Source organism: Cyprinodon tularosa, unplaced genomic scaffold (genome assembly GCF_016077235.1).
Source record: "Cyprinodon tularosa strain WSP-4 unplaced genomic scaffold, ASM1607723v1 ctg26, whole genome shotgun sequence".
Lineage (NCBI taxonomy): Eukaryota > Metazoa > Chordata > Actinopteri > Cyprinodontiformes > Cyprinodontidae > Cyprinodon > Cyprinodon tularosa.
Genome location: NW_024038961.1, coordinates 3,196,539 through 3,340,717, shown reverse-complemented (window position 1 = coordinate 3,340,717; position 144,179 = coordinate 3,196,539). Strand labels below are relative to the sequence as shown.

The following is a 144,179-nucleotide window of genomic DNA, read 5'->3' as shown; positions in this document are numbered from 1 at the left end:
ATCGGGATTAACCTATTATTGAAATAATAGTCAACTAATTTAGTAATCGATTAATTGTACTATAGTAACTATAGTAATTGTACTATAATAATACTGTAGTATAGAGACTAAAATATGCCTTTAGCTGACCGAGCAACCCACTTAAAGCAGCAATTATAACACAACTGTAAAAAAAGATAAAATAAACTTTTTCTCCTGTCGATTTGCTCTTATTAATCAATAAAATAATTGATTTGAAAAATAATCATTAGTTACAGCCCTAGAAGTGCTTAACACATCCAAGAACATTTTAGAGAGCATTTTTAGCTGATATTCAGTAATGGTAGGGTAATATTATATTTATAATGCATCTTAGTTACAGGAATGTTCAAAGAGCTTTCCATGCAAAAGAAATCACGAAGAAAAGAACTTTGCAGTTTCAATAAGAAACAAAAACATAAAAAAAAATGAATAACATTAATAAAATAACAGACACAAAAGCAAAGGCCAAATTCTACAGCTGTGCCTAAAACCAAGGAATGAAGAATGCATTTTTAAAGTTGACAGATGACTGCTGGAAATTTTCTTTGTGTACAGAATTGTTTAATCTCATCTCCTTATATTTGAAGATGAAGCATCTTAAATAACCTTACAATATTTTTTTTATGTGCGTTAACCTTTTTTCAATTTATTTAACCATTGTTTAAAAAAACACAATTATCAAAAATTGTTTATAAAAAATCTTTACTTTTTCACCCTTCTGCTGTTGTTAGCTGTGGATGTGGAGCTTTATTTTTTACTTTTTAATTGAATGAATTTTTCACCCTGCACAGCAGTTGTTTTTATTGCATTTAATTGTTGTAATTTGTGTTGCTTTTCTTTTGAATTTGAGGAATTGAAATTTTGAACCATAAGCGCCCACACAAGAGCAATACTTTCCTGTTGCATTTTTAACCATCTGTGAAGGTCAGCACTCATCTGCCTTTCTCTGTTGGCTGTTCTCTATTCCTAAAAGCTCTGAGATAATTAAAAATTAAAATGTGCTAAAATTGTGTCAGGTTAGGTGGAGGGTTGAGAGGACCCAAATGCAGAGACTGACGCTAAAGGTGGAGTTTTGCAGATATATTTATCCAAAAAAGGCAACAGAAGCAAAACTCCAAAAACAGGATCCACAAAAATACAGAAAACTCACTTGAAGGTGAAGAAATGATGACAAACCAGCAAACAGTGACTGAGGAGGATGTAATTATCAGATTGGGAGCAGGTGTGAACAGAGGAGTCTAGAAGAGAGTTAGGGAAAACGAGACTGAAACAAGAGGCCAAACAAATAGTACCCAAGAACACAAATACAATCAAAAATAGCTAGAATACCACAAAATGGAGGAAAAAAGCCAATGAAAACTCAAGGATAAAACTTAAACAGAACCAAAACCATGAAAACATTGTTACTTGTGGGGTAGTTTTACCAAATACTGTAATTTTGTTTAACCTTTATATTTGTAATCATTACTGAAGCAAAACCCCAAAATCTGACGTTGTATTTTTTAATTTAGCTAATTTTGACTGCACGCTCATGCACACTCTGTTTAAAAGCTGCTGTTCTCATAGCTCATACTGGCTTACTGTCTCCAAATTTCCACTCTACCCCCACTAAATCCCTCAATCACTATATAGAGCGGGGACTATATAGTGGACTTTATAGTGAACTCAGTTAACTAACCGTGCGGACAGATGATCAAGTCTTTTTGCTCCTTGACGGTTACATAAGTCCTCCTCCTTTATGAGGTAAACTTAATTTAAAGGGCAAAGAAATTCAAGCTGTGTAAATGTTTGTAAAACAAATTTTCACAACAATGAAAATATAGCATAATATAGAGGTGCTACACAGTCAGTTAGTGCATCAGTTATAAAGACACATATAAGAACAAAATGATGAACTTGTTTCCCTCTGAGCTATGGAAGCCAAAGAAGAGCATTGGTGGCAAAAAAAAATCCAGATTTTCCAAAAATCATGGCAGGGTTTTAACCTCTTTTTAGGTTTATTTTTGATTTCTTTGGCTATGTTCACACTGCAGCCTGAAGTGACCCAAATCCGATTTTTTTTGGCCCATTTACGACCTGTATCTGATCTTTTCATTGGTGTCTGAACAACACAGATCTGATTTTTTTCTAGGGATGCACGATATTGGGATTTTGGCCGTTATCCGATATGCCAATATTTTAAAACTCATGTAGCCGATAACCGATACCGATGTTAAAGCTGGACAAAAATAAGTAGTCATTGAAAATAGCAGTTTTGTTATCCATTTCTGACACTTTGAAAAATAATATACTCAAATATTTTTTCATATGCTGATATCAAATTGATTTTTAAAAACGCGGTATCGATCTATTTTACTTTCAAAATCTCGTGAAATTTCATCGTTCTGTTACAAACTCTCGTGATAATTGCAAATTCTTGTGAGATTTTGTTAGTAAAATAGATCGATACCGCGTCAATATATCAACATATAAAAATATGGCAAAATTTCATGAATTTTCGGGGGATTTCGTAGCATAACGATGACATATAGCAATATTTCATTAGTAAAAGAGATTGATATGGTGTTTTTAAATGGCAATATATCAGCATATGAAGATATTGTGATATTTTAATGTATCAATATTTTTTCCCTCGTCTTTAGAAGTTTTTAAGTCTGTAAAAAAGAAGTTTTTGAGGAAGAAGAAGAAGTAGTATTATTTTTTTTTTTTAGACTTTAGGAACTCAGAAGCTGATCAAATATCGGGTTAAATATCGGTGGGGGGGCCGATGTCCGATATTCAGTTTTAAGGCCGATACAGGCCGGTACCGATAGGAGGTCGATTATATCGTGCATCCCTAATTTTTTTCCAAAGGCCAGGCCAGTTGGCTATGTGGTCCTGAATCCGATACGAATCTGAGCTTTTCAAATGCGACCTGTCTCTGAACGGCCAGGTCACATTCATCCAACCTGAACACCATTAATACCCAACAAAGGTCACTATTCTGCTTCTTGCTATGAAGAACCGGCAAGAAAAACAACAACCATGGCAGACGATGATGTGGAGAGCAGTATTTATGTTTAACCATATTGAAAAGATTGAGTTTTTATGGCTGGAAAAGATCGCTAGATGCACTCTGGCACTACCATCCATGTTTAGGTCCCTAAACACAGAGCACGCTGGCCTGTGATGTCATTGCGTCCTCTACTGCGCATGCGGGACACTTGCATTGTATGACTGCAGTTTACACAGAAGATCACATACAAGTCGCATATATTTGGAAATGTCAACAGTAGCACAAAAAAATCGTATTTCACAAAAATCAGAATTGAGCATCAAGGCCTGCAGTGTGAATGTAGCCTTTGTAATTTTGTGTCTTTGTAGTTGCAGAGTTGTCTTTTTGAGTTACTCTCTGTTGCCCCCTTGTGCCTGTTTCTTTTCCCCTGGTCTCCCTTCTAGTTAGTTCTATTCACACCTGCTCCATATCAGCTCATTAGTCCATTCTTTGTTCTGTTCCCCATATATACACCGCCTCTGCAACTCCCCATTGCTGGTTTGTTGTTGTTTTGTTGTTACTTGGCTTGGTGCATGTGTTTCTCCCTGGACTCTTTTACATTTTTGGTCCAGTATTTTGTATTTTGGGATTTCTGCCCCTTTGTCTCTGGATCTTTCATCAAATCAGCAAAACTAATTTCTGCCTCCTCATAAAGTTGGGACCTCAACCAAACCTTGACACTTCATAAACAGAGAATTTGATTAATTGGTTTTAACAGCCCTAGTTACAAGTAATGCTGAATAAATAACATCAATAAATAAATACATTTGAGTAATTTAGAGCAGAACTATTAAACAGAAAGGCTCTTTAAAGTGGAAGCCTTCTGGCCTCTGAAGGTAAGTCACACCCTTACCCACAAATGCTATTATTGGCTCTGTGGGTTTGCTGATGTGGTGGCAGGCCAAAAGAGTCTCTAGAGGGTCATAACCTTCAGTAAACCCAGAAAAACAAAGATCAGAGGAAGATTAACGATTCTTGCTATTTAAAGATACCAAATGGGTATGTGAAAATGTGAAAATCTTCATTATTTGCCTAATCATATCATGACTGTTTTATTTTTTCCAGACCTTGTTTGTGCGAGCTGTGAGGGCGTATAATGGTGATAATTTCCGCACATCGGTGTCAGACATGGAGCTGGCACTAAGGGACTTCTTTAAGGTCTACGATGAGTGCCTGGCTGCTTCTGAGGGTCCAAGACACGTCAAAGATTTCAAAGACTTCTACGCCTCTATAGCTGGTTGGTTCATCTCTGTCTGATCTGCATGTAGACCCACTTTAAGCATTTCTCAACTGATTTTTTTTTTTTTAGATCACTACATTGAAGTCCTTGAAAAGAAAGTGATGTGTGAAAGTGACCTAACCCCTGTAGTCGGAGGTTTCGTCGTTGAGAAGTTTGTGGCAACGATGTACCACTACCTGCAGTTCGCCTATTACAAACGTGAGCAGCTGCAGCACACAGGGTTCACTATGTTTAACTTCTGTTAGTGGGAAACCTTTGCACGCAGCTGGTAACTGTCATGCTTTCTACAGTGAACGATCTAAAGAACGCGGTGCCCTGCGCAGCCAGCTACGTGCTGTTTGATCCCAATGATGAGGTCATGAACAACAATGTGGCCTATTACAAGTTCCACCGAGAAAAGTGGGGGCTGACGGAGGAGGACTTCCTCCCCAGAGCGGTGAGTAACATCCTTCTTTTTATCGTAATCAATCTCTTCAACCTTTGGTGTAAAATTTCTCTTATATATATATATATATATATTTTTTTTTTTATTTTTTTTTTTTTTTTTTGTCCACCCCTAAAGATGTGGATTGACAGTGCTGATAAGTGCTTGTTTTGTCAGTGATGGGCCAGTGGAAAGTTTCGAGCTTCATTTTTATGTTTACTTTTTATGTTTTCATTTTTATTTAGATGCTTTATTTGGTTACATGGACAGACAGATTACATTTTTATTTTGTACATTTATTTTTTCAAAACTAGATGTATGGCAAAAGCTCAGAATCACAGGAAATCTTAACACCAAACAAAGAAAAGAAATAAAGATTCTGTGTTTAAATGTGCAACTGAAGATTATTTTACCAGCAAGTTGTTAAACCTTTATTATGCATCATTGGTAACAAAGAAAAAAAGTAAGATATAATTTATTAGAATTAGATACATACATTTTTCCTCTAGGCCTCTCTGCTATTACAGATTTTATTTTCAATGTATAAATGACTTTTTTGCTTTTACTCAAAGATATATTTTTATTTTATCAGATTTTATTTACTGTATCCATGTTTGCAGCAACTATATTTATTTTTTCCTCCTCTATTTCTATTCTGTTTCTATCTCTGAAACTAAAATGCATCTTTTTAACCAAACATGTATAATATGATTGATAAGGGGACATTCCTTGCAAACAGATGTCATAATTTTTTAAAGTAATGAGTCTTTCTGCTAACATGTCAGTAGATTAAAATGTTGAAAACAAAATAGTAAGAAGGTGGCCAAACTCAACAAAGACGAAGGTGTAAAACAATCTGACAGTAAGTCAGCTAAAAATAAGTAAATGTCAAATTCTGAATATTTTATGTCATCAATAAACATTTGTTACACTGATTAAAAAAACAAACATCTATTTATACTAAATGAATAAAAAAGATGAATTATTCTGAAAAAAAAGATTTAATTGTACATTAAATATGGAACATAAAAAATAATTTAAAACGCAGCTCCTGGTTAATATTGCACAACAGGCCATCATGCTGGGATTTTTTTTTAAATTATGTTTTTAATGATTATTGGTTCTTATAGTTTTTAGTACTACATTAACATCATTCCAGCTGATCAAAATAAACCTTCTTGCTGTCATTGAATGTATCGGATACATAAAGGAGTAGTATTCAGTTTCTTTTTGTGACTTTCACAAAAGTCTAGATAACCAAAACACTGCATAATTGCAGCATGTATATTTTAATACTCTGAACTTCCATATCAATGCGTTTTGTTTTTCTCCCACACTGTTTACATTTGATCACTGCTGCACAAGATATGGAAATGTCATGAGAGCTGTACAAAATCGCTCCTTTTAAATTAGATTTCCTTCCTGGATGTTTTGTGACCATCTGTGTGTGTGTATCTGATACAGGAGGCAGTCCGTTACTACAATCAGACCACCATGCAGCTGCAGATGTTGGAGTTTGCAAAGCAGCGTCTTGTGAGCGATGATGAGGTGGGTTTTCTAGGTGTTAGTCGATCTTTGGATCCCTTTTGGGACCAATAATAAAAAAAAGGTCTGTATTTATTATGAAACAATATGAACAAACCTTTAAAAAAAATGTTAGGACTGGTTTTTTGTTTCTTTTATAGTCTTTCAAGTGTTATTTGTATATAAAAGAGGATTGATTATTTAATAAGTTCACATGACTTCCTGCAGAACAACATGGGCTGTGTTCTCCAGGCTGCAATACCACTAACCAGCATGTGGGGACAGCATCACACTAGGCTGGTTATTTTGAACAGCATTAACTGAAAGGTTTTATATGCTTTATGTTTTTAGATTAATTTAAGCACTAGAAATAAATAACTCTGATAATGAATGTGAGAAATTTGAGGGCCAAATAAGAGGATAAACAATTTGAAATGAAACAGACCCTTTTAATTTGTTTTATTGCGTATTTGTTTGTTCACAGGGGGAGGTGGTGGAGTTTATAGACGAGTTTCTGGACGAGGACCAATAGCACACATGGAAAAACTCCAAAATACCAAATCTCAAATGATTAAAACACTCCGATGTTTGTATTTATTTGAATACTTAGAGTTTTTAACTTAAGACGTTTGTCACCTTTAACCCTTAGTTGTGTTGCTGATTTGTCGTTTTTTTTTTACAGAAAATATCCTTTTTCACTGTCTTCTGAATTCATTCCACAATGTGAATCATGGATGGGTTATGTATGATAATAAAATACATTTCTATAATTGATTTTCTCTGTAATTTATGCGCACAGGTTCAAAGATGTTTCTGAAATGAATGTTGATTCAGTCCATTAAAAGGGGAGAATAAGACTGGGACAAATTCAAATCCAAAATATATATTAGCAGTGCAGCCTTTTAGATAAATGCAGAGCAGTTATTTTTAGTTTCCATGGTTAAAATAATTACCTTGGTGGATTAATTAATGAATTAATTCTCTGTTCCAGTTCAGGGATTTTTGCTTTCACCTGAGCTTTAATTAAAATTCAAGAAAAAAAGGCAGAAAAGCAGTGGAAAACGTGATACAGAGCTGAGAGGAGGCATTGAGAGAAAACACTGAGTTGGTTATTAATGTTTGAACATTGAGTCTCTGTGTAGTTTGTCTCACAGTGGTGTTAGAAACCCACAGGATCACATTCCTCTTGTGTTACTGTGGGTCTGCAATCTCACCCTGCTCTGTCTCATTTACTGCCTTTCTGTCTTGAATTCTCTCCCCTTTATTGCACAGAAGAGTTTTGATTTATTAAAAGGAGTTGGCTGCAAAATATCACATCTATTGTGGTAAGACACGGGTGGTTGCCAGGAATCACATAAAATACAGCTCATAACATAACAGCAAATATTTATGTAATACAATGTTTATTTTTCTTAAATTTGTGTTAAAGCCTCTTTCCTCTGATGCCCCTAAATATAACCCTCTAACCAATCTTCGGGTTTAAACTAAGTATGAAACAAGCTGCTCATTGATGGCATGAGAGGTTTTTTTTGTTGTTGAGAAAATCATACATTTTTTGTGTTTGCAGTTTAGTTGTAGAAGGTACACCAAAATATTGCAAAATATTGCAAATATTTCTGGTCTGATGAAACCAAAACTATAATAGTTATTTAGATTAAGTTATGTTTATCTGGTAGAATGGCCCATTCAAAGTCCAGACCTCTAGTTGAGAATCTGGTAATACGGTTTAAAATAGAAAGCAAAATAAGATAGATGAATTTCCCCAAAGGCAGGCTCTGCAAGGTACAGACTGAAGGATATTTAAAATAAAATCATCCTACACTCTTCAGATTTTCATTCTGAGCGATTTTATTAAAACGATTCACTTCCTTTAACATCTCAATCTATAAAATAAAATATCAATACATTTCAGTTTGTTTCTGTAACGTGACAAGATACGGAAAAAAGTCATTAATTCATAACCACACTGTTTCATTCTAACTGGAATGAGAATCTCAAACACAATTTAAAAACAAAGAATTGTTTTTATGTTTATTGAGACCAAGGAATCACAGGACGTCTTTTATCGCCACAAGAAACTTTTGACTCATCTTTACATTTTGTCATCACCATAAAAAGTTTATTTATTCTTACTTAACAGAAGCAATGACCTGAAATGTCCTATTTTTAATATTATCATATATAACATTTATTAATAGTTATAATAGTTATAGTTTATAGCATAATTGTAATCTTAAAAAAATGTGTTGTATAATTAATTTCTTCGTCTACAACTAGAACAGTATCAATTAAAAAAATTAGATTACTGACTCACGCCAACACAGATTCTGTTGCTTTGTAACGAAAAAATATTCATTTTTCTGCAGAACAGCTGCATAAGATTAATACAATTACACATATTAAAAGAAGTACATTTTTTTTGCCTATGCTGCCATTAATTTCAACCTCAAATGCCAAGAAAAGAAGGGCACCCCTCAATTATTTCAAGGCTAAATGAGAACATCAGGCTGGCACAGAGCTGCCGGATCCAGATAACCCCATCCTTCAGTCCAAAATGTACATACAGCAGATTAAACATGATTATTATGGAGCTTAGAACTGGAAACATATCAGAGGAAACCATTGCTGATGTGATGGGTCTTCTCTCATTAACAGTTCTTACATTAATTGGTTATGTTATACATATATTTAAAAAGTGACTTGTGTACCTAACTAGAAAAGCCACATTTATATTATAACCCTATACCAGGGGTCACCAACACGGTGCCCATGGGCGCCAAGGGCCCCGCAGCGTCTTCTGAAAACAAATATTTTAAACTAATATTTTCAATGCATCCACTTAAATATGTATCTGTCAGTGACAGCCTAACCATATATATTTTGTAACTCTTAAAAAAAAAAGCCTCAAAGCATGATTCTACCACCACCATGCTCTACCCTTGGTAGACTGTTCTTAAGAATATGCCTGAAGTTGACTCCCCTAACAATAAGTATTTGTATTGGGACCAGAACAGTTAAATAATAAAAGTTAAATCTTTATCCAGAAGGTGTGCGGTTTTAACTGGCAGTAGAAAATACTGGTTAAGCATAAATGTCTGCATTTTGAAGCAAGGACATCTTTCTTGGGCTGCATCCTCTCTGTGTATGGAAGAGTGAAATGGGTTCTATTCTGGATGATGATGCATATGTTCAAGTCTACCAACTATCTGAGCTCCACTTTTATTTTATCCTTGCTTGTCATGTTTGTATTGTGTTAATTGTGTTACTATAACTTAACATTTACCCCTTAAGAATGGGTTTCCCTCTTTTCTTATTTAAAGAAGTAATTAATTCAAATTATACTTTTGAGTATTGCTTGTCTCGCATTCTTATGTTAAGTGGGGGGGGGGGGGGGGGGGGGGGGGAATCAGGTCTGTCTGACATGATAATATGTTTAAAACTATAAAACTTTTCAGAAAGTTTATTAAAAGATTAGAATTACACGTGTCTAGGCTGCTATAAAAGATGGGATTATGACTTGCTGATTTATTTACAACCAATAACACTGCATAATATGGTTCTATGCTAAGGTTAAAATAGAAATAATTATTATTACACTTTATATTATGTTTATGGTAATTTTCAAAGAAGGCTTCTAACAGGATATTGGACCCTAAAGTAGTTAATTTCTGTTTTGAAATTGACAAAGCTGGCTAACATTGACTTTTTACAACAGGTCTTTATAGCCTTATCTTAAACAACGCTAATACACATGATCCATACCAGATAAAACTACCAGTTCAAATTAGCTCCTTCTATTCGGATAGGAGGAATAGTCAAACATCCAGGCGTAATAAAGCAGATTATTATTGGCTATAGCAAATGTTTTGTCACAATGTAGCACAGGCAATAAACATTAGTAGGGTTTATGAATATACTCCTGAATTTATGTAGTTTAAACTGTATGGGAAATCTACTTCAAATTTAAACATATTCAGCTAATTGTTGCATTTGACATTTATTAAAGTTGTATGGTCACATAAAACCCTAAAAGAACAATTAATAAAATATATTTTTGATATCTGAAACTAATGAGCCATTACTGCACAATTATTTTTGAATACATCATATATGTTTTATAAGCTAGCTATCACAGAGAGTAAAAAAAAAAACAGTCACATGATTTTTCTTCTCCATTCTGGATTTACAACATTCAAGGGCTTTCATCTATTCTGACAGAAAACTGCTGCCCTGCAACTTTTAAAAATATCCCTACTGTAACACAACAGGATCAAACATCTGCATTATCTCCTCAGGTTCTGCAGAGGCCTGGTGATGAGCCAGTTATTTGATTGATGTGAGTTAGACCAAGCGCTCAACTAAAAGTCACTAGAAAAGTATCTTAAAAGGGCCATTATTGGGACCCCTGCAATAGTCCAGCCATTGCTATCTGCTAATGTTGATTCTGTTAGTTAATCCTAAAAGAACACCTGGCGACTCCTTTATAACCAGAGACGATTCACTGTGGGAGTTTTAACAAGATTGTCCCAACCAGCCTGATTCAAATGGCTAAAGATTTTTTGTTATACAGGAACAATTATGCGAAATCAGGGAAGAGAAAATGAAACACATCTAAAGTATGTATAAGCAGGAAGCAGATTTGGCGCTCCTGATTTAGAGAAACATGCATCTAGGTACTCCAAACATTAAAAAAAAACAACCAAAACTAAGGTAACACAATATTCATTAAAATGTTCACTACCTTTAAAGTTGAAATCCTCACCCAGAATCCTCCTCTTTAGAATTATGGAGGCAAACAGCCGTGTATAATGGTTTCCCTAAAGTCATATATTTTTAGGGGGTTCCAGTTTTAGGCACAGCCCATTTGCATCCAGCTACAAGCAGACATTTAAAAGTAATTGATACTTGTTTTTTTAATCTTTATATAACTGAAGAGTGAGGAACTATTGCATCGTCAACTGTTACCATGCAATAGTTCCTGTTACTATTGGAATATTTTGTATCTAACTCAGCAAAGCTTTTTTTCACAGAAGCAGCACAGAAGCAAAGTGTTCACATCTGCAATAGTGACAAACAAGATCAAGAAAACTACATTTCTTCTGCTTATCATCCTTAATCTTTCTGTAACGTTTCTGCTCTTCAGCAATGTCCTTATTCTCCATCTTCTACACTTTCTGCTCCATCTCTATCTGTTGGTTTTGTTTCCCGTTCATCTCGTATATTGAACTCTTCTGCTGTCTCCGTCGGAAACACCACAACCCTACTATGACTGCCGTGGCCACGGCGCACACTGCCACAATGATGGCCGCAACCTTCGCCCCTTGACTGGTTGAGCTTGGAGGGTTTGGGGGACAGTCCTCACCCACACATATTGTCTGCCTCTTCTCTCCTTCCATCTCACCCATCTCACCTGGCAGGTTCTCCACAATGTGCTCCTCAATTGCTCCAGGGAAGGGGTCAAGGTTGTGCATCGGAGGAGCTGGGCCGTGATCGAGGAAGGGATGACCGGTGAGGTCGTTCAGCCAGGAGTGGGTGGGAGCAGCTTGTTGTGTGCCGTAATCCAGGTAGTCTGAGTATGAGGGGGGGTTTGAATGCTCTACACGGTCAGGTGAGGTAGCTGAAACACCTTTTTTCACCTTGCCTTGATCTGATTTAGGGGCTGTAGTGAGGGATTTATCTTCATCTGACAAACTGATGGGATGAACTTGCTTATGTGTGTCTCCCTTATTGGGTGTATTTGTTGTTTTTACCACACTGGGTCTCATCTGTCTTTTAGTGGAATCAAGCAGATCAACAGGATAACCATCCAGCCAGGTATTTCCTTTGGTCTTTTGTCCTTCTTCCTTCTGGGTGATGTTTAGGCGCCGCTCAGCGCCTACAGTAATAATTACATGTGGGTGATCGGTATCGTCTTCACGACTATCGTGATCATCATAGCTCTCCTTGTTTCTGTCTTCAAGATTGTGGAGATCATCTTCATCAAGATCGTAATGCTCTTCTCCATCATCATGATCATCACTTGTTGGATGTTCCTCAGAATTATCAGGGTGTTCTCTATCGTCATCCCTGCGTTCATCATCATGATCCTCTTTACTATGGTGATCGTCATATAGATCATCTCGATCGTCATTCTTCTTGGTGCCATGGTGAGGGGGATTATGGTCATCATCTTCATCCATGTCATAATGGTCATCATGATCATCATCGTCTTTGTGTCGATCAGGTATATGGTCATCAAAGTCCTCTTCCTGGCGACTGTCTTGATCATCGGGATTGTCAGTGTTGTCATCTTCATGGATATCCAGCTCATCATGGTGGCTGTCATCATGATCATCTTTGTCATGATGATCGTCATGGTCATCATGATCATCGTGATGATCGTCGGGGTCATCCTGATCATCATGATGATCATCATGGTCATCATGATGATCGTGACGGTCATCATGATGATCGTCACGGTCATCATGATCATCGTGATGATCGTCAGGGTCATCATGATCATCGTGATGATCGTCGGGGTCATCCTGATCATCATGATGATCGTCAGGGTCATCGTGATGATCGTCAGGGTCATCCTGATCATCATGATGATCGTCAGGGTCATCATGATGATCGTCATGGTCATGATGATGATCGTCATGGTCATCATGATCATCGGGATGATCATCATGGTCATCATGTTGGTCATCGTGGTCATCATGTTGATCATCATGGTCATCATGATCATCATGATCATGATCATCGTGATGATCATCATGGTCATCACGATGGTCATCAGGTTTGATGCTTTCAACCCTTTCTCTGCTCTCGTTTTCTTTGCTTTCCTCAGACTGGCCACCAGAGGCTCTCTGTGTTGCTTGTGTGACTGAGTCGCCGGTGAAGGGAGGTACCTCCTCCTGGAAAGCCTCAGAAGGGAACCAGAACATGTGTTTTTGGGAGAGAAGAGATACAGGCTCCTTTGTGGCTTCAGCTGCACCAACTTGGACCAACTTGTCCCTGTCCTGTGCAAACCTTGGATGGATTGTGAAATCATCTTCTCTTTTTGCTATGTCCTCCACAATTCCTTCAAAGGTTCTACTGTTGTTAATCACCTTTGGCCCAGAGTTGTGCACCTCCAGCTGATCCTTGTGATCGTCCCCTATGTTTACCCAAAATCTTGTCTCCTGCTGTTGGAGAATCCTCTTCCCATTCTCAAATGTGTCACCAAATACCTCTTCATGACTGTCATGATTGTGATCTGTCTTTTCAAAGGAATCTTCAAAGTTATCTTCATAATCTAAATGGGTTTCCGCTGCATCTAAAGATAAAATGACAAAAATAAATAAAAAATTAAAGCTAAATCACAATAATGTTAGCATTTTAGATGCTAGATTTAATGTTAGCATTGTACATGAATATCTCCGCCAAGAATTATGTTTTTAGGAGTTTGTGTGTGTCTGTCTGTCTGTCCGTCTGTGTACAGAATTACTTGAAAAGTTAAATTGGTTAATTTTTTTTTTAACCAAATGTTCACCTCAGTCAAAGGAACAACCCCTTAAATTTAGGTGATGATCCACATCATAATCCGGATGCAGGATTTTTTTTAAGGATTCTTCAAGATTATTTGGCAGAACAAGCAGTTCCCCCCCAAACCTGATGGTGGCAGCAGTGACTATTACTTTTTTGACTACTACTAAAAAGTAAGGATGTATTATACTTAAGACACAAACACAGGAAAGGTGAGCAATGACTCACTTGAAGATCTGCTGCAACTTCGAATGTCACTACATGAAGGTGAGAGCAGAACAGACACCAGAGGCTGCAGACACATTCTGTGCCTTATTTATAAACTTACAAAAGAATTTTTGATGAAAATGTTACCAAATGGGAACATCATACCAAGAAACCATTCAGTAAAATTAGGTAATGATTGAGGTCATGTGTGAGTTTTAGCTACTGATGTAAGTCACAATATGGGGGGAAAAAGTGCCGCTTAGCAGAGGTCTGCAATCTCAGACTGTTTTTTAGTTTTTATATTTTCTTTTTAATTAATTTATTGCATCAAAAAATATAAATTTTGTTGCCCCAATTAAGGAATTTATTGAAGGTTAATTTAGACAAAGTATAGCAGTTTAACTGAATCCAATCCAATCCAATCCACTTTATTTATATAGCACAGTTTAAATAAACACAAGGTTTCCAAAGTGCTGCACAAAAAGATAAAATAACTAAAATAAATAAAAGTAATAAAATAAAATAAAATAAAATAAAAGCACTGCCCGCACAGGATAAAAATATGCATGTGTATACATAAAATCAACATGTGTACATAAAATCAACATGTGTACATAAAATCAACACTCTACATGGTGTTAAAAGCCAAAGAAAAGAGGTGGGTTTTAAGAAGAGTTTTAAAATGAGACAGAGAGGTGGCCTGTCTAATGTGCAGCGGCAATGCATTCCAGAGTTTTGGAGCTGCAACAGAAAACGCTCGATCCCCTCTGAGCTTAAGCCTTGCTTTAGGCACTGTCAGGAGCAGCTGATCAGCTGACCTGAGAGATCGGCTGGGAGTGTAGGGGTGCAGAAGCTCAGAGAGGTAAATTGGGGCAAGGCCATTCAAGGCTTTAAAAGTAAATAAAAGAATTTTAAAATTAATCCTAAAATGGATGGGCAGCCAGTGGAGTGAAGCTAAAACAGGTGAAATGTGCTCGTACTTGCGTGTGCCAGTTAAAAGACGTGCAGCAGCATTTTGAACAAGTTGAAGACGAGCAATTGAGGACCCAGCAATCCCCACATAAAGTGCATTACAGTAATCCAGCCGAGTGGTCACAAAGGCGTGGATTACTGTCTCAAAGTGCTTTCTCTGAAGGACTGGTTTGATCTTTGCCAGCTGCCTTAGCTGGAAAAAGCTAGATTTCATTACAGCTTTTATCTGGCTGTCAAATTTAAGGTCTGAGTCCACTTTTACCCCGAGGTTTCTTACAGTTGGTTTACTGTATTGCGATAGAGAACCGAGATCAACTAGGGAGGGGGTCACAGATGTGCCACCAAAGACCATGACTTCTGTCTTTTCTTCATTAAAATTCAGAAAATTTAAAGACATCCAAGCTTTAAGGTCATGTAAACACCTTAACAGTGGTTCAACAGAGTAGGAATCTGAAAGATAAAGGAAAAAGGATATGTTTGTTCACATAGATTTTTACATTATGTACTTTATGGAAGTTTTCAGCAGCACCATAAGGCAGGTAATGTGGATCATAAATAATTTAGAAGTGTTTGTGATTGTTCTTTTTGCCATTTGTCAGTCGTAAATCTCCTTGCAAACCTCTTATATTTGCATTAGACAAGTTGATAAAAACACAGCAAACCGACAGACCTAAAAGACCAATTCGTCTGGTTGAGGGGAAAACTTTTATTAGACCTTTTTTCTCTGTTACCATGGCCCCCATCATGGCATGTCACACTGAGGTGTCAAAGAAGATATTATCATCACTTCTCATATTGTTTTTTTTCCCCCCAGTAGATAATAAAACTTTCAAAACTTTAAACAAATAAACTATTTAAATTTTTTCCTGCTTCTTGACATTTTTTTTTACCTTTAACACAGATCTGCACAGTCCCGTACCACTCCCCACAGCTGTCACACAGCAGGCTGAAGGAGGTATGACCACTGGGCATCATGTAACCGGGCGCACACATATACAGAAGCTCGTCTCCCATCTCAGACCCTGAGTGATCTTGCAGACGAGCATAGGGGAAGGATGGAGGGTCTCCACAAGCCGCAACTATTAACAACAAACAGACAGATGCTTGTGATACTAAAGTAAAGCCTCTGACTAATGTCACCACATTTCTCTGAAATTAGTATTAGGATTAAATCAATTGTAGTTAATTTAATGGAAAAATAGGATTGATACAATTCATACAATTAACAAATCTAATAGGGATAAAACAAACTATTGTTTACATTATGTAATGGTTAGATTCTTTAAAAAAAAAGATGCATCTATCCAAAATTAAAGAACAAAAAAGGATTTATTCTTTTGAGAATGGCAGATGATTTCATTCAACTGCAGCAGAAGGCTGGAAGGAAGTACGCCCAAATGGGGTATTACAGTAGATTGAGGAAGAGAGGGGCTGACAGGGCTACTAAAATGTAGACTGGTTTGTGCTGCAAAAATTAAGAACTATAAGAGATGATGTATTACAATACAAAAAACAACTAGAAATTTGACCTTTGTGAATAGTGAAATTATATGAGTTTTGAATGAGAGTTTAGTGTCAAGGCAAAACATTCACTAAGCTGTTGAAAGAGGAAGTCTTAGGGAGAGAATCTGGCTGTGGTATGTTTCTTTTAAAAAATTATACATTTAGTTTTGCTTATCTTTAAACTTTAGTGAAGACTAGTAAAGAACCCTTGGCAAAGATTATTTTCTAACACTAGAAATGAATTTGCATTCCAAACCTTTGTCTTTTATGCAGAAGGCACTCAGATGTGCAGTTTTTTCTGTAGCATTTTCCGTCTTCACATCAACTGCTTTAAGCGAGCTCCCATCAGTGTTACAAACTGTGGTCCTGTAAACAGACACAAAGATGACATCAGAACTACTCACTCCACTAGACAGACAGAATGTAAATAAAGTATAATACAGAAAACTGTGAAAATATATGGGAAAGAAAAAGTGGTAAAACCTTGACATATGTACAAAACCAAAAAGCTTATGTTTTTCAGAAAAAAACCTGGTGCGGTAGAAGTAAGTTGTATGTAAAGTAAGATTATTGATGCATGAGAATAGGCTGAGTAGTATTTTAAAATAGGAATATACCTAAAAATAATGTCAATTTCAAATTGTCTGTTAGTTAACTGATGCAGGTCTCTGGTGGAAAACAAGGAAAGCTCAAACCAAGATAGCAGGCAGTGATCTAGAACAACTAACTTACCGAATATTATAGTGCAATTGAAGTTTGATTAAAATTAGATAGATTAAAAGGAATACAAATTTAAATAAAAAGAGTGTCCTTCTCTCCCTTTGCATTTTATTGTATGTTTGTCATGATAAATTCCTCAATGAATTTCTAAATGGTTCCCCAACTTTGTCATTACATGTACATTGTCATTACTTGACAATATTCTGGACATTCCTTTCAACTCTTTCTATCATATTGTTTTGTTTCACAGTACTGACCCAAATTGTGTTTTTATGCACAGCCATTAAAATGAAGCTATAGTAGAAAAATAAATCAGTCACAAGTTTGTTTGAATTTACATGTCTAGTCAAAGGAGGGTAACTGTGGTACCTGGTTTGTTGTATTTGTTTGTACTGCATCTGGTTTTATTATTGATTCTCTTTAGAATGAGGATGTTCCTTTTCCGGCTGGATCATAAACATAAGTGGTCCTCCTAATTGTCAATCATTTTGATGATGTTTTTACGTAAGGCCAGCCAACATGCTCGTCCCCATTTCACTTACCAGTGGTGAGTCTGACATTGTGGAAAAATTGCAAATCTTCTCTTGGAAGGTAAGTAAGTAAGTATGGGCGATGCAAACAGTACTTTTAAACAGAGCATTCACAAGGAGAAATGAGCCTGTGCATGCTCTCGCACGCGCTTAATAGGCATTCCCTCTCGGAAGCGGGTACAGGGTTGTGCATGTGCATTTTTTTAAGTGGAAGGGGAGGGTCATTTCAAAAATTCATTTTAATTGATTAAAAAATGCCGTTAATGTTTGGCTACATGTTCCAGATGGTTAAATGCACTCCTATATAAGTCCCAGATATTGCATTAAATACTGGATGTTGTGCCTATTGGTGGCTGTGATAAGTTCTACTGTAGCTCAGTTGTTTTTTATCCCACTGTTATAGAATATAACAGACAGCCTGCAGTTCTTAAATGGAAATAATCTTCTGACTTCTGACACTAACTTCTTAACTGGCCTGATTTCTTAAACACTCTGCGATTCTACAGCTTAAAGTCCAGCCTCTCATAAATTCCCTTGACTGAGACCATGCAAAGCCTGCAATGTGTATTTGTCTGTAAGGATTTGTCGCCGCATAAGTGAGATTTCCTGTCTATTTAACTACCATTCTACAATATTAAAGCTGTACATCTTAAACTTAAAGGCATACAACACATGTACCTGGAAATATAGAGGTAGGCATAACATAACAAATAACATTAGACAATATTGGATTGAAAAAGCTCTGGAGATTTCAATCCCTGCCTAAATGTTTTCCTTTTATAGAATTTCACGGAAAAAGAATATTCATCAGGATGAAGTTGTTTAACTAACATACTACAGCTACTTTCTCCAATTTATTTAGGTGTTGGGTTTTAGGTTTTCCATCAAAGGACTCTGGCAGGTCAAAGACAAATAGCCATTTAAGAAATTTGATGATAAACAACAAGAGAAAACCTTACCAGACAAGAGAGAGACTTGACCTAATTTGATCCAGAACCCCCCTACACCTTGCAGGCCTATTATATCTGGATATTAATCAAAAGAACGAGATCATTTATGTATAGCTATGTATAACAATTTAGCTGCTGAAGTTGGCTTTCATTTTGAGGTATCAAGACACGGCTTTAAAGAAAAAGAGGAGCTCCATCAGAAGAGGATCTCAGCATTAAGCCATTGTTAATCAGCATTGACCGCGGTCAGTAGAGGTGGTACAGTCACCTGAACATGATGCTTCCACCTTTTGAAGGTTTTTCCGGGAACATTAAACTCTTAAGAGAACCATAATTAGTCGTAGGAACCTTATATATCTGATGAGATGGGGATGGATGGACTTTAAAGTTTCTATATTAGGCCTCTTTAGACCTTACAAAGTCAACTATAAGCATATACTGTACATAATGACGTTTGACACTGAGGACGACTCATTTCTCATTAAATATTGGCTGTTTTCTGTATTATATTTTTCCAGTCTGCAATAAAGATGTCTGCCATCACTCTAACGCCACCCTGTGTGGGTTCTTCCCATTTCGTTGCATCACCCTAGAGCCACTGCGATCCGGCCACTTTTGGTGATTAGGCTCTTCTTTAGGAAGGCTAAACAAAATCTGAGATCACTCACCCAAAACACACTTTCAGGACTTAGAAATTAACTTAAATAAGAACAGTTGCTGTCCTGGTGCATAGTAGATGCTAAAAAAGGCACCTTATTTCAACTTTGAGCAAAAATGATTGCACTCTGATCGGAGAAAGTGGGTGTGGTGTTTACTGGGCAGAGGCGAGGTAGGTGTTTCCTGGAGGGGCCGTTGTTTTCCAGGACAGGGACGGGTATAATTCCTATAGATTACTAAAACATGCATGAATCAACCAAAGTACTGCTGTGGGCATATTTATGATATAGGAAAATCAGACAAAAACTACGGCAGTTTGGGCTTCCTCTTTTATACTCACCTAAATCACACACTGTCAACCATCCATCATTGTGCTCGTCTCTCCCCTAAATCAAACACACTTCTCTCTCTGTCCCTTGGGGAATAAAAGCAGCATCTCATGTTGCTGTGGAGATGAGGGGCGTAAATGGAGTCAGTTGTCGACATGACACCCCGGCTCAGAATTCCCTCATCCCTCAGGAGGAGACAGAGGAGCCTTTCTCCCTGTTTTGCTCTTTGCTTTTTCTCTCCCCTACCTGAAATGTGTCACTCTTGTATCTTCCCACACTTGCTAAAACGGATCCCCTTTGCTCTTTCATCCACTCTTGTAACCTCTGTCACACATGTATAGGCGCTCACACTTACAGTGACCTTTGACCATCTCCAGAAAGCCCCTTAGAAGTGGGAAGATAAATGCTTATTTTCTTACCCCACTGTGGCTCCATAAAGCCATCCACGGGTACAGTGAGAGAAGAAGCACCCCACCACAGCTTGACGGAGCTCCTCCGCTGATGCCAAACGGGCATGTTGTGAGGCACACGCCTGCTCAGCTTCCCTGAAGCCCTGCAAGTTCCTCAGGCTCAAGATGAACACTCGACCTGTGAAGAGACGAAGCAAAGCATCATTCAAAGGGAGGCCTGAGAAGAGGGCTATAATTATCACTGCTAATTAATCTAAAACTGAGAGATGTAAGAGATTACAGGGGTTTTAACTAACTCTAAACTCTAATGGGGTTGAAATGATTTTTAACATATGATTAAATCTAATCAGCTAAAGTATTTTTGTGTATCATATTTACAAAATCTGTTGAAAATCTGTTGAAATATTCTATCCATAATTTATTTCTTTTTTATAGAATTATTTTGCTTTGTAAAAATATAGTCAATGGTTACAGTTAGTAACCATTCATCAGCACTTAGTAACCAGAACATAATCTAAATGAGACCCATTCAGTTTTTCAAAATATTATTTTCCTTATATTTTTTTTAAGAAGGGTGATCTTTCCACACTTTCCACAGTGAAATAAAATGCATCCAACTTTTGAGTTAGCTGAGAAGCTTTTGCAATCATCACTCTGCCCCTGATGGATCAGTTATCATACGTTGTCCAGGTCTTGGGGAATCCGCATGCATGTTCTCTCTGAGCATGTGTGGGTTCTCTCCAGGTACTCTGGGTTCCTCCCACAGTCCAAAAACATGACTGTTAGGTTAATTGGCTTCTATAAATTCTCCTGAGGCAGTGGCACGGGAAGGGGGGTGCTGCGGGGGCTGCAGCCTCCCTCGTCATAGCATCAGCCCCCCATGGTGGGGGGCTGTGGAGTAACATAATATTGTACTTAAAAACATGAAATTATTTATTTATTTATTTTTTAAAAGACTGTGTTTGATATGGGATAAAAATGATGGGCTGTGTATAAGATATAAACTAATGATTCATTATTTTAATATTTCATAAAAAACTAGGCTACTCCCCCGGAAGCTTCCGCCACCTCACATTCGTTTAGGCATGGCTAGCAATAGGCAGCAGAAACGTATTTCTGACTATTTCGAGGTAAGAAATGGTTTTAATTCCCCTATACTGCCGCTTTTAGCGTTATTTATGTGCCTATTCATCTTAGTCCTGTGGCTGAAGAAGTCTACGCTAGAATAAGGCTGCATATCACTAAATGTTATGTCTGTATTAAGCTATTTAGTGATAAAATATGAAATTAGTTAATTTTTTTTGTGTGTGTTTTTTGTTTCAGATATGAAATCATTCCCCATATCCATAGTCGAATGGACTTTCAAGACGTTCAATGCTCAGTTTAGGCTATATTTAGGCCATGTTTTATTCCTGATCCTGTTGATTGGGAGCTGTTGTTTGTTTTGAATGATTAAAAGAGAAGAAATAAAGTTTAAAATGTTCATGATTTGTTCCGAGGCATTTTAAATGGCAGTTTTTGGCGACAAATGTAGGCCTACAATATTATGTTAAAAACGTCAGCCACAGCCCTCAACATAATGACGTCATGTGTTTTCCAACCCAGCCATCAGCCCCCCTCGCTTGAAACAGCTTCCAGCGCGCCTGTCCTGAGGTGTGAGAATGGTTGTTTGTCCCATTTGTCTCTGATGGACAGGCGACCTGTCCAGGGTGTACCCCGCCTCTCGCCCATAGACAGCTGGAATTAAAATGGATGTATTTCTACTTTTGAATTTTACCATTAATGTCATGATTGCCCAACTTCATGTTGTTAAATCATGAACAATGACCTTAGCTTGTATTGACCTGGATGTTGCTAAGGTTTCTTCTATGATCTCCTGGATAAAGTTGTTGTACTCTTGGAGGAGTTTAGGAAAACTCAGTCATCTAAAGGTTTCCCAACTGTTTTTGTGTTGTTTAAAATGACTCTCTTTGTAGTTAGCTGGACAACTGAAGTCTTTAAATGACTGATAGGTGTAAATCACTTGATTTTAGACCAGCTCTCTTTACACTGAATCATTATGTTTTACTTTATGACATTTCTCAGTCTGCTTGATGCTGTCAGACAAATTTTTTTGGACTGATCTTGTGATAAGAGGTCAGATCCTGGGTTGGCCGGAGAAATGAAAGCAGTCAGTTATTTAAGCGTTTATCAAAAGAGACACTTATGTTTTCTCAAAGAGCTATTTAGCTACAAAGGTATAATATATAAATAAATTGAGCAAAAGTTAAGAGCTATCATAAGGCTTGTGCCTCAGAAAGGCTTGCATGATTAAACATAAGCTTTATCTAGTTTGGCAAAGGAGGGCCTAAAGTAACACTGTTGGTCCTGGGATTGATCCCTGGAATTGTTCTGCATGCATGCATGCATGCATTGGCGTTCTCCAGATTCTCTCGCCTCCTCCCACAGTTTAAAGACATGACTATGTTAATAGATTCTAAATTGCCCTTAGGTGTGACTGTATTTGTGCATGGTTCTATGTCTTTATGTTGTCCTGAAAAGGACTTGTGACATTCAAGGTGTACACCGCTTTTTACCCAAAGTCTGCTGGAGATAGGTGTTGTTTTTAATTCTAGCTGTTCGCTTTTAAAATGGAACAAACTAATAATTTGCATGAGCAAATTTGATCACTTTGATATTTTTTGGCAGTAACTTTAAATTATGTTTGAAAACTGCTTTAAAAAGACTTGCATTTGTTTTGTTTTTTTATGTTATTTATTAATCAACAATAAAGGTTTAAAATCTTAACTTACCTTCTGCTTTCACAACAGAGGTCACAACAAGAAAAGTCAGGCATCCACAAAGCAAAGACTGAAGTCTTTGGTTAGAACAAGAAATCATATTTTTCTGTCCTTGTCTCTTTTATATGTCTTTGCTTTAAAAAAGATACAGAAAACTTCCAGATGTGTTCACAAACAGGCTGGAGAAGCAGGTTGTTTCTCTTTGTTCTGTTGCAAAAATTAAAACCGAGCTTCTATCAGCAAGGATGCTGATGGCAGAATAGAAAACGACTCAGGATTCAGAAGGCGCAGCTTATCTTCCCCAAATAGTCGCACTGGCAAGCAGATAAAGCACCTGTGTGAAAAATCACGTCCTCCCGTCAGTAAATACGTCACAGCTCAAACTGTTCAGGGTGGGCAGAGGTAGGTGAGCAGGACTGGTAGAGAGACAAGGGTTTGGGTTAATTACCCTTTTATAGCCAAACTATAATAGAACAAATAAAGAAAAATTAAGATCAGATGCTTTCCCTCATAAAAATCATAGAATGTAAACAAAAAAACTAAAGAAATCCGTTATTCATGAAGTGTGAAATTGGAGGACAAAAGTGAGATGATCTAGTTTTGCCCTTAAAATAAGTAAAAAAAAAAAAAAAAAAAAAAAAAAAAAAAATATATATATATATATATATATATATATATATATATATATATATATATATATATATATATATATATATATATATATATATATATTCGTAAAGTACTTCTGGAGATATATGTACATTTTCTAAATAACAAATACAATTCATTATTTTGGGATTAATAACGTGCTTTTTAAATTAGCTGAAATGAATTTACCATGCAGTACATGGTAACATGAAATTAATAGTTACAAAGAGAAAGAATGCTAAAAAGGTTAGTAAAATGCTTTATGATACCAGCAGTTGTAGAGAAATAAATGTAATAGTGTTAAAAGTGCAGAACATTGTTTAGGATCAAATAGTGAGTAATTAAAAAGCATCCAACACAAAGTATTTGCTTCTGAATTTTGTGAAATAAGTAAATCTAATTCATATTATTGAATGTTTAATTTCTTTATCTAATTATATATATTATATATATATAATTCCCGGCCCAGGGTCTTTCTGCATGGAGTTTGCATGTTCTCCCTGAGCATGCGTGGGTTCTCTCCCGGTACTCTGGCTTCCTCCCACAGTCCAAAAAAACATGACTGTTAGGTTAATTGGCTAAATTCTCCTTAGGTGTTAATGTGTGTGAGAATGGTTGTTTGTCCTGTGTTTCTCTGTGTTGCCCTGCGATGGACTGGTGACCTGTCCAGGGTGTACCCCGCCTCTCGTCCATTGACTGCTGGAGATAACCCCTCATAACCCCACTCAGGACAAGCGTGTCAGATAATGGATGGATGGATGGATATATATATAATGGAAACCCAAAGACAAATAAATGGATAATTAATGAAAACGATGTCTTTTTAAAGAGAAGTGTATCTAAACACGTTGATGGAAAGCAGGATGGAAGGAGAAGGTGCAGCAGAAGTCAGAGCTCCATGAGCACACAGGTGCTTTCAGGACAGAGGCTGCAATCCATTTTACCAGGCAGCTCGTGACCCAGCAACAGATGAGGACAAAAATCTGGACTGTCACCCAGTGGTCCAAACTCCATTTTTCAGATGGAGGTAAATTTTCTTTTTAATTTCACAATTAAATCTTAAATTGTCTGGTGAAACAGTGGAGAGGCAGACTAATAGATCTCCAGATCACTTCCATGCCAAGCTCCATTGAAATTAGTCCAGTTGTTCATTAAAAAGTAGCCTTTTGCAGCTATTGGCTGTTTAATAGATCCTCTTTTGTTCATAAATACTGGTTTTAATCCAACGCTAATGTAAATCCAAAATATGGATTTACCTTAGCGAACCTGAACCTGAATATGAACTAACGTGAATATGTGTAACAAATGGCCTCATGGTTTATGTTAAAAACAGGAAACATAAACTAAGTGAAGTTCAAGTGAAAATACTGCAGAGTGTGGTGTAAGTAAGGTCAGTCATGTCAGTGTGAATGACTGAACATGCTGAACGCAAATGTTTTGTGTTAAAGCAAACTAACCAAACACAGGCGGGCCCCAACAGAAGGAGGAGGGAGGGAGAGGCTGGAGCACAGATCCCAGAACTTTTAGAAAGGTGTGATCAAATCCCAAGTGTTCGAGTTCTGCTGCTGCAGTCCGCATATTCAGATCCATTGCTGTAGTCACAAGCAATTTTTATAGGCCTTCACCAACATCACCTATGGGAATAAAAAAAAAAAAAAAAAAATATATATATATATATATGTATATATATATTTTTTTTTTATCCCTCTCAGAGCTGATTCAGCCATTTTTGATGCAGTCAAAAACTCAAATGGGACACTTGCTGTTCCGAGAATATTAGTTACGCTCCCTTTCCGTATCAGAAAAGCCTCTTTATTGTTCAACTTTTAAAACTCCTCTAAAAAAAAACACATTTCTACTTCTTGACTTTCATCTCAACCTGATACTTTGTAGTTTTACTTCTGTTTTTATTGTTTTATTAATATTTTAGGAAAAAGGTGGCTTGTCCCCTTCAGGTTGGAGGAGAGTCCCTGCCTCAAGTGGAGGAGTTCAAGTATCTTGGGGTCCTGTTCACGAGTGAGGGAAGAATGGAGCGGGAGATCGATAGACGGATCGGTGCGGCTGCTGCAATAATGCGGACGCTGCACCGGTCTGTCGTGGTGAAGAGAGAGCTGAGCGAAAAGGCAAAGCTCTCAATTTACCGTTTGGTCTACGTTCCTACCCTCACCTATGGTCATGAAATTTGGATCATGACCGAAAGAACGAGATCCCGGATACAAGCGGCTGAAATGAGCTTCCTCCGCAGGGTGGCTGGGCTCTCCCTTAGAGATACGGTTAGGAGCTCGGTCATTCAGGAGAGGCTCAGAGTAGAGCAGGTTCTCCTCCACATCGAGAGGAGTCAGTTGAGGTGGCTCGGACATCTTCTTCGGATGCCCCCTGGACGCCTCCCTCGGGAGGTGTTCCAGGCACGTCCCAATGGGAGGAGGCCCAGGGGACGACCCGGGACACGCTGGAGAGACTACGTCTCTCGGCTGGCCTGGGAGCGCCTAGGGCTTCCCCCAGCAGAGCTGGAGGAGGTGTCTGCGGAGAGGGAAGTCTGGGAGTCTCTGCTTAGTCTGCTGCCCCCGCGACCCGGTTCCGGATAAAGCGGGAGACGACGAGTACGAGTAATATTTTAGCTGTTTTTTAACTGTTCTCATACGTCTTTCGCTGTTTTATGTTCTAAATGTTTCTTGGTTTTATGTGTAACTACAGCTCTCTGTTGCAGCTGTGGTGGGTTTTTTTTAAGCTCTTTATAAATAATAGCAATGGTTATACCAATGGCACGTAAACCTAATTAGACGCAACTTTGTGAAAAATCTATGTGTGTATGTGAGCCACCTTGCATCCTATAAGGCCAAAAAGTTTTAAAGCTTTTTATTTTTTTTTGTTGGATTTTGGTTGGAAACAAGAAGCCTTAAGAAATACACTTCAAAAACCGAGTTAAAGCAAAGCATTCTTATAAAACAATACATCTTTGTCATATCACATTTTCATGTGTTTTTTACTGGCACTGTGTGTCTCATTTAGTTGGGGGATAAAAACTAAGGACTTCAGCCTTCATAGACGTTTCAGGCATTGTTTCAGAGAACCTGCAGGTAAAGATAACAGCGCCCAAACATGCAGGATGCACCCTCGTAAACCTATATTTAGCCCCTTTACAACCCATTAAACATAACATAGGTGAAGTAAAAGGGTTTCATATAGGGTGAATGCTCTTCTATGATCATTTATTTAGAATTTAGTACCAGTGTTTTTAATTCTACTCTTTAGAAAAATATATTTTTGTTTTTACAGTCGGGAAATTCAGTTGTGACAGAAAAGAAAATGTGAAAATAGAGAATCAACAGACAATTAATTTAATAATGTGAACATATGTCAATTTGGTCATTAAAATATGCATTGTTTAACATCCATAAGACACATATGCCGACTAGAAACAGTGAAAATAAATGTTTAATAACCCTAGAACCTGTGCAACCATTACCATGATTGTAAACACGATTGAGCCTCTTTGGAGCTGAAAAGATTACAGGGTCTAACAGCAACTGGAGAATGTTTTTCTATCCATACGGGATTCAAAACTCAGTCACTGAAGGAACGTTCCAGCTCTGCAAAAGCACTATGCATGGGATGGTGGTTCTGGATGAATTTAACCAGGCCTAAAACTCCTAAAGTGGTATTAGGGACAAATCAGTCAACACATACCATCATAACAAACAGATTTAGTATAACGCTGGAGAAAAAAATCTAAAAAAGCAAAAGCAAAAATAAAAAAAAAAAATAATTGGATTTGCTCTTAATTTGAGCATGTAAACATGATCAGCCAAAGGAAGGAGAACTTTGGCACTATAAACAAAATAATTTATGCTAGAATAGAATAGAAAATCCCTTCATTGTCCCACACTGGGGAAATCGTGGCGTTTACAGCAGCAAAGGTTATAGTAGAAGTGGTCACACAATCTGCACCTTAGAAAAGTGTATAAAAATAACAGATAGAAAAATAAACCAAATAAAATACTATACTGTACACTATATAGTGTTTTACAATATAATAATCTGGAGAATAAAAAATCAATAAAGGCTTTGGACATTTTCAAAGTAATGGATATGTGAAAAATAGCAACGCTGGAGATGTGCAAAATAAAATGACATCTGCATGTTAAATGACTAAGACAGAAACTGTGCAAAAATCTGCATCAATGTAACAACTTATTGAGGTTGTTGGAAACAGTGGTGGTTCCCAACAACTGTTGCTGGGAGGAAGGATCTGTGATAATGTTCCATGATGCATTTAGGGTGCAGCAGTCTGTCACTGATGGAGCTCCCCAGTTCAGCAACAGCTTCATTCATTCACTTTAAGCAAGATAATAGTCCTTTTTTCTTTTTTGACTATACATCATATTATTCCATCTGCAAATTGTCTTACCTTTCAGATTATATACATCAATTTCAAGAAACAATGACTTACCTTTAAATGCATGCAGTTTATGTTTTTAGTGTAGGGGTTATAACGGGGCCAGGACAAGTTTTATAGGGACACAGGCCACTTTTGGGTCCTGTCTAGAACCACCCGTGGAGACATTGTTCAACAGCAATCTTACTGTTGTCTTTTGTATTTTTTTACAGTCCTCATATCTCCCTCCACCTGCACTGTATAGGGCATCAAGAGACAGAGCTGGTCTTTCTAATAAACTTTACTAACTATGTCCTCTTTGGTTCAGATAAGCTGCTGCTCCAACTTACCACAACTTAAAAGATGGCAACACCAAGTGAAAGAAGATCAACATATATAGTTTGAAGATCTGCAAAGCTGGTATTGACCTCACGCAGCTGGTGACTAAGAATCAAAACACATTTTGATTTGTATTCGTAAAACATTTTGAAATCCTTTTCCAAAATGTGAAAAAGTTCCAAGGGTGTGAATATTTTTTATAAAGTTCTACATTAATCAAACAAAAACAAAACTTTCATGGAGATTCACCCTCACTCCTTTCGTTCCTTTAAATCTTGTATTTTTTCAGTTCATTTGTTTTTAGTGGTTCCTCTGTTTCACTGGAGTCCAATGTGTCACATCTCCATTTCTCACATCTCTGTATGTCTGCTCCACGTTTCTTTCACCTAACATTCAAGGACCACTCATATTCCAATGGATGACCACTTCACAGGTTTGGATTAGAAGATCAGTGAGGTTGAGATCCTGACTCATGAACCAGGGTTATTTTTGGACAACTGGAGGTTTGACAAAAGGAGGAAAGTCATGGTGAGTATGAGAGAGACAGCAAACCACACCTGACCTGCCCTATAGGGAGTCTGGTGAAAATTACGTTTGCTGCCGGTGTCCCCTATGGGTTTCATTTGGAGACAGACGCTCATCCAGACATCACACAGGTGTGTAATAATCTCACAAGACTTCCAGTAGCCTCTATTTAGCAGTCATGTGTTGTGGAGGTAAACACGCAGGCACACACAAATGTAGCACCGCAAGATTACTTGTCATATGTGTGAGACCTGCGACCTCCCATGTGAATGCATGTCCTGTCAGGATGAGGTGGGCGGCTGTCCAACTGACTCACAGGAAGTTCCTGGTCATAATAATGCTTTTGGAGGGGGGGTGCACAATGAGATACACTGTAAGAGTTGAGGTTCGAATAAACAGGAAGGGCACAGAAAGCTTATGGTTGAGGCAGCAAGCAGGAAATGTGGTTTCCTCCTCATTTGTCATTCAAATGTAAAAAAAAAACATGTAAATCTTTCTTTTTTGAGGTCCAAGAAAAAAAAAAAAAGGTTTTCCTACTTCATGGTTAAATGTTGTACCTGATTATTGTTAATACCCATTAATAAAGAGCAAAGGATATTGTCATGATTTGTTTGTGGATAGATGACCCAAAATGCAGAGGCAGGGAGGCAGAGATTATTTTCTTGAGGGTTTAATTAAAGGAGAACAGAAGACAGATGCAGGAAAACAAAAAATCCAAACACGAAAAAACTCCAAAACTCCAAAAAAGTCCAAAACAAGCTGAAAACCAGGAGTCCAAATATCCAAAATCCCAAAATCAAAACATGAAAACAAAGTTAAAAAAAATAACAGAAACCATTGACACATCAGGGGGGATTCAATCTAGAAGAGGAAGGCTCAGAGACCCGGAGGTGGAGGAAGTAGACGAGGTTAGACACTAGAAAACAAGGAGTAAAGCAAAACTCAACACTCAAAAGAAATTATAACAGAACCAAGACTGAGACAGTAAAGAACTCAATAAACTAAGAATTAACCCACTAAAACTAGAAAACAAGGAGCAACGCAAAACTGGATACATAACAGAAACAGAAAAAGTAACTAAATATAATGATTGTTTTTATTGATCAGTAGTACTTTACTCCATGGAAGAACACTTTCACAAGCAATTTTCAGTTTTTCAGAGGGTCATATTTGTATCTCTGTGTATCCTGTCTCTTTACAAAAAAATAATACAAAGACTCCAGGCCTGTTGCTCCAAAGTATGTGGTCTAGAAATGATTTGTAGCTCCGAGCTGAAGAATATGAATGACATTACATGTGAAGGCGCCTGCTGGACCTCCTGCAAGTTGTTAACTTTGTGAACAGGTCAGCAGAGGCTGTAATCATTTTGTGTGTGTCATCCTGCAACACCTTGAACATCCAGGAATATACATTGTTTGGACCTCAGCTCAGGTTTCTACACCGTTGAATCAGACACCTTGAATTAGAAACTCACCCATCTTAGGGCCAACTTCCACCTGTCAGTCAATCACCAGATTTCTGACTGACCACTGATTCTTAAATTGTGCTTCGAAACAAATTTTTGATTTGTCATCAGATTGCCCATATCAAATCCACTGGACTTTGCACTCCTGCTGCCCGTATTATAGAAAGGAAATTGGTTGAGAAGTTTAGGACAAACTACACAATCACTAGGAACATTTTCTTCCATGATACAGGTTAAGCATCTCCATAGACTGAGACAGGAAATATATACCTCTGGTTACTCACCAAGAAGAATGTTCTGAGAGTTTAATGCTTGGTTTCATGCCTTAAGACAAAGTATTATTGTCAGCCATGGTAGTAGTAGGGTAGTAATGAGGAGCTGTAGTCTCAGTAGTCTGAATGTAGAAAGAAAACAAATCATTGACCTTACCATGCTACACATGCTCCAGGTCATGTGTGAGTTTTAGTTATAGGTGCAAGGGGCAACATTTGGTAGAGGTTCAGTATGATTTGAGTTGATCCATCTCTGAGTTGTTTGGTTCTTCCTCAAAATATGACGGATCACAACTACAACAATTAGGGTTACAGAGAGGATGTGAACTTTACCACAGAACAGAGGAAGTCACTCCTGCCTGTGGCCATCAAGCTATAATTCATCTCTCTGACAGTCATTTCATTTCATTACTTACTATTTATTTATTTCATTACTCCACTATACGCAATGACATGGTCATATGTAATAATCGTAATTTGGTAATGAGCAGCTTTGTACATTGTAAATACTGTCTAAATAAACTGCGACTTTATCTTATTTTGTTCTTATATCTTATTTGTACCTACAATCTTATCTTTCTCTCTTCTGTAAATGGTTGAACTGCAGGAAAATAATTTCCCGCAAAGGATTAATAAAGTGATTCTAATACTAATTCCAGGACTTGCCCAGGTCTGGGGCCAAAAGGGCAGCTGAATTTCTGTAACTGAGCACATCTGACATACACATCTTTAGGATTTTTACTTTCAAGTCAGTACAACAGAGCACTGCCTGCAAAAAAAGTAACCACAGAGACAGTTTGTTACACCAAGCTGTAAGAGGGATGAATAAAAGAAATAAAAAAAACAGGGGACCCAGTTTCACTCAGCTGGTTTGCTGAATAGTTTCACATGCTGCTGCCCATTTCAAAACAATTTGTTTTACCTGGAACTCTATTAATAACTGCCTCCCTCAGTGCACAGTGACTGGCTTTGGTTTCTTGTGCTCACCCTGCCCTCACTGCTTTCTCTTCAGCTTCTGTTTCTGGACACATCCTGAAGTGTCTCTAGCCTCCCACCAGCCTGCTTAGCCATCATCTGCTTCTCAAGTCTACTGCGAACAAGTCAATGCCCTGTTCAGCTATCTGCCTCTTGTTCAATGTTTTCAGCCTGTCTGCCTAGATCTCAAGATCAGGACATATGTAACAAGAAGCCTTGTTACATATCTGCCAACCGTTTATCCTGATTGTGTCCACTTAGTCCTTTTTGGGGTCTGAAAATAATTTTTGCACTGGAAGCTATCAGCCAACATAAAAAATTTTTACACAGTTGTTATCTGCTAGAAGTCTCTTGCTCATGCATTTTTTTAATTTGATGCTTCAGTGAAGACAAATGTCCATATTATATCTGAGGACCTACTTATGTCATATCTGTCTTGATATCCAAATGTCCATCCATCAATCCATTTTCTTCCGCTTATCCAGGGCCGTGTCACGGATGCAGCAGTCTAAGCAAAGATGCCCTGACTTCCGGAACCCGCGCACACCTCCTCCAGCTGCTCTGGGGGGGACCCCGAGGTGACACCAGGCCAACTCAGAGACATAGTCCTTCCAGCATGCCCTGGGCCTTCCACAAGGCCTCCTCCCAATGGGACAACCCTGAAAAACCTCCCAAGGGAGGCGACCAGGAGGTATCCGAAACAGATGCCCGAACCACCTCAGCTGAGGTGGCCTTTGGCCACGCTCAGCTCGAAAGGACAACGTGGGCCCACCCTCCTGTGGACCCAGCACCCGCAGAGGGATCTTTAGGGGTCAGGTGCTGGGAGGACTGGGTGGCAGTCGAAGCGGGGTGCCGGTCCGCACGCGCAGATATCCAAATGTTTTTATGATTTTTTTACGCTTAATCTTGGACTTTTCTTCTTTATTTCGACACCTCCATTTGGGAAATGTAGACTTATTTGTTTCATTACTTCCTTGTTTGCTCACTGCACACGTACCCAATATCATACCTCCAGTCACATAGTCTAGTTATGGTCAATACTAATTCTAATAATGCTTAAGTTTACCAACAAATGGAGTAAAATCAAAGTGTAAAACAAATACACTAAATATAATAAGCAGACAGGGCACCATCATCTAATCAAAAAGGCTTTGTATGCAACCAGAATGGCATGTCTAGGTCTGTAACATTAAATGCCCAGATTAATAAGGTGCACATTCACATCCATTTCCAATTTGCTTTCAATGAAGATATTTTGGATATTAATATATAGGATTTTTTTTGTAAAGAGCTATAATAGGTAGAGTAGTACAAAAAATCTGGAGAAAAAAAGTTTATAATATTCTCAAAATAATGGTTAACATTTTCGCTTCCCAGCCTAATTTATCTGCATGCTAAATCAACACCTTTTTTTTTTTTTTTAACCAATTAGTCAGCCTGTGTTGAGGAATGGTGTGCATGACAGTTGACCCTGTTTGACGTTGTTCCCCGCTCTGTGATCATCAGGACACATTCTACACTGAGCTGTCATGCGCAGCTGAGTCAAGATATGTGATTACTGCAGCTATTCCACAAACTTAGCTGATTAATTTGATAGGATATTGTTAATTACACTGTGATGCAGACAAATGAGGAGTGGAAATATTGTGCATGATTATCATAGATGAAATATTTGCAGAAATACTCAGTTGTATATAACTTTTATTGTGAGTTTATGTTTTTCATGGCCCAGCTTGGTCTCCCATGGATGATACAGACCACACCAACACAATTGACAGAGACATCTAGTTCACCCTGGAAGATGTGAAAGGTGACAGCTTTGCCTTCCTGGACTGCACGCGTTCACATCATGGAAGACAGAAAATTCAACATAGAAGTCTACAGAAACCCCATACACTTACCAGTTCCTCCCTTTTGACAAACACACCACCCACTGGAACTCAAACTAGACATCATCAGAACCCTCCAGGTACGAGCAGAAACCATCCACACCCCTAAAAGAGGGAAGATGAGAGTGCAGGGACATATCTGTGTCCATCTGTGATTATCCCATGTGGGCTTTTTTTTTTTTTTTAAACCAACAAGAAAAGGCCTCCGGAGAGGGAAGAAAAAATAAGAAGGAACATTGTTATTCCAGGAGTATTTCTAACCAGCGCCGGATCCCTGTGCACTTCAAACTCGGCAACACCCTGAGACAAAAACGTGTTCACCCTAAAGATAAGAGACCCAAAAACAAGACCAAGAACATGGTCTACGCCACAGGTGTCAAAGTTGTTCCAGAAAGGGCCGTGTGGCTGCTGGTTTTCTTTCCACCTAAGCAATAGCACACCAGACTCCATTCATCTCATCAAGGTGAGTCTAGTCTTAACCTGATGACTTGATGGGATGAATGGAGTCTGGTGTGCTACAGCTTGGTTGGAAAGAAAACCAGCAGCCACATGGCCCTTTCTGGAACGACTTTGACACCCCTGGACTCTACGCCATTCAGAGTAGTGAAGAGTGCACAGACCTGTACATTGTAGAGACCATGCATCCGCTTCACAGACGCATGGCAACACAGGGTGGCAACTCCTCAGGACAGGACTCAGCTGTTCCCCTACACCTGAAGGCTAAAAGACATTTGTTTTTCAAAGCTCAGAACATAGGACCCAGTGTTCGACGCAGACAGACAGATTACTCAAGATGTTTATTAGCAAAATAAACTTCAGACAGCATTGTGGTCTAATGCAGGAAGGTCTTGTAGTTCAGTCCGTGCCCAGAGGACGAGGTTGGTTCCAGCCAGTAGGCTTTCAACAAGACAAGGCAGGCATCACCCAGAGAGTCCCAGATGCTGGTATCCTGGAGGCCGGAGAACAGGCAGTAGATCAGAACCAAACAGACAAACGATAGCAGGATAAACCAGAGGGTGAAGCCAAGCCGGTATCGACTACATGCTCAGGAGTCAGAACCAGGAAATCAGAGGTATGAAGAGGTGCAGCAAGAAAATCCAGTACGGTGTCATGAATCAGTTCCAGGTTCAGTTAACAGAGAGGCAGAAATCCAGCAGGAGTACCCAGACGGGTCAGGCAAACTGATCAGAACAGGACAGGCAGGCTCAGAGGTCAAGAGGCAAAACGGGTCAGGATCAGGCAATCAGAGCACCATCAGGTACGCTAGAGAACTTCAACCAAAGACTTGAATAATGTGGCACTGATGACTCGTTTAAATCTGGTTAAACAGAGGCTGAAACAGGTGGATCAGGTGAGCAGTAAAAAGAACTGGGCAGAGCTAGGCAGGTGAATGAAATGAGTAATCAGGCCAGTCATCAGCACCAAGGTCTGAGGACAACATCCATATTCTGGCCAACGAGGACAGTGTCTGAGGAAGCCCTCTCTGTTTACTCGGAAAAAAGATCTCTCAACAGAGGAGATCGTCTTAGATATAACATGTCACCTACTTAACAAGCACTTTTAGGAACAATACCCAGAAGATTCACCTCTCACCCACCGTCACCTGACTCACACTTCAATGAGGCATGTGACCAAACGACCATTAAAAAACCCTAGGGGGCCTCTATGGCCCATCCAGTGGGAGGGATAAGAGCCTCCTTTTGTTTTCCCCTAATTCTTTTGTTAAAATTACAGTATATTAATTCCAGTGCTCCCCCCCGCCAGTTATAACTGAAGAAGCTGTTTGGATAAGAGGTGTAACGACTTTTAGAAAACTTCACACCCAGTTGCCTAAACTGAATTTTTCAAGCTTGATCATCTATTGTGTATTTTTCAGATATTGCGTTGGTTTGCTGCAGTATTTTAAAGGACAAACTGTTTCACTTAAACATTAAATTAATGTAGTTCTTTGATGCAGTTTAATGTTTTTACATGGGTTGTCATTCCTGTTATTGTCCAGTTATTGTAGGAAAATATCAAATTTGTAATCTGTTTAAGGGGGGGTCTTAGTTTATTTTTAACTCCTGCTATAGTATGGTTGTTATGCTTCTTTCTGTGGCCAATTAGCATATTTTTATCCATCATTTTGGTAAATGTTTGGTTCTGTGTTTAGTTGCTATGTGTCTTTTTGTCACTGCAATGTCACATGTTTTTTAGTTAGTGCTCTACACATTATTTATGACTGAGTTCTTTTTTTAATCAACCCTGTGTTCTTATTTGTTCAGTATCTTCAGTTAATCTAATTTATGTCTAATTTTCAATATACTTGTCTTGTTTTTTCTTCTGTTCCTGCATTATTGTGATCATATTATTGTACATTCTTAAATATGCAAGCGTTTCTAAGCGTTTAAAATGAGTTTGATCTTATTTGATTTACAGAGTGTTGCAGAGACACAATAAAAAATATGGAAATATCTTTTTTAATCTATGTTATTAGTTTCATTTGATAAAGCAAACGGAGGAGAGATTTTCAAATGTGACAGCTAAACGAAGAGGGTTTGTAACGCTCATGAGGGTTGTTTTCAATTAGTATTAAAGGTTGGCGACATTTAAAAATTGTTGGCTTTATGTGGTAAAATAAATAAATAGAATAAATCCCTGTTGTGCATTGCAAATTTAATCTCCATGAAAACCGCAGTGTACATGATTAAGGTGTTTTGTTGAAGTTGAAATGTTGCATGGAACTTTCGTGTATTATCACTGTTACATGCTCAGGAGGCTGAGCGGTCTTGGAGGTGGGACCCAAACCGTTTGAAAAGGACACTTCTTTAATTGTTTCTGGTGTAGCACATCAACCAAACAACACTAACTATAGAACAGAGGCAGACATGTTTCTTGAGTAGAGGTGGAACAAAATCTTAAGAAACTAATATAAGATTATATACAGCTGCAAAATAACACAAGATTTGTTTTATATAAGCAGCTAATGAAGAAAAACATTTACCAATAAAGACAAAGCAGAATTATTTTACTTAAGTTCCAAACAATACTCAAATACCCACGCCCCCCCTTCCAAATTCTCCAATGGTGCAGTCCTGTGCACAGCTGCTTGGAGAGGGAAATGGCAAAGGTGAGTATTTCAAAATGAACTTTCATAATTCACCTCTTTATTTCATGCATTTCCCTTTTAGGAAGAGTTAAGAAAAAAAAAGTTGTAAAATGAAATCAATTTACCTTTTTACAAAAAAGAAATCAAGATGAGGCCTACCAAAGAAACCACACCCCAAACAAATCCACTGCACCCAAAACAAAACAAACCAAGAAAATCAGATGCTGTTATCTTTATCAAATATACAGGTAACAATGGCTCATTGTTAAAATCACTTAAGACCCACATTCCCAATCTAATCAGAATACTACTTGGGTTATTTAATGTTAGTTTAATAGTCTATGCAAAATTATATAACTCAGAAAAATGTGAACAATTCAAAAAGTGTGGTTTACTTTCTACATCTTTGAGTATATTTGCCTAAAAGTTATTCTTGCATTAAAATAGTCAAAATACATTTTCTCAGCTCAAACTGTACTAGCCTGTCAAGCAGCTAGTTATGTTAGAGCGCCCTCTAGTTTTAGAGTTGGAGAACATATGACAGTTGGTTGACTTTATTGGCTTTTAGATCCATAAAACACAGTTGATTAATAATAATCCCCTTTATTTACTTTATTATATTGTTGAAATGATGAGAAATTGGGTCAGGAATAGTAATAATACAGCTTTTAACTTAGTGGGAAATAAAGAAAGTATTTCGCTAGATTATTTTTCAGACCCTGTTTTAACTAACTGGGATTTAGAAAGTAGAAATACATTCGTAAACGAACCATTTTTATGTAAAACAATCAGTGACGAGTGAATACAACAAAAATAAACTAGTAATTCAAATAATGATGTATGATATAGATTTCTAAAGTACGCTACAAGACAGTATATATAATATACTGCAAGTTTACTTAGGCCTAATAAATCTATGTCAACAGTCTGTTTTTTACTTCCTCCATTTGTTTTCCAGTTATTGCTTCATCCAAGATTATTCCTCTAGTATAAACCATACATGGACGTCAATGTTCGTAGTCATGTAAAAAACTTAATTCTCAGTATTTATTTTGCCATTTAAATTCTAAATTTGAAGATATTTCAATTTTTCAGGGCACATTGACAGCTGTTAGCTACTTTCTCGGTGTGTGTATGATTTAAAAAAAGTACCTTTCAAAAGTCATAAACTATAATATTATTGTTTTTATTATTCGTCTCCTTAACTCTGTACACTGTTACTCAGCAAGCTTTGCATAGCTGAAATGTTCTCTGTTAAATAACTAATATAAGATCATGTGGAGAGTACATTTATTTTTGATGATATCTATTTTTAAAAACTTAAAAAGTTGGACTCACATGCCGAAACCCATTTATGATCAAAACCAATATATTTTATCTGGCTGTATGTTTAGGGTCATTGTCCTGCTATAAGTAAAAAAGCATTCTTAAATTCCTCTGTTCAACTAACTTCTTTGTCCTTGTGAAAGATAATCATAATTGCAGCATGATAGTGCCAGCATGTGTCATCATGGGGGCGCATTGTGATCTGCCTCCATACATGATGTTGCACACTCAGCCCATAGAGCCTGATGTGGTCTTATCTTAGCAGATGCCTTTTACTTTTGCTGGATCTCATACACAAAGCATTACAACTTTATATGGTAATTCTTCTTCTGTCTTTCACCTTGCCCAGACTTGTGGCGTACACAACTAACAGATTTGATATATTCCCCAACCCCATAGTTTTACAAAAAAGAAAACCTAAAGCATAGTACTTTCACTTTTTTATGTATTACTTTCACTTTCACTTATTGTTATTACTGTATATCACATCAAACCTCAGCAAAACAAGTGAAATTGAAATGAAAAAGTCCAGAATTCGATTATAATATTAACTCCAAAATAGATTAAATCCAGTCATTTAGTTGTTTTTTTTATGTCTTTAGAACTGCCAAAAACTAAAGGCATTGATTAGGTGAGCATGCTATTTCCAAATCAACTTCAACTTTCTGCACAGTGCTGCTGTGTTTTGATTGTTTCGAAGAAAAAAAAAAGAAAAAAAAGAACATCTTCAATCTGGGATTAATTTTTTATTTAAACTGCAGTGACTGATCTTTTTGCCTTTTTTTCAGGAATGGGTATTTCTCCAACAGTCAAAGATCAGGTGTCACAGGCAGAAATAAGAAAAATTTATTTTTTAAATTTTTTATTCATGTCATACATTGAGACAAATTTACACAAAATGTATTATAGATTGATAACTATTTATGTTATATAAAATACAGTTTTATATTGAGTGTTTTTGTTATATGTCATTTGTTACATTTTGGACTCTCAGTCACTCATAACAGGGGAATTAAATTTGATTCAACAGTAACTTTAACGACAAATTGCACAGAAATCAATCACTCTTCTGCTGCTTCATATTTCAGGATGGCGGTGAAGTTGGTGCCTATTTCTAGGCAGGTTACAGCCTGGAGAAGTTGCCACTCCATTGCAAAGCAACACAAAGACATACAACCATGCACACTGAATCACTCTAAAGCAATTTAGAAATGCCAATTAACCTAACAGTCATGTTTTCGGACTGCTGGAGGAAACCAGAATACCAGGAGAGCACCTATGTATGAATGGGGAGAACCAGCTAACACCATGCAGAAAGACTATGGGTCGGAAATTAAACCTAATACCTTTTTGCTGTAAGACAACAGAGCAAATAATTGCTCCACCTTGCAGCCAAGTATGGTATTTTATTTAGTATTAATAAGAAAACATGTCCATTGAGACCCCTCTCATTTCCACCGAACACCACATACTGTAACTTTTCTTTTAAACCTTTGTATACTTGTAACCACATTAGTAGTAATTTGACAGGTGAGCGACATGAAAGGAAGGGTAACAAGATAGATGTCAAGTTAACGTTTTGCAAACCTTTAGCAAAAAGTAGAATACTTGAAGTAAATTCTATTAAGAATACTTAAGTATAAATATAAGTTTAGAAAGTATACCGAACAATGTACTTTTAGTGTACTTGAAGTATTGTAATACTTAGTGTAACTTGTAACTTGTAGTATAATGTAATACTTCTTCGAACTAAATTGGTACATTTTTAAACAATAGTACAGTCAAGTACACTTGACTATACTAGTCAAGTATATATTTCATATACTTAACTGATTGTTAAGTATATGAAATATAGTTTAGATTAAGCAATATATTTTGACGAAGTAGAACAAATCAAAATATTTCTAAAAAAAAAAAAATATATATATATATATATATCATAACCAAATGGAGAACCCGCCATAAACAGTTTAGGCCTCAACATTGGCGAAAACTTTCTCCTTCCTTGCAGTGAATAATTTCATTCTGCCCCCCCACTAAAGAAGACCTCACAATCAAAACAAATCGACCACGCGTGCTTTTCCCGCAGCAATGACGTAATTTGGCCCCTCCCCTTCCCCGTCTCTCCAAGTAAACAGAAAACGAGCGAGGAAAGCGCTCGTGCGGCAGCCGCCGTAACAAGAGCTTGAAATGAGAAATTTGCGATAAGGTTTACATGTTTTACCCGTCGCATAATGCGCGTGTTGTTTTTTAGTTTTTTAAAGGGTTTTCAGTTCCTGCAGCTGGCTCGTTCTGGTGTTCGATAATGAAGGGAGAGGCGGAAGTGAAATCATTTGACAGAACCGTCCATGTTATTATTGTTATTTTGGTAACCCTGTGATGAGACGAGCTGGGGAGCCGTTTGCTCTCGGAGACAGCGAGCTTTCACGGCACAGCAGGCCTCTCCGGACCCGCACCACACCTTGCTACCACCACCTCACTGACCCGGAGACAGGAGCCTCGCTGGCGGCTGGGGGGGAGAGGAGGAGGAGGAGGAGGAGGAGGTGAAGACCCAGCTTCAGCTCGGCTCCTACGCTCCCAAAAATAAAACGGCGACCAAAAAAAATCAGCCCGAAAAGCGGATTCCGTTGGTTCCGTCTGTAAGCAGGAAGGTACCGACGCAGACATGAACGGTATCAGCAAGAGCCGGTTTGAGGTAATGACACAGGGAGGGAAATGGACCACCAACGGTTAAACTGTTTGTCTCCAGCAGGGAGGCTTGTATAAGCAAACTGTGTTGGGATTGTGTGTGTGTGTGAGCGTGTGCGTGGGGCTTTGCTCCTAATTTGTACACGCAGTCATGAGCTGAGGCGTTTTGTTGGTCAAGGGTAATCCTGTTGTTGTCCTCCCGCAGCAGCAGAAGGAGCAATGGGGACTGCGGGACAGACAGCGGGGCTGTGGCTGGCTCTACTGTCAATATATCAGGCTCTGTCCCCTGTAGTTACACTTCTGTCTGCTGTGAGCTGCAGCCTCCATGTAGATCTCACCCTGATTGGGCAGGATAAACCTCACCCCCCCATCAGAAAATACATACATGTCATGAGGGACAGAGCCTGCTGAGGGCATTAGTAAACTGAGCTGCTCTCTCTTATCCCCAGGGTCAGCAGGGGGCCCCATGAGCTCTTCACTTTTGACATAATTAAAACCTAAAGACTTCAGAATTATGACTAAAAACTCAACCTGTTATTTAGAATTACATTGAAGCAAATAGTTAAAGATCAGTGTATGCACCATGATGCTCTATCTCTCCGGTTCTTTTTCCTGAAAAGAGATCACCTGGGACAAACTCTTTAAATAACATTTCATAACTTGTATGTATTAAATAACCAGGGGACATGACAACAGATTCTGATAGAAATTGTAATCTTACTCTGATCAGAGAAAAAGCTTATGGTTACAGAATGGCAGCTGCTCACCTCTCAGGAAGTGGCCCCGATTAACAGTTAAAAGAGCGTTTTATACATCTCCAGTCTGCCATATCATCATATTTTACATCATACAAGTTAGCAGATGATTAAACATCCAAGGCTCCAGCCTTATCGAAAAAGGACGCCGCTCTCATTCCCTTTCTAAATCTTTGCCACGTACAAAATAAAGATTATAACTGTATATCCAGACAGAGGAATTGTTCTTATTAGATTAAAACGTCAGTTCTGACGCGCAACAGGCAGCCCATACCAGGGTGTGATGAACTCACACATCTTCAATGATAATTATCCTAACAACTTGGAGTTGTTTGATCTGATACCTCTCTACAGCAGCCATTAGCTGGGCAACATCAGATAATCTACTATGCACTTTCAATCATACCTAAGGGCATTTTTAAAACAAGCATGCATGCACTTTCCACAGGACTGATGGAAGATGCATAGCATCTTGTTGCAAACGCCGAAGGACCTAAGCTTCCTTAGAAAGTGTGGTCTGCTGTGTTCCTTCTTGTAGACAGCGGCAGTTGAGTCTCCTGTTGAGTTTGTTATCCAGTTGAGCACCAAGGTGATTATACTCCTCCACCCACTTCAGCCTTTTCTCTCATAATGTTAATAGGATTTTAAATGTTCGGTTTCTTCTGAAATCTACAGTCATCTCCCTTGTTTTGTTCACATTCAGGATCAGAGGATTGTTTCCACACGGTGCCACTTTGTCTAAATGACAGTAGGTTTGTTTCAGCAGGTGTATGATGGCATCTTCAGCTTCAATTCAACAGCATGAAGCAAAGAAATAGCAAAGATAGAATTTAAACTTTATTGATCTCACAATGGAGAAATGAATTCTGTGCATTTAACCTATCCCCTTTGGGGAGCAGTGGGCTGCTCTTGTAACCGTCTCAGAGCACAAGCGCACTGCTCTAACCCACTAGGCCAACACTCCCCCATTAAAGGAGAACATGGATCAGACATAACAGGCTACTACATGGATAGTGCCGTCTTAAATGCTTCCTCAGGAACCTAGAGTGGAGGCTGTGGCGATCGAACAAACAAACAGGCCTTCAGGACTCCGGGGCTGACACCATCAGGACCTGCTGACTTATTACGATTCAGTTGCCTCTTTATTTGACTCTTTGAGGCAGACGGGTGAAAGGTGGAGGGAGCAGCGCCATGTTGCGATTTGGCTGAGATCAAACTCGTAGAAGCAGGAGGGCCCTTGGCAGATGTGGAAGATGAAACATTTGAGGTGTGAGGGAAGCTTTGGGTCAAAGGTGGATGAGATGTCCATTTGACTGTGGGCAAGAGAGAAAGATGCTAAGCCTGTTCCTGAAATGGATCTATTAAAGAATGTATTCAGTTCATTGCCTCCATCCAGATTTTCATTTGCCTGATCATCCTTCTTCTTAAAGCCTGTGATTTTCCTCATCCCTGACCACACATCGCTTATATTGTTCTTCTGGAGCTTGCTTCCCAGCCTCTTCCCGTATGCCGCCTTGTTTTTTCTCATATGCTTCTGTATATTTCTCAATAATCCTTTTTCTATAGATTTAAATGCCTGTTAAAGCTACTCAAGCTAATTTAAGGGTAAAGCAATCTAACTTAAATTGGTTGGTGAGCCACGTTGTCTTTCCAAAACATAAAACCATAGATCTATCGGCTGCCTTGCTCTGCTAATGCTTATGGCAATGTTAGCATGAAGGGCTAACTTTCCTTGAACTTAGAGCTCTGTACGTCACCGTTGCCCTTTGAAATGTGGCCCATTGTCGCCAATGTAGCTTTCAGAACTCTCCTATCTCCACAACTCTGTTCTGTCTGGGTGTTCTAGTGGGTTGAGATCAGGGCTCTTGGCTTATTTGCACCAAGCTCTCTCATCCACGTCTTTATGGAGCCAATATTTACTACCCCAGTTAGTCAGTCAGGGGCCCTTGGACCTTTTTTAACTTTACCTCACTATACAGGACTAATGAACACATCTCCACTCTTCTAGAGCTCGCTTTAAGCCACAGCATGCAAGTTGTGGCATTACACTTGGTGATGGAGGCCTTGGATCCAGCTGCTTGGTCTTAAAAACTCATTCCACAAAACATTTCTTTGAATTCTTTGTGTGCTAATCTTAAGGCTAAATGAAGTTAGGTGGTATGTAGCCTTTCCAAATGTTTGTAGGGACAGTCAAGGTGCTTGTTTTTGTTTACCTGTAGCTCTGAAAGTGATTGGAACACCTGATTTGAATTATATGGATGGTGAGTGAACATCGTGTATATCAGAGTAACACAAGTGGTGTTATAATGGGCTATCTGACCCAGCAGCTAGCTCCACAAGAAAGGCTTGTTATTGAAAGTGTATTGGTGCTCAGCATTGATCTTTGCTGAGTATGTTACACTCTCCGTTGTAAATACTGCGTGACAGAGAGCCAGTCACAGCCAAGCACGTGTCTGCATGAAGTGGAGCAGTGTCTTCAGACTGATCTACAAACTGGTTAGTTAAATACAGCGCTACAGACTTGAGGGATGCAGACCCCATGACACGCTCCATTCGACACACTGGATGTTTTCAATTCACCTACACAAAATCCAGTGTAACAGGGAAGTAGAACAAAATGCAAGCTTTCAGTCTTCTTATGAAACATGTTCCCTCTCAGCTTTTGACTCCACATGGCGTTCAGTCTTTATGATGCCGCGTCTGACTGGCGGTGAGCACAGCTTTATCTGAGGTGGGGTTCACACATTGCTGAGATTCTTCAGGGTTTGACTTGATGGTACTTGACTTTATCAGCCGGGTGTGCTCACATGCTCAATGCCAGTGAATCAGAACACACGGTGTTGGTGTTCTTACATGAAAAACCAGTGTGTGGTGGAAAATAGAAATGTGGGCTGGTTAGGAAAGAGCAGGCCAGCTCTCTGACTACTAGATGCCTGAGACATCTTGTAGCTGGTTTGATTAAGAAGGCAGGACACAATGCAACTTTATTATTTTTAAAACATTTTCAGGTGGCCCAAGTTAAACGGTTGTTTACACTGCTGCAGCCTTTGTAGGAACAGAGATACCATCTCCATGGTTTTGGATTCTGCTTTGCTGTTATGAACAAACGAAAGGATGCTAAAAGAAGGTTCATGTAGCTTTTTTTATTGCTACTGCTGCAGCTTGCATGCTCAATATGATAGGTTCTCTGCAAAGCCAGTGGCAATGCATTCGGCTGTATTTCCATAAATGGAAAAGTTTTTAACATTTGGAAAAAATAAACTAAACTTCACCTGGATATTTTATATCGATGATGCAGTTGATTCCGTTTAATTTGAATCTGTGTATGATTGAGGCGTCTTTACTGGATATTTTGGATGTAAATTACATTTTTTGTTTTTGTTTAGTGTTCTTCAAATGATATTTGTGGCAAATCAGTTCTGAACAAAACAACTAAAGTGTATTAAAGTTTTAGTTCATAAGTTTATGTCAAAGAAGCGGGAATGTGTTAACCAGGTGGACGTAAAGATTTTCCCTGTTGAGGGATTCATAACTTTCTTCATTCTGTGCAATTTTTTTTCCTTCAACTTTTTTTTACATTTCATAACATGAAAAAAAAATGAAACCAAGTATCTAGTCCTAGTTAGTAGTTTCTAATCATTATTTCACCCAACTTTCTCTGAGATAAAACAAGTGTTCAACTTCAGTTCTTCTCTGGATCCTAAAATATTTCTGGATTTGATGCGCTACTGCTCGTCTTTTTACACCTTCCTCCAGTGATGTTCCAGAGTAAGGCTGGATCACTTATGGCTGCTTATTTGTTTTATAACCTTACCCCCAGCCTGAGATCTTAAGCTTGTTCCTTAGAAATTTTCTCCCCATTCTCTTTTTTTTTTTCTTCTGACCATTTAAAGATTACCTGCCACAGAAAACTTATCTCCCCCGCAGCATACTGTCATCACCGTTTCAGACTTTGAGGACAGTAATAAGGTTATTTTCAGCTCCATGTTTCCTCTGTAGGTGCTGGATGGATCAAGATCACACAGTTCAATCTGAGAATGTGGTGTCTGCTCCTAAAGGTGCTAAGCGTTGATCAGGAGTCAGTTCTCTCTTTCTCAGCAGGCTGTCATGAAACTTTTAATCAATGTTATGACTTTCCTCTTTCCACTGTGTCATAAAAATTGGACAGTGGAGAACTGCAGAGAGAAGAGGCTCCTTTTTCACTATCATCCTCTGAATCTCATTATGGAGACTTTTCATAGCCCATTTTCATTTGACTTTTTTTTGCTGAAGAACTCCATTAAAAAAGCATTTTGGTGTGTTCACTGCTTTTTGAGATTTAAGATCTAAGTCGTTTGCAAAGAGCTGTTTTGTCCGATGGTGGTTTTCATGTCAAAATGTGACAAAAGTTAGGCTGTTTAAAACCATTTCTAGACGCAGTGTAAAAGATATCTGCAAAATGATATATCTTTCAAAATGTTTTCCATTCTTATCACAAAGCTCAAGGTGTTTTGTTTATATTTTTCTTTAAAAAGGCCAGCAAAAGCAAGTAGATATATTTTAAATAGAATGGAAGCAGTTTTAGCTAAGGTGATGTGCCCTGGTTGTTTTCCACCACACCCTATTTTACATGCAAGGTTTAACGTGTGAGTGCGTCTTCTGAAAGTTAACTTTTTAAAAACTGCTTTCCTCTTTTAACTATTTGATAAAGGTCTGATTATTAAGGATTACCATTAGGGAGTTACCACGTGTGTCTTAGTTCTTTAATTCATACCTTCAATGCTCAAACTGTCAATGGATAGCCTAAGCATTTGTTCTACTTTTTTAATTTTCAGATGATCCATATAAAATACTCCACAGGAGTATTTGGACTGTTTTGCCGCATAATGCCTATTCATGCATACTTCATCTAAACAAACAATTGTAATGGCAGCAGTTTGCTGCTATGTGGGGTTTAGAATGTGTATAACCTTTATCTGACCCTGGATATACAGTATGAGGTGGAACAGAAGTGATTGTTAAGAAGTACATGATGTGTTTCCATTTTTATAGCCCTTTTTCAAAAATAAGAATATGAAACTAGAAACCGTATTTATTTATATGACTATTTATGTCTGTACATTCAGTCACTGATTGCGTGATACATGTTGGTACAATGACACACAATCATACCCTGTTTACTTAATATGTGACCTATGGAGGCAATTGGTAGCTCCTGCTTATATTTAGAGGTAACTTGTTGATGGAAATCCTCCATCAGGTAGGAGCTAGAAGTTTTCTAGAAGCTTAATATTGGCACACTGCAGTGGTTGGTGCTTGTAGTCTGTGTAAAGATGCATTTTAGAAACATGAAGCTGCAGAAGTGTGAGTTGTGATGAAATGCCTTGAATGTGCTTAGATAATTGCAGTATCTTTGCAGGTTTTGTTTTTATCATAGTAGAGCTGTTAACAGTCAAACCAGCTTAGTTAATATTTTTCTAAACCAAACTAGACAACCCCCTGTCCTTTGTCTTTTTGACCTCTTAAATGTAACCTTTCGTTTCCTTGTTTGTCCCATAGTTCTTCTTTTCACTCTCTGGTTTTCACCATAAAACGATTCGGAATGTTTTTGGTCTCTTTAGTTCAGTTTCTTTTTCTGTCTCATCTCTGCTTCCCCTTTTAATCCTCTCTTTCCTCTCCACTGCTTTTTTATGACGAAGAGGCTGCATGCCCACCCCCCCTCCCTGCATGGAACCCTCATTCCTCCTGCACCATGATCACTCTGCTTCCCTTTGTTTTCCTGCTTGCATGTCACACAGCGGGGAGTCCTCCACATTAGATCCACCCGCTGACTCCTTTAGGATCTGAGCGTGTCGCTCAGAGGATGTGCATGTGCCTGCAGGGGCACTGTGATTCTGGGTGTTTGCCTTAATCTAAATTCATAGACCTAGCTCGATTGAGAACACTCTGAATTCATGCCTCAGCCAGAACGATTGGGCTTGAATAACCTAGGAATGTGTGTGAGTGTGTCACTCAGCAGATGGCCAGACATCCAGTGAGTAGGCTAATTGAGATAAGCATGCCAACAACCTGACCAGGCCGACTGAATTATAATCTTTCAGGGTGTGGACATGAGAAGCCAAATGTGTCTCTGGTGTGCTCATTAGCATACGTTAGAGATGTGATGGCTCAGTTGTGGCTGCCTGATGTAAACAAGTTGTAGGCCTCTACGTCTGTTGATGTTTGGGGCTCTTGGCTTCTGCCCCATCATGTGCCTGGATTCTCTGACGTTTTTTAATCAGCTTGTTAAACTTGCAGTACACTTAACTTTTATTGTTATTCATCTTGTGTCTCTGCAGGTGTTCTCAAACAGCGATGAAGCCCCAATTAACAAGAAGCTCCCCAAAGAGCTCCTCCTCAGGTAGGCTTGAAAACACAGCAGTAATGCAAAACTCTCAGACGCAAAATTAATGAAATGGATGTTTGTTTTATTTTTCTTTATGTATGATGTATTTCAACCCCTTGGGCTGAAATTGCTAGACTTGTGACCCACAGACCAATATTTTACAACACACAAGCTTCTCACGCTCCATAAATCTGGCGCGTGCCGATCTTCCCAGGGTTATTTGTATGCTCCATAAGTGCTTGCTTATATCTTGGAAAGAGGCGCCCCTGCAGGTACCCCCATCTGATACACGGTGGTATTTCTGTGTTTGTGCCACACTTGATTGTGTGTGCATGTGTGAAACACTCTCGAGGCCTATGTGGGCTGTATATCTCTGTGAGAGAGGGTGCTATAAATAGTTTGTCTTTGCTTGTGGGGAATTCCGCAGTGCTGTGCTCCTCTGCTTCTCCAAAGCTGCTAAAGGTCCCCCCCTCCTCTCCCATTAGCACCATTACACTTTTACTGGACCCACAGAATAGCATGCGCTCTCCAGCTACAACACATGACCCACTGTCACATGTGTCATATTGAGATGGTTACACAACATCAGCTGTGAGGAGGACTCATTGTGACAGCAGTACATCCTTGTTTGGGAATCCTGGGTTATTGAATCTTTTGAGGGTATTTGTTTACCCCGATGTATTTCCACTGTAGTTTGAAACAGTTTCATAAGAGTAGAAGAATAAAGTTGTCATAATAAAGAATAAAGTTTTAATGGCTTATGGCGATGAATATTGAGTTATTGGAGCAAATAATAAACATTGAGCAACAACATCAATTAAATGTATAATTACCATTAGATAGAAACTACGGAGGTATATTGCATTCAACAAAAAAAAAAAGAAAAAAAGGCATTTGTCTGTTTTTCTGAAATATGATATTTTTTTACAAAAATAAACTGTTTTCTTCAATTAAGGAGATAATTTTTACTAAATAAATATTGATGTTCTGTTTTTCTGAATTAAAAAGAAAACTCTGCTGTGATTTAAAAAATAATAATGATAATAACTGACATTTATTGATCTTTACTTGTGCATTTAACCATCCCTTTGTGGAGCAGTTGGCTGCCATTGTGGGGCGCCTGTGAAGCAGTGTGGGTTTAAGGGTCTTGCTCGGGGACCCAGAGTGAGACAATGATTTAGACCATCGTATGCCTGACGTACGAAAAATCTGGCAAAAACGAGGGCATACATTAGATCTGTTATGAGTAAGTTTTGTATAAGTCATGAGCACGCTGAAACACGCTGGCTCGCGTCAACATAAGACAAGTACGTTGGGAAATTTTTAGCATGCTCAAAATTTCTCGATTTTGCCAGTGTACGCCATATATGGCGCATAAGTTACAGGTAAGTTATCCGATTGTTGACATACGTTAAGTGTAAGTTACCAGTGGTGTCAAAAGTAAACACATTTGTTACTTAAGTAGAAGTATAGATACTGCAGTTTAAAAACACTCTGGTAAAAGTTGAAGTATCAACTTGACCTCTTTACTCAAGTAAAAGTGAAAAAGTATTTGCTCCAAAAACTACTTAAAGTATAAAAGTATAAAGTGACGTTTTAAAAAACAGCCAGATGCCACTATATGAATTAAAAGCTAAATTTTTCGGCTATTTTGAAAAATTCTTTGAGATAGGGCCAAGGATGAGTGAGGTCATGTTGGTCTCCATCTCCCGATACGCTCTCGCCTGTGTCCGACCTTTCAGACATCTCGACATCTTTTTCTGAATCCTATATTGTAGCATGGCATAGACAATTCACGTTTGCAGTTTGAAGAACACCTGCTTGCTTCTGATGATTTCCTTTAGCTAACCAATGAGTGTTTGCGTTATATGACTCATCCAATTACACTAGTTTTCACTAGATGTGGATGGCACCAATGATCTGCATTGGATGGAGCACATGACGTGAAATAGATATTTATAAACATTAAACCGAAGCAAAGAGTAACGAGTAACGTTTGTTTTAAAAAATGTAAGGAATAGAAAGTACAGATACTTGTGTGAAACTGTAATGATTAGAAGTCAGAAGTAGGAAGAAAAATAACTAATGGAGTAAAGTATAGATACATAAAAAGTGTACTTAAGTACAGTAATGAAGTACTTGTACTTCGTTACTTGACACCTCTGTAAGTTACTCATAAGTTGTGGTGTCTAGGTTATCCAAAACCTATGAGTAACGTGTGCATAACTTGTACATAATTTATGAAGAACTTATCTCCAATGCATATCAACATATTTGACCTTTTCCGGACCTCCATATTTGACCTTTTCTACTATTTAAAGGGGTATTTGCAGCAATTTGGTATAAAAGGGGGTTCACAGGAAGTAACAGTCAGTACTCCTCCAGACTTCATCCCCATTCTAGGGAGAACATGAAGGTGAGTGTGATGAATCCTCCCTGCGTTCACGGCCACGGCCAAGACAAACAAACTTCCTAGCAGACAAGACAAACCAGCAGCTCAAACAAATCTTTTTATGTAGACCGGGTGCCTCCGGGCTTATCGCTGCTCCCCTCAGGACACTGGCCTGTGCATCATTTCATGGGCATTACAGTGCTGTGCGTTATGCATAAGTTAGGCTGTCGTTGGGCATAAGTTCTGGACTCGTTATTAACACGCTATATATGCGCCCAAAATTGAAAAAAATATATAGAAAGTTCAAAGTATGCCAGCATTTTAGGAGATACTCGGACGTTGGGCATACACGTCTAAATCTGCAAGATGTGACAGGGCCCTCAGAACCTCAGGATTCCAAGCTCCATGCCCTAACCACTAGGCTGCCACTCCTCAGTTTCATAGTTTATGATCTGTTACTGTTGGCATTGCAAATTCTAAGCTCTAGATGCCTTCACAGAAGCTTCAGCATGTCCTGTTTGTTGAATTTAATTAATATTCACTTCCATTTGGGATTGACACACTGGGAAAGTTCTTAGTTATGTAGAAATGATCTTTCTCCCTTCCCTCCTCTTCTCCTTACAGTTTATCTTTTTAATTCAGAAAACAGGCTTTTTGTTTCATTTTTGTAAAGAAATAAATATCAACTTGTAAAATCAGGAGGATCAGAGGAGTTTGATCAGGCCTCACTGGTGACAGGATAATGGAAACTCAAAGATATGACCTTATTTCAAACAGTGAACCTCCATACATTCCCGGTACATTGCATTGGACTGATAACAGCTCACTGTAAACTGTATTATTAAAGAAAATGTAAATTTTATGGTCAGAACAAATTTTCAAAATTCTTAAAAAACAAAAATGCTTTAAAGAGGATCTGTGGTGCTGTAGTCTGTGGAATCCGTTTAGCACCATAAAGAAACTAAAAGATCCAAAAAAAGAAACTCCTAAACTTCAATCCAATGAAATTACGACTGGTGATAAACATCTTTGAAAGCATATAGTATCCAATGTTCAGGGTTTAGGTGTGAGGTGAAGCACAGTTAGAGCTAAATGCCTGATTTCTGAGGTTTGCTTTTGTGTTCTTCAGCTGGTGCATGAAAAACGGCTGTCTTTGTGTGCTGTGCATGTACACTGTGAAAAACAGCTGTGATCTAAAAGAACTGAGGGGTCCTGGAGGAGAGCGTTCGAGCTGTTCGTGGTCTCCTATGCAGAAGCGCTGACTCAGCATGCTCGCCACCAGCAGCACCCAAATTTATGTCTGAGCTGTTGCTGTAGCAACGGGCTCTTATCTAGCCATGCTTTAAGTGTCAGGTGTTTATTTTTTCTCCATCAGTGATGATCTTATACTTTTAAGATCCTGTCTAAAAAAAAAATAGACCAAAAAGGGCAGAATTTAACAAAGCATTCATAGAACCCAAACTGATTGTTTTTTTTCTCCTGTAAAATCAGTAGATTAGAGGTTTCTTTTGTGTAGCGAGGTGGTAAAGCCAATTATTAAAGATGCCAGAGTGTTGTGCCTCTGAATGTATCTTTACTCTGTAATGATGATATTTATAATTGAATTTTATTGATCTCACATTGGAGAAATTGACCTCTGCATTTAACCCATCCCCTTGGGGAGCAGTGGGCTGCCATTGTGGGGCACCAGGGGAGCAGTGCGTTTTAATTCTGTCTATCAACTATCAATTGTTTCAACTATACATTGTCACAGCGATGCAAAAGTATTCCTACTGTTGTTTCACATTTTCTCAAATCCTACCTGAAATAAAACAAAATATGTAATTGTGACATTATTGCTAAAAAATTTTATCTGTTATGTTTAAACCACATTTTACTGCAAATTTTCTTTTATATAATTACATGATGATCCTATTGCTCTTTGTTAGTCCTTTCAAAGTAAAGACAGTTATGAGTCCATTCAGCTTCCCGAACATATTAAGTAAATGCAGTGCATAAATGTATTACTTATGCTTGAATTGTAGGATGCTTTCAAATATCTCGTGCAAACTGTCCTTTGCGTTTGTATAGTTATAAATAGTGAAGTTGTAATGCTGACTGTGATCGATGTGTTGCTGTCAATTTTTTTTAGGTCATAAGACGCCTATTTCAATGTTATTGGTAAAAACACAGATGCAAAGCTTGGAGCATTGATAGTGATTTTCAGAGGTAGAGTGAGATCTGTTTTAAATCTAAGTATCAGCCAATCACCAAGCTTCCAAACTTAAGGAAATCGAGCCCAGTCGGTCATGCATCACATTGTTTAGCATATTCTCCTACCTGAGCTGTGGGTCTACAACTCCTCCAGATTTCCCATGGGTCTCCTGACAGTTCCTCTGATCAGTGCTTCATGTTCTGATGCCAAATCGAGCAGCGCCTCCAATGTTCAAGCTAGATGGTGTTTTATCTAACCTTATTTTCTTTAAAACGTGTCTTTTTGATGCTGTTTGTTCTCCAATGGTCCATAACAAACCTCCACTGCCTTAACAGATCAGTTGGTTTTACACTGAAATCCTCTTAAACTACACGCAGGCAGACTCGGTTTACTATCATAGACATCTTTGAAAGTTTAGGACAACCACTACTGCTTTGTATGTCTGATTGATTGTTTTCCTTTCTGTGTTTAATAACTGGACACTGTGGGTAGTAAAAAGCCTCTCTGACATTTAATAGAAAGCCAGACTGTATTTGATTAGAACAGACAGCCTAATAATGGTCATTGTAATGGCTATTTACCAGTTATTAGAAGAGCGATCGATGATGGTTGGCCGCTCTGATGGCTGTGTTTGCATGTTCCACTGAAGTTGTTTGTGTGAAAGCCCACATCTGGGTTGGCTGTGAACTTAAAGCAGTCCGATATACAACTTGTGTGGTTTAACTCAGTGAAACAAGACTCTGGTATAGATCCCACAGACATGTCTGAACATGTCCCAGCCCAACACACATTAGAACACTCAGCCCCTCTGTCTGTACTTAAAATGAGAGAAACAATGGGCAGCTAGTGTTGCTGGGGCTTAAAGGCTCCAGTTGTACTTTAAACCCTGGCACCTAACAGCTCTCTCATTTGTATACATCCTTAATTAACATCAGTTACGGTCAGTGGGAACATGCAGTGTAATTAGTGCCAACCAGGACAGCATATAGGTATCTGAGTAGGTGTCTGTATTCTGGCTTATTTCTATCTCTTGTATGTGCAAATATCGCCTGTGGCCGAGCTTGTCGGAGTGCCAGAGATTACTCATTGGCAGATTAATGGATTGAGCTGACCCAGTAGCCGGCTGCATGCAGCCCATTGTGGCTGACATGCCCCCAGTTCAAACACCGCCTGATGTGGGGCTCTCCTGCTGCCAATCCAACAGCTTTTCTCCTATTTTATCTTGGAAACATGATTTCGGATGTCAGTTGCTTTGATGATATGACAAAAAGCTCGGGGTGACTGTTCAGAGTCACTCATCAGTCTTATTGTTTAGTAGCAGTGAATAATCAGCTCAGTTCTTGTGATTTCATTGACACAGTCAGAACATAGAATTAGCTGCTCTGTTTTTAAGAAAAATCCATCTGTAGCTACTAGTGAATTTGAATATCAAACTCAGATTTTATTTTATTATTCTATGTTTTTTTTATGGAAGAAAACATCCCACTGATTAAATAAAATAAACTTTATCATAGTTTTTTTCATGAGTGAGTTTTTGGATATTAAAGACCCCAACTGTTTTTTCTGTTTCTTTTTCCAGAATATTCTCCTATCTTGATGTAGTTACACTCTGCAGATGTGCACAGGTGTCAAAGGTAAGCACAAACTCTGAAAATGTTTTTGAAACTGACCTACCAGCCCCTATTAATTCCAAACACTGGAATCATTATTTCTTTGAACACTTTAAACAGTCAGGAATATACTCAGTTTTTCGATTAAAGTGCCCTCTGCTGGCCTTAAGCAAAATGACAGCACTATAGTAAACTGATAGCTACAGGTTGGTTATTATTCATTGCTTAATTTAGATATTTAGACAAAGATTGCAAAGTTTTGGCATCAGTTTTTCTTCCTAAAAAAATCTTTGTTTTTTTAAGATGAACACCTATCCTTAACAGCTGTTTACTGTAAATAAAAGTAAATATTCTATTATTTCATGGAAATATAGGAAAAACATTAAAGGTTCAACAACTTCTTGTTTTTCTTAAGGTTATATTGTGTTTTTATTGTATTTTCATTATAAGCCACCATAGTTTTATAATACCCAACAATAACCTGTCTCAGCTGGGATTTCTAACATCTTCTCCTTTGAATTGTTATGCAGGTCTCTAACATTAGAGGAAACCCTTTAAGTCATTTAATTTAAGTGATAGTCAAGTCTTTCCAGGTTCTAATGGCTTTATTATTTTAAGCTTTGATTTAAGATTTGGTTTGATTTTGATTTGATCTGATCAGGATTGTGCCTTTTTCTAGACCCACGTGTGTTTTTTCCTCAGCATTTTTCCTCTTTATATCAAAATGTGCAAATAACCTAGCAGTGAGGGTGAATAACGATAGTGTTTCTATACCTTAGCATAGCATTTCCATACCTACTTACTTCCTTTTTATTATTATTATTTGTGTTTCAGTTGAGGTTGTGATTGATTTTGCCCCCTACTATACCGCACACTGGAAGGAAGATAATATTTATTGGGGTTTCATCATCTCATTTCCTACAGTAGGCTATGAGTAGTTCATAGAAAATCATATGAAATCATATTGTTGTCAAAGTATGACAAAAATTACTGAATACTTTCATCTGTGGAAAACGCTGTTTGGTTTTACGAATAATGATCAATAGTACTTAAATTAAATGATTATATTCCAGTTAGCGAGTAGTGGTGGTACGTGTCATACACTCCAATGTGATCATTGGTATCATCAGAAAGTAACCAACTGAGGTCACGATGTCATGAAGAAAAGGAAACCTTTACTGAAAAGACAAAATCAAAAAAGCTTAGTGTGGAGCACAAATAAAAGGCTTGATTATTATAGTTGTTAATATGTTGTATTAAAATATTTTGATCATGTTGCTTCTGTTTATTATTGATTATATAGCTATTTTCTATAATTGTTTTAATGTACAGTAGCTATTACTAATCAGATTTAAATGATTTTGATAATGAAATATACATGAAAGTAGATATATTATGTTATTGCTTTAGAGTTTAATTGTGGTGTAGTTTCATTTCAATATCATAGTTCTCATATTTTGAAGTGTGTCATTTTATTTCATTTGGTTTGGACTTGTCTGGGATCCAATGGTGGTGAAATTGACCATTAAAGTAATCAAGGCATGTCAGATTTTTATCAAGTTGGCAAAAAAATAATTAGGAAAGGGAATATAGATCAGGGGTAAGGAATGCCATGGATTTACGGTAAGTCTGGTTCTCTACTTTCACCAGTCCTCCTCATGCTACAGGAAATGCCTTCCTCTGTCTGACCCACTTCTCTGTCCGTTTTGGTGTGTCCTTCTCAGGCCTGGAATGTCCTGGCTCTAGATGGCAGCAACTGGCAGAAGATCGACTTGTTCAACTTCCAGACAGACATAGAAGTGAGTTTTGTGTTTGAGACTGGCATGTGTGAGCGTTTGTTGGGTAGTGTTATGCAGCCCAAAGCTCAGTGCTGCGATGTTGACTGAGACAACTCAGCTGACCTGCGGTCCTGCTACCCACTTACATTTCTCTTCCTCTCTCTGTTTGCCCCTGCGTCCCTCAGGGCCGGGTGGTGGAAAACATTTCGAAGCGTTGTGGAGGTTTCCTGAGGCAGCTTAGCCTCAGGGGCTGCCTGAGCGTTGGAGATGCTTCTATGAAGTGAGATTCCCATTGTCTCTCTGGAACACACTGATTAGATGAGTGTACTTCAGCTTTGATCTTTTTTTTTCATAAAAAAATAACTCTCTTGTTAATTCATTTACTTGCTGTTTTTTCTCTGTTATTGCAAAGTGTAAGTATCTTGTACTTGTTGAATACCAGACAGTTCTACAGGGAGCTTATTTATTTGCGTTTCATTCTTGTTTCCTTTGTACCCACTCAAAAAAAACAACCGTTCTTGTTAAACTGTCTTTTATAATAGGAGCTATTGATTCTATAAAAAGCAGAGATGTAGTACCTGTTTCTACCTCTTAAAATCTTTCAGACTTAGTCTGTGTTTTGTTATATAATTCATTTATTTTTCATGAAATAGACCAACCTACCTTAAAGGTACATTCATGAGGCTTTATGTCAATGTCTTTATTGTGCAGTTGAAGTAAGCCAGTAAATTTTCCAAATTGTATTCTAAAAAATAAAGTGTGGTGCACATTTTTATTCAACATGCTTGATGTTTTGTTGAACTACTAATCTTAGGAATTATAGCTGCTAGTCTTGCAGTGCATGTTTCTATCAGCTTTTTACATCCTCAGATTGAATGTATTGCCCTATCTTTATTCCTGAATGGTTTAGCTTAGCATGACATTGTTTATGAGTATTGATCTTTAAGTGATGCCACTGATTCTCTTACACTACCTTGTTTCACAATAGGGATGATGTAGACTTCTAGTTTACTTGCTCATTTAGTTTCACATGTGGGTCAAAATATTACATTTTTCACTGGTCCTACCAGAACACCACTTCTTTGTCTTTGCCCTCTTCCCTACATATATCTTGGCAAACTGCAGCTTCAGGTTTAGTTATCCACTTCTTTGTGTTGGCTCTTAGGACATTTGCTCAGAACTGCAGAAATATCGAAGTGCTGAACCTGAACGGCTGCACGAAGATCACAGACAGCACCTGCCTCAGCCTCAGCAAGTTTTGCTCCAAGCTCAAACAGTTAGATCTCACCTCCTGCGTCTCCATCACCAACCACTCCCTCAAGGCACTAAGGTATTTTTCGTCTTAGACCTAGTTCTAACACCTCACCTCCTCTCCTTAAAGGCCTACACACTTAAATGTTATGCAAACACAATTTTTCTTAAGCTGTTTAGCTAAAATTTTTTTTTTTTTTTTTTATGTTGACCATTGTTTAGTGATGGCTGCAGAATGCTGGAGATGTTAAATCTGTCATGGTGTGACCAGATCACTCGAGATGGCATTGAGGCCCTGGCTAGAGGTTGCACTGCTTTGCGAGCACTTTTCCTCAGAGGCTGCACGCAGGTAAAACACACAACTACTTCAGTTTCACTTAAGGATAAGGACTCAATAGTCATGTGTATATGTTAGATTTTATACATTCTTTTTTATGTAATGTTGACCTAAACCCAACAGTTTCTGTCATTTTGTTCTTGTGCCTTTGCTCATGTTTAATTTGCCTCTAACTTGGCGAAGCTATAGCACAAACCTTCAGACTATTATAGATTAATCTCCCTCTTTATGAGAAATGTCATATTTTAAGACTCTTTCACTGCATACACACATTATCAGTCTCCATTAAAAAATGTGTCTGTTTTAATCCAGCTTGATGACGGCGCACTGAAGCACCTACAGAAGCACTGCCCTGAACTGACCACCATCAATATCCAGTCCTGCACAGTAAGACTAACAGCTAGGATTACCTCAGGAAAATGATGAACTATTAAAACACATTAGAAACCTTTTTTTTTTGACTGAATGCTGTTCTAATGTATTTATTATGTCTGATACCACCAGCAAATAACAGATGAAGGCCTGGTCAGCTTGTGCAGGGGATGCCACAAGCTACAGATCCTCTGCATATCTGGCTGCAGTAACATCACTGATGCCTCTCTGACTGCACTGGGACTAAACTGTCCACAACTTAAGTAAGAAACACATTTTCTTTAGTCCAAAATGCATAAAAAGATAAATGATAATTAATTTTGGGTGAGTTTAGACAGAAACTGTCATAAAATATTTGAGCTGCTTCTCCAATTATTTCTTAGAACTTATGTTTTCTGTGTTATAAGGATCCTTGAGGCGGCGCGATGTTCCCATGTTACTGATGCTGGATTCACAGTCCTCGCAAGAGTGAGTATTTTTCCGTTTTTCTTCTTTTTGGGGGGCGGGGGGTGTTGTCACCTGTTTATTACCTGTTAACCTTTACAGATTCCCTCCTTGTAGTCTTTCTGAGTTCTACAACCGTTGCTACACAGATTGCAGCATTGATTGATTACAGAAAATTTGGCAATGGTGCCGCATTGGTACTGAAAGAATAAGCTCCTTTCCCAGCCACCTCTCTGATTCAGTGTACATGGGTGCCTCACAATCTATGGGATTTCTTCCCGTTTTTGTTTCTGTGCCTCCATCATTAGTTTCAGCTTATCTATGGAGAAAATGAAAACAGCATAGTGCTGAGGGAGCTTTCTGTACTAAAACAGTACTGGGCTCTACTGAAAATAACATCCCTTTGCAATTACTTCAATTTGGTGCAGCCCTGTGTTCATTGTTTTTGGGTAGTAAAGCTTGAAGAACCCATCCACTCAAAATTTGAACTCCATATTTTCCACCAATAGCACATCAGATCACACCAATGTTCTGAAGCATATTTTATGAGGTGTAATTGGACTATTATATTATAATTTAAATCATATGAGCTATTGCTCATGCTTTTTCCTCCCCCTACTCTCTCCTCTTAGCTGAAAATTATTTGAATCCTTTCTTTTCACAGCAGATTTATACTTTTTTTTTTACCTCAGTCAACCCACCTATGCATACTGTGATTGCTATCAGCCAAGCATCCATTTAACTCCCTTTTTTTTTTTTTTTTGCAGAATTGTCATGAGCTTGAAAAAATGGACTTGGAAGAATGTATTCTGGTAAGTGACTTCCAAGTTTTTTATATTAATGTTTTTTAATTGATATAAAAAGTTTTTATAACCTTTATGGGTTATAAAAAGCAGAGGTTAGAATAAAAGAAGAGGACAGATCTGATTGTGTGGATAAAAGAGTATTTTCCATGGTAATCCTGTCACATACTCTTTGAATAACTTTTGAGTGGAGGACAGATAGACAGAGTGAGATTCAGTGGAACATATTATAATGCAACACATCACTCCACATTGAGATCTCAGTCTCTAAGCTGTGTATAGACATATAAGGACATTTACTGATCAAACCTGTCCTCCCTTCAGGTGACCGATAACACGTTGGCTCAGCTTTCAATCCACTGCCCACGGCTGCAAGCTTTGGTAAAGCATAAGACCCATAAAGTCGGAATTTTTGCCAGAACCCTCTTAGCATGGCTCTATATCATTGTGTCTCTGTCCTTTCTTCCATGGACAGTCCCTGTCCCATTGTGAGCTGATCACGGATGACGGCATCAGAGCTCTAAGCAACAGCACCTGTGGCCAGGAGCGCCTCACGGTGGTGGAGCTGGACAACTGCCCCCTCATCACTGACGTCACCCTGGAGCATCTCAAGAGCTGCCATCGTCTGGAACGTATCGAGCTCTACGACTGCCAGCAGGTCACCAGGGCCGGCATCAAACGCATCAGGGTGAGCAGACACAAAACCAGAGACTTTTTCTCTGGATATTTCTGCTTCCTTTACAGTTTAAAGATCATAAGTGTAATGCATTGTTCTCCAGGGGAGATGGAATATTGCATACATTTTTATTTTGTACAAAAAAATAGGTTTTATGTTAATTATTATTATTTTTAGGCAAAAACAGTGCAGATTTTTTACGAACATGTTTATTAAAGTTAAAAGGGGAAACTTTTTAACCTCTCTGTACTTCATCTCAGTCACCCAATGATGTGATGCTTTCAAACCAAAGACCATTGTTTTACCTATCATTTATGGGGGGGTTTAAATAAAGAAATTATTTGAAATAAAGAAGGTTACCAAAAAAGAAAAGATGCACCACATGTTTCTTTTTTAAACACATAATTTTGTTGTTGTACCATTTTAGTTGCTCCTTAAAAAAATATTAATTTGATCATCGCTAAAAGCACCATATAAATAACTTTCACACACACTGAGTGAATGTAAACTTCTGATTAAACTACATAATGTATCTCTTTATTACACAGGCCCAGCTGCCGGATATCAAAGTGCACGCATACTTTGCCCCAGTGACGCCACCTCCCTCTGTGCATGGAGGTGGCCAGCGTCTGTGCCGCTGCTGTATCATCCTCTGACAATGGAGGGCCAGAGGGGGGCACCTCTGTCTACAGGTCCTGCTGCTTTGATATGGCTCCTAAGAGGTGGCGGGTGGGAGGGAGGGAGGGACAGGGGTCTAGGGTAGGGGGTGAAGGAGAGAGGAGGGGCTGGACCCACTCACTGCTCCTGATCAAAGATCAATACTTGGACTGATCTCCACCGATCCCTGATTGGTTAAAACTTCTCCTCTTTTCTCTTCCTTCTCACCAGTCAGCAGTTCAGGGGTTTGGAGAGGTTGAAGGAAAGACATATGAATGGATTGACTTTCTTTATCTTTGTCTTGTTCTCTCCTTTGTCCTCTAAAGACTGAAAACAGGTTCTATACTTCATAGTGAACCACAGACCGCGAACATCCAACCTTTCGGTGTAACAGATGCCAGTGAACCATTGGAAACATAATACATCATTTTCAAACAAAAAAAACAAAAGACCAATGTCCTCATCATCCTTGACAAAGCCACACACTCTGGAGTATCGTGTCAACCAATCACATGGCACCTTTATTCGACCATCCTGTGATTCTTCCTGCTTCAGCCAATAGACATGCTGCTCTGAGATCTGGGATGTGGCTGAAATGCAGATCGGTTGTGAAGTAGCAGGACAGTGAGATGGACTCTAAGTATGGAAAAACTTGGTATGAACACAAAGGACCTTATTTGTGCACCTCAGTAACTTCTGCTGCGATTTTGATTTGTTTTGTACAGAGAATGTTTTGCAACAGAGAAAAAAAAAAAGATTCTCAGAGACTCACTCAAAACCGGGGAAAGTCCAACCAACTGCAACTTTTTTTTTCAGTGCTTATTGTTACAGTCAATGCCTGTCTATTCAGAAAGAGACATATGCTTGTCTCTTTGATGTAAAAAAAAAAAAAAAAAATGTTGCTGTTTATCAAAGACCTATGATGAGGCTCAAAGGGGTTTGGGGGCATTTTGTTGATGATGCTTCGGGGATGAGTGGCCGCTGTTGTGACCTATGTAGGCCTGGGTCTAATCCTGTCAGTATGCCCTGTGAACTATCTCCTACTTGACCACTGAAGCATTTGTTTACATTCAGAAATTAGGTTAGCACTAGAGGCTAACCTGTTTACATCAGAAAGTTTCCAGTCCCCATTGTCTGAACAGATTCACAGTGAGTCTAAATAGTTTGTTACACGTAAACAGCTGTGTTGTACAGTTGAGGGGACTGAGATGTCCAGTATTCAGATTTATTGCTGTGTGTATCTGGATATAGTTAAAGGTGCGCTGGCCGTTGGAATTGCTTCAAAAGTGAAAAATTAACATCCGTAGATCTAAAAGATTGAATATAAGAATGGACGTGAAGAGACCTAAAGTTTTTGACAATCACATAAATGTATTTATTTGAAAGTCTCTCTAGCATAGTTCTATGTAACCGTCACTTTATCTTTGTTTTAAAATGTTACAAATTGGCTTATATCTTTCCATTTCAGCTGTTTACAGCGCTAAGCAGGAGATACATATTTATTATTAATAGAATCCTATACCTCTAAAGAAATTTATCAGGTTAATTTATTAAATTTACCACATATTTCCTACTGTCACGATAGATGATTCAATAACTAGGAAAGTTATTTGATTGGTGAAAAGTCATAAAATTACTGGTTTAATTTTCTTAGTATGCCTTAAGATCAACATGATCTAATAATTATGTCCCCATGGTTGATATAAAATCCAGCCACTTAGAAATTTACCAACTAAATAAAACCAGCTTGCAATATAAACTGGTAAATGCTGTTTAGTGCCAAGTGCTTAAAGGCTTTGGAGAGAGGCAGGGCAGTGGATAGGATCAAGGATTAACAACAGGAAGATGAAGATTTAGATGGATACATAGCTGACATGACTGGTTGTTATACTAATGTCCTCTGACAGTTTTATCTGTTTTTGTTGAAGAAAAACAAGAAATACGTGGAAAAAATAGATGAATAAATAAAGATGACTAAGAGTAAACAATTGTTGTCTCTTTAATGCAACCTTTAATACACAATCTAAAAATTTATATAATTTTTTTTCACCTGAGAATCTTCTGCAAGTGTGATTAAGTCTCCATTATGTAATTATTTTATAGAAAAGTTCTTTATATTTTAAATTGTTTAAAACGGAAAGAGAACAGTGGAAATTTGAACTAGGAAATATTGGAAATTTGCCAGGACTGAAGTATGATTCCATTGAAATTCATCCATGTTCGTTTAAGACAGTTCCGCCTCTAGATGTCACCAAAGAGCCATGCTGTTAAGAAAAGACACGCCTACATAAAAGGGATGTTAAATTATCCGAATAAAAAAATGCAAAAATATATTTTTTAAACGAAATGTGTTCTTTTACTATCCATTTTTCTCATTTAAGCAAATGTAAGTTATCTTTTAGATTCCACTTTTTTATTTATTTATTTAGAAATGACTTTACATCAGGCATTGTGTTGGCCAGCTGTGCGGTGATCAAGGATTGGTGGTCTCGCCGCATAGTAAACTGCAGTCCCCGGCATCATTCAGCCTCCAAGTGCCCCTCAGCGGGTTCCGACCAACAATTTCTGCACTTCTGGACTAAAATAGGACCCTTTAACGTGGGAGGGGATCTGTTTTTGAAGTTGAAGAAGTTTACCGAGTCTTCCATGTAGACTAATTCACCGGTTAACAGACTTTGGTGGCAGTGGCCATGAACTAGAACAGCGTAGCAGCGTCCAGCGATAGGCCGTTAGCGGGCTGAGCTAGCATAAATAATGCTATTTGTATGGGTGCTAACTAGCTAGATGCTACTTTGTTAGCATAACAGATAGTGAAATAAGACTTTTGGCGTGTCGTTATGCCTGTATGCGGAGTAACCATTGCGGTTTTACATTAAATTAAGTTTTGCTGAGTGTTTAGTATTTTTAAAGGAAAATCGGTCGTTGAAACAACAAACGGGAACTTTAACGAAACGTATCAAGTGAAATTGTTGGTTTATTAGAGAAGATGTGTGTGCCAAAATAATCTTTTTTTCTTCTTCTTCTTAAACGATCAAATATTGATGATCAAACCTGATTTTAAAACCATCCGGACTTCAAGTTTCTTCAGCCCTTTTCAGTTTCACTACACCCCATCCCTAGGACCGTTGTCTTCGATCTTTGGCCCAGCTGAACTAGCTGGCCGCTCGGCACTGGGTGCCCAATGGAGGATCATGACAACATGGACTATTTTTACCAGCAGGTACTGCAGAAGGATGTGACACGCAGACTGCAGGTTGGCCAGGACCTCATCGACTACCTGAACGACCCACATCGCTCTCCGGACGTGGAGCAGGATAAACCCCGGCTTGATAAAACCATAGACGAGCTAACGGGATGGATCAACTCCAGCAATTTCAAGGTAGCGATAATGCCCTGTCATCGTGTGAGGGTTTCGTGGTGCCAGGCGAGCGTTTTCTTGGCTTCCTCATGAATTATTTCGTACTTTTGAGTTTAAAAATAAGGCGTTAGTATAAAGCTTTGATATACAAAGACTGGTTTCACTGAAACTAAAGCAGAGATTAAGAAGACGAGTTTCGTCTCGTCTAAAACAAACAGCTTATTTGGCAGCTTTTATAAGTGAAAACAATAGGAATCATAAGCAGTTTATAGGCACATCATTGTGTATTTTTCTCCCAGAAACGGACAGAAAGCAGAAAACATGTGTATGGTGTTATTAATAGGTTTAAATATTTCATTGGAAGCAGACATTTTTAAATTTCCTGCTGACTGGGTATTTTTCTGAGCATTCCTGTGGTTTCTCTTGCTTTCTGTTATCGTTTTGGTAGAGACTATGTTTGTCTGCGAAAGGGACCCTTTGTCAGAGCTGTGGACTACAGGGATATTGCAGATGAGATGGGGGAGGGGCTTTGGTTTTTATTCTTTCATTGATTTTTATTTTTATTTTTTACTACTTTTTTTTTTATTACAGTAAAACAAAATACAAAACAAGCATGTTCATCCATGTTCAAAATAATAAAAACACTAAAGCTGCAGCCAGACTGAGCTTGCATCTCCAGCTAATGTATTACTCAGCATAATGTAAATATGCAGAGGGGTTGCTGGTTAAGGTTCTCTGTTATTCAGGACATGGTAACCCCACCCCCCAGAAAAAAAAGGAAAAAATTACAGTCCCCCTCATCCAGACAGCTTTTTTTCCATTCAAAGCTGGTGAGGGCGAAGTTCCAAGTGGTTTGGGGAAGTGTTGTTTTTGTAGATCTATATGCACACACCGATTGGACTCCACTGACAACAGGGTGTTGTTTGGAGTGAAGGAAGCCATCTGTAAACACAGTAGGTCTCAGATTTCAGCTTTAAAAAACATACATTAGGGGCTGCTCAGTGGCGCAGTGGGTAGCACTGCTTCCAGGTTCAATTCCCGGCCTTTCTGCATGGAATTTACATGTTCTCCCTGTGCATGCGTGGGTTCTCTCCGGGTACTCCAGATTCCTCCCACACTCCATAAACATGACTGTTAATTGGCTTCTCTAAATTCTCCTTAGGTGTGAGTGTGTGTTCATGAATAGTTGTTTGACTCCCCGCCTCTCGCCCGGGGACAGCTGGACATAGGCACCAGCACCGTGAAAGAAGATGGGTGGATGGAGGGATCGAAAACATACAGTTCAAGCATAATCTGCATATGACTAAAAATCTACTAGTTAGTCAGAACATCAGTAGAGGGAGGGGGAAACTGTGTTTTTAAACCTGCAGAACCACCCATCCCAAAAGGCTTGAAAGTTTGATATTTAAGTCCCGTTTTTCATTTATTGTTTTTATCCACATTTTTTGTGGGAATCTGAAGCTAATTCACATCATCTCTGCTGATTTGTAATACCCAGCAAGATGTAAACATGGGGGTGGTTGAGCGAAAACTCCTAAATACATTTTATGTGAGAGCAGTCCTTAACCTGAGCATGTCGTCTTCATTGTTAGGTTCTAAGTATTAACTGCGGAAAATTGGACGATGCATCTTTCTGCATCTCTGTTTGAGAGATACCAATTTTTAGATCAATATCCAATGATTTTGTACTTTATAACATTTAAACTATGAGATTATAATTTCTAATGGTTCTTTAGTGATTTAAAAGGGCAAGCGAAATCTGGAAAAAAAGGGAAATGGCAAAAAGAAAATAGAACAGAAACTGAAATGGATACATAACAAGTTCATCTATAACAACAACTAAAACACAGATAAATCCTCTTTAAAACGTCTTCCCGATGTAATGCAGTGTGATGTCATGGCCTCCGATGTATTATTTTGTTCTGTTTTATATTAATGACTTGCACTAATGGTTGGGCTATATTGGCATCTGTGATGTGTGGGCGAGTTGCCCTTCAAAAAAGGTGGACATACACTAGGCTTTTATCTTTGCTGTGGAACGAACAGCAAGACACTGAGTCAGCAAGCAGATAGTGAATTAGAGGAGAGATGAGGACGGTTGACATGAAGAGGGTGTTTATAAGAGAGTTGAGAAGATAAGTGAAAAGTGAAACTCATGATTCACAAATGTCCTTCAGAGTGTAGGAAGGGAAGACCTTCTGAAGTGTCTTAAAGGAATTGAAGCGTTTGATGTTTAAAGCCCAACAACAGAATAAAAGTATCATGGAGACTAGATCTGGAAAATGAAAACAGGAAGCATAAATAATGAATGACGCTGCATTTGGGGAGTTCAATTTAAAATGACTGAACTCCACTTGGCACTTATTGGCGGTAGATCCGGTTTTGAAAAGTATTTTCTAATAGTAAGAAAAATCCTAAACATTTTCATTTTCATATCAAATAAAAAACAACAAAGATGAATGTTTTCCTATCATGCAATGAAAAAAATGTCGGCTTTGGCCTCCTGCTCTACAAGATTAACTCTTCCTGCAGGTGCTTAATGGGGAAAAAAACCTTCCAGCGAAGAGAATTCAATGCAGCTTTGTGGGAAGCAGCTGCAGGAACTGTTGTGGCATAGCTGCTATTGGTTGTTAGCCTCTGGTTGGTGGGTTCACACAATGGCTCCAATCTTTTTTATAGATATGATTTCTCTACAGTTGATTGGTGATTATAAATAAAGCCTGTTGGACCTAAACTGAATTTCTGAGATCTAAATTGTTCCTGGTTTTCTGTCACTGTGAGGAAGCCTTTATCATCTGCTGGTTTTTTCCGATGGGGAGAGTTTTGCTGTAATCTTATTTAATGAGAGTAAGTGGAAGCTGATATGAGTGGATCTATGGCGTTTTCCATTACAATGGGAATATTTCTTCATTTTAAAAAAATTGTTATTTTGTCGTTTGATTTGATTTGTTTACTTTTTCATAATTTACACATCTGCTTTTCATCCAAAATTCAATTCATGCTTCTCTAAAAATCCAGAGTACATCCCTTTACATGGCATGTCATTTAACTGGTTAAGCCACCACGTGTACCAACCAGAGCCTTTACAAAGACCCATTCATATGAAGCAGACTATTTATAGAGTTTTGATGTCTGACATTCCTCGGGCACCCCGGCTAAGCGTCTGGAAGGTGTGTTGACAAGCCTGTTGAATTATTCAATACACTTTTCAGAGGTCTTCTAATAGTTTCCTGTCCTCTCAGTTCTCTTATCAAAACTTGCAAACTTTTTCACCGTCTTTTAGGTTAAAGCAGAGGTCTGCAGCCTTTTAATTCAAAGAGACACTTTTACCACGGCAACATTAAATAGAAAAAAATGTCAGGAGTCATATTAAAGATTTTATAAATTTTGAAAGCCAAGGAAATCTAAGTTTTTCTATTTTTTCAATTCAAAATAAAAAAAAATCTAACCTTTTACAAAGACGAGCATAAAATCCTATTTTTTTTTTAATGAATCAAGCTGGTGGAGCCACCATATATATAAAAACCAATGAACAACTTAACCCCCTAAAAATGTAACACACACAGTTTAATCTAAAAAAAAGTTATTTTTAAAGCAATAAGCTTCATATTATTTATTTCATTTTCTAGATGTTTTTCTTCCAGGATTGTTCTGTACCATCCATCTTCCTAGCAGCTCTAAGCAGCTTTCCTGTTTGCAACCCCATGTCATTATGCTGCCACCACCATGTTTTACTGAGGGAGTGATGTGTTTGCAGTGTACATTTTGCAACACAAACTTTGATTCTGGTCTTGTTTGTTCAGATATAAAAACCTCTTACAGTTTGTTTGTTTTTACAGCTGTGTTTTGTCCCACCATTCCTTAAAGTCGAGATTTGTGAAATGCTTGACAGAATTATGAATCCTTTGTTTTCTTCTTGATTCATGTCTAGGGAGAGAGAGATGGGTTAGTTATATTTACATTGAAAGGCTGCTTTTAGTAGTTCCCTTTCGAACTAGGCCACTTCGTCAAAACAGAATGATTCATGCTTTTCTTTTGTCAGATGTTATGTGAGCTGGTTTTGGTTTTATTTTGGGGTAACATAGTGGAAAACACACCAACAACAAATGTATTTAAAACCATGTTACCGCTCCTATCACTCATGGTCTTACTTACCACTTAAAGTTATGAACTACTTTTTTGGTCTGTTGCATAAAATCCCAAGAATATCCAATCCTGTTTGTGGTTCTGGTGAAAGTTCCAGAGGTGTGAATACTTTATCGGAGCACTTTATTTGTGGCTCCCATTCCTTTGATATTCTGATGTCATAACATCTGAGGTTGTGAATGTGATAACTAGCATAGCCCCTTTGGTTCCCTCTCCTCCGTTTCTCCATGTGAAGATGATACCAGATGGTTGTGGGTGTTTGATGGGGTGTTGGGTGGAGGAGGGGCAGAGGAAGCCCTAGGGATGTTTCCATCGTGAATCTTGTTTCTCCCCCCATCTTCCTTATTTTCCCCTTGAATAATGTCTGCATAAGGCCCTCTTCACTCTGACCCAAGGCTTGCTTTTCCTCTCCAGGTGATTTATTTTTTTCTAAAATCTTATTTGTCCTTCATTGCAGTCTTTTCCTCCCTCTCCCACCTTCTCCTCCTTCTTGAACGCTGTCACCTGGCTTCAGCCTGCCTTTGACTAAAATAGGGAAAAACTGCAGCCCAGCTCAGATCTTTTTGCTGGATTGAGTCTGGAAAATAATCTTTAAATGGATTTTCTTTCTGGCTGTTGCAGTCATAGCAGATCGGTGCCAACAAAAGCATTCCAGTAGCATGGCGCAGCACAGGGATATGATATTAATCAGAGGAAAAGTGGAAGAACTCAGAGACCCAAATATCAGTATCACCATCATCACTTGCTGATGTTTATGTTGCAAGCATTCAGCAGGGTTCATTTTAATGTGGTCTACCACAACAAGACATGTCAGTTAACTATATTCTTAACTTGAAAGGAGTTGGCATCTGTTAAAAGACAATCTTCTTGTATTCTCTGTGTTTAAGATTGAAAGATGACCATTTCACACAACATAAAATAAAAATCCTGACACATATGTAGAAAGATTTTAGAAGAAAAAAGATCTGTTAAACATATTTGCATGCAGGAGTTTTTTTCTTATATATACTGTTGGTGTTATGGAGTTATGCCAACATCTGTAACCATGTTTACACTTATAGGCTTTTTCTCTGCTGACTGTGATTTTTTGGGAAACTGGGTGGGAGATCCAGATCCACATAATCCAATACTTCCCACGGTGAGACACAAAAAAAGGGTGCTACTGGAATGATGGGCCAAATGAAGGAACATAGCATGCAAAATTTTAGAAAGTGTGAGAGAGTTTAGTGACTTATGCTGCGTTCACACCAGACGCAGCAGAAGCAGCGAGTTTACATGCAAAGTCAATGGTTGGTGCTCGTCGCGTTTTGAGCAGCAGGCGCAGCACGTCGGGAGCGTTGAAGCATCTGACATGCGCGACGCGCTGCGCCGCAAATGCGCTGCTGCTTGAGATGGGCAAATTGAACTTTTGCTGCTTGACGCGCTGTATCAACCAATCAGAGACGCTGATCTGGGAGCTGGCTTTGAGACAGACACATCGCTGATGATACAGAGCGCTGTGATCACTCCTCTGAAACAGTTTATTAACGTCTAAATTAACTTAAAATGCTGAAACCTGCCGACAAAGTGTGTTCGCTTTTATTATCCTGGTGCCTGCAGTTTGGATTATGTACATGAAAACCACCTTCCAGCCGCCGTGGCGAACCGCGAGGAGGCTACCGGGCCATAGGCTGCTGTTGAATAGGATTCCTACTGACAGCGCACCACCGGTATTTGGGGGTCTGAGCGGCTCCGACAGAAATAATATTGGAAGGCAAGATGGTAATCTGGATGAACTGAATGCACTGATTACGTTTTCAGGTGGATTTTCTCACTTAAAAACATATTAAAACTACTTTATTCCCACTTATCTCAGCAAATATAGCTGCAAGGCAAAGAAAGGATAGGGTAGCTCCGCCCAACGTGCGTCAGACCCACTTTTCCGACGTGCCGCAGGAGCAGCAAGCTGCGTTGGAACTGATTTGTACAAGCAGCAAAAATGAAGCAGCAGATGCGTTTTTGCTGCTCTTGCTGCGTTTGGTGTGAACGTAGCATTAACCTCTGCACAATATTAGCCCCATTTACACTACCCCCTTGAAACCGTGCCGAGAGCAGTCCAAGCATGGTACCCGAGATAAATGTTGAGTGTAAATGGCATGCGGAATTAAACAGGACCGTGCCAGACACAAGTGAACCACGCCTAACTGGTTCTAGTTCATCAGTAGGGCTCGGCGCATGAGCAGACCGCTTTATCTCCTTACAGTGCCTCTCTACCTTGCCGCACGATTTCCAGTGATGATTCTGTTTAACAGTGTGATGAAGCTTGATGTCTGTTGTTGTTTCCTTTGTCCGTAAGCCCTGATTAGACTATCGTTTGTTGTGTCCACTTCCCAAACCCGACTCTCACAAGTAAAGTAACAAAGGCTGCCTTCTTCGCCTGACTCTCTGCAAACAATTAAATATCACGAAGATAACAAAACATAACTTTCTGAATGTTACGGGAGCCACCATGTTGTTTTTCTTGTTCACCGCTATATAACAGTAGTACCAAAGATCATCACTAGGAAGCAAGGGACCGTGCTAGCATGATGTGTAAACGGTTGTAAGGAACCGAGCTCAGCTCGGATCAGTTTTCAGAGGGTATTTTAAATGGGGTAATAGTTCTAAATGGTGTGATTTGATTTGGTTCGCTGCCATTCAATGCAATGCTTGAGGCTGACAGAGGGAGACTGTATTCTAAAATATACTTGTATTTATAAGAATATAAAATGCGTTAACAGACATGCTTAATTGTACGATTAGTTGTTGTTTGTTTTGCTTTTAGTGTGTTGATTGTTGTTTGTTGTGATGCTACAAATGTTCTAATGAGTTAATCTGTTACACAAATTCTGTCACCGTTCTGCTGGAATGGGTGTAGTTTGTAAATGGTGATCATTTTCCAGTCAACAGCCTGGCAGGTGATCACAGAGTGACTCATAAGTAGAGATCATCCAAGGTTATGAATCCATGCCAGTTTTCTGTATACAAGCTCTATATGATGGAAAATAGGCAAGTTTTTTAGTTTTTTCACTGTGTCAATTAAGTTAACATTTGTACGGTTCTGCAACCTGCTTCTCTGGAGCGTCAAGTGGTTTTTTGCACCTTCTAGCGTGGCTCTTAATAACTAAAAACAGACGAAGAGTGTATATAAAAAACTGATTTAAGCAGGTTTACAGGTTTTTTTTTTTTTTTTGAAGGAATAGTTTTATTCAACTTGCACCTGAATAAAATGTTTTGAGATGGCCATTAAACGGCGTTAAGATCTTGTTTTTATTTTTATTATCTTGGAAACTATACGTATGTTTTACTTTTATTTAAGCAAGTTTATTTGAAGAGCACAATTCAGTACAAAGAAAATTCATGCTTTAAATCAATTAAACGAGGAATATAAAAACACAATATAAGCAGGTAGTAAAACAAATAAAATGGTGGGATTCAGTAGAGATTTAATAGTTAAAACTGTATTCATTTTTGCAGGTATATATTTTGTTTTAAATCTAAAAATACTAAAATTATGGAAGATTAGAAAAGAAAAACATACTTTCGTAGTTATGTATAAAAAAAATATAGGGAAAATATAGAGAAATGAGGTGTTGATTCTCTGTACGTCCATTTCACCCACTGAACTGCCGTTATTCACCTATGACAAATGTAAGCTTAGGCCCCGTCCACACGAAGTCAAAACGAACACGAAACGCTGATATTTTCCAAAACGTTTGCCGTAAAGACGGAGACGTAAAATAAATGTGAGCGTCCACACGAATGCATGAAAACGCTGCAAAATGTATGCCAGGCCTGTAAGTGGCGCTGTGGTGCCAAAGCAAAAATAAGCGACGAAATGTAGGGCATGCGCACTAATATTTATACATGGTTGCCCTGCGGGTCTATTTTCGTGGTTAAGTCAAATTCAGGTGCTGAACTATGTGGTCGATATTGCTCTGTTCTTCCTGGAGATATTCCAGAAGAAGAAGATTCTGTTGTAAGCCCGACCAGCCCGACAGCAGGGTGAGTAGCATTAGCAGCAACGGCGCCATTGTTGTTGTGATGTGTCGCGCTTGCGTGTTTAGAGGCGACGCTATGACGCATGCGTGTAAAAAAAAAAAATGCGGTTAGGGTGTAAAGATGGAAACGCGAAAACGGCGTTTCAGAATCTTCCCACTCTGAAGGGTGAATAAAAAAATTATCGTTTACAGACCCCCGAAACGCCGGCTTCGTGTGGATGAGAGGCTGGTTTGGTGAAAAATTTGTGCGTTTAGGCCAGGGTTCGTCTTCGTGTGGACGGGGCCTTAGTTTTGCATTCTATGACCCCTTTAAATGGCTGCATTTGCAATACAATCACAATTTTTTTTTAAAGTGTTTTGGCAAAATCCTGCAGGCCTAGTTTTAATATTCTGTGTATGCAAATTTTTTACTGTGCACCCTAAATCTGCTCTTTAAATCTCTTTATTGTGTTAAAAAACAAAACAAACACATTAAGATGTGAAGTTGTACTATAAGATGCTTCAACTTGTGTACCTATAGTTTGTTTTTATTTGGTAGAAATGGAGAGGGAAATGTGTTCCAGCAAAAATGAGCAGGTATAACGATTGTTTTCTTTTCTCTGTGCTTTGTAGGTGGCTTTGTTAGGGATAGACATCTGCGGTGCGTTTGTGGATCGCCTGGGAGAGCGCTTCAGAGGATACCTTGGTACAGGTGAGAGTTTCCCTTTGGTTCGTTTTTGGTATAGGCTCACTTTATCATTTAACTTTTTTTTTTTTTAGTTTTGATATCTTGCTATCTTGGTTAAAGATGGATCACTTTTCAAATTTTTGTTCCATGTCTAAGATCCCAAAACAAGTAAAAACAAGTTTTGCGGCAGCTTTGTTGCACATGTACCAACAAACCAGTTGGAACCCTTTTATCTTTTAAAGCCAATACAAACTTCTCATTTTGTTTTTTGTGAAAGTGACTATAATGACCTCTTTCTTTTCTCTTCCTGAGGCTCAACTTCTTTATCTGCTAGCATAAAGAGTCAGTGAAGCATAAATTAGCCTTTTTGTTTTTCCTTTTAAAGGGATGTTGGTCTTTACTGAACAAAGAAAGCAAACTTGGGCTTCACTTTCTTTACTGGTTGCTGAAAATGTGTTGCAGTTTGTAAATAGTAACTGTCCTTTTCGAAACTGTCTGCATGTTTTTCTCGTTTCTTCTCTCGCTTCCCTCTAAGACGCTCCAGCAGTACTGCCTAAATCAAAATGTGCTGCCTCCCCCCCTTCTATTCCACATCCTTTATACTTCTCTATACTTAGGCCCTGCTGTAGGTCATCCTATTACCCCCCCATAACCACACCTTCTGTTAATGACCTTAGAGGTTAACTCCTATATCAGATTTCACACCCATTGGTTGGTATATTGTGTTTTCTGTCATTGCCAGAACATACAGTATGTTTGTGTGTGTTTATTACATGGTGGGAACCATTTTTCCATAAATCTTAGCACATTGTGGAGACAGAGTGCTCTAGTGTGGACCAAATGCTTTTTTAGGCTTAGGTGTTAGGTTTAGGATCAAGGTGTGAATTGAGTTTAGTTTAGGATTAGGGTTAGGTATGAACCCACAGTGGTTAGGATTTTGTTAAGTGTCACGGTTAGGCTGTAGAAATGAATTAGAAATGAATGAAAGTCAATTGAAGGTCCCCACAAGGATAGAGAAACGTGTGCTGTTTTGTGTGTGTGTTTGCACTGTCATTGCAAAGCCAAAATGAATGTTGTCACCAGTAAACATGCTGAACCCTGCAGTGCCACTCCAGGATTACCGGACTCATCAGCACACTGTACAGCTGACTACCAGACAGAGTTTCTATCCTGTCATCGTCAAGGACGTTGCTGAGCTAAGCTGCGTTTATTTTGAAACATTGTTTTTCAGATTGATGCTAAAAATCATCTGTTTTTTTTTTCTTTTAAGTTGGGTGTGGAATATCCCCTCCTCAATCTGACTTCATCTTTCCCTCTACATCGCTCCCTCTTCATCTCCCCTGCATCCACCCACATATGCACACAAGGAGGAAGATGAGATCATTCAGACCAAGTGATTGTATTGATTTACAGAGCTGACTTATTGCACAGCACTGCTGAATTTACAGCCTATGTGTGTGTGTGTGCATGCATTCTGACAAAGTGCTGTGTGCCATCCGGCCAGGTTACTCCCTCATGTCTCTAGTTGAAACTGAGGCGAAAACGTGCAGGCCTCTTGTTTGGCTGCTCCCTGATTTAATTATGCTTTCATCTGTGCGGCCCTGACAGATGAGACGGGCTGTGATTCGCCAGCATTCCTGTCATCTCTCAGTGTGATGAGTTGAAGGAAAAACTTGTGTACATTTTCATTTTTACTCCACTGAGTGATGTGTCCAGCAATGCCCTCCCCCGCCATGATCTCTGTTTGAGGGTATTGTCCTTGTTGCTAAGGCAACCAGCTGTTGTGGTAGCATAACTTCCACGCCGAGTTAAAGGACAGATTACATCACTCCATCTCTCCCTCTGCTGAAGTCTCAGACAGGGAGTGTGTGTGCATGTGTGAGCTGCTCTCTCTGTTGATATTTTTATCTAATTAAAATAGGTTAGAGGTCATTGTTGGGGCAAGTAAAGTAGCAAAGCAACAATTAAAACTTTTTACCTTTTGATGTTAGGCTCTCTATCTCATTCATATATTGAATATATTGTGTTTAAATATTGAACTTGAGACTAGAGTTAAATAGAAGAGATTCTCTTATTTCAGTTTAATGGTCCATCTAAGCTTTTACCGTATTTTCACGACCATAAGGCGCACCGTACTAAAAGGCGCAGTCTCAGTTATGTGTCCCATTTCTGTATTTAACACACACATAAGGCGCACCGGACTATAGGGCGCGTTTTTTATATACAGGTACATGTCCTCTACTACCTTTAAATACCTCTACTGCGTATTTAAAAATACAGCGGGGGCAAAACTGAGTATGATTGTGCTTTATTCATGTATTTATTACAAAGTATTAATCAAACCTGCGAGCTGGCCGTGAGACAGACACATCGCAGATGACAGAGCTGTGGTCACTCCTAAATTAACTTAAAATCCTGAAACCTGCCGACGGAATATGTTTACTTTTATTACCGGTATCCTGGTGCCTGCAGTTTAAATTATTTAGATGAAAAACACCTGCCAGCCACCGCGGTGAAACCGGAGGCTACCCGGCCCAGAGGCTGCTGTTGAAGGGATTTCTACTGTCGGCGCACCGCTGGTATGTGGGGGTCTGAGCGCCTCCGACAGAAATAGTATAGGCAGGATGATAATCTGGATGAACTGACTGCAATTAGGAAGTTTTCAGGTGGACTTTCTCACTTAAAAACATATTAAAACTACTTTATTCCCACTGATCACAGCAAATATAGCTGCAAGATTTAGATTATTTAGATGAAAAACACCTGCCAGCCTCCGCGGTGAAACCAGAGGAGACTCGGCCCAGAGGCTGCTGCTGAATTAAGTTTTCAGGTAGAAAAATAGAGCGGGAGCAAAACTGAGTATGATTGTGCTTTATTCATGTATTTATTACAAAGTATTAATCAAACCCATCAAAGTCATCATCCTCTGTTTCTGAATTAAACAGCTGCGCTAAATCAGACATGCCAATTTCCCCTTCTTCGCTTTCAGAGTCACTTTCCGTGCCGGGCGGCTCCTCAGAAATAATGCCGGCTTTTGCGAAAGCTCGAACAACAGAGCCAGCAGACACGTTAGTCCAAGCATCTACAATCCATCGGCAAACGGTGGCGTAATTTGCCCGGCGCTGCATTCCACTTTTCCTGAAACTGTGGTCTCCGTCTGTCATCCATCGCTCCCACGCCGCTCGCAGCCTTACTTTGAACGGCCGGTTCACACCGATGTCGAGCGGTTGAAGTTCCTTTGTCAGACCTCCCGGAATAACAGCGAGCACAGCGTTCATTTGATTCACCTTTTTTTCACATCGGCTGTGAGATGGGCACGCAGTCACAGATTAACAGCGATGGTGATGCATGGAAAAAACCACCTGGTCTCCTCACATACAGCTCCCTCAGCCACGCTTTCATCATCTCCTCATCCATCCAGCCTTTTTCATTTGCCTTAATATCATATGTCATCAGAGCGATGTGTCTGTCTCGCTGTCAGTTTCCAGATCAGCTTCTCTGATTGGTTGATGCGGCGCGTCCAGCAGCAAAACTACAATTTTTCCATCTCGAGCAGCAGCAGCGCGTTGGCAGATGCTTAAACGCTCCCGCGCAGCGCCTGCTGCTCAAAACGCGCTGCGGGACCTTTTGCTGCACCTATACGCGCGTCAACCATTGACTTTGCATGTAAACTCGCTGCTTCTGCTGCACCTGCTGGGTCCGGTTCACACCGATGTCCAGCGGTTGAATAACAGGGAGCACAGCTTAATTTGTTTCACCATGTTTTTCACATCAGCGATGGTGATGAGTGGAAAAAAAACACCTGGTCTCCTTACATTCAGCCACTCTTTCATCATCTCCTCAATGAGGTGGTCTCAAAAGTCGCAGTTACAACACACATAGGGCGCACCGCACCAAAGGGCGCACCGCACATTTTGAGGGGAAAAAAAGACGTTTAAGTGCGCCTTATAGTCGTGAAAATACGGTAGTTAGTTTTGACTTGATGAAACTTATTTTTTATGCATTAGGGCTCTGATGCTCATAATGGTATATTAGAAGCAAATGAAACACAGGCTGTATGCAGGGATGGTGACGAATGCCGCCATACAATAAATATATAACTAATGAGATGTTAAAAAATATTAAAATACAGTTGTATTAATATAGTTATTTAAATTTCATTAATTTAGTAAAATGGGAAATAAATGCATCTTTTATTCATTATATAGATCTCAGTTAAATATACAGGTTTTATTTTAAGAAGTGAATACAATCAGTTCATTGATAAATTATTTCATGTTTCTGTGCTAAAGCACACCATGAATTTAAACTGTCACACATCCATCAAAGTCAAAGAGGCAGGATTAGATCTGTCTCCATAGAAACACTAAAATTAAATTGCTTTATCTAACTGAGGTCAGTATATTAATTTAATAAGTTCTGTGTTTATTTCCAGCTTTAATAAAATTAAGCTTATAAACAAAAAATTCATGAGGTATTTATTAAAGTTGTAGGGAATCGTATTTAAATGTCAAATGTGTCATAGTATTTGAATATGGTACCAATTTAAAAATGTCATTTGAATATTGACCGTCTCTTGGCATCAGTTCAGAGACAGACTCTGGCTCATTCTGCTGAATAGTGACTTGTTGTTTCATCAAGGATTAGCAGATTTTTTTTTTTTAATACAGCCATCAAATAATCTCTTTAGCTCTCCAGTATGTTTTTTTCAGATTAGAAATTCAGAAATCGTGTTATTTTTTACAGAGCACTGTACGTTTAACATTCCGTTTTTATTTTTCATGATCTCACCACATTACATGGAGATGGAATGACCTCGGGGTTATTTTAGCCACCGTCCATTACTCATTTCCTTTGCTTTTCTCTCTCCAAGGTCTGTTAAAGCCTTACGCTTATGGTGCTATTGTTGGAGTTTGTTTTTAGTTTTTTTTTTTGTGTGTGTCTCACTCTGCTACTCTAAATGTGAGTTTTTTTTTCTGTTTCTTACTGTCTTTTAAAAAGTCCGCACCGAGGCAGTCTTTTTTTGATCTGGTATCAATGTCTAATTTTCTTTTAGTCAACCAACACGCCAGCTGGAAAACTACATCCACATCTTGACTGGCTAACCAACGTCCCCCTCTTCCTCTTTTTGCTATGTTTGTAGTCGTGCCAGCCCTGGTGGACCGACTGGGTGACGCAAAGGATCAGGTCAGAGAGAACAGCCAAGCCCTCATCCTTCGCCTCATGGAGCAGACCGCTTCACCCATGGTGAGAGACATAATGACGTGAGCCGATAAATCCCCCTGGGTTAGGGTTATATCAGACATGTGGCTTTTAATCAAAGCTCAAGATAATCATGGAGGCAATGAAGTTATTTTTGTGTATTTGTAGTTTTAGGTTAATATAAAACTCATCTGGCAGCAAGTAATTCATCTTAATTTTCATAATAACCTCTATTTTATAGAAATGCTTGTTTAGCTGCAGGGTCCAGATCACATCCATATATTCTACTTCCAAAACTAAAGTCTCTCTGGCTCCGTCGTCTGGATATAAATGGAATTACACCTGCTGCATCATCATGATCTTTTATGGCCTTTACACAAACGACACAAACATCTCTGCAGATTTTCACCTTCATAGTGTCCTTAGCTTAATTATAAACAGGATGTTTTTCTTCTCGCTCCTACTGACGTCCTTTACTCTCTCTCTCTCCCACTCCTATCCTCCTTGACCTCATTCCTCAGAACGTGTGGGAAAGGCTGACTCCTGGTTTTAAACACAAAAACTACCGTAGTCGAGAAGGAATCTGCCTCTGTCTCAGCGCCACACTGAGCACGTGAGTGGCTTCCTCTTTTTTTTTTTTTTTTACAACATTCAGGATGCCATTTAAAGGACAGAGTTGTGAAATGTTTAGGTTCTCAATCACATTTATGCACTCACATATGTACTTATACTTATGACACAAACTTTCTTAACCCAATTACTCAAAAGTTTCAGGGTTAATCCTCTTTGGCATTTCCAGCTCTGTAAAGGGGGCCCACAGTTTTACTGTCGCAAACAGAAATGCTTGTTTTTTTATCAATTAGTTCAATCTCACTTCCTCCCTTAATTCTAAGAGGATTGGAGCTGCTGTAAAATGCTGGAGGATTACAGAAACATTTTGGTGCGTCAGGGTTTCACAAGCTTAAGATGTCAGCTGCCAAAATGTCTTTACATTAGTGATGTTAAGTGGAGTTTTATTAATTGGACAGGGGTAGGTTCCTCTTAAAGTTTGCACAGACGCTGAAAAAATCGGTCTTGAGCTCATCTTGGCATCTTTTGGCTAATAGAAGGAAGGTAGGGTTCTTAAACTCTTCATCTGGGTACGAGGTGATGATGTTCACCTTGTAAAACCTTTTACAAGATCATATGACGGGGCATCATTACCATAAGTTACTTTCATTCATCAGAAGTCTCTCGTATTGTGCGCCCAGACTTGACTAGGTTAAAACACCTGTAAATCAGAAACCACAATTAGTTCAGAGCTGTACTTTGCAACTTAAAGGTATAGTGAAGAATTTTTGCGAATTTTTTAAAAGACCCGCCCTCTCCACTTAAAAAAATGCACATGCACAGCCCTGTACCTGCTCCTGAGTGGGGGGGAGGCTATTAAAAAGGTGCTAGAGCATGCAAAAGCCCATTTTTCCTTGTGCACGCCTTGTATAAATGTTCCGTTTGCATTTGTCATACAAGCTTGCTTTCCAAAAGAAGATTTTCAATTTTTCTGCAATGTCAGACTTTCCACCAGTAATTGAAAATGGGGAAAAGCACGTAGGACGGCCTTACATAAACACAATGGAACATACACTCTCAGCAGAATCACGGATCCTGGTTAAATAAATGTGTAAAATAAATATTCCTATAACAATTAAATATTATTATTTTATCCGGATGCAGTGTATGGATACTTTGCCTAATTGTGTTATATTTGGGCATTTTACTAGGGATTTATTTGCACACTTATATAACTAGCATCTTGTTATTTTGGTGAGAAACTTTGTTAATAAAGTTTTTTTTTATGCCTTTTAATTATTTTTTTCCCCCAATGAAGTTGAAAATGGTATTTAGTAAGGAATATTTCCTGGGTATCAATATCAAGTTTGAGATTTCAGTATGGTGACAACCCTAATAGAAAGTGACATTCTTCTGCAGAGGTTTGAAGCTGCTACCTGATAGCAGTGCTGAGGATGTAAGGCGTGTCTGCAGAGACGCCCATTGAAACTGAGGGAAAAACAAGACAAATCATCTATTTTGGGCTTTTCTTTTAACATTTTTCTCCATTTATTTAAAGAACAAAGCGTAGTAAAAGGTATTTATTTTACAGTTGAGTCAGCTATGCTTGCTATAAAGCATTTACTGCAATCTCTGTTTTTGTTTTGTCTGCCTCTCTCAGGTATGGAGCCCAGCCTCTCAGTCTCAGTAAATTGGTTCCGCATCTCTGCTCTCTGACTGGGGATCAGAACCCGCAGGTAAGATGAGCAACATTGTATTGTCGGCATTACTGGAAGTTTGTTTGCAGTATGTTCTGCCTCTATCTAGGCAGACAAAACATGTTGAGGCAAGAATAGGATTGGTTTAAATGTGCAAACCTTAATCACAAAGATTAGATGCTAGACACTCGGCTTAGATTAAATGCAGAAAAATTAAAAATATTTCAGGATTATCCTTTGTGAATCGACTGCCATTTGCATTCACCATGCCGACTTCTTTGTTTTCATGGGAATGTTGTCATTGGCAGCCAAAAACTGTTATGTGGCAAGAATCCTGTGATGTAGAAAAGTAAACAAGATAGTTTGCAAGCTTTAATCTGAGACCAGTCGTTTGCAGTTTCAGAAAATTAAAAGCATCCTTCACTAGTGGTTAATTGTTTTTAAAGGTGTCATAGAATGCAAAGCCAAGTTTATATTGTTATAGATGAATAATGATAGTTCAGTGGGTGAAATGGACGTACAGAGAAGTTCAAACCCCAACAACGACTCCTTTCTCTGCAAATCTCACAATTCTAAACTTCCAGCATAAAACGGGTGAATCCAAACAAAGCCCCGAGTTGAGATCAATCAATATGTTGCCTTATTTGGTTCTGGCCTGTACTTTGGTCACGCCCTGAATAGAGGTAGATGTAAGACACGAGTTTAGCTGTTTAGCCTACAGCTGGGTTTACTTCTACAATAATTACAAAGCCGGCAGTTTCTCTATTGAGCCAGAACCACGGGCGTAAACGCAGTGTTCCAATCTGCACAGATAAAGGGGAAATTGTTCACAGTCTTCGAGAGGATCGGAAGACTCAACAGGCATGGATTATTTTGGTCTATCAGAACATCCCTGCAAAGTTTGATGCTCAGCTGTTCATTTGCTCTAAGCATTTTACCGAAGATTGTTTACAAAATATTGGACAGTTCAAAGCAGGATTTGCTAAACTTCTTTTACTGAAATGAGGGGGTTGTTCCGACCGTAAGGCCATCAAAACCACAAGCTGTATGTAATATGTTTTCGCTAGGCTGTTGATAGCAATGCTAGCATATCTATGGTGACCAGATTTGGGTTTCTGAAAAGGAGGACACCTTTTGGGTTCGGTTGCTCTGTCCCCCAGCCCCGACCAGCCCCTGAGCTCACGGCTCGGTTCGACCAAAATCCTGGATGATTCTGAACTTCCCCCCCGGACTTTGTTTTTAGGTCTGTTTCAGTGAGTGTGTGCATAATGCTATGAAGCGTTTTTGCTCAGCAGCTTTGCTCGTAAACCAACCAATCAGAGCAAAGCTCATCTAAATATTCATAAGCCTACCATAAAGTGAAGAAAACCTGTCGTTTCATTCTATGGCTTATAACCAGGCTTGCATTAGGGCTCATAGAACAGCAAATATGCCATTTTCAGCCCAACTAATGTTACACTACCTATTCAGAGACCTTAAGGACCAGCACCAAATACCCCATATAATCATTCTATGACCGCTTTAATGGTACTCCTTTATTATTCCTGTGCTGAAAGTGCTGTGAATGGTGCTGACATAAAGTTAGCAATCTGTTTTGTCGTTATAGGCCAGATCATTTAATGAACGCAACTATACAAGACAAATTTGAGAACCTAAAAACACATTTTTCCCCCTTTTTTATCAACTAGCTTCTGCAAAGTGTAGTCATTCATTCCAGCAGTCGACTCTCTACAAACACAAATCTAACGTTTACTTCATTAAATAAATACTTAAAAGCAGGCCTGCAGAAATCATTCAATGTTATTTCCTCTCTATCATCGTTTGCCATCGAGTGCTGCAAGAATTCATCCAGCTGGAAGAACATTTTATTGCATTGCAGTGTTTGTTCATGACGATTGTAAATGACTTTGTGATGTCATTAATGCACACAGCATATTGCAATCACAACTTCATGTGGTGCAGCTGTTATTGAGAAGTTGGCTAATTGGTAAAAATATCTTCACACATTGTCTATCCTTCTTATTTTAAGCATTGGCAGACATTACAGCAGGGATTCACTAATATTCCAGTGTGTGACTGTCATATAAACATCACCCCTTAAAAGTAGATAAAATTATTTCAATTTATATTTAACATAGGGTGAAATAATTACATGCATTTTAAATTAATTCATAAAAAATATTAAATAATTCTAATTGTACAATTTAAATGATAGTTTTAAGTATTTTTTTTTATTAAATTCATATTTAACTTCTTTATAATTTATTAAATAGATGTTCCATTTGATTATTTTCTGGGACATCTGGTGGTATATTTATTTTATTGTACTTACATTTATTTCATGAGATTAAATTACATTAACATAACTTTATAACATTAACATAATTTAAATCAAGATATATTTATTTATATGACCTTCTGGCCCTCCATACACAGCAGGGGTTCATGATGCAGAAAAGTGCTTAGGTAGCTATCAAAATAGTAAATCAGGAGTGGTTGTTTCACAATAATAGCTGCATGCTTAGATTTGTATGTGGAAATAACATTTAACTTTTGATGGTTTTCATGAACAGAAACGTGTCATTTTCTAAACTAAAATGTGCTTAAATTCATTTTATTCTCTTACATTTGTCCCTAAAAGCACAATTAAATGTATCTGAGAGACGGCTGTTGTTGATGTTGAATTCTCGGCTCAGAAACTGCAAGCAGACATCTTCAGGCAGTGCTGTGATCATTACAGTTATTACTGAGAGGATGAGCTCAGCCGTGCCCCCCCACCTCCCATTGAGCCTCGCTGCGCTAACATCTAGCTGTTAAACACCCACAACAGCTTAGACTGTGGGTTTGAAAGAAAATGTGAAGCAAGCTGAGCTCTGCTGCTGCATTCTACCCAATCATTAGCTCCGCACATCTCACACTGACCAATCAGCAGCCTGGACAATCCGCCTCAGTCTCAGTTACAGTGACTCCTTCGACAAAAATCCAGCTACCCAATCGCAGCACAAGTCGGTTTAATGAGCAAATCAGATGTCTCCCAAAGAAGGGGAGCAAAGGGATCACATTCTAATGAGTGTTTATGTTTACAACACTTTGTTTGATTGCTTTGCTGAGTGTAATATTGATCAGATCATAAACTGTTTAGATGCAGATTAACTTTTTGTGTTGCTCTGCTCTCCGTAGGTCCGTGAGGCTTCAATAACGACGCTAGTGGACGTTTATCGTCACGTGGGAGAGAAAGTCAGGGCTGACCTGGGAAAGAGAGGACTTCCAGTTGCACGGTGAGCTTTTCTCTTGGTTTGAACACAATGGTAGTAAGCTCACTAGTGTGTGTGTGTGTGTGTGTGTGTGTTTCGGCGACTGGCCTGTGGATCCCTGGGGTTTGGCACTGTGTCAGTCCCAGGCCACGCCATGCACCATTCTGTCCTTCACCACACACAGAAGCACTTTCATTCAGAGCACAATGCCATTTGACTGAGGAAAGCTAGTGGGAGGGGGCAACCAGGGGTGCAAAGGCACTTCGCAGAGAAATAGATTTGGATGGTTAAACCAGTGAAAGGGGGTTTTGGTCTTTTTTTGTTTGGGACTTGAATATATTATTCAGAGCACAGAGTGACCCCATGTTCCCCCCATTGCTCCCATATGTGAGATATGAGCTGCAGCCAGCCTTGCATGATGACTCCTCAGCAGGAGTCGCGTGTCTGTGAATGCTGACTGCGACCACGTGTCATGTGTTGTGCATATTTAGCCGAGCTGTCTCCTGTGTAAACACACCGTCTGTATATGAAGGGTTTATCTGTGCCTGTTTATCTCCAGTTCTTTGTAGAAATCAGACATTTGCAATCATGAAGGTTACCAACGCCACATGGTTTTGTATTTTTATCTTTGCGATTACTAAAAGATTTGCAAACTGTAACAAAAGAGTGATATGCTCATTAACTCAATGGATAAAGCTATCAGTGATCCACTATCAGCATAAAGGAATCCCAGATTCAAATCAGCTAAAGAAGGTTGAGCAGATTTGTTTCTGTTCTTAAGGTCCCATGATTAAATCTGTGACGTGGCTCTGGTGTCTGACTGGATCACACATCATTTCTAATTCCTTCATATAATTTTAATATACATCATATCATATATCCATTTCCCTAAAGGTTAGATAAGGGTTCATTAACCCTTTGTGCTCAGGACACACTCTCCTGTTTTGAATGTGTCTCCGTTTCAGTTTACCTGATTGAAATGATTGCATTACCTCATCAGCAGCCGTGAAGTCCAGCAAAACACTGTTGATCGCCTGTTTATTTAAACCAGGAGTGAAAAGGCAGCAAATGACCTGAAACATGCAGGATAGTGAATCCTAAACACCAGGTTTCTAAAGCTAAAGATTGGTCTTTCTTATTGTCTTTATTTTTTGTATTATTAAACACTGTGTGAAGTCTTTGTTGGGGTAGGACATAACTTCCCCGAGTATTTGAGCCCTTTAAATAGAAAAATTAAACATTAAATATTTGAGAAAATGTTGCAAGAACTGAAAAAATTTCAGAAATGCAGCAATAAAAAATGTATGGCCAGGTTCCAGTTAACTTCTATTACCATGCATGTATCTGTGTCATAGCTGCAAATCTCTTTTCCTTTCTGTGTGGTGGTAAACCCACTCTAATACTCCTATAAAACAATCGGCTTTTAGTGGCAGTGGGAACAGCTCGCTGACGCGTGTCTACCTGTGTCAAACGACTGGGCAAGCTAGCAGCATTAAAATTGCTTTGGCTCTGATCGGCATGCTGTAGGAACACCAGAGGTGTACCCGCTAAATTACACGACACAATTGAACGCATCGTACGGACATCAACAGACCCCGATCTAAAAAGCTGAAACAACTCTTTTTACATTCGATAAACCTGACGCAGCGCTGGGGAGAGAGATTCGGAAAAATAATAGAGCAAAACATAAAGCACAGTAACTGCGCCTTGGCTTCCTTACATGTTTCTCTCTCTTTCGTGATTTCTGTCACACAGGTGACATCATCAATGCTAACCCAGTGTGATGATGCCACCGGACACACAGCCGCTGATTGTTAGCGGGTCGGCCAATGTTTGAAGAACACGTCTAAACCCTGTATTTTCAGTGGGAAAGAGGCTAAAGGGTTTTATCCCCACCTAAAGGACTGGAGGGAGAACCTCTGTCCGTCTTGTAGAACAGGAGCTAACTTTGTTCATCTTTACATTGACTCCTAACAGCAGGGGATTACCATGATCCTGTAATTAGACTGAATGCAGGTGGAGATAAGCGTCTTCTGTCTAAATGTACATCTTTCCCCCTGAGAAAGGAAAACGAGTTTTCTCCACCGTTTCCACTGGCTGCAGACAGTGGGATGATTAAAAACCAGGGCTCCTCTAAGGAGGACATGCAAAGAGGAGGAAAAGTAGGGTGCGAAGGAAAGATGTTTTATTGGGGGGAGGAGCTTTGTTGTTCTCTTTCTGCTGTCGGCCATGCAGACCCTCCCCCTCAGCTGATATGGGTGTCTGGTTTGGGAGGGGGAGGTTATGTAAAGGGTATATCGCCTGTCACACAGACTGACCCTCATGGCTGGCTCTGCCATCCAGACAGATTTTTAACACCTGTCTCTTTAGATATTCCTCTGCTTATTTTGATTATTGGTTATACGTGTGCGCGGCTGTAGGTGGTGCTTTGTCGCATGTCTGTGGCATGCTCTGGTCTCTTGCTGTTTCACTCGCTCTCCCTCCCTTCTCCTTCTTTTCGCCTCCCTCCCTCTTGAAGCCACTGCACCATGTTGGATACAAAGAGCTGAGGGGAGCTAAGGACCAGAGCGTGTCACTAGCATGGGGGGGGATAACGCAACGTTGCGCAGCAACACGGCAACCTACTAATCAGTCCACTGGGAGATTCAAAGACAAATAACTACTGAAGACTAAATGCAAGGATATATCTTTTCACCAAACTGAGTAGAAAGATGCTTATAAAAGGAAGGGAGCTGCTTGAAAACGCTGCATGGCTAAGGAGCAGGATGAACGGCTAATTATTATTATCGGGAGCTGCTTTGTAAGCTGGTGGCCGTGGATCAGCAACTAGACGCCAGGAGACAGAAAGGCAGGTAGAGAGGTGGGGGAAATGTTCTGATTTTAGACATGTTTAAATTTTCTTTGTGGTTTTTCACTGCTCTGAAAAAAGTCTTTTTATTTTTATTTTGTGAAGTTAGGTTAGGCCAGGTTTCCTTTATGGCAGATGACATTCAGCTTCTGGTCTTGTATTCTTATTAGCTTGTTTTTCAGAGCCTTTTCATGCTATAGTTGTGGTGTCCTGAGTGAGACACACCCACATATTGACAGCAGGTCCACATGTTGGAGGATGATGTTACTCTCACTGGTGATTCTCAGCACCTTGCTTGGCTGCCTGCTTTAAAATGAACCGACTGGCCGGTCGTTTATTTTTACAGACTGATGCTCTTCAGCAGTCGCTTTGTTTACATGCATCAGTGCTTTGTCTCAACCTTCTTTCTGTTTTTATTTTCACAGGTTACAGACAATATTCGCTCGGTTTGATGAAGCCTTGAATTCTGGCAACATGGCTCTGAGCCCGAGTCACGGTTAGTATCTCTTCTCACTTCTTTGCCACAGCTATATTGGAGTCCTCATTTCTTTTTGTTTTTGCTCTTGCTAAACGTTGGGTGTGTTTATACCTGCATTAGACTGAGCGATTCTTGTGCGTGTCTAAATAAGCAGATGCTTTCGTGGTCACGTCTGTTTGTTGCTATGAGCTCTTTTAAGAGGACGTAACAGGATTAATGGTTTAGTGTGTTTGTGTGTGTGTTTTCTGACAGAGGATGACCTGAACTCTGGGCTTATTTTGCAGATAAAATATATTTTTTTTGTTCTTGTTGTCCAGCAGTGTAGATTGAAACTTTAAGTAATGTTTGCTTTGGTTTTTAGACTTGAAATCCTATAATAAAGAAGACAAGGAGCGTGATTGAATGACGACAACGGTCTCTAATTGGTTAAAGAAAAAATAGATCAGTCTTTATTATAGGGTAATTGATTTGATTGAGATTTTAACTTTGATATAAAATCGTTATATTAAAGTCAGATCAGTAAATTGATGTTGGAAACATATTTGTAAAATTAGAATAAATACATTTACTTGTTGCTCATGTATGCGTTGGAAGTTTAGTTAATGATTATTTGTTTAATCGATTAATAATCGGATAGCAAAAGGTTCCCAAATGAAGATTGTGAAGCTACTACTGGTTATGGATAGAACATTTTATTTTTTTCTAATTTTGACTGAAAAATCTTTAAAAAAAATATATTTACAACTTTTAGTATAGTTACTGCTCTAAGTGGGTTGATCTCTAAAAATATGATTTTTTTTTTAGAGATGATCTCAAAAATAAAATGTTTGGAAGTTTGACAGCCTAGGAAACCCTTTTACTCTATGCATGATTAAAAGTCTTTAGATCCAGTAAAATCAATTAGCTAATGGGATAGAGATGTTAATAAATATAAACTTAACTTAAACCTTTACTCTTGTAAAGCTTCATTAGTTGTAGTAGACATGGTAGAACTCACAATAAGGTTGTCATGATACTAACATTTTAAACTCAATATCAATGGCCAGGAAAACATTTGATACTCAATACAATTTTTGACACCACATGGAAAGAAATTGATAAACAATTCAAAGGGAAAAACTCTTGTTTTTAAAATCTCAACATGGAACATGCATTCATAACAGAACTGCAGATGCTAGTTAAATAAATGTTTAAAACTAATAACCCGTAAATCTTTATTAGCAATGGTAAAAAAGTTTAAGCACATCTCCAGTTTCAATGCCATGTAGAAATAGTATAGTATCATCATGCAACATTTTAGTATCAATACTTTTGTTAACCCTAACTGACAATCAAAAACGTTACTTTGTAGTTGCATGTACTACATCACTAAATCTTAAAGTTCCTGTTTAGCGTAAGATTCTTAAATCATTGATTCTTTTGCTAATTTTTTTTTTCTGTAACCATGCAGGAGTCTTTATCAAGCAGTTTAGACTTGAGTGTTATAATTTGATTACTTTTTTTTTCCTTGTTTGTCCCCTCTTTTTGCAGCAGTGCAACGGTTTCATCATGAATATCGTAGTGCTAATAAACTCTGATCATTGAACTACTAAAAAAAGTCAACGTTAGAAGCATTTGGGTCTTGAACTTTGTTAATTATATTGTTCAAAGTCACATCTCTCATTGGATGTTTCCACACCAAATCTACTAAGCATTATTTTCTCAGATTAAATGCTGAAAAATAATCAAACATTATCTCCTAATCATCTCCTCACCCATCCTCAAACTCTTCAAAGTAACTACACTCTTCAAAAGTAACTAGTACTGGATTTAACCCAGTCTCCATATGATTATAGCGCTTCAGAAACCTGAACTTTGTAAAAGTTTGATATTTTTATAGTTCCTTTTGTCTCTTCCATTTATCTACTGTTGGAGCTGACTCTTTAAACATGGCTCCCATCAGATATTTCCTGCTGCTGAGATGCTTTGGATAAAACCCACCATCAAACCCCTGCGACACAGTAAACTGAAGAGCATCTTAACTTTTTAGAAGTCGAAGTTGTGTTTCAAATTCTTCTGCAGTCACAGGAAATCACTTTTTTTTTTTTTATTAAACTGTTGTCTCCCCTTTCAGATGGGTGCCTCCTCAGTTTTATTTCACTGGTCAACCTGCACCTGAAGTGTATACTGGTTTTTATAAAAAAAACAACAAAAAAAAACAAAGGGGTGATTAAACGATAGGAGACTAATCTGCAGTCAGTTTATTTTAACTGGCCTCTTGTCTAGAAATCAACAGTCTGACTGGTTCCGATATGTGCTGCAAATTCCATGATAAAGAAAATCATAATAAATGTTAGTCTCAAAATAAATCATAAAACAAAAAACAAAAAAGCAAAGGCATTAACAAGAATAGCAAATGGATGGAGCAGATGAATCCACAAATGTAAGCAGGAGTAAAGAAAAATCACGCTAATATGGCACAAAAATATTAGCCGGCTAATGTTTCAATCTGACTCTACTCTGTCTTTCTTTTTAAAGCCAGCTTGACTCTGTTTTGTTTTTTATTCAGGCACATGGAAGTGTTCCCTTTCCTCTTTACCTCTCTTTAGGGCAACTCTTGGCATTTGCTTTGAGGACAGAAAAAGGAAGCTGACCGAGATCTGTGGCCAGAGGCCCAATCACTGCGCTGTGTGCCTATCACTGCCTCTCCCTGATTCATCATGACAGAAACAGAGAGCAGCACTGAGGCAACAAAAGAATGAGGGATGTAGGGAGGAAACAAATGAGGGGAAAAGTAGAAACTGAAAAAGTGAATTTAGGGATGTCCTTTTACCTTTTAAAAGTGTGGCTAGCCGAGGTTGATGGGGTGACGAATGCGCCTATGTTTGTTTAATCCCATCTGGTTGTGGATTTTGGCACCCAGACATTATACTGTCAGCATATGGTTTTAAATTGAAAGCAGCTTAAACCCTCTGTACTTTCACCCATGAGCTTTGGCACAGATGGACAACATCTGCACATGTGAAAGGAAAACTGGGATGTCAGTTGTCTCTAATGTTCAACCGGATCATTTTTGGAAACCCGTACGTGTCTTTGGATGTGTCCAGTCTATTTCCGTTACAAGATAAAAATGATGTGGAAAAATATTTGTGAGGACATCAGAATCCATTATTAGAGGCCAGTTAAACCTCAGAGATTAGAGATGGTTTGTTTTCTGCCATATTAAGACAAAATCAGAGCAAACTAAAGATTCAAGTAACAAAAAAAAACCTATTTTAACTATCTAAAATAATGCTTAGTTCAGAGACCCAGATATTTGATCCAAGCTTCAAACACATGGTTCTGGTTTGAACCTGAACCATGACACAGCGGCTTGTTCTTGCCCTAACCACTACTTAACATCATTTAGCCCTATCCTACGGAGAGGAAGAGGAAATATCTATTTATGTGACCTACACAGCTTTCCTTTCTTACATTGAACTAAAGTTTTAACAATGAAGGACAAACGCACTACTCTAACTCTGCCTCTCTTGCAGACATAGCATTCTGCTTCAGTGCATCACAGGCTCTGCAAAGAGAGCCGTGACCCTGTTTCCAGGCTAGACTGGTTGCCATAGCAAAGCTTTTCTCTGAATATTATGGGTCATCCCTTTTGCCCGACTTGGAATAGTTTGTGTGTCTGATGAGATGGGTTTTTCTCATCTTCATAGAGTAGTCTGTCTGTCTTTTATATATGAAGCTGTCATCTTTCTTCCTCCACTTTAGTTTCTATTGGTTTTCTGTCACATTTTTCATCTTAACACCTTATTCATAATTTGGATTGAGATGGGAGATTTTATAGCTCACTTCTGAACAGCGGATGCCTTTTTACTTTTTAGTCTCATTCTGATTTCTTCTTGCTAATAAATGCAGCAATTATAGGCTACGTTCACACAGCAGCCTGAAGTGACCCAAATTTGATGTTTTTTCCCATATGCGACCTGTATCTGATCTTTTAATGACAGTCTCAACAACACATGTCCGTTTTTTTCCCAATGCGACCCAGGCCATTTGGCTATGTGGTTCTGAGTCTGATACGTATTTTATCTTTTCAAATGTGACCTGTGTCTTAATGGCTGGTTCATCATGAACGTCATTAAAACTTGACATGGTCACTATTCTACGTCTTGCTACACAGAGGTGGCAGGAAAACAACAACCATGGCGGACGATAATGTGCAGAATAGTCTTTATTTTTAACCATCTTGAAAAGATTGTTTTGTTATGGTTGAGAAAGATCGCTAGATGCGCTCCAGCACTACCATCCATGTTTACTTCTGTAGACACAGAGCATGCTTGCTTGTGACGTCACAGCGCCCTCTACTGTACATGCAGGCCACTTAGGTTGTATGAATGCAGTTCACGCAGGAGATCAGCTACAAGTCGCGTATTCGGTGGGAAATCTTTCAATTCTCCCTGTTTTGACTTTTGAGTGCTCGGAACATGAAATTTTTTTGGTAGATTTTTATTTATTTGTATCAGAGTATAGGTGATGTCTCTCTTTGATCGTGATAAACACCAGTTTGTGTTCCTGGTTGTTGGTGAAAACTCACTTTAACAGCAGGTGCCACGAAGGAGACTGGCTCTACAGGGGAATAAAACAGTAACTCTCCCCCTGCTGCTATATTTAGCCTTCTGACATTGAAAACACTGTTTTAAAAACAGAAATTTTTCTCATTAAACGCTACAGTTTTTTTTAAAAGCTTTTTTACTTTTTTTACTAAAGGGTGGTGTTACCTGTGTGAGTTTTCTATAGTTTGTTTAATAATCACAAAGAAAAAATTGACTTTTTATCTGGCGAAAGGTGACTTTTGTAATTGCTTTATACATTTAGCCCTTATTTGTCCTAAAGTTCCTTACATGAAGTTATAATAAACATCTGCTCTTTGTTTTGGTTGGACAGACCTGTCACTTCAAAGATGTCTATATAATATTTCTCATATCATAAGCATAGATATTTTACCTTTGTTTTTTCAGAGATAGATGATATCTTTGTTGGTGATGAGCAATAAACTAACTTAGCGGATAATTAAAAAAATGGCTTAATGAATATAACTCCCAGCTTTGTTTTTGGGTTGGATGGAATCGAGACCTACAGTTTTAGTTGGGACTCTGCTCACTGTCACTCTGATTCAAACTCTGCAGCTTACATTCGATCACCATCCATCTGTGTTGGTTGTGTAATTTATTCTGGAGATGTCTGGTTACACTGGTGTAGACATTTTAAAACTTATTACTACAGCTGAGTTTGCAATACCTTAACTGATCATCTGGATCAATGCTTTAAAGTGTGTATTCTCTGTTATAATGATTTATACTTATTTCCCAATGGTAAGAATAATGCCACTCCTCTCATTAACCTGAATTAAGGAATTTACTTTTCTCTCAATGATTTGCCATAAATTTAGCCACCAACTGCTTTTTTGAACTGCCCTTTCTTCACATCAACACACTATTTTCCAATCTCAGAACCTTCAAAGCTTTGAGAGTAACACCAGTGCTGCCCCCTTGTGGTCAGTAGGTTTAGAAACGTCCTTCCAGATCTGCATATACTTCTCTCATCAGCTTCCTTTCCTCCTCCAGGATAGTTTCCCCATTTCTTAATGTCAGCTTTTTACTGCGATCCAGATGATAGCGAAAAGACTTTACTCTTCCTTTTTTTGTCATTTATCGACTTTTTTTAGTTGTTTTATAGTATCTGCAGTTTAACAAAACTGGGGTTTGCACACTTAATTTATGCACTAAAGTGTTGCAATAGATTTTGGAAGATTGTTTAATCTATTTTTCAAATTGCTCCACTGAAACTGAGAGAGGAGGGAAATCTCAGCCTGGAGTTTCCATGGCAACCATGTCTAGTACTACATGGGTAGCTGTTATCCCTGTTGGTGTTTTTAGGTATTTGTTGCTTTATTCGTGAAATGATTGTCAGTGTTTAATCACCATTACTGCCGTTCAGAACAGCTGGAAGTCTTAACCTGGTGGAGCCACCGGACGTTAGTGAATTAATGTGATTACACTGCATTTTCAGGGTATTTTTTTTAGAGATCCACTCTTTTTTTATCGTCTGCACATACATGTACTCTCCTAGGGTCAGACTAGACAAAAGCAATTGATCAAGTAATAATGAGTTTTAACTAATCAATGCCCAAATCATTGATGGATATTGCTGATTTTGACCCTAGAGTTCAGTAATAAAAATAAACATTTCACTGAAGAAGTAATCTATATGGACGTTTGTCCTTTGGTTTATATCTGTTCTTGGTCTGGACACTTATGTATTCATGTGTTAGCAGTAATTTGACAAAATATGAAAATAAAAAAACTGAATTAGATAATCATTTGGCTCTGCAATACTCTGCCGTGAAGAAGCTGCAGTGTATAAACTCTTCAACACATTTATAATTTGGAGATTCTGCTAAACATGTATTATCAGTAGAACTGCACAATTTAATCCCAATCTTCATTTAAGAGACACTTATGCAAGCGATTGGTTAATTACTAAAATATGCATAACAGTTAACTGTCCAATCCCCTTAATCCACAGAAATAATTTCTATGATTTATGTGTTAATGTGGAATTTACTTTAAGCATTAACTTGATAAGTTTTTTTAAAATAGAAATAAATATCTATTATCTTAAACAATGGAAGTTTAAACTTAATTATCGTATTCATTTTACTTAAAGATAAACATCTGATATTTAGTAAATAATTGCTTTTTCTTTCCACATTCATGTATATACATTTTCTATGTTTAGTTTCTTTCTCATTCTTTTTGATTGCTTTGGTTCTAAAGGTCCTTTTACTTGCTGATATTTATTCAAATATAACGTAAAAAATTTTACCTTTAATAACTGAGACTAGTTTAAGCATTAAACTGTTCTAGTTTAGGCATCAAACAAAGCTCTGAAATCCATTTTGTTTAACTCACTCTAAAAGGGGAAACATATTAAATATTATGCAGAATTGAATGTTTCAGATTTAATGAATGTTTTAGATTTTAAAGCTGTTTTAACCTTCCAAAAAAAAAAGGTTTTGAATTGAATAAGAGATGCAAATGGAATCAGGATGGTGAGACGGAGAGTGATGAGGGATGGTGAAGGCCTCAGATGGGTGGGGTCTTCCAGTCCAAATCATCACCTCTCTTTTGATCGTTATCTTTGTTCTTTTTAAGACTGGTCAGATGTGACTACGGCTTTTTTGTTTGTTTTTTTCCTTCTTCACATTTTGTTCAAACAATGACTGTGTTGTAGATAAAATAAATGAGTACACAGCATGGAAGGGGGATGTTGCTGTCAGGGATAATGAGTTTAGGTTAGGCTGGACACAGAGCAGCCCCGTTAATATTCCCTCGGTGTCTGATTTGTGTGGGTCTCCCTTTCTCTCTTTCCCACCACAAACCGAGAGGCCTGCCTCCGCACTGGCTGGAGCAGCATGATGTCACCTCCCATCTGATTGGCTATGAGGCTGCTGAGAGAAGGAGAGAGGCTGAGGGAGGGGAGAAGGGGGGGTGAGACATGAAAGGAAATGCCGGCACTTGTTTGGATGGAGGGGAGCTTCTTTTTTTCTTGATTTTTGGATGGAGTGCGTTCAACGCTTGAGCCTCATCATGACGGGGGTGTGAGGAGCGTAGATGTGCGCGTGTCTGATTTGGGGTACGGCTCGGAGAAAAGAGGAGACCCCAGAAAACCACGCCCTCCTAGAAGCATGAGACGTCTTATCTGCCAGCGGATCTGTGACTGTGAGTGCAGGGATGGACTGAGCTGTGTGTGTAAATCTTAACGCATGACATGCATACACCTTTACATTCGCTTTAAACACAATAGACCGTCTGTCCATCAGACAAATGAGCTCCTGTTTCCCTTCAAGCTCAGGTCTTTTGGGTGGAGAAAATCTTTTTGTTTGCAGGTGAGCCGAGTATGTATGAACGTGTTGGGTGGTGGCTTTAGCGCATTTCGCCATGGCTGGTTGTCAGAGCAACCAGAGCGCCACCACATTCTTGGGCCAACAGTTTGATCTCCACAGCGTGTCTGTTTGTGTGTCCATTTCTCTGGCTTGCTTTATTTCTGATAGCATCAACAGAAAGGGTTAGGAGGAGGTGCATCAGTCACTAGTTTGAAATCTGTTGGGCTGGTTTTTCTATCTGCTTTATCTTTTTCTTCCCAGCAAATGGAGTGGTTATAATTAGCATTGATTAATTCATTTCTGAATAAACTCTACCAAGCCGACTGCTGCTAATAGATTTTTTTTCTTTTAAGGATGAATAAGAGGAAATTCCAAATCAATTTTTGCACTATGATTAGATGCAGTCATGCATAGCATCATTTACCTTTGAATTTTCCTTTATCAATGCAATAAGCAAAGATAATACACGTTTATGATACGTATTATACATACAAGTTCCTTCATGACTACATGTTTTAAGTCACTATTTGTGAACATTAATGAAGTTTGTTATTCTTGAGGAATAGGAGACATTACTAGAGACTAACATTTTCTTTTTCCATCTTTGCTGAAGAAAATGTTCTTAAAAACCTGCCTGGATGGTTTTTTTCTTTTTTTTACTTTCATTTCAGCTTATTTAAATGACTGTTTCCTAACTTTTGAAAGATTTCGATCCCTAATGTGACACTGCTTTCCGGCTTCTCATTACAGATCGTAGCTTCGATGATGATGACAGCGTGGACGGGCACTCCTCTTCAGCTCAGGCTACTTTCAAGGTTCCTAAAGTTCCAAAGAAACCTGCAGAGTCCTCCGCCGCACGCAGGCCCAGCGCTACCAGCGGCAAGCTAGGTGCTTTATTTACCTTGGCCTTCACACACCAGTTACATGCCAGTAAAATGAGTAAAGTCTCCAAAAGATAACCCTTAATTTAAATTTAATACATTTTTTTTTTAAAAAAGCTCTAAGAAGACTTTTTTAACTTTAGTCACTGCAATTGTAAGCTATTCAAACACATGGTAGAGTTTTGCCTTCAAATTTTTCCTATGATCCCTCTACTGCTCCAAGGCACTAGAATTTTTTCACATCTTCAGATGATCATCAGTATACGTGCTCTTGGCATTCTGAATAGAGATGGAAAAATCTGATTTTAATATCTGTTATAATTCCAGTGTTAAAGAAAATTCTACATTAGGTATCTGTAACAATGGCAAAGTCCCAAAAAAATGTAAATACATTCAATTCAATTCAGTTTATTTATCATTACAATTTCCCCATTGTGGGACAATAAAGGGATTTTCTATATAGCACCACTTTACAACACATGGCATCTCAAGGCACTTTACAGAGGCAATTTAACCAGATCATACAGCAAGATTGGTTCTATCTAAGGAAAACCAGCTGATTTCATTGACTCTTCAGCAATCCCTCACACCAAGAACGCTTATGGCGACAGTGGAGAGGAGAACTCCCTATTAACAGGAAGAAACCTCCAACAGAACCAGGGTCAGTGTGAACGGCTTCTGCCGAGGCCAACCGGGGTTCAAGGAGACAGAAGTGGATATAGAAAAAGAAGCAGAGATACAAAAGCCAACTGTCAATCACTGTTTTTCCTGGACATGGCCAGGAAAAACGAGGTCCGAGCCAGGCAAACAAGGTCTGAGCCAGCTCCCATGTCAGGGGATGAAAGAGCACTTACAGTTAGTCACAGTCAAAGAAACAGTGCTACACTGAAAAACAGGACAAGCTCCGATATCTATAAACAGGTGTTGATGGCAGCAGCACATCAAATATTTCTCTCCAGGATGGTGTCACTGCCAAACAGGAATAGACCAGATGAAGCTACTATGATAAGAAAAAGCAGAGAGAGCCGAGTGTTAGAGATTGAAGAAACAAATACTGCAGAATGGGAGAATAGAGAGAGAATGAAGTAGAATGATGAAAAAGGGTCCCTTTGTCCTCCAGCAGTCTTGAGCCTATAGCAGCACAAATGGAGAGAATAGCTCAGGATAACCTAAGTTAAAAAAAATGATCAGCGCTAAAGAAGCTGGCCTTCCACACTGTTGTCTCCTATAACAGGCATCTCCAAAGTCAGTCCTCAATGACCGCTGTCCTGCAGGTTTTAGAGGTTTCCCTGCTTTAGCACAGCTGATTATAATGATTGCAGTAGACCGAAAGCCTGTTAATCAGCTTTAAATTAAAATCAGCTGTGCTGGAGCAAGGAAACCTCTAAAACCTGCAGGACAACGAGCCTCGAGGACCGACTTCTGGGATGCCTGTCCTATGACATTAAAGGCAAATTAAATTGAAGGGAAAAGTGAGAGAAAAAACGTTCATGAAGTGCAGTTTTTGAGATGCATCTTTTGACGATAAAGGCCTATTTTTCCTCCCATGCATCACTTGGTAAAATACTGGCATTTTAAGTTTGTGCTCTGTAAGAACATTTCCCTTGGTAGGTTTCTTTTTACTCCATTTGCATCCAAATGAAATTACACCCACACACTCTAACACACCCAGATCCTACAATAATTGCTAGTGTTAGTAGGTTACTATGCAGAAATACACAAGGAAGCTTATTTGTGTAGCATAGTAAAGAATTGTTTTGCTTGGTGTTTGTAGCAGCTCTACATCAGCATCCTTCCTGGTGGATTACACCTTCCCAGCTGGTCCAACTCATTTCATAACGAGTTCATCTTTGAATGCTCTCTTTATTCTCCGTGTTTCCTTTCTTCCTTCTCTCTTCAGTTCCCCCCAGTAAGGAGTTGTAATTGACCTATAGGCCTATATCCTGCAGTAGGATACGGGCCTATAAGACATCCAGACCCTGGAGCATTGTGATTGGCAGACTCATTACTGTCTGGACGACCATTAGAGCACAGTCAGCTATGTCTGACTTGGTGATTTTAGCCGACCTGTGCAGAATTGTTGCTATAAGGGTTTTATTCAGTCTCCAGTTTACATTTGCATGGATTTACTCTTCCTCTCCCCTGTTTTTTCTTAAGTTTCTAAGGAGAGTGCTGGGGCAGTTGATGAAGAGGATTTCATTAGATCCTTTACTGATGTCCCTACTGTTCAGGTACGGTTCGACCATTAGACATTTCTAAATGTTCATCTTTTTATTGGATCACATGTGAACAGTCCTCCTCCCTCTCTTAGATCTACTCTACACGGGACCTTGAGGACAACCTCAATAAGATCCGTGAGATCTGCTCTGATGACAAACACGACTGGGACCAGAGATGCATCGCTGTTAGTTCTTAACCCCATTGTACTAATGGAAGCGAAGGCTCTCACTATCCTGTCTTTAACTGTATTTTGGGTTGTTGTTGCAGCTGAAGAAAATCCGGTCCCTGTTGGTGGCGGGCGCAGCCACCTACGACTGTTTTTACCAGCATCTACGGTTACTAGACGGCGCCTTCAAACTTTCGGCTAAAGACCTGCGCTCACAAGTGGTCCGAGAGGCCTGCATCACTGTGGCGTGAGTTCCTCCCCTGTATTTAAAGAAAATATTTACAGATTGACACAACTCCAGACCAAAGAGAAACGGAGATGGCTAATATTTCAATTCCTACACTTTAGACGGGGGAAATGGGAATAAAGTCGTAAAAAAGAATCAGTCCATCCATCCATCTCTCTCTACTGTCTAAAAAAACCCTCCAGTAAGGATTCATTCTGGATGTTTAATGAATCGTCTCATGATAAATGTGGGAGCAGTAATTGATTACTGGGAAGAAATAATTTAGATTTTCTTCTGTAGATCTGCTGATAGGTCAGTTCGGCCGATGGCTTAAACCCAATGCTCTGATACAAAATTAAACAGCACAGCATCCATGCTGTTTGTGTTAAATTGGGTCTAATCTCCTGTCTATTCCTTATTCAGCCATCTCTCGTCAGTCCTGGGGAATAAGTTCGACCATGGAGCCGAAGCCATCGTCCCTGTTCTGTTCAACCTCATCCCCAACTGTGCTAAAGTCATGGCCACCTCTGGTGTATCAGCCATCCGCATTATTATACGGGTGAGTTTACTCAAAACACTTCCTCTGCCGGTATTTTCCTGCTTTGTTTAGGTGCACCTTTTGTTTGGGAAACCGAATATAAGAGCTTTAATTTCAGATTTGTTGTTTCTGCAGCACACTCATGTCCCACGGCTCATCCCTCTGATTACCAGCAACTGCACTTCCAAGTCTGTGGCTGTGAGGAGGTGAGAAAAACACACACATTAATGCTAATGCACCAGCAGACAGTTGTTGGTGTGAATACCTTTTCGTTCAAAGTTTCAAGACGCATACAAGTTTAAAGACACATACAAAAGCAAAAAATATATATATATATATCAAATCTCAGCGATTGAGTGTGTTATAGTTTGTAAGATGTAATTTCCTAAACACATTGAATAAACACTATTTTGTTGTAAAGTCTGTTTTCTAGCAGCTAGAGTTAGCTTAGCATTAGCTTAGCATCACTGCAGTCGTGTTTTTTTACTGTTTCAGAACTGTCTTTTCCAACTAAATAGTAAAGAAAGACCAAAGCGATTATAAACAAATGAGTCAGAGGTCATTAACACAAATAAAAGTAAAAATTGCTCATGGTTAAACACTTCTGGCAATGATTCGAAAGATGCTGTTAGCCTGTGACTGCAACAAGGTGATCTTGGGTTATTTGATATCAGCTGTCGGTTTATGATGATGCTGTTATGATGTTGAGTGTTTTTGTGTTTGGTTGATTAAACTAAATGTGTAATCTGTAGGCGCTGTTATGATTTCCTGGACCTTCTCCTACAGGAATGGCACACCCACTCTCTAGAAAGGTGAGGACACGAGTTCAGTCTCAGTCTGACTTATTAACAGTTATTTAGGTCTTAATTGCAGCACCTGTAAGCGCATGTTTGTTGTGCAAAACTGTTAGCTAGAGTCCACCCATTAATGTTAGGTTTGATTTGATAATTGACAAAAAGGTCAAATTATTCAGTTGTTTTAAACTTGGAATAAATATATATATATATATAGAGAGAGAGAATGGAGCTGTGAGTTCCTACAGTTCAGAGAGGTTGAAATGTCATTAATTGCAGAGAGAGATCTGCAGGATTCATGTGAATCTTTCATAAATTTTAACACTTTTTTTCCACTTGGCCTCCTTATTAATTTATTCATTTCTGCCCCAGACACACTGCAGTCCTGGTAGAGAGCATCAAAAAGGGAATCCGAGATGCCGACTCAGAGGCCAGAGCGGAGGCCCGCAAGTAAGACGGAAGCAGAGACATTCCTGAGAAGGATTTACCTCTCCACCGTTTATTAGTTTTGTCTTTTTTTTTCTCCCTCCTCACTTGATGTTTTTCTCTTTAAGGGCCTACTGGGGTCTGAGGAACCACTTCCCAGCAGCAGCCGACGCTCTTTACAACTCCTTAGAAGCGTCCTACCAGAAAACGCTGCAGCCCCACCTGAAGAGCTCCGGCAGCGTGGCCTCACTTCCCCAGAGTGACCGCTCCTCTTCTTCCTCCCAAGAGAGCCTAAAGTAACGAATATTCAGCTCTGTTCATCTGTAGCTTAGTTTACACGTTTGAGCACGCTGAAACACTTCAGTTAAATCTTTGCACTGCAGTAATTTTAGAGGAAGGGGATTGACCCAATTTCTGATCTCTTACGCTATGGAAAGTTTCTGTTAATCTGCTCTCAGCTTGGCAGATCTTCCCTTCCTTTAGTATGTGAGCGAATTCACATGGTCGTCCCTTTACAGACGTACCTCTGTATCATCATCCTTTCTAAACCTGGCATTGAAATTTAAACCAAGCTTAATTTACTTCAAAATTTCATCATAGATGCATGTTGCTCTAGACCATCAGACTTGACAGCAAATACAAAATAATGCTGCACTTTATATACACATAGGGATTACTGAATCAGTGGGACATGGTGTGGAGGTGGTCAGAGTGTTGTTCTGCTGATGTGTAATAAAAGCACTTATTAGTTATTCAGTGACCTTCAGGTCATTAGGTCAGAGGATTAGCACAGGTATCACTGAAGATGTTATTTTTTTCAGGTATTGTTGTCGGGTGTCAATTTTTGCAGCATCTGGATGCAGCTTGTCAACTCTTTCCTCTTTAGCTCCGATAACCGGGGTTCTGCGGGTCATTAAAAATCATTAAAAGTCATTAAATTATTTTTTTTTTATAAATTAAGGCCTTAATTGGCATTAAAGTTCATTAAATGTGATCATCGTGGCATTAAAATGATTCGGAAAAGAAGCTTGAGGCGGAGAAAAGGCTAGAGAATGGGGGAAAATGCAAATTTGAACCAAAGTTGCGGGAAAACGAGGAACTCGGGACATGGCTGCAGCCTGTCCATGGTGAAGATGACGAAGGATTTTGCCGTATATATCTATGTGTGTATATATGTATATATATATATATATATATATATATAAGTCATGGGAACTTGTTGATGGCATTAAGATTATTTCTAAGAGCATTAAAAGAACAATAAAAAGCATTAAATAAGAGTTACTCATTCATGTATAAACCCTGGATAAGGAGCTTCTGATATCATCTCTGGTTCAAAAGTGACTTAACACAAGAAAAGCAGAGAGCTGTAGCTGTAGCTGCTGCTGTGTGGTTTATGGTAACCCCCACTAAACTTTAATGGGCGTTGCTTCATAATGTGTTGAAGGCTTCGGTCATCCATGTTGCTTGTGTATGTTTTATGCTCGAATGCAGGAATCATCTGTAGTGGCTGACTTTTCCCTCTTAGATGGTGCAGGTGACTGTCTGCTGGACAGCCATCAAATCAGCTGTCATTTTTTTATTTTTTTAGAGTAACGGGCAGTTTCTTAATTTAAAAACGTGTTTAATGGTCACATCCACAATTTAAATCCGTTCTTTTATTAGTTATAATTCATAATTATGAAAATGTACATAAAAAAACACTTGAAATGTCATATTTTGTGTTAGTAGAATCTATATATATATTTCTCCAGTAGGATATGACAGCCTGTGTTTAAATTTAAGGAAGTAGAAGATGGGGAGCATAATGTTACAGGGCGGCTGTATTTCCCCCCGTCTGCTTAGAGGGGATTTAGTCTTTTGATGGTTTTGTTACTGTTGTTTTTTGCGCTCTAACCCAGTTTCCTCCCTGTTTCCTCAGCCGTCCTCTGACTTCCAAGTGGTCGGCGGGTCCAGGTCGAGGTGAGTCAAACAGCCTCACAGAGGAGCCTCAGTCAAAACCCAAACTTATGTTCAGATTTCTCTCACACACAGTGAGGCAAATATCAGCTCCTTCAAAATCCTTTCACATCATTTTCATCTCCATCATCTTGCGTCCAGCTGAAAGCGCTCGCCTCCACATGTGGTTTTCTATTATTACACAGTTGGACTCATACACTGTGCTGTATGTCTACTGGTGTTTCTGTATGCTGTGGTGTATGTGTGGTACAGTGCCTGCATGTGTTTGTGATGTTTTTTTTTTTGTTTTTGTTTTTTTTTGTATATCCCGTCACCCCCCATCCCGTTATTTCTCCCATCAACACCCACCCTGCTCCTGCCGTCTCATCAGTCTCTGCCAGTACGAGGGGTGGGGCTTCGTCAGTGTCCCTGCAGCGTTCCCGCAGCGATGTGGATGTGAACGCAGCAGCGGTTGCTAAATACCGGAACGTCGGACAAACCAGGGGAGCGAACCGTCTGCCCCCCGGCTCCTACTCCTCTCTGGGTAAGGGCTTTGTCAGGAAAGTTAGATGACTGATCAGACAGTGCAGGCTTTGGTCAGCACACGCTTAGCAGGAAATGATGCAGAAGGATGAAATCTCAATCTAAGGAGGCTTTTAGATCACTACAGGGGGTAGGTAGGTTGTTAATCAGATAAAATCCATTAAAGCTCAGGGATGAAGCCGCTCACTCTCACTGTTCGGTGCTTAAACCGCCTTTCCTCTTCTCTCCACCTGCACGCTCACCTGTTGATGTTCAGTGCATGTTCTGTAGACCAACATTATCCTCCTGTGTTACTTTTCTTTGTTTCAAACTGTATGCCTGCACTCTTTGATTAAACCTCTTCACACTTAGTTGCATTACAACTACAATCTGTAATCTGTGTTTTAATGTCATAAACCAGCGTAAACTCTGTCTGTGGAGTGAAAGATAAGGGACCTGATTTTAAAAAGGTTGAAGTATTCGAAAAGTTTGTCATGCATTCGCATTAATATAATCAATAATATATCTGTAAACAGCATTATGGAGACCAAGAAACACAACAGGACAGTTTGGGGAAGGTTTAAGCAGAGCTGGGGGATAAATGAATATCCCCAGTTTTAACATCAACGAAAGGGTATGGAATAACTGCAGACCTACCAAAACATGGCCGCCCACCTTGGCAAGACTTGGCAAGGGGCGCATTAAACAAAGAAGCAGACAATAGTAGCTAAGCTGTAGCTGAGAAGTGCAACTTCTGGTGCCTAAAAATAATTAGGCACCATATAATAATCAGTAGTTCACACTAAAAATCCTCCCGTAATGCAAGAGCTGTAAATTGAGCCTATGTGAAAATTGGGCTGTAAGAGGTCCAGTTCAACACAAAACAACTATGCAATGATCCTTTAATAAATCCTCCTTGTCATTTACATGGTGTTGGCAGCATCATGCTGTGGGGATGCATTCTTCAGCTCTAAGCTTCTAAGGGGATAAATGATGGCGCTAAATACAGGGCAGGTTACAGTAGAGGTTTCATGTTCCTGCAGGATCCTAAACACAACCAGGGCTAGAAATAAATGCTTTGGTGTTATGGTCTGTCACCATGCCAGACCTGAAACCACAAGGACATATTTAGCAGGCTTGGCTCTTTCTAATCATCACGTAACCAGTCAGACTGAGCTTGGGCTAAATTACAAAGAGGAATGAGCATAGATATCAGTTTATATATCAGCTTTTTTATTTACAGTCACACATTTGGAAAAAAACATTGATCTCTTTTCTTCCATTCCACAGTCTCTAGTTTGTCTTGGTCTGTCACAAAAGAAAGGTTTGCTGTTGTAACGGACATCTGCACCATGCTTTCTTTGATCAAATGGTCTTTTACTAATGAACTTTGTGTTCCTCTCTTTCTTTTTCCTCTATCTGCCTTTTTTCTGTCCTCAATTGGGTTTTTCCCCCCTTGTTTTCACATCCTTTGTTTTTGTTCTTTCAATTCTTAATCTTTTATGTTTGTATCGATATATTTTTCCTCTATTTTTCTCTTCGTCTCTCTTTGCTACTTAAGATGATGCCTCTGATAAAACGGATGGTAAGATCATCTCACTCTGCCTCATTCGGCCTTCCCCTTCAATCACTTCATCCCAACCTATTTAAACTAGCTTGCCCACAGCGCCCTCTGCTGTTCATCTTGTATAGATGGCAGCTATCTTCCGCTTTTGATATTTAACCTATAAGAGGAAATCTTACCCCTTAATATTTGCATCAAACGGCACCAGTCAGTCCTTTCTATTTTTATTGGGACAGGCAGGATGTGTCGTGACACCATATGACGTCTTATACGTACAGCAGAGAAGGTGGAACCATAGATTTACAATCTGCTCCCACTGGCAGGTGCCTCTTTGATGGTGTTTTAGGGACGATTTAGCAGGAAGCCCCAGTTAAATTAACTGCTTATTTCTACTTTTGTTCGTAGAGATCCAATTTTATTTTTTTCTCCTTTTTTCATAGTGTAAAAATGAATAATAAATAGTAACTGCTTAAGCTGGTGTTGTAGTTCTTCTCTCTTACATAACTAATATAGCTAAAGGGGAATCTCTCAGAATCCTGAAAATTAATTTTCTGCTATTAACAATAAAAATAATTGGCAACACTTTCATAATGGTGTGTTTTAAGGTTATTTACTGATTAAATCATCCTCATATGTTGCAGTAGTTTGTAGCTTTTCAATCAGTTTCAGGTCATTTTTTTTATCTGCAGCTCAATCATCCTTGCTATATGCATCTGCTGCTAGCTAAATGAGAATGTTTAAATGTGTACATTTCAGCTGTTGCTTCTTGCTTTGGGTTTTGTTCTGCTGCAGGCAGTGTTTTATAGAAATAAATGGTTGCTTTCCTTTCTTACAAGCAGGCCGAGCTCGCACAAAGCAGCCCTTGACGACCGCCAGCAGCGTGTCGAGCCAGGTGGACTCTAGAGGGCGCAGCCGCACTAAGATGGTCTCCCAGTCCCAGCGTAAGTTCTTTTCCATCCCATTCAGTTTAAAGCCCAATGTGAGTGAAGCTATCTGTGACGTTACAGAGGTGATGAAGTGTGAGATATATGCGGTGTTTCCTTCCCTCTAAGGCTCCGATTGTGTAGTTTCACAGTCTGTTGGTGTCATGGTAACGATAAGCCCAATGTATATGTTCTTGTGCCTTCAGGTTCCGACGAATCCGATTGCACACCAGGTATTCTATCTGTTTGTCGGAGTGTGCTTGTCTTTGTGTCCCACAGTGGGGATTGGTGGCCCACCCGCTACTGCTTTCATTCTGATCCAGGCGTTTCATACAAAGCAGAGTGTTTGTATTTCCCTCTGCATGCAGTGTCTCATCACTGATGTTGGTGTGGTTAACATGTCGTTTTTCTGCAGCATTAGCGTGGATTTAAGAAGACTACCTTAGCACTGGGAAAGCATTAATCTCTTAAGCATTTTTGCTATTTTGTCCAGTTTCAACTAGGGAACTGAGTGTATTTTATTTGGATTTTAGGTGAAAGACAAGAGATGTTAAAATTGTTAGCTAGAAATTCAAAAATGATCAGTTTGAAAGTACTTACTGGTAGACAGGGCTCATTTTGATCTATAAAACAAGGTTTGAAGGTTTTCTCTGATGTGAGAGAGAATTGAATGTCCTTGTTGTGACAGGTTGTCCAAACATGCACTGCTTCTTCCCAGTCAACCATCTGCAGCTGGTTCATTCTGTCTCTGCTCTTGTTTTCCCTTGAACTTATTTGACTAACATGCTGAAGCTTCTCTAACATTGCTGCTTTGAAACACAAGGATGCGCTCCCATTAAGCTCTGCTTCCATAACGCTTCTGCATTAACCCATAATTCATCTGGTTTAACTTGCTCTTCCTTGGCCTCCCTCTTTAACCCCCTCCCCTCTACCAATGGGCTTAATGTATCAGGATCTCAGTCTGCTAACCCTGTTGGTGGTAAGGCTACAGCACTGCTTCTTTTTCTTTTCTAAACTCTACTCTGTTTGGTTTCCTTTGCTTCCCTTTTTTTTTTACTCACACTCACATAATAGACTGCTTTAATTTTTCTGCACTGCTGTCAAGGCATGCTGGGATATGTAGTTGCAAATTAAGTTAATGTTATTGCTTTCAAAAGCCTTAATATTTGCACCCACTTCTGTTTAGAACGGCTAACGATTTATTTATTTTTTACATTTTTTTTCTCTCATATCATTGTCTTTTAGTATAAATAAATTAATAAAAACACAATCAAGTAACCTGATGAAATAGTAGGAAATGTGACATCTGAGCTTGTATGCACATAGTTTTGTCTTTAATATGTGTAGGTTGTGTTTGTTGGTGTTTATTGGCACTAATTTGAATCAGTGTTGTGTGTGTTTGTGTGGATTGAGATCAGTTTCTGTGTTTCACACAGATAGCCTGTTGTGTGCTTCCATTATCAGAGTTTACTATGAGATTAAAGACCAAGCACTGGCACCTTAGACCCTCACCTGTTTGTCTCACGGGTTGTAGTACAGCGAGTCGAGTTAAACACTGTGTGGGCTGAGCACTCGGAGACTGGATCCCCAGGGGAAAGAGGATATTGGATTGTAACATAACCGTTATAATAGGTTTTAAAAAATCTTCAGTTTCATTATATCTTTGGAGTATATTGAATTTGAATGTAATGGGATGATTTAAGAAGTGTAACATTTCTGATGTATTTTTATTCAGATGAAGGATTTTGCGATCATTTCTTATCTCATTGTTAACTTAATGTAGCTCTGCTAACCCCAGGAATCCTCTTTCCAATCACGTTAAACACTGTTGTTATCTAAAAGTATTTATGGAAGCTTTTATATTTATAAGACCCAATATCCCGTGCACCTACTGGCACCTGTTGTAAAGATGTGTGAAAAGCCTTAAAATGACCGTAGCTTTCATGGCACATGAGTAATCTCCTGTAAACTTTGAAGAACGCAAAATAATTTTTGACATTTTGGAAGGGTGGAGCTTTGATAGATGGATGTTTTCCCTGCTCACCTGTACTGTGTTTCTCTGTAGCTTTTCTGTCAGGACTTAAAAGGGGACATATTTTGCTAAATGTTTTTTTTTTTTTTTTTCTCCATGTCTTTGTCCTTTCATTTTGGTCACTTTCGGTCCAAGAGAAAGCCCAAGCACCAACAAAAAAACCTAAAACAATCCAAGATTTTTGAGAAAATGAGCTGGTTAGAAAAACAAACCTGCTGAATATTGCATCACAAACCGTGGGCACTGCTCCTCATGTACTGACCAGAGCTGAGCCTATCCCCTCACCTACCTACCCATGCAAAGTAAAACTGTAAAATATAACTGATTACATTTAGTGGTGTGCCACTAGCTCAGCCACCGATCTTAATCGGCCGATTTACATAAAAAAGTGTGATGGATGATCACCGATCGCTGTCCTTTGTTACGGATCGGAGCAGCCTGTAGAGCCCCCTGCCTGCAGAGCATCTCCCTCTTTCCTTCACACTGCTGAGCGCCGCAGCAAATCCTGAACACCAGTATTTAAGAATACTGTGAAGTTTGCATCTAGCAATGGAAAGATTCCTCAGCGGTGAAGCACGCAAAATGCATCAATTCACCACATAAGTGACATTTTAAAAAAAAGCAGTTGACAGAGGATAAGATATCAAGAGTCACTGCAAAAAAAAAAAAGACTGCAAGTAAACCAACACACAATGCTTCTCCCAGTAGCATCATGGTCATTAAAAAATAGCCTTTAAAAATGATTTAATAGCAGTGAAATAATTTGGTTCCACCGACTGCTCTCACTACATAGCACCTTTCAGCTCCATCCGAGAGTGGACGCCCACAGCAAAGGTCTCCTTAAAGCTGCAGGATAGATCTTAAAAAAAAAACAAAAAAACTTTAAACTGACTTTAGCTGTGTTTAACGTGATGCTGATAACCTGTGGGAGAAAAAAATCAAGCTCCTCCACTTCTTGTGTCTGGAATACAATCAGTCAGGAGGAATAGATTCCTTACCATTCAGGAACTGCTTGCTGTTTATTCTCAGTTTGTCCAGCAAACGCCGCCGAAGACCTGCAGTCGTGTTTGTTGATTGTTTGTTTTATAATACCGTAATAATAATTTAACCTTATTGATCTCACATTGAAGAAAGAAAGAAATTTACCTCCACATTTAACCCATCAACTTGGGGAGCAGGGGGCTGCCATCGTGGGGCACCCGGGGAGCAGTGTGGGGTTAAGGGTCTTGCTCAGAGACCCAGGGTGGCAGTCTGTGGAAGAGGGGCTTGAACTCAGAACCTCAGCATTCTAAGCTCTATGCCCTAACCACTAGGCTGCCACTCCACCAATATAGATATAGATCCAACATTCTTGCATCTATATTGTGAGTCTAATTGTGTAAATATTGAGTTGGGTAATGTTCAGAGCTACAGCCTATTTCTATAAACATGATAAAGCCCTCAGAGGGATTTTAGTGCAAAGAAACTAATGAAGATGTTTTTTTATTGGTAGCAGACCTAAATGTTTATTAGGAAGTATTGTAAGTCCCCTTTAAGTGAAGGTAATGAGAGTGCATTTATTTTCTGTGCTGATTTCTTTGTGTTTAGTGAATATTATCCTACAGTAATTTCCAGTTCACAGCTTAAAATAAGAGAAACTGCCCCACAGCATAACACATCCTACACCTTACTGTTCATTCTTTTTAGCCCCAGACCTTCTTGAAGTGGTCTCCTTCTACTAGAGGGAACAGATCCTGTCTAAGTTCCAGTAGCAATTATCAACAAAATTGTTTTTTTTTTCTGACAAAATTCCAAAATAACCTTTTGTCTTATCGATCAGATGTAAAAATTAACATTGGAGATTTTCTTTTTTCAATCATCTTTGATTACACTCATTTATTTTAAGTGTTTTTTACACATCTTTACCTCTGATGATGATGAGTGCAGAGAAGCTGTTGTTTACATTTACAATATTGAAAGTGGGATAGCTTTTATAAAGCCTACCACTGAATGGACAGAGCTCTGACTTGCCTCTCTTCTCTCTCTGCCCTCCTTCCCTCTCTCGAAGCTGGCAGTCGGAGTGGCTCTCCTGGTCGCGTGCTGACCACCACAGCTTTGAGCACCATGAGCTCAGGGCCTCACAGGGTGCTGGCCGGAGCCGCAGGGGACGGACACAGACGCAGCCGCATCCCGCGCAGCCAGGGCTGCTCTAGGGACTCTTCGCCCACTCGGCTCTCTGTCGGTGAGTCTGACATGTTTATGCTGTTTTCTGTGACAGTTTACTGACGGGATTAGATATGAAGCCCAACTCATTGTTTTAGTCCGCTCAGTCTCATTTTCTCCTCCTTCCCTTGCTTCCTCTGTCTTCTAGCTCCTTCTAGCTTTAGTTCAAACTACAACGGTGCCAGCAGAGGAGGTAAGGCTCTATTTCTGATCAGACCCTCCTAACCAATCTATCCACATCTTGAATCATCCAGCATCCCAGTCCGCTGGCTTAGCTTCATAGACCTCCTCTCTCTAATTACTCTGACTTCATGGCTGTTTGTTGTGGTGATGGGCGCCACATAGCCAGATGACCATACCTTATGGACACCCTTCCTCCTGTTCATACTAATCACCAGCATTAGTGGCTGTTTGATAAGCGCTCACAGGATCATCCTAGGTTGGATTGCCCAGGGATGGCGCAGTACATGCTGAGGACAAGCAAAGCAGTGAGCAGAGAAGATCCTCTCACCCACTTGCTTTCATTGCTAAATCCACCTTGAATGCCACTTTTGTTTCTTTGTTTTCTCCTAATCTTTGTGTTTAATGAGGGGAAAAGAGATCCATTCTCTGAATGTCTGACCGCCGGCCTCTGCAGGCTTTTTGCTTCTTAGAAATGCATCTCATCTTTATTCTCCCATCAACTCTGGTTGAGCTTTTCTCCTGAAGAAAAGCCTTCCCCACAGCATGATGCTGCCGCAGCCATGGCTCATCATGAGGCTCTAGAGTGCAGCCCAGCATAATGTGTTTTAACAGCATCAACTGTTTGATCGCCACGTCTGCAGTTTCTGAATTGATGCAATAGTTTAAAAATTGAACCTCATCTTACAATAATTTGTCATTTTTTTAAATTAAGATATTTAAGTTTGGTTAAACAGAAGGAAATGTTTAAAGTGGTGTTAATCTCAGTCTTTTGAGATGGAGATGATATCGTTGAGATGCTTTCTAAGGACCAGTCAGCCTGGCTCATGGTTTCTTGGTATCTTTGTCTCATTTTCTCTTATCTTAATTCGGGTACTTCTATACCCTTTCCCTTTTTCTGTTTGGATTTCTCTCTTTGTCAATATTTTTTGTCGTCTTTAAACCACTTTCCTCCCTTCCACTTTCTCTTCCGCTGCTCTCCTGTCCTGTCCTTGGATGTACGGTTGGGTGGCCTTAGCTCGAGGCAGTCGTATCCCTCGGCCCAGTATGAGTCAGGGCTGCAGCAGGGAGGCCAGCAGGGAGAGCAGCCGGGACACCAGCCCCGTACGCTCCTTCACACCTCTTGGTGAGTAGCAGTAGCAGGCAGCTGTCAGGAGGGAAGGTGCATGGAGGATTAAGTCGAGCAAGTCTTCAGACATGGCAGCATCTTTAGCTCATAGACTGAGTTCTTAGCCTGTACATAGGGAGCACTGTAAAAGTCTTCCTACGCCTTAAACTTTTTCACATTGTGAAGAAAATCTGTCATGTATTTCTGGGGGAGATTTTACGAGATTGAGCGAAAAAAGTAGCTTTTTTAATTCAGGAGAGTTGGAGAAAGATATATAGCTTTTCAAAATTTTCTTACTGTTTGAAATAAGAAAATGTCTGCCGTAGAGTTTGGTATCCATTGAAATTTCAAAAAAAGATTAAATTTTAATTCTCAAACTTTAGAATCGAATATTTTAGTTTCAATCCCATCAGACCTCAAACTGGATTACTGTTATTTAAAAAAAAAAAAAAAACACTTTATACTGGTACTTGAATTACATGAGTGTAGTTAAGCAACATATTGATACTAGCATTATATTAACATTCATCAGCAAATAATAAAGTAATAGTAGTTACAGGGGGCTATAAGGGCTAAACTTTTTCCTTTATTTTTGAAACAGTTGTGTAAAGTTTTTTTTGGTAATCCAGTCCCTAATCTTCCGTGAATTTGTATTCAGCCCTGGATGGATGGAAGCTCAGAGAGTCAGATGGATGGATTGATGGTGGGATTACTGGTCATTCATTGAGCTGCATTTCCATCAGATTGCTAAAGAATGATAAGGCTGGGCAATGTGGCCTGAAATTTTTCTCACAATATTTTGTGGTTCTTCTTGATATCAATCAAATTTACGATAAAACACTATTAATTCATTCTTTGAAGTAGAGGTAACTTTATAGCGATGACTACGTGCTACAGCAACCATAGCTCTATGATTACAAATATTGCTCAGGACCAAAGAAATACAGATTTAAAATAGGCTTCTTTAAGACTCCAGTTAAATAAAATGTTTTTAAAAAAGTGTGATTTATAACACTAGATGTATTAACCACATTTACTCATATTCTTTGAATTTACCAGTGTCCCAATGGAAAAAAAATATGAAAGAAAAAGAAGAGAGATATTTAAAAAAAAAAATCAAAATCACCCATTTTTTATTATTTAAATCATTACTACAACTTTATCGTTTAGGCGATAAATCTATAATCTATTTCTATAATAAATACAAATTCATCATGATAATTATAAAGGATGCGAAAAATTTCCACGCCTACAGCATGATGCTGCGTTTCCATCTTAGTCCACTCTGGAAACATCTTCCGGAAGCAAATGTCAGCCCTTAAGGATCCTCTGCGTTACTTGTAGAAAATTTTTCCTCTCATGGATTTCTTGCAGCCAATTCAAGTTTCTTTCCTTTACTGTTTTATACATGTCAGAATCTCCCAGCTAAGCTGTAGCTCTCTGTAGCTCCTGAGTTACCATGAGCCTTTTGGCTGCTTCTGATTGATGCCCGTCAGTGTAGGATGAATGCCAGCCATGTCTAGATGGGTTTGCAGCAGTTTCCTGCTCTGTCGATTTCAATTGGTTATAACTTCAAACTGCTACACCACTGCTGTCTTCCTGATGCCTTTTGCTCAATAACACTCACTAATAAACCTTCACAAATTAGATGAATGGGTTGACTCCATTTATAGTTGTTTGACTTCTTAAATCCAGCTGCTGCAGATTTTATATTTGAGTCTTGAAAAAAATCACCAACTAGATGCAGACTTTCCATTATGTTGGAGTTCCACATACAATCTTCCATAAATAAACATTCAAAATGTGAGAAAGTTTAGGCCGTATTAATAACTTTGCAGAACTTTGTTTTGTAGTTTAAATGTAATGGTTTAAAGCTAGAGTAAAGCAGGAGAACAGACGTGTTTATGTTTAGCTGCCTTTCCTTCTTTGTTCACATGCTGCACTCAGTGTGACGTTCCTGCCTGGTTCTTACTTGTTTGCTTGAGTGGCTGTTAAACTCTGTGTGTGTGTTTTAATCTTGGTTACAGCCACTAGGAGCTACTCCCGCTCCACCGGAGCACTCCACACACCTGACGCTTTTGGGGCTGCAGGTGAAGGCTGAGTACATCTATTTCTTTGCCCTTCATCCCCCCACCTTCTTGGCCACTCGCTATTTTTCTTTTTATGTTTCTTTTACTCATTTTTTTCTTTGTCATTGATCTTTATTTTTCATTGTTATTATTATTTTTGAACGTTTTGCTCTAGGATGTTGAACCCCTCCAGTGGAATCGCATGCTTCCGCCCGTTCAGTTTCCAGTTTAATAACCGTTTTTTTTCCAGTTTTGTTCATTCCTTTCTTTTTCTTTAGCTTTGACCCCTGTCTGCAGGAGCACCAACATGCATTCTTGTCCTTTTAAGTCATCCTTTCTCCTCCAGTGACAAGTCCAATGTCGTCTAACAAGTCATCGCATTAACCTACAGGACTGACTCTCAGGATGATGATGAGTGTGATGTTGTGTGGATGTTGATGAGCTGTTGTTGATGAGAAAAAGATTAATTTGTGGATCCGTAATTGAAGACGGAGAGCATAGAGGTTTATTAACTTGCCATGTTCACGTTTTTAATAGATCTTCCCTCCTTTCTCTTTAACTGTTTCTCGATCTGCAGGATCGGGTTATGGCATCAGTCATTCCAGCCGTCTTTCTTCCTCAGTCAGTGCCATGAAGGTCCTCAACACTGGCTCGGATGTAGAAGAGGCACTCGCAGATGCGCTGGTACGTACGGTACATCCGCAAATGTAAAAAATGAAGCACATTCCTTCAACACAGTAATAAATGAGACGGCTCACATTTCTCTGGGTGCATGTCTGCGTGTTCACTAATTCCCGCTTTTACCTCTGTTTAATGCTATCAGCTGTTGGGAGACATGCGATCTAAGGTCAGGTTGTCCTCCTGGATCATAACAGTGTGTTGTTTTGTTTCGTTTGTCTCTTAGATGTGCTTGCATTCTCCTTCAGGATTAGTTTGTGTGTATATATATATATATATATTTTTTTTTTTTTTGCCGTTTGAGATATAAATTTTTATCCCTCTACACTCACTCTTTCTTTCGTGCAGAAGAAGCCAGCACGGCGGCGGTATGAGAACTACAGCATGTATTCTGATGATGACGCCAACAGCGACGCATCCAGCGCCTGCTCCGAGAGGTCCTACAGCTCGAGGAACGGAGGAGCCATCCCCACCTACATGAGGCAAACTGAAGATGTGGCTGAGGTCAGCAGTAGGAAAAGAATGATTTTAGCCTTAGACCAGCTGGAAAATGCAAATAGTTTTGAATTGGAATTAAAATACTAGTAAAATATAAAAATTCATGTTTGCTCTAATGGAATGTTGAACAAACAGGTTATGAAGACCAAGGAAAACACCAAGCAGATCAGGAAGAATATTTATATATCAAACAATACCCAAAGCTTCTCATGGAGGATTGTTTAATGCATCGTCTGTAAATACTGAGTTTGGACAAATTTAACAAAGAAAGTGATACCCACCTAAAAGGCCAGTAACTTCAGAGTAGCTGCAGAGGTCTGCAGCTCATGTGGAAGAATCTCTTGTTGGTTACAAAACTCTGAATAATGGAGGATGCTTCTAAAAAGAAAGCCTCAAAAGGTCCACGTATCGGACATTTACTATAGGTGGTCACATAAGACCAAAAATGAACTTATTCGTCTACAGTGTGACGAAAAAACTAAACTATAACAATGTGCATTTTTTTTTTTTTTTTTTTTTTACAAATGTGCACAAATTTATGACAATTTTCTGCTCATTTGGATAGGCAAATTTTCGTAAATGCGGTTTTTCGGTTTAATAAGAAATACAATTAAAATTGCACAGGAATAACGTTCACACAGAAAATACTATGGCAGAGGTAAAAACATGATATATATCAATATATCAGTCACGACTATTGGGCCCCATCATCGTCCAACTACTCCTCATCTTTTTACAAGGCATAAAGGTCTAGTAGCAGATCATGTGACTTGTGGGATGCAGAAAAATGTTTTGCCATTGCAGTATTTAAATTGATATAATAATTTGGATTTTTATTTTTTATTTTTTCAAAATTGCAGTAATTCCTCTTAGGAGATTTATTTCCATAATTACAAATTGTGCAATATGAAGGTTAATGGAGGAACAGCTCCAGTGGTAGAAACAATGTTCATTTTGCATAATTTTTCTTTGTTATAAAAAGGAAAAAAAAAAAAAACAGTCCAAACACTTACATTCTTCTCTTTCCACCTCACAATAACTCATTACTTTGTGTTAGTCTATCTCAGGGCTCTGCAAACAATGGCGCCGAAACCATAAGTGGATCTTTTGACACTAAACAACAGCTCTTCATCACTTTGCCTAAAAAAATTGAACAGCCAGCTAATTTAAGCAATAGATATACTAACCAATGCATGTTTTAGCATTTTCTTCACTGACTAATTTTATTGAATTTCCCAAAAAATGGACTCCGTATATATATCAAATACATTTTTTTTTAAATAGTTAAAATCCTTTTTTTTTTATATAATTTTTCTGCCAACAACTTGCGATGGATATGTCTTAAATAGAATTTATCTTATGAACAAAAGGTTTTATAAAAGCTCTTATGAAGGATACAGATGGTGCTTCTGATGCAACAAATGGGAAAACATAATTAAATCCCTTTCCAGACTGCAGAACAAATTTAGCTATGGTATCAATGAAGTTAAACTTTTATAGACAGATCTCAGCCTAGCTAAATGTGATTTCCAGGTGCTGAACCGCTGCGCCAGTGCCAACTGGTCTGAGAGGAAGGAAGGACTTTTAGGCCTACAAGCGCTGCTCAAGAACCAGCGCACACTCAGGTCAGCTTGAGAACGCACACATATGTGTTTTTAAAGATGAACTCAAGAAGGATCTGGATGTCAATGTTATTTATTTATCTTTTCTCTCACTAATAGTCGGGTCGAGCTGAAGAGGTTGTGTGAAATCTTCACCAGGATGTTTGCAGATCCTCACAGTAAGGTACGAATCTGTGCATGACCCAGACATAAAAAATGCACTCATCACACTATAAAGCTCATTATTCATCCACTTCATTTTTTCTGTCGGCCTCAGTTAACTTTGTTTATCCCACCATCCCCCACTGTACCGGATTCTGCCAAATCCCAAGCAGAGTTGTACTTCTGTCAGCGTGCACACACTCACTCCAGCAATCACACTAGACACCGATCTGGAAACCTAAAAAAATGGGATAAACAGGAGAAAATGTGTTTACAGCAGTGGATGTACTCCAAACATAGACACTGGCATGCAGACTGTTTCCTAACAGCATGCCGTGCCTGATTTGGTTGGATTTTTTTTTTTTTCTGCCGTGTGACCTGAAACTCTCCGCCGTCCTGTTGGGATTGCTCTGTTCAGCACCCCACCCCCCACCCCACCACCCAAAAGTTTGCCCTCTTACAATCCTGACTGCATATAAAATTCAATCACAGACACACACACACACACACACCAATATTTGGGCTGCCAGCTCTTCTTCTCTGACTAACCAGCTCTGGTTCGCCCCCCTCCCTTCCCTCTAACACTGCCACCTTCCTTTCGGGGCTTTGAGTGCTCCATTGCCTCACGCTTCCCTTCCACTCGTTTGACGTTTTGACGATTTGATGAATTTCAGCGAGACTCCGGCAGGGTGTACGGCACGGCAGAATCCGGTATAAGCTCAGCCTCCTTCAAGGTACCGCATCTCATCATGGGTGTCTCTCCTACCTCCCTGCTCCTACATCTACCCCCCCTTTTTTTATTTTTTTTATTTTCTACCTGTCATGTCATATGTTTCATATCTTCCTGTTTATTAAAGTGCACAAAACGTTTCCTCAGATGTGATATAGTTTCAAAGACGTTTTTCTTTTTCTTTGACAAAATGAGATCAAATCTGGTTAGGATGCTAACAGATGTGTGTTTCTGTCTCCCTTATGCCACCCCCCCCACCCTGGAACTCTCTGTAGAGAGTAAGTTTGGCCAGTCAGTGTTGCTGTTTTTATCTAACAAAGTGGAGATCTGCTTCATTAATCTGATTGGTGATCGGTAATCAAGGTTAACATCCACTAACCCGCCTAAACACTCACTGTCCGGTTGAAATCATCTACGAGCACAACAAGATGGTTGCCTCGGTTACCGCTTAACCTAACTGGATCTAATTGTCATCAAGTAGACAGCTCATTGCATCTGTTTTTTAATGAGGTGACTGATGTTGTTTTGGGTGATTATGTTGAATCGTTGATTGGGAATGAAGATGATCTGCTGCAATAATGGATAAGCACTAACTCCAACATGGGAACTAATGCTGTTTTTACGCCATCCCAGCTGCGATTAATCTGTATGCATGCGCCTGTGTGTATCTGTGCATGAACTCGCTTGTTTTTGAATGGCTAAATCCAGGGCAAATTAACCTTTACGCTGTATGTTTGTGTGTGTTAAGGTGTTCAGTATGTTCCTGGAAACCCTGGTGGACTTCATCCTGGTCCATAAGGAAGACCTGCAGGACTGGTTGTTTGTCCTGCTCACGCAGCTGCTGAAAAAGATGGGAGCAGACCTGCTGGGCTCTGTTCAAGCCAAAGTTCAGAGAGCTCTGGACATCACGAGGTAGAGCCATTAGGTCACATGCAGGCCCACACTGGAGCCCAAGATGAAAGACTGATTAATGAATGAACTACAGTGCTGCTCAAAAGTTTTATTAAGAGTTTTAAAATAAATAGAAAATATAGCAAAGACATTGAGAAGGTTGGAATTAATCATTTGTATTTGAAATATTTTATTTCGTTCTTCTTTTTGGAGCCTTTTAAAGTCAAATATAAGCACATATATGATGATTCAAGGCAAAGCCTTCTCCTCTGTGTGGGTTCTGTCCACTTCCTGATGTCACCATTATCCCGCCTCCTCTAAAGGATAAGGACAACTTATCTAGTGGCCAAAAAACAGATTTTAATGACATAAACTATAGCTAAAAAGAAAAATTCCAGTTACTGTGCAGATTAGCTAAAAAGTTAACCACTTCTTCTCAGAGCCAGAATAATTAGGGTTCTACCTTACATCACCCATCCCGGGTCAGAGAAAGGGGCCGTTTGTTTCAAGTGTGGGCACAGAGCGGTGAAGGTTGGTGCTTGCTGGAGGGGGCGGGTATTGACAGCTCTACATAGGCTCATCACAGCCACTGGTTTTCCAGGACAGGAAGGGGCTGGGAGCCCCACATTGGGTGCGATTCTGATAAAGGAAGAGCATAATAACAGGTAAAAGCTCAACAAAGTATATTTGGCAAGATGTAAGACCTGTAAACTTTGATTTTATCACATAATCCTCTATCTGCAGCAATTATGACCCTGTAGACCTCCTAGTTGTCAATTTGTTGAGCTTATCTTACCCCATACTACCTGAACTACCTCCCACAGGTTGGATTGACTTGATTTGCACTTCTTACCCACCTTATAGCTAAGCTCCTTCCACAACAGCTCTTTAGGTTTAAGATCTGGTGCCCATGCTGCCCACTCCATCCTAGACAGCATATCAATTAAATTCAATTTCATTATATACACCAAAGCATCATGTTTCCTCCATCGTGCGTGACATAAGGCTTCAAACGCTCCTCCAGCATCTTTTCGTTTGAACTGGGTCTCATAAATGTCCTTTATCATCAGAGCAGCTCAATGCTCCATAAAACCTTTTTCAACCTTCCTCTGTGCAGCACTTCTTTCTTTAGCCCATCTTTATCTGCATCCTGGATTTTATTCCATCTTTAATCAGAGCAACAGTTTTCAGCTGGGCTGACAAGCCTGTGTGAGATTTTTATTCTTTAAGCCTGATCAACGTGGCCATTGAAAGACAGCAGTAAAGATTGCTGGAAAACGGCCGTTTCCTGCAATACCAGCCGTTTACCAGATTAACAATGTCTAGATTGTATTTCTAAATAAATTAATCCTATTTTATTTCAGGAAAATTTAGCTTTTTATCAAAGGAAATGAACATTTCTAAGTGACTCCAAACGTTTGAGCAGTAATGTAATTTTATTTAGAACAGTAGAGGTTTAAAGAGTGCCTGGAACAACATCACAATTGCGCCCTAATGCCAATAAATGGATCATGGTTACTTTAAATAAAAAACAAAAGTGTAGAGATGCTAAAAAAAACACACAGGGATTAAAGATCTGTTTAATTATTAATAAGTCTAACAAAATGTTATCAACTGATGGTTATTTTTTTCTGTTGGGTTTATTTATCTGCTCTCTTTTGTGAATTCAGGTTCATTTATTTGTTTTTTTTTCTCTTTTCCAGGGAGTCTTTTCCGAATGACCTCCAGTTCACGATACTTATGAGGTTCACGGTGGACCAGACCCAGACGCCCAGCCTCAAGGTACTGAAGGTTTAGGATAATGTGTGCTGGAGTGTTTGAGTGGACGGGGAGTATGCACATGAGGCTGTAAAAGATTGGCCATGGTCACTGCTTGGATTAACAGAACTCAGTAGCTGCCCATCACTCTGGCTGTGCGTCCCAAAAACCCTCAATCCTGGACTGTGATTGGACGACGACGCCTTTTTAGAAACTCATCCAGTTTCCACCTCCGTGTCCCTGTCCTTCCTTATTCCACCCACCCATCCCTCTGCTCCTTTTCTCTTTTTTACTTCATCTCCTACCTTTCTAATCTGCTTCATCCCCTTAACTCCTGGCTTGGGGATTCCCCTCCTGCACTGCACAATATTTCTATAGTTAATTCTATGGGGCAGAAGACATGGTTATAAATTCAGCTGGATGCCTGGAGGAATTCCACATTGCCCAACACGTAGGCTTCGTCTCTGATTGGCTAGCAGAGATGACCAGAGGGTTTATTTACAAGTTGGAGAAGTTTAGAGTTTAGTGTAGCAATAAATAGCAGTATGTGAAAAGAATATTTCTGTTTTGGGGTTTTATTCTCAATTTCTTTAATCCTGTAGAAATATCTACTATAGTTTCATTGTAGTTTTTCTTATTTATATGTTAAAAACATGGTGAGAAGGACACATAAAGCTGGAAATTGATTCATTACACCAAAGAAAATCAAAAGTATTCAGGAACTTACTTGATTGGTGTATTTTTTTTAACATGATTTGCAACATCAAAAATTTAAGCTCATAGAGTCCTATCTAGTCCCAACCTCCCATTCCTTTCCCCCTGCTCCTGCCATACTCCCTTCCATCCTCTGTCTCCCTCTGCCCTCCCCTGTCCCCGTTCCCCTATCTCCCCGTTGATTGACGCGGTGCTTTTCCTCTCTCTCTCTGAAGCCTGTACGGAGCTCGTGTTGCGGGCGAGGCAGGGGAGGGTCCGGGGTAAAATTGTTTCCCCCCAGAGCGCGGCGCCACGCTTGCTCTCTAGACGAGCAAGCCGCAGCCTGGAGCCAGTCCTCCCAGGTCAGTGCGCTCCGGGGGGAGCAATTATGTGGCGCGCACGGCGCTGCTTAGTGGTTTGGAGGAAGTTCTGGCCCTTGACATGCAGTTGTAGAGACGGATGAAATGAGGGTAGGAGTGAGTTGTGACGTGTGCAGTGAATGTCGACATTTATTATTTCCTCATCGGACATCAGGTCTAAAGCTGATATTTCTCCATCCGTTGCAAAGCATGAACATGGATTCTGTTTATTTTAATCTTTTCACATGGATTTTTAAAATAATTTTTTTAATTTTCAGACCACTAAAGGATCCTTTCTGGTTTTATATTCTCTCTGAACAGCGCTGCTCATATGCATGTGTGGTTGTAATGTTATCTCTGTGTATATTCGGGCTACTTTAAGCCACCCTCTTGGTGATCTATGTAAACGTGTTTGTTTCGCAGGTGAAAGTGGCCATCCTAAAGTACATCGAGACGCTGACGCTGCAGATGGAAGCCCCGGACTTTGTGAACTCCAGTGAGACCAGACTCGCCGTTTCTCGCATCATCACCTGGACGACTGAACCTAAGAGCTCAGACGTCAGAAAGGTAGCGTCCATCACCCACGCAATGACTTCATGCTTGTGGAAGGACTGTATTCATCAAGTCTGAAAGTACAGATTGAGGGGATTTAGTTTTCAAATGTTTTGCTACAAAAGTCACTTTTGAGGGCTGTTATTATTTCTATAAATATTTCTTCTCTCAGCAAAATTATCAGAACCCTGCTACACTGCTAAAAAAAATAAAAGAAACACATAAACAATGCAATATGACTTCAATAAAATCAAACTTCAGTTAAATCAAACTGAAAGCAATGCTGATATTCAAATTCAAACAGGTGGAAATTATTGGCAATTAGCAAGACGCACTGGGTATAGTAGTGGTTCTGCTGGTGGGGACCAAAGACCACTTTTCAGTACCTGTGCTTTCTGCCTGATTTTTTGTTCCATTTTGAATGTTGGTGGTATTTCACACTCATGGTAGCATAAGAAGAACTCTACAACCCACACAGATGGCTCAGGTAGTGCAGCTCATCCAGGATGGCGCATCAATGCGAGCTGTGGCAAGAAGGTTTGCCGGGTCTGTCAGCGTAGAGTGCAAAGGCTGGAGCTGCTACCAGGTGACAGGCCAGTACACCAGGAGACGTAGAGGAGGCAGTAGGAGGGTAAAAACCCAGCAGTAGGACCGCTTCCTCTGCCTTTGTGCAAGGAGGAACAGGAGGAGCACTGCCAGAGGCCTGCAAAATGACCCCCATCAGGCCACGAATGTGCATGTGTCTACACATATGGTTAGAAATCAACTCTGTGAGGATGGTATGAAGGCTTGACGTGCACAGAGGGGGGTGTGCTCACAGCCTAACAGCTTGCAGGACGCTTGGCATTTACCAAAGAACACCAGGATTGGCAGATTCACCACTGGTGCTCTGTGCTCTTCACAGATCAAAGCAGGTTCACGCTGAGCACATGTGACAGAGTCTGGAGAGCAATCCGCTGCCTGAAACATCCTTCAGCATGACCCATTTGGCAGTGGGTTAGTAATGGTGTAGGGTGGCATATCTTTGAAAGGCCACACAGCCTTCCTTCTGCTTGTCAGATGTAGCATGACTAACACTAGATACCAAGATGAGATCCTCAGACCCGTTGTGAAACAATATGTGTGTTTGGCCCTGGGTTCCTCCTAATGCAGGACCATGATGGACCTCATGTGGCTGGAGTGTGTCAGCAGTTCCTGTAAGATGAAGGCATTGAAGCTGTGGATTGGCCCACCTGTTCCTCAGACCTGAATCCAGCTGAGCACATCTGCATCATCCAGGAGTTGGTGGATGCTTTAGTCCAGGTTTGGGAGGAGATCCCTCAGAAGACCATCCACCACCTCATCAGGAGCATGTCTAGGTGTTGTAGGGAGATCATACAGGCACTTGAATGTAACAAAAAATACTGAGCCTCATTTTGACCTGTTTTAATGATATTACATCAAAGTTGGATCAGCCTGTAGTGTGTTTTTCCTCTTTTAATTTTGTACGACTCCAAATCCAAGCCTCTGTTGGTCAATACATTTGATTTCAATTGATGATTTTTGTGTGATTTTGTTGTCAGCACATCCAGCTTTGTTCAGAACAAAGTGTTAAATCAAAATGTTATTTTAGTCTTCCTTTTATTTTTTTTTAGCATTATATTTAAAAATGATGCATCAGGCTCTTTTTACGTGTAACATATTTGATGCTTATTGCAGGACAGAAATATCGATGGTTAAAGTTAGATAAAAAAGGACTGCAACTAAGTAGTTTAATTCATGAAACAATTTCTAGAAAAAAATTTATTTTAATCAAATATTTTTTGTGTACAAAAGCTAAATAAACAAACTTTTATCCAACAAGTTTCCCATGAGCTCAAAGTAAAAAGACATTCATAATTTACCTTTTGATGTATTGCAAGTCTTGACATTATCATGATATTTACCAACATAAACCACATCCCATGTGTTTCTGCATCATTTAGCTCAGTTTACAGGCACACATTTAGAATAATTTTATAAAGGCTTTGTGTGATAGACTAACACATAGCAGCAACCTCTTTTGTTTCAGGTAAGGCAACAAGTGTTTTGATGTATGTCTCTACCCGTTTATCACTTCTATATCTTTTGTTTCTCCTTAATCTGCATAAAAGCTCAAAAAGTGTATTCAGATTGGTTGGAGATCATTTATGAAGTCTTTGCACAGACTTGCGTTGTATTTAGCTCTAGATTTTGATCAAAGAACCTTTTAAAAAAGCATTCCCACAGCATTATGCTACCACTACCATCTTTCATTGTGGGCATGGTCTCTTGAGGGTGATGTGCAGTGTTATTATTAGCGATGCTTTTCTAATTTTTGTTTTAAATGTGTACCATACGTTTTGTTTTTCCATCAAAAGCATTTCTAATAGAATACACTAAAGTTTCCAGTTTTAAGTCTTCAAAGTACAGGAAAGGTTAAAGGTATATTACTACTTTTTCTGGACCTGTTGCTCTCCCTAAGACGTCTTATTGTCCTTGGATTAGAATATTTGATTTATTTTTTCTTACCTGTGTTTGCATCTCCACAGGCAGCACAGGCGGTTCTGATCTCCCTGTTCCAGCTCAACACTCCAGAGTTCACCAAGCTGCTGGCAGCTCTTCCCAAAACCTTCCAGGATGGAGCCACCAAGTTGCTCCATAATCATCTAAAAAACACAGGCAATACAGCCCAGGTGAGCTTACAGGCAACACCATTTGGAGCGTCAAACACTTTTGGAGGTTCTACCTTTGTAAATCGATATACTGTCGCCCCTTTTCATGGGCTGCTCGGTTTGCAGACTCTTCCTTTAATGTTTTTTTTTTTTTTTTTTTATCTTTTTCAGTAGAAGTATAAACATTAAAGTCCTCCAACAATTGTGTCTTGATTAAAGAGCATTCAAGGCAACAATTTATCCCTGGAGCCAAATGCATATATGTTTGCGTTACCTACAGAAGAAAATTAAAATAAAATCGCAATGACCAGCCCCAATGTGTTTTTATGTTAGATTATTAATAAAATCATTCAGTTTATAGACTGTTGGTAGAGAGGCAGATGTAGACCTGCTGACGTCAGTTTCTCTGGCTGCTGTAACCAAGTTTAAACCTGAAGAGGGCGCCAATCAGATGGTTTTAGATACAGCAGCAGGATTTTAACAAATGTGCATGACATTGTATAAATAACGCCCCGGGGAAGTAGACACGACTCCAGGTTTTAAATTTATCAGAAAACCAATGACATTTGGGGTTAGTAGTCCTTTAATGTTCCTTCTTGTCTGTCTCATCATGGCCAAGGGACAAAAATCCTCAAAAAGATCTAAATATTAACTCCTTTAGGCAAACTGGAGCAGCTCCGATAGCTGCGTCTCTCCTCTCATACCTGTACAGAAAAGAAAGCTGTGCTTGATTCTTTATGTTCTGGCTAACCTGCAATCCAGATATTTTTATTACAATGGCTTATTTCATTCTTAAAATTTTAATTCTTGCATCTACAATAATAAAAACTTGATTTTATTTTTTCATATACATTTTTACTGCATTGCACTAGATTAGCTGTATTTTTCAAATTAATTTCTGTAGTTGGACTGTTTGCACACAAGAGGGCAGTGTAGTGCCAATACGAGCAGTTACCTGAGCTAGAGAAGCCAGAGAATTGTGAATTCACAAACTATCAAACTCTTTATAGAATTCAAACTGAACTTCAGTTCAACCTGGCTAATGTCAGGTTAGTCACCCCGTCCTCAGAAAGGTTTGGTTAAAAGCAGACAGATTTTGTTTGGTTCGACAACGAAAGTTACGTATGTAACTACGGTTCTATGAATCCCGGATGACCGCCAGAGGGCGGTGCTGAAAGCACTGAATGTTCCCTTCGGGCATGCGCAGTTCGAGTAATTATACCAACAGAGTCACACCTGTGACACCGGATGACCACTCAGAAGCTATATAGCCTGGTGTCATCCTTTGCTCTGCTCCTACAGAATCTTCTCGCAAAAGCAAGGATTCTGAGTGACAGAGAAGCTCTGGCGGTCATCCGGGATTCATAGAACCGTAGTTACATACGTAACTTTCGTTCTATTTCATCCCTACTGACCGCCAGAGGGCGGTGCTGAAAGCACTGAATGACTAATGCCAACGATGTCACAAGGAATCCTGAGCACATACCTCACAGAGGAGGCCCAGCAGAACCTTGTAAAAGGACCTGACCCAGGGGATGAGGGGCAGCCACATTGACACTGTAGAACCTGGTGAAGGTGGTTGGGGAAGCCCATGAAGCAGCAGCACATATAGCTTCCAGCGGAACCCCTCTCAAAGCAGCCCAGGAAGCGGTGACGCTCCTGGTGGAATGTGCTCTCACACCGACTGGCAGGGAGCAGTGACCTGCAGCGTAGGCGTGGCAGATGACACTCACAATCCAATGGGACAGACGCTGTTTAGAAAGAGGACAGCCTAACCTTGGACCCCCATAGCATAGGAAAAGCTGGTCCGAGCGTCTCAGATTGGCGGTGGCTGCAATGTATGCCTCCAACGCTCTTACTGGGCACAACAACTCCGACTCATTCTCAGTTGTACCAGATTGAGGCTGAAACCGAGCGAGCCGCAATGGCTGGTTACGGTGAAAAGGAGACAACACCTTAGGCACAAACGCAGTATTAGGCCACAGGGTAACACCAGAGCCATCTGGATTCCACCTGATACACCTAGGGCTGACAGAAAGAGCATGTAGCTCGCTGACCCTCTTAGCTGAGACGATAGCCATCAGGAAAGCAGCCTTGCAGGAAAGCCACTTGAGTTCTGCTTGTGCCAAAGGCTCGAATGGAGGGTGGCACAGAGCTGTGAGAACCAATGGCAGATCCCAATCTGGGGCTCGTGGGGCTGGCCGCTGGCACAACCTACGAGCACCACGCAGAAAAAGTGAAACCAGTTCATGGCGCCCCACTGTACGGTTGTCAACAGTTCGGTGAAGACATGAAATTGCTGCAACATACACTTTAAGGGTCGAAGGAGAGCGGCCCTTATCAAGGAGAGACTGGAGGAACTCCAAAATAGTGGGCACCGAGCAGGAAAGCGGGTTCTCATTGTGGGCAGAGCACCACTGAGAAAAGAGGCGCCATCTGTTAGCATACTGCAGCCGAGTGGAGGAAGCCCTAGCACTCAATACGGTGTGTCTCACGGTGTCTGAACACCCAGTCAGCCTCCCAGGGGCCATGCCCACAGCTGGAGACGTTGAGGGTTGGGGTGCCATATCTGTCCCCCCAACTGAGACAGCAGATCCCTCCTTGCTGGAAGACGCCATGGAGTACCGTGACACAGACTCCAAAGCAGCGGGAACCACGGCCGCGCTGGCCAGAACGGAGCTACCAGCAACACTCTGTGGCCCTGCTCGAGAACCCTCCGTAGAGTCGGCCAAACCAGTGAGAGGGGTGGAAAGGCATACAGGAGAACCTGCGGCCATGGATGAGCCAGTGCATCCTGGCCCAGTGCGCCCGCCATCCCGGTTAGGGAATACCATAGGGGGCAATGGGTCGACTCCTCTGTGGCGAACAGATCTACCTCTGCCTGCCCAAAGAGGTTCCCGATTATGCGCACTACGTCGGGGTGAAGAGACCACTCTCCCGGAGCAGGTGCCTGGCGGGATAGAGAGTCCGCAACCTGGTTCTGCCGTCCTGGCAGATACGCTGCGCGCAGGGTACACAGACGGGGATACGCCCATTCCAGGAGATCCCTCGACACCTTCAAGAGACGTGCTGACCTGGTGCCACCTTGGTGGTTTATATGATAAACAACAGAGGTGTTGTCTGTCCGAATCAGCACGTTCCTTCCCTCTAGGTGGGGCAGAAGGCACCTGAGGGCCATGTGCACAGCCCGCAGCTCCAGCCCATTTATGTGTTCGGTGCGCTCCCTTGGCTCCCAGAGACCCCGAACAGCTCTGTGTTGCCACACGGCACCCCAGCCCATGAGGCTGGCATCCGTGGTGACCACCTCCCTTCGACACACTACTAGCCCCATTGGAACACCACTGGACAAAAGGGTCCCGTCTCGCCAAGGAGCTAGGGCATGGAGGCAGCTCCTGGTCACCATTAGCCTGCGATGCCTGTGCAGCCTGGCGTCTAGGCGAAAGCTGTTGAGCCATCGCTGCAAAGGACGCAGAAGGAGCAGCCCTAAGGGCACGACACGAGTGACTGATGTCAGTTTGCCCAGCATTCGCAGGAAGGTGATGTAGGGAAACTCCCTGCCCAGTCTGAATCGACGGACAAGCTGGAGTATGTCGTCCACCCTGTGAACAGATGGACGGGCCATCATGGTAGCAGAGTCCAGATGCATCCCAAGAAAGGTGGTTGTCTGAGATGGAACCAGACAACTCTTTGCCAAGTTGACTTTGAGGCCTAACATTGACACATGAAGTAGAAGCTGGGGCGTATCCCGAGAGGCAGCTACCTGAGAGGGAGCACAAAGAAGCCAATCGTCCAGGTATGGCAGAATCCTGACTCCGGAGGCCTGTAGAGGAGAGAGGGCTGCTTTCACGCATCGAGTAAACACCCTCGGGGAAAGGGAGAGCCCGAATGGGAGCACCCGGAATTGCCAGTGGCGCCCCCGATAGGCGAACCTGAGAAAACGGCGATGTTCTGCCGCAATAGGCACGTGAAAGTAGGCGTCTGTCAGATCTACTGATGTAAACCAATCTCCCGCCACAATGGTCTGAAGGACCTCTGTTATGGTGAGCATGTGGAAGGGAAGGACCTTCAGGTACCGATTCAGTCCCCTTAGATCTAAAATGGGGCGAAAACCGCCGGTCTTCTTGGCCACAAGGAAGTATGTGGAGTAGTAGCCTCTGGGTTGCTGCAGAGGATCTACAGACTCGATTGCCCCCTTGCCCAGGAGGGCGGAAAGCTCCTGGTCTAGTGCCTGAGATTTCACCGGGTCTGTGATGACAGTCATCTTGACCCGGTGTGAGAGGGGGGGCCGCCGTCGGAACTGGAGCCTGTAGCCATTGGTTAAGGTGGCAACCACCCATGGATCTACGGCATGAGCAGCCCAGAAATTCAGCTGCTGATGGGAAAAATGTCCGACGGCTGGCCCGGTGGCATCATCTTCTATCCCCACGGCCCCTGGGGGCTCTGGGGGGAGGGCGTCCAGGATTTGCGGCCCGGGTCTGTCTAACAGGGCGGCAGACTGGCTCACGAAAGTCCCTTCTCGGTCTCTGCCGCACATCATGGGGATAGGAACCAACAGGTCTGCCACCAGTCTGAGGTCGTGGCTGAACGCTGGGGGTAGTGGCAGGGCGGCCCGAACGCTGGGGAAAGGCAGGTATGCTCCTGCGAAGGCCGGAAAGCTGCTGGCTAGTCTGACGTGCCTGAGCAGTCCGTTCCAGCGCCTCCAAGGCAGCTGATCCAAACAGCTCCCCTGGTACAACCGGGACACCCCTGAGGGTCCTACAGCATGCTTCAGTCAGAGGAGACTGTGCCAACCAGACCTGTCTACGAGCTTGGACAAGGAAAGACATGACCCGTCCAAGCTCTCTGGTCATCAGCGCGAAGGCCTGCAGCGCTGCGTCACTATAACCAATCGCCGCACTTGCACCACCAGTGTCCTGAACAGATGCAGACAGGGCAAACATGAGGTGCGCCAGGGAATTGCCAAGGCGGCCAGCACGCGCTCCTGCATTGTACGCCTTACAGAGGAGGTCATCTGTAACCCGACATTGAGTCCGCGGGCACCGGACATCAGGACGCAGGGCTTCATCTGGTGACACAATCAGTGAAGCAACAGCTGGTTCAATTGCTGGCATACGGTCCAGGCCGGCCTTCACTGACTCATGCATGGCAGCTAATACACGACCATCCGAGGAGAGACGCGACAGCGCTCTCGGTTCCCGCCAACAGGCGTGTAACTCCTTCAGGTACTCCTCTGATGGAGGTACAGAAAAAGGAGTAGGAGCCCTTCCACGTCTGAAAAAAGCACTGCCAGAGCTGGATGCCTCTCCTTGTGGGAGTTCCAGCTGCAGCTGCTTCAGGGCCATAGACATGACCTCCCGCATGGAACCGTCACCGGCCTCTCCAACCGCACTCTGAGATGAAAATGAACCAGCCTCAGAGGCTTGAGAGGACCCTGCCTCCTCCTCATCTCTAAAATGAGAAGCGGAGGCAGCCAGAGAGATAACGTCATCCTCTACAACCAGCTCGGGCATTGGTGGGGAAGAGAGCCCAACCACTGGGAGCGAGGGATCAGATTGCCGTGTCTGCAACAAGGACTTCATCTCTGCCAGCTCTGCTGACAACTGCTCCACCCTTGTGGACAGGCCCTGGTCAGGTTTGGCCCGCTTCCTCCGGGGGAGGGGCACAGATGCTGTGGTCCCACCACGGCGCTTAGAACGCTTGGGGGGAACCACCTGCCCAGAGGGCGGAAGGTCCGAGCCCTCCTGGGGGCACAACTGGGCCAACCGGGCCACCCTCACTGCATGGGGCATAAAGCTGCAGTTCATACAGGGGTTCTCAGACAGCGCCTCCAAAAGGTGCTCATGTCCAAGGCAGGTAGGGCACAGGTCGTGGCCATCCTCTGCCTGCAGGGCAGCCCCACAATCTATGCAGCTGTGAGAGCCATCCATGTCGAAGGCCGACAAGGCTTAAAGAACAGAAAGTTATCGAAAATCGGGAGAGGGGGCGCAAACGCAGCCGTCACCAATTACAGCAGAGAAACGAAAGAGGCTGCGAGCACAAGGCAGCCGATACTGGGAGAGGGGGCGAGAACCGCTACCGTCACCAGGTATAAAACCAATAAACCAAAAAAGCTAACAACGTTAGCTGTATGGAAACTTAAGTTGGAAGTAGGAGCGAACAACGCTGCCGTCACCAATTATAGCGGATAAAACAAGAGAGGCTGCGGACACAAGGCGGCCGATACCGGGAGAGGGGGCGAGAACCGCTACCGTCACCAGGTATAAAAGCAATAAACAAAAAAAGCTAACAACGTTAGCTGTATGGCAACTTAAGTAGGGAGTAGGAGCGATAAACGCTGCCGTCACCAATTAAGAGAGCAGACCAACGAAAAGGCTGCAAAAAAAGGTTGATATTGGGAGAGGGGGCGAAAACGCTGCCGTCACCATTTATAATTAAGCAGACCGCAAACAAACCAAAAAAGGCTAACAACGTTAGCCGTCTCCAACTTCGGCAACGAAGTAGACCACACTTGGTTGGGAGAGGGGGCGAAAACCGCGGCCGTCAGTAATTATAGCAGCGCAGACCGGTGAAAAAAAGGATGCAAAAGTAGGGAATATACTGGGAGAGGGGGCGAAAACCGCTGCCGTCACCAGGTATAACACCAACAAACTAAAGAAGCTAACTACGTTAGCCGTATATAACTTCGGCAGTGAAGTTATTCACACTGGGAGTAGGGGCGAAAACGCTGCCGTCACCAGTTCGGAACAAAACAGCACGAAGCTGTAGGTAAAAAGCTAAAGTCGTGAGCCGGGAGAGGGGGCGCGGACGCTACCATCACCAGCAAACAACTCACTTACCTTCCGTAATCTTCAGAATCGACCCGTTGCAGCCCTGGGAGGGCGGAGGATAACCGCAACTCCGGTCAAGAGACAGGGGCTTCAGACAACGGGGAAGTTAGCGAACCGCTTGCGAGAAGAAAAAAGGAGCAGAGCAAAGGATGACACCAGGCTATATAGCTTCTGAGTGGTCATCCGGTGTCACAGGTGTGACTCTGTTGGTATAATTACTCGAACTGCGCATGCCCGAAGGGAACATTCAGTGCTTTCAGCACCGCCCTCTGGCGGTCAGTAGGGATGAAATAGAACCAGATGCTTTTGATGGATTTCTTTTACTTGATTTTTTAGCAAACTATTACAAGGAATTTATTTCTTTGATTTTTCTTTTTTGTTCTTTTGTGCATAAATATATGAAACATAAAGATGTACAGTTAAAATCTTAATTAATTAGTCCATAGCATTTTTTGTTTAACAAATGTTTTTTGCTGTAATATTGGAATTTAATTGATGTAATGGTGTTTTGGTTTGTAGCTAACAACCCATAACCTGTTTAAAAAATTAAAAAATAAAATGACAAAATTCCGTATAAGTTTAAAAAAAACAATTCGCTGGACTTGGTTTCCAAGGTTTGAAGACCCACTCGTCGGTCTCCATTTGCATGTTTCCAAGCAATACAAGGACTTGTCTCTATAAAGACAAAAACTCACTGCGGATTCAGATATTTGAAATGAGAAAGCTTCCTGGAGGGGAAGTGAAACATCTTCAAATCTTGGAAACTAAATCCAGTTGATTGTTTTTTTTTTAAAAGTTTTACGGAATGACTATGACCTGGATTACTTTGAATCTTAATCAGCATAAAATGACAAACCTGAGTGGAGTTGCCCAGCAATCCCTTTTGGTGTCGTTCTTTGCTTAGTTAATGCAGATGGGGGAAAAAAACTTGTTGTCTATAAAAATTATTTTTCAAGTATTTTTTGTTTTCTGTACTTTTCACTCATCTTTCTTTAATGTGTTTATGTTGTATGGTTATAATGAGCAAACTGTTAGTCCATGGAAACCTAACGCTCTGTGTTAAGTTGTCCATGAAAAAGCTTCATCTTCATCTTTACGTTTCCATTTTATTTCCCCTCTTCAGGCACAAATGGGCAGCCCGCTGACACGCCATACCCCACGATCTCCAGCCAGCTGGTCCAGTCCCATCACCTCACCAACCAACACTTCGCAAAATCCCCCCTCACCAAGGTAACACAGATTTTAGTTGCTTTAATACAAAAGGTGCTATAAGCTTAATGTCTTGGGCAGGAGGACATAATCTAAAAACGACCTTTAGTTGCACATTGATCTCAACTAAAGCACCGTGGCTGGAATAATGGCTAAGACAATAAAAACTGCAAAAACTTGTCAATCCCAGCGCATTTGATTATGACCCGGAAAACCTGAACACGGAGGAGGACATCTACAGCTCCCTGAAAGGCGTCACTGAGGCCATCCAAAACTTCAGCGTTCGCAGCCAGGAGGACATGAATGAGCCTGTCCAGCGGCGGGATGGAGACGAGGTGAGCCGATAGAACAAGCGGGTTGTGATGATGAAGCTGCATGTTTAAAGCCTGCAGGGTCTCTTAGTCCAGCTGATCGAGATGGGTTAAAGACATCAGATCTGATCTGCATTCATTAATGAAGATAATGCTTAAATGTTGTTTCAGCTGGTTAACATCAAAAGCGTAAGGCCGTTTAAAAACAAAGAGAAAGTTGATGTTTTGGTTTAGACGTCAGAAATACAGCTGAACTAGTGTTGTTGTGGCAAAAACATCTTCTGAGTGTCAGACGTGTTAAAATAACCAGGGGCTCTTTGAAGACCTGTCAGGCAGGCGGTTGTGAAACTGTCTTTTCCTAGATTTAACATGCACCGTGTGTGTGTGTGTGACTCTGACATGTGATCCTTTATCAGCGTGGGAACTGGGAGATGTACAGTTGCTGTTTATGGGGAGGAACACTGTAAAGATAATCCTACACAAACAGTCTCAGCATGTCAGTAATGTTGGGAATTTTGCTGCCATAAATCAACAATAATTCATAATTTTCAGCCTTTGGTTTTGCCTGAGAGCTTTCCTAAGAAAGATTTATGATTTTAAATGTTCCGCAGCCCCTTTGCCCGTAACATGGCCCCCCCTATAAGGACATAGTGTTCTCCAGTACAGAGTTGTGACCTCCTGATATTTTCATCTGAAATCCAACCAGGCTGCATTTCTTCAGCACACCTGACTCATCAAACCGGCCCATACATAGCAGCCTTTCAATGCTTTAAGTGTAAACATACACACACAAACAGGACTAGCATGCCTGTTGCTCTGCCTCACTCCCAACAGGTTAGATGTCGACCTTCACAAAGTCTAAGAAAACGTCACAAGGTTGAGAAACATTCCTGGTATTTATTAGTTGAAAACATGAGTGTCTCACCTCAGGCTGCAACAGATAAAGGTGAACTTGACTCAGACTCGTTGTTTTTTTTTTTTTATTTTAGGAAAGATGAAGCCCTGGAGGCCAAAAAAGTTGCAAAAACAAGTTTTCCATTGGATCAGATTTATGGTGAAACAGGAGTGCAGCAACGTTCTAACAGCTGGAGATTTAGTGTGCATCCTTTCATTTCTTATCTATGGCTGTAAACCGCCCCACTGACGGTCTGTTTTTATATGATTTTGACTGAACCAAATCTGCGATTAAGAAGTGAGGGACTAAAATTTAGCAATTAATTTTAATAGCCAATTTTTATGACAATCCGATCACAGTAAGACTAGTTTGCACCCATAGTTCTGTCAATGATGGAGCAGCTTCTCTCCGCTTCCACCATTGCTCAGGTACAGCCGGGTCAGTTATAGTTATGAAGGTTTTAAAAAGGTTTCAAAGATGCTCAATTATTTTATTTATTTTACCGAAGCCAGAAGTTCATTAGTTTAGAAATCTTTAAAGATGCAAAAAAAAAAAAGTGAATTTTAAATTATTATTCTATACTGGGAGTCAGTGATTCTTTTCATACACATATGAGTTTACAGCTTTCTGAAGGGTCCTTTTGGGTAATAATGGAAGTTTTGCGATATAATCAGTGTAGGAGGGAAAAAAATCAAAAAATAAAATTTCTTTACGTTTCCATTTTATTAAATACAGAACCATGTATTTCATTCAGAAATAATATGTAAGGATTGTTTGAAACAATTTTTGCACTATAAATGTGAAATAAGTCAATTAGTGATACCTTCAGTGTGTATTCATGGAGGTAGAAAAGGTCTCAACAGTTCAGAATAGTAATGCTTTTCTAAGCCTTCCAATATTTCAAAGATTAAAATCTGATGAACTATTTGGGTTAGTGTTTTAGTTACTAGATTTTACAAAAAACATGCACCATAAAACCCAATCCAGGAGCTCAGTGTTTCATTGAGCGACAGCCTCACCTGATAAAGAAAAACAAACACACCAATGTGTTAAATACAGCAAGTCATTTATCGTACTGTTTGGTCAAAGACCACAATGTTCTAGCATAAAAAGTTATTCCAGCATTGTCCAAAATCAGACCCTTTTTTATCAGCTGGCTGGTTATAGCTGGACATAGAAGGACAGGGAAACTAGGACCCTTGGATTGGATAAAAGAACCAAACAAATCAGGATGAAATAAAGAGCAGATTCCTCCTGGCTGGAGTTTGTAGGATCCACTAAAACCAGAATAAGTACATTAGAACTTTCTGTTTTTATAGAAATGGTGCTTATTGAATCTGCTGTGAGGTGGAAATATATCAGTTTGGTTGGCAGATATTATATATTGGTGTTCCAAGATATACGAGAAAACATACAATGGATAAACTGAAGAATCGATGGTTAAAACATTTTATTTTTATTTTCTAGGTCTACAGTTACAATCCACAACCTAAAAGTAGCCAAGCTTTTATAAGCTGACATATTTTGCATAGTTTTAATATCAGGATTAACTTTTTTTGATGCTAAAGTTATGGCTTTTAAGTAGATATTTGTTGGATTATTATTATTATTGAAAGTATTCAAGAGATTTGGAAATGTACATGAAGCTACTTTGATAGACTGGAGTGGAAATCATAGCAAGGAGCAAACTTTGTGCCGTCTACCATTAACGCATTCCACCTAAAGCCATTGTTGATATGGTTGATGGAGCATAGAAAACGTCTGTAAAGGTAAAATATGGGCTAGTAAAGAACAATGCTATAACTAATGTTACTTTTAATAACATCATCTAACCTGCTGAGGAGTTACTCCAACAATAACAGCTGCAAAGTTAAATGAAAGAGAAGGAGATGGTTTTATCCCCCTGTTTTTAAAAATATGTTTTAAGGCTCTAAAGACCTGCTAGAATTTGACACAAAATACAAAAAAAATGAAAGTAGCCTTTTCTCTCTCTGACAGCAGTCAGGGGTCTAGTGATCGTTAAACTACCTTCTCCATAATGTTTTCCTCCATCTTCCTTCTTTTCAAACAGGGAGGAAACATGTCAGACTTGATGGATGGCGGTCGAATGGCTCTGGACAACAAGACTTCACTCCTCAACACCCCCCTCCTAACCTCCAGCCCTCGAGTTGGCCATGATCACTTCTACGACCCCCCCCTGAAACAGAACCTGAAAGACATCAGCCTGGACGAATCGGGGCAGCTCACCGACGGTACGCCATGGAGTGAAACGTCAACCACAAGCTACCTGTCAAAGGAAAAGTTTGTAATTTTATATTTTCTTCTTGAAACAGAAAGCGGCCTGGATCAGTCGGAGCGAGTGGCTGAGCTCCTCAAGGAGCTGTCAAATCACAACGAGCGTGTGGAAGAAAGAAAGGCAGCGCTTTACGAGCTGCTCAAGCTGATCCGTGAAAACACCCTGCAGGTGTGGGACGAACACTTTAAGACCATCCTGCTGCTTCTGCTGGAGACGATGGGGGACAGAGAGGTACAAACATTGGCTGAAAGGCTGTTCAGTTCATGAAAAGAGATCGCAGCTAAATTCCTTTCATTTTCTTCTTAAATCCCTTTCACCCCCTCAGCATGTGATCCGAACTCTGGCTTTGAGGGTCCTGAGGGAGATTTTAGGCAAGCAGCCTTGGAGATTCAAGAACTATGCAGAACTCACCATAATGAAGGCCTTGGAGGCGCACAAAGATCCTCACAAAGAGGTACTTTCACACAGAAGAGCTAAATCCACTGGAAGCACTTGATTTACACATCATCACACATTAAAGTGATATTTTTGTTTTTCCTTCTTGGCTACAGGTTGTCAGAGCCGCAGAGGAGACGGCTGCCATGTTGGCGTTATCCATCAGTCCAGACCAGTGTATCAAAGTGTTGTGTCCAATTATTCAGTCAGCTGATTACCCCATCGACCTAGCTGCTATCAAGATGCAGACGAAGGTGGTGGAGAGGGTCCCCCGTGAGGGCCTGGCCAGCATGCTGCCCGAGATCGTGCCAGGACTCATACAGGTATTCTGTTAGAAAATAAAAACACGGCTATTTATCCCTACTGCGGTAGGCTAAGCGGCATGTTTAACTTGGTCCAACAGGGTTACGATAACTCAGAAAGCAGTGTGAGGAAAGCCTGCGTTTTCTGCCTGGTGGCCATCCACGCGGTCATAGGAGACGACCTCAAACCGCACCTCAGTCAACTCTCCAGTAGCAAGGTGAGCTCTACACAAACACCTGAAGGCCATTCCAAAAAAAGTTCATTAACAATCCACTGGATTTTGTTTTCCAAGTTTGAGGACATTTCACTTCCTATCCAGGAAGCTTTCTCAATTCAAAATGTTTGGAGTAGCGTTGAGTTCCAAGCTTTATGACGGCCAGTTCATGAAAAACATCCTATTTACTGAGGATGTCATCAGGGCATCTATTATTTAAAGAAACCTTACATCGTCAGACCTTTAGTTTTCCATCCGAAAACGATAACCATTAATCTTAGATTATGTGGGTAATTTATGTCACAAATAAAAATAGGTTTGGAAACCTGTTTGGGGTTGCTGCCTTACCATTATTCTTTTTTTCTGAAAGTTTTCTGAAACTTCTCTTTCAGGTTTGTTCCATCATCTCTGCCTAGCCAAATCTTCCCATAGCATCATGCTGCTGCCACCAGATTTTATAATTTTTTTGGTCTCCTTTAACCGTAGCATGATTTTGACAAAAATCTTAACTGCTATTAATTTGAACCAACACTGTAACTGCAGTTTTAGTTTTGATTTTCTGTTACTCTAGCTTGTAGATGTTTTAGTTTGTTTTTTCATAACGTGCAAAGCATGCTTATCCAGAGTCCATTATTGCAGGACTTTATTGTAACCTTTGAGTACAAAGGTGCACGGATCTGATTGCTAGCTGCAACTCTCTCTACATTAAAGATATTGTGGAGGATTTTTGCGAATTTTTAAAAAGACCCACCCTCTCCACTTAAAAAAATAAATGAGTGTAAGAGCATGCACGAGCCCATTTCTCCTCTTGCACGCTCTGTTTAAAAGTTGCTGTTTGCGTCGCTCATGCAAGCTTACTGTGCTGGAACGTCCGTCCTAACCTCTAAATGCCTCAATCACTATATAGAGCAGGGACTATATAGTGGACTTTATAGAGAACTCAGGTAACTGACCGTTCGGACAGATGATCACTGCTTTTTGCTCCGTTGGTCACGTAACTCCTCCTAAGTTGCTGGGTAGCGACAGCGGGCCTCTGTGAGAGCAAATCCCATAATGCTTTGCGAGGTGAGCTCTCCATGCAAAGTATTCTGGGATATATCTGCTTCTTCTGGGGCCTCTCTTTTCTTCTCACACACTTGGGAGACTCTTATTACAACCCTCTGCTACTTTCAAAGAACAATGGTGAGAAAGGTGAGCTTTAATCATTGGCTGAACCTGTCGCTCACCACAGATATACGCTTGAAAGTGCGCATGCACAGAAAAATATAGCTAACGGGACGAGCACATAGGATGGCCTTATGTACACATATCACCAGAATGATTGACAATTGGGAGGACTAATTATTTTTGATGGTCCACCCAGAAATAAAAGATTGTCAACTATACTTTAAAGTGTATTACCTAAAGGGCTAAAGTGATCCCTTTAGTGTCTTTCTTTTGTTACATCTAATGTGACCAAACTTGAAAGCCTCTGATTTCAAATTTGCAGCTTTGGATTTCTTCCAGCTTCTAAACAATTAAAAAAGATGTGATGTTTCCTCCCATCTCAGCTGTTACATTTATACCGGGATTACATTTATTAATTGTGTTTACTCCAACTTCCTTTAAGTTAGGAATATTTTCTAGTCAAGGGGTCTGAACACATAAATTCAGATGTGTACATTTCCGAACATCATGTTTCATTTTCTTTGCATTGCTTTATAAAGCCCTGCTTTGTGATGCTTTAACACCTGATATTCTAATAAGATACTGTAAATGTTGTGATTGTAGAATACAGCTACACAAAAAGCTCAATAATGCTAAATATTCCTGAAAAACGGTATCCCTTGAATTGTTTCTTAGATAATAATTTAAAAGTCTCAGGAATGGTGTTTGCCAGGTTCAGTGCATCTGAAAGTTTTCCCAACCTTTACTTAATACTTTGTTAAATCACATTTGGCAGCAATGCAAACCTCAAGCTTTTTTGTAGCCCTATCTTTTGGCACCATCTTTTTTTTCCAGAACATCTGCTCCATCAGGTCTGATGGTAAACCTCATTTTCAGATCTCTCCAGCAATGTTCAGTCAGATTTATCTTGACTGTGTGCTCTTCATCACCCCATTCGGGATGTCTCTGTATTAATGCTGGACAACGATTAAAAACCAAATCACTTTTTATGATTAGTCTCATTAAATTGCACATAATAACCAGCTTCATCTGTAGACAGAGCTGTTAAGTTTTGCTTTAAAAGATCCTTTCCTTGTTTAAGTAACCTTTTCAAGAATACATAGAAAGTGTTTACTTTTTCTACCTTTAGCCCTCAGAATGACAATGTGGGGAAAAAGTCTGAGATTAATACAAATTTATTTAAAACAAAAATAATAACTGATATTTATGGAAGAAGCACTTAGTTTATTTAAACAAGGAAATAACTATTGTTTCTTTTGACACAGAACTTTGAACTATTCTCTGCATATTTAAGAAAGAGCAAAAGACACTTCTTTGACTCTAATGCAGTTATTATTACCTTATGTTCTCCCGTTTTCCATCGTCATAAATCCCATGATGATGACGCCTAAACCGCTTTCATGTTTTCCTTCAGTTTGCACCTGATCTAAGAACTGGAGCCCGTTTTTCACCACCCTGTCTTATTTTCTTTGTGCAGCTGAAGCTGTTGAATCTGTACATCAAGCGTGCCCAGTCTGGCTCTGCCGGCGGCGAATCTTCAGTCGACGTTCTATAGAAGTCAATCCTGCCAGAGTGGGACCACAGAACGGCTACTGTCCCCAGCCAACATGAAACACTCTCTCCTCTGATCACACCTACTCTTTTTTTTTTATTATTATTCCTAGAAAGATGCTGCCCAGCCTCAAAGGTACGACCCACCCGGCTCTGCAGCAAACTAACACATAAAACTGGTTTTAAATTAAGTGAACAATGTCCAGCCCTTTCAGATGGATCCCAGGTGGTTTTTCATTTCTGCAAGCTCACGTTTGATCAGCCCCATTTCTGAGGATGATGGGTGTAATGCTGCTTTATACATGAAGTATGACCAGACATGGCTAATGATCACTTAGTGGACATGTATATCTATATGATAATAAAATGGATTATTCAATAACCATCCCTCCCACCCAGCCTGGGGTGCTAGAACGCACCCTCACCCATCCATCCATGTTTTATTTCTCTCCATTGCGTGTGCTGTAGTCTTACACTCACTGTTCTTTTGTTTAAATTTGTAGAAATGTATTATTTACAGATCTGGAAAAAAAAATGTCACGTTTTAAGTTTTCTCGTTTTCTTGTGCACTGTATTTCTTTATAACATTCTAGTTTTCTTTGTGCATTTAAAAAGCTGTGCTTACAACGAAATAAAGAACTTGTACAGATCATGACTACACACATTCATGTTTAAAGATTCATGTTTTTATTTCTTTACTTGGTTCAATTATTTTTAGGGTTCTTTATAGATGTGTGATGGAAGATATAATGTTAAAAGAAAAGTTAGTTAAGTTGTGTTTTTAACAGATGTTTCTTGTTTTGAGAAATCTAAGTATATTTTAAACTATTAAAGAAAAATGCTAATAATTTAGGACTAACTTAGAAATATACAAAGCTAGACCAAGTATTTTTTTATATATATACATTTAAATTTTCAAATTATAAACTCCACCTCACCCACAGTGTTAGGGATCAATGCTTAGCTTATAAAAAAGTTGTTGAAAAATAAAATAAACTGTAAATTTGTAAAAATCCAAGTTAAAATAATACAAATTTGTGCCAAAAACAGTTTGGCTCGTTGTCAGGCTGTTGTATCAGGCTCTATCTTTAAGGCAAATGGATTCCAGTGTTCAAAAATCCAATAAAAAGGGGGGGAAATAAATGGGGGAAAAAAAATTTTTTTCTTTAATTTTTATCAATTATAGTATATTTCTGATTTTAAAAAGTCAAAAAAATGACTCCCCAATTTCTTTTCAAATTTGTCACGACAATTGTAAACAGAAAAACTGATTAGGTTTAAGTGATGAATATGAAGAACCTTAATTTAATTTTAGTAATTCCGCAGAAAGCTGTGCTAGCAGAAAAAATTGGAGGGTAGGAGGTTAGCATGCAGTCATTAATTCTAAAGTGGCCTCACTCGTATGTAGTGCAAAAGATAACATTTAAGCCTTATGCAACATGGCTATTTGAGTTAGTGGTGCTGAATTTCAGTTATGCATCTGTTCTTTCTCTGGGCCGTATATTTAGGAGCTGCTGAAGAGAGTACCAGACTTGGCATCAAGCTGACCTGTAAACCCCTTGGCTTCCATGTAAGCAGTGAGAGCCACATCAGAAACAATCACAAGGCTTTGCTAAAGAATTCCAATCTACCATTTTTCACAAGCTGAAATTAAAACCAGAGATTTTTACGTTTTTTTCTTTTTTTTCATAAATCTAAATGTTCAGCTTCTCCACAGCATTATGATGCTGTTCATGAATGTTCATCATGGATTTATCATTAAACTACAGGTTAATTTAGGTTGAAGTGCTTACTTATGTTTTTTTGTATCAATATTTAACAATTATGAAATATTTTAGGCATATATTTAAATAAAAGTACTCCTTTCTATAACTGAAATCTCGATTATAATGTAAATTGTAGTTGACAATAAAGAAATTGATTGATAACAAAGTTAACTCGGGCATCAAATAATCAACCAAAAAAAAAAAACAGAAAAGACATTCCTATCTTTCTGACAAAAAACAAAATGCACCACAAATATACATGAGTCTACTATATGAAATTTTCACTTTCTTAATAACTGACTTTATTGATCTCACATTGGAGAACTTTACTCTGCATTGGACCCATCTGTGCAGGGAGCAGTGTGTTGTCAAAGGTCTTGCTCAGGAACCCAGACTGCAGGCTGTGGGGTTTGAACAGGGTATTTGCAACCTTCTCAGAACACAAGCACACTGCTCTAACCACTAGGCCAACACTCACCTTGTCAAATCAGATCAACTTTCATATCCAGAGGCGTAGCCAGAAATTTTTTATAAGGGTGGCCAGGCAATAACAAATGTACACTGAGGGGTGGCCAAAAGTGGATAGGCACCAGAACCTTAGGGTCAAGCCAAAGATAAAACAAACTATACTTTCCTACAGCCTGTGCTAAGAAATAGACATACCGGTATATTTAAACGTCCGTGCTTTCTAGTTAAAAGGTATAGTGGATAAAATTCTTTCAGGTTTGAGTTCTGGGGCAAACATCTTTTCCATTGTCATTACTTCCCTACTTTTATCGATAATCATTCTGCCTAAAATTTATATTTACAACTACTAATATCTAAATAAATTGATTATTAAGTTTTTATTAAAATAGTTATTTATCTATGATTTCACAGAAGACTCCTAGATGACTTACACATAATTTTCTCTTTACCCCATTTAACACAAAATCTAATTCTGAAAAGAGCATGAATTCTGTTAATGTTAGTATATTGATGTGTATAATTAACCACAGTGTCGTCAAGAAATTATGAATACTTGAATAATAAAATTATTTATTAATAAAATTATTATTATGAATAATAAAAATGGTAAGTAATATATGAAAAATTAAAATGATTATTCCACTTGAGAGTATTGCTGCTGCCAAAGTCTGTATTAGAGGGAAAAAATGGTAGGGTGGCTAATGATTGGCTAAGGGGGGCCATGGCCACCCCTGGCTCCCATCTAGCTCCGGCCCTGTTTATATCTAATCCAATGTTTTATCTTGAAAGAATAGACCTGTTTATTTTTACAAAGAAGAGAAGCACGCAGTTTTTCCTAAAGTCTTTATTTTAGGAAAACACGAAATAAAATAAGAATCCAACAAATATTTGCTATAATTGTTTAATATAGCTTGAATTAACCTAATTGGATCAATATATTATTAATGACAATACTTAAATATTTTATTAAGAATGCAAATCAATCAATTTTTGCATAATTACAATTTTAATCTGCACCATTCAATCATGGAACCTGAAACCTGATTGGTTAATCAGCGCAGCAGTATTACTATAATCCAATCACCTTGTCTCTATAAAAGGGGATTATTTAGGCCACTTAGCTATGAAATGATTTCCATGCTTCTATCACATGATTTAAAACTTGTTTCCACAATATATTTTATTCAACACATGGTATTATAAATATGTCTGTTCAATTAGCACTTTAACTCTCATTGAATTTATACTGGACCCTTATATATGAAGAGATCACTATGCTGGATTTCCCAAGAAGCTGGTCTCTAATTAAATGGTGAGGCGGGTCGACCCCTTCGGTCCAAAATAGCACCTGTACCCTGCTCAAAAAAATACTTTAAACACCCTCCCCTGCAGACTTACAGCAAAGCCAGGCTGCGGCTAATGAATGCTAGCAGGGCAGTGCTGTGGAAAGCAAAAACAGAGATAAATATCAGAAGTTTGTGGTAGTTGAGCCTCTCGGTGACATGAATGAAAGGATTCTGCTCAGTTTTGGATCTTTGTGGTGCTGCTCGGGCTGAATCGCGTTGATTTTTACAGCAGGACTGGATCGGAGCCTGTAGACAGCTGTTGGGAAGCACACATGTTGTTCTGGCAGTCATACACCGAAAACTTCCGGGCTCCGCTGCAGAGACATGGCGGCGGAGACGGCAGCAGCTACACACGGTAAGGTTATCATCAACCTGACTCTGCACTGCTCATATTTTTGTTGACAGTAACTAGTTTGTTAATATAAAGTTTCTCTGAAAGTCAAACACAGTGATGTGTTAGTCGAAACGATCCGATTCAACGAACCAGTTCCCTTATGTGAACCATGAAAGCTGGTCCGGATCACATGTTCACATTCACGAACTTGTTTGTATGCTGTAAATCAACTGCATTTTACTTATAAGAAGTTGATGAACTTTTATGATTGCTTTCTATTTATTTATCAAGTTTTATAAAATTGTTAATTAAATTAATGGACTTTTTTTTTATTAGTTGGTTTAGTCTATGAATTCCCAAACCAGTTTGTTTGGGATAGTTATGCTGATGACACACATTTGTCTTGAGGTAAATTTAAATAAAAGATTAAAAAAAAAATGCACACAAAAAAATAAATCATCTTTTATGCTTTATTTAAATAACGTTTCTACAATTGATTTCTGCATACCTCCTTAGTACTGCACAAATCAGGATATGGAGTTAGCTGAATATAACCAGCTATCCTGTTGATATCAAGCAAAAAATTGCATGCAAGGGCAAACCATAAAAAAAAAAAAATCTGGTTTAAAAATTATAAGAAAGCTGGATTTGCAGCTAGAGCAAGGCAGAGTCCTCGAAGAGTGAAGGACAGTTAGGGTACACTTCTATGTTACAATGTTCAGAAAATAGGTTTGTGTGTAAAGTACAACGCGTAAAAACATACACAAAACCTGGTTTATTGTTTAAATTTAGTTATGTGCCTCCAGGAATCAACTCTTTACAAACGGAGCAAAATAGCTCGGATCCCTTAAAAGTACACGGAATTCCCATCAGGAATGTAACACAATGACGGAAGCTGGGGAGCCTCTGATAGGCTAAGCCTTCTGCAGTGGGCACAAGCTACGGCCAGTGATTGGCTAGTTTCCGTGCTGGCATCGTTCCTGGGGCTGCTGGTGTTGGTGACCCAGCAAGACAGTGAGACTGTACGCTGTGGGAGCCATGTTGATGCCTGTTTTTGTGTCAAACGGTACACTTTGGATGGTTAAAGGACTGCCTCTGATAGACTGGAAGCCAGAGCGGTGATTTCCCAACCGCTATGAGAAGAGAGTACCTCGCTGGGATGGTACAGAGCGCCCTCGAGGAGAACTGGTTTTAATTCACCGGGCAGCTGATTCAAAGCAAATGAAGTTGATGCTAGTTAGCTTGGTAGCAACAGCTGTGCAGACGCTGCGTGGGATGCAGTTTCTGGATTCTTACGATATTCTTCCTCAGTTTGTTGCCTTTTGCTGAGCGGACGTCAACCCGGCAATTGGGACTCGCTTCTTAAACCGCTCCTTTAGCGCTGTTGATTTTTTATATATAAAAGATGGCTTTGTAAAGCTAGCTAACGTTAGCATGCTGACAACCAGTCCGCATCTTTCGTCACGACTGTTTGTTAGCTGATGGGGTTCTAACTTGGTGTCTCTCTAGGGCTGTTTGCCACTAGTTTGAGGGAGGAAAATAGCTTAAATAAGCCAAATAGAATTATGGTGGTGAATTCCGTCTCCGGACAAAACTACCTGTTCGCCTCCCCAGCCTGCCGATGAGCAGCTAACGGGTTTAGCAGCAGAACTTTGCTCCAGCGGGTGTCTCACAAGCTGCAGAGCCCTCTTTTTTTCTCCCCCTCCTTAACCGAGCCCTTACCCGAAGCAAGCTGGCGGCCCTTCGAGTAGAAGCCGAGGACAAGGAGCTGGGGCCCATGGCCTGGGTGCTGAAGATGGACGATGCCACTATCGAGTCGGGGCTGGTGCACGATTTCGATGCTAGCTTGTCTGGCATCGGGCAGGAGCTCGGGGCTGGAGCTTACAGCATGAGGTTAGAGACGGACGCTGCTTTCGGGCAAAAACACACACTTTCTTCATGTTTGCACGTTAAAGATGTTCGCGCGAGAGCTGGGTTATAATCCCCTTTGTAGTGTGTTGTAAATGTTCTTTGTTTTCAGGTTTGCAGTACAACAGTCACAGCAGGGTGCCACGATCGGGGTCAAACATTAGACCCACGAGACTGTAAATGGAAAAATACCGTTTCATATTGTGTGTATGTTGGGGGAGTAAACACGTCAGATCAGTTGATCCTGTTCCCTACACAATGTGTTGCTACAACATATATACAAACTTGCTCTCAATGAGGAAGTGCATAGAAAAATGACGTAGCTGTTTATCTCTATCTTGAAACAAAAGGTTTTCCTGCTCACATCTTAGTCTGCTGTTGACACACTCACTGTGTCTTGGATTACAGGAGAGAGTAATGAATGTAGAACACAAGTTTGTGTAAGCAAGGGAGGTACTTATTGTGAACTTTACCTATTTATTGATCTGTGCAGTAATGATTAATTCATTCTGCGCTCTTATGTAAAACCTAGACATGATGGGTTCAAGGTATGTGAACCTTGAATGAAAATAACGTAGTATTTGCTTAAAAGAAACT

At 39.7% G+C, this 144,179-nt stretch overlaps 5 protein-coding genes across 57 annotated transcripts in view; 4 read left to right on the top strand and 1 right to left on the bottom strand.

Annotated features, from left to right (window-relative positions):
* The window catches only part of LOC119785963 (cartilage associated protein), a 9,279-nt gene extending 2,265 nt beyond the window's left edge, over window positions 1-7,014 (top strand). Inside the window, exons 3-7 of the mRNA XM_038288959.1 lie at window positions 4,121-4,292; window positions 4,365-4,493; window positions 4,586-4,731; window positions 6,184-6,267; window positions 6,728-7,014. Of these exons, the coding sequence (XP_038144887.1) occupies window positions 4,121-4,292; window positions 4,365-4,493; window positions 4,586-4,731; window positions 6,184-6,267; window positions 6,728-6,775 (579 nt within the window). The 3' untranslated portion in view covers window positions 6,776-7,014. The remainder of the gene's footprint in view (window positions 1-4,120; window positions 4,293-4,364; window positions 4,494-4,585; window positions 4,732-6,183; window positions 6,268-6,727) is intronic.
* A 4,265-nt stretch (window positions 7,015-11,279) lies between these two features.
* On the bottom strand, window positions 11,280-23,064 carry susd5 (sushi domain containing 5). The gene is made up of 6 exons (XM_038288915.1): window positions 22,820-23,064; window positions 20,037-20,205; window positions 16,688-16,797; window positions 15,819-16,007; window positions 13,029-13,540; window positions 11,280-12,836 (listed from the first exon to the last, which is right to left on the bottom strand). Exons 1-6 carry the CDS (start codon window positions 22,905-22,907, stop codon window positions 11,409-11,411), a joined length of 2,496 nt encoding a protein of 831 aa, XP_038144843.1. The 5' UTR covers window positions 22,908-23,064; the 3' UTR covers window positions 11,280-11,408.
* Window positions 23,065-39,822: 16,758 nt separating this feature from the next.
* On the top strand, window positions 39,823-62,015 carry fbxl2 (F-box and leucine-rich repeat protein 2). Its single transcript, XM_038288886.1, has 14 exons — window positions 39,823-40,404; window positions 47,470-47,531; window positions 53,682-53,736; window positions 55,437-55,511; window positions 55,676-55,770; window positions 56,656-56,820; window positions 56,964-57,090; window positions 57,391-57,465; window positions 57,583-57,713; window positions 57,858-57,918; window positions 58,662-58,706; window positions 59,022-59,078; window positions 59,173-59,385; window positions 59,922-62,015. The coding sequence occupies exons 1-14, from the start codon at window positions 40,375-40,377 to the stop codon at window positions 60,027-60,029; spliced, it is 1,299 nt and encodes a 432-aa protein (XP_038144814.1). The 5' UTR covers window positions 39,823-40,374; the 3' UTR covers window positions 60,030-62,015.
* Window positions 62,016-62,525: 510 nt separating this feature from the next.
* clasp2 (cytoplasmic linker associated protein 2) lies at window positions 62,526-138,424 on the top strand. Of its 50 annotated transcripts, none has more exons than XM_038288788.1 (45): window positions 62,526-63,409; window positions 72,166-72,244; window positions 77,364-77,467; window positions 77,944-78,035; window positions 79,632-79,707; window positions 82,849-82,946; window positions 86,196-86,266; window positions 94,920-95,057; window positions 97,208-97,281; window positions 97,362-97,454; window positions 97,538-97,683; window positions 98,086-98,221; window positions 98,336-98,406; window positions 98,953-99,012; window positions 99,367-99,444; window positions 99,549-99,716; window positions 101,342-101,382; window positions 101,750-101,902; window positions 103,442-103,465; window positions 104,284-104,385; window positions 104,574-104,600; window positions 105,320-105,346; window positions 108,447-108,620; window positions 108,750-108,794; window positions 109,800-109,907; window positions 111,917-111,979; window positions 112,536-112,642; window positions 112,782-112,805; window positions 112,985-113,140; window positions 114,668-114,759; window positions 114,856-114,919; window positions 115,572-115,631; window positions 115,903-115,905; window positions 116,376-116,539; window positions 118,222-118,300; window positions 119,752-119,895; window positions 122,430-122,573; window positions 130,503-130,609; window positions 130,779-130,923; window positions 133,866-134,046; window positions 134,128-134,321; window positions 134,416-134,544; window positions 134,642-134,848; window positions 134,929-135,045; window positions 137,687-138,424. In XM_038288788.1, exons 1-45 carry the CDS (start codon window positions 63,212-63,214, stop codon window positions 137,762-137,764), a joined length of 4,641 nt encoding a protein of 1,546 aa, XP_038144716.1. In that variant the 5' UTR covers window positions 62,526-63,211; the 3' UTR covers window positions 137,765-138,424. The 50 variants fall into 50 exon arrangements, with proteins under 50 accessions (XP_038144716.1, XP_038144717.1, XP_038144715.1 ...); XM_038288789.1 differs by having other exon boundaries at window positions 104,281-104,385; window positions 112,988-113,140; XM_038288787.1 differs by having other exon boundaries at window positions 104,281-104,385.
* A 2,959-nt stretch (window positions 138,425-141,383) lies between these two features.
* The window catches only part of ubp1 (upstream binding protein 1), a 21,914-nt gene continuing 19,118 nt past the window's right edge, over window positions 141,384-144,179 (top strand). For 2 of the 4 annotated variants that reach the window (XM_038288773.1, XM_038288770.1), the window contains exon 1: window positions 142,635-143,567. In XM_038288773.1, coding sequence (XP_038144701.1) covers window positions 143,452-143,567 — 116 coding nt within the window. In that variant the 5' untranslated portion in view covers window positions 142,635-143,451. Of the gene's footprint in view, window positions 141,696-142,634; window positions 143,568-144,179 lie in introns of those variants that run through there. The other 2 variants (XM_038288771.1, XM_038288769.1) reach the window with 2 other exon arrangements.

Excerpts from the sequence above, each read along its gene's own strand:
- fbxl2 (XM_038288886.1), top strand. The coding sequence starts at position 40,375 with ATGAACGGTATCAGCAAGAGCCGGTTTGAG. Across the intron at positions 55,512-55,675 it reads ACTTCCAGACAGACATAGAA|GGCCGGGTGGTGGAAAACAT; the intron begins GTGAGTTTTGTG and ends TGCGTCCCTCAG. Across the intron at positions 59,386-59,921 it reads CCGGCATCAAACGCATCAGG|GCCCAGCTGCCGGATATCAA; the intron begins GTGAGCAGACAC and ends TTTATTACACAG.
- susd5 (XM_038288915.1), bottom strand. The coding sequence starts at position 22,907 with ATGATTTCTTGTTCTAACCAAAGACTTCAGTCTTTGCTTTGTGGATGC. Across the intron at positions 16,008-16,687 it reads CTTCTGCATAAAAGACAAAG|TTGCGGCTTGTGGAGACCCT; the intron begins GTTTGGAATGCA and ends TGTTGTTAATAG. Across the intron at positions 13,541-15,818 it reads TGTGCAGATCTGTGTTAAAG|ATGCAGCGGAAACCCATTTA; the intron begins GTAAAAAAAAAT and ends TTTTATCTTTAG.
- clasp2 (XM_038288787.1), top strand. The coding sequence starts at position 63,212 with ATGGAGGATCATGACAACATGGACTATTTTTACCAGCAGGTACTGCAG. Across the intron at positions 98,222-98,335 it reads CCATCCGCATTATTATACGG|CACACTCATGTCCCACGGCT; the intron begins GTGAGTTTACTC and ends TTGTTTCTGCAG. Across the intron at positions 112,806-112,984 it reads TGGGAGACATGCGATCTAAG|AAGAAGCCAGCACGGCGGCG; the intron begins GTCAGGTTGTCC and ends TCTTTCGTGCAG.